Source organism: Amblyomma mixtum, chromosome 10, assembly GCF_055824585.1.
Source record: "Amblyomma mixtum isolate Tamu chromosome 10, ASM5582458v1, whole genome shotgun sequence".
In the NCBI taxonomy this organism is placed as follows: domain Eukaryota; kingdom Metazoa; phylum Arthropoda; class Arachnida; order Ixodida; family Ixodidae; genus Amblyomma; species Amblyomma mixtum.
The window spans coordinates 165595897-165740075 of record NC_143021.1 but is presented as its reverse complement, the minus strand read 5'-3'; the positions used below and the strand labels follow the sequence as shown (position 1 = coordinate 165740075).

Here is a 144179-nt window from a genome sequence, read left to right as displayed (position 1 = left end):
TCGTTTTCCTCAAACAACCTGGCCGCCATCTGAGCGCCACCGGAATCTATAGGAATGTATTTAAGGCTCACATTCCGGACCGTCTTGTTTATAAGGAGACCTTCGGCGATTTGGCTGATTGAGCTTCGCCTGTTGTCGATGTCTGCGACGATGTCCATGGAAATTAAAACACCGCTGGTCTTCAGGTATTCCAGGAAGGTGTCGCGACCTGCCTCGCCTATTGCAGATTCGTGAAGTGACAGTTCCTTGACAGTGCTGTTCGATTTTAGGGCGTTGAATAATATCTTCGCGGCGTTGCTATTCATGCGCAGGCCGGGAATCCTTAGCGCGCTGAGCAAACTTGACCTCCAAAGAAGTGCGGCAATACCAGATAGGAAGTCGTCCGGACATTCTGCGAACGTAGAGCATTCCAGTTCTTCGAGGTGTGTAAGCCAGCGAAGGGCGTCGCAAAGCGCTTGCTTCATGGCCGGCCCCCAAAAGTGAAACTTGAGCGTCGTCACAGAGGAGTTGCACCGAAGAGCTTCGCACAGCATCGCTGCGTGTCTGTTCAGCGGATGGGACCTGACGTAGAAAGACCCTATGCAGTGGTGCGCCTTCAGAAGCCAGCAGAGAAGTGTCGCGGCTTCGTCCAGGAGCGTTCCCGCCGGATCTGGCAGGTACAGACCAGGCTCGTCGAAGCTCACCAGGCACAGCTGGGCCCTCTGTCCAGACAAATCTCGCAACTCTACTCTCGCGGGGAAGAGCAGTTCATTCAGGACGTGCATTTGTCCCACGATCTGGCACGTTCGGTGCTGGGACGCTGTGCAGCAAGGTAGACGATCGATGTCAACTCCCGTCAAGCCATATGCGGCGCGCTTTAGATCTCGGAGGGACGGCAGTTTCTCTGTTGGTATTGTTGATGTTGACAGCGTTCCTTCCGCGGATTTCCAAGGCGTTGCCATTTCAAGCTGCGAGGAAAAAGTACGCTTGCTTTATTGCGCTAGCACAAGCCCTAATTCACAAGATATGCCTTTTATCCTTCTAGTCCTCAGGAGGGCAGGTCGGCACCTGCTCAACGGCTTGTGCGCAAATTGCCCAGGTGTATATACATACCTAGGTTTCCATATCTAATTCCCATCAAGTTGCACCCGAGAATATCGCAAGTCCTTAGGGAAAAAGGTGCATAGATTTAGTCAGACCAAATGTGTGATTTCCGATGTATCACGTGTGTATAAATACTCTACTGGTCATGCAAGTGGCTACGCAGACCAGTTTTTCGCAGATGTGGCTGCGTCCTTACTCAAGCAAGTATGCTTTAAGATGAAGCCAAAAGCACGTTTCAGAAAGGTGGGCAGCAAGCCAATGCTCATAGTGTTTCGCAGTGCTCAGCAAAGCAATGCTCATACTGTTTCGCATAGAGTAGTGAGGCCTGCGGAAAGTTTGGTGGCTGTGGTATTATTGTCTCCTTACAAACAATATGCCTTCTGCAAGTATGTTTATAGGCCAACGTTAAAAAAAAATGAAGGAGGCGCCACTGAAACTTTAAAGGAAGCTTTTAATTTTTTTCAGCAGCCTCTGCGCACGTGGCACTCTTGACGGTATTGTGAGACACTTTCATATTGCCACGTATCATTGTAATGTTTGTTCGTTCACGCTCAAGGCTGCAGGAAAGGATTGTTATCACTTTTGTTCGTGGCGCGAGAAGCGACCTGACTAATCTCGATTGATCGCAGCCATGAAGGGCTGCATCTAGGTTTTTCTAGATTACTGTAGATGATCTTGTCCTGTTATCTGGAAGTTTCCTTGCCGCCTTTAAATTGAGCGATGCCGCGAGCGGCGGACATTCGTAGTTCGACGACCGCCGAGCACGCCTGTTGCTTACGCCGCCGCCGAGTGATTCAGTTCTTTTGAGGGCGCAAGTCAGCCCAAATAAAGAGCTTCGTTTGCAAGTATTTCTGGTGTCTTCCTGACCGCTGGACTGCCGTCACTACAACGTGACATCTGGTGGAGGTGCGGGGTAGCCTCCCATGTTCCGGACACCCCCTACAAGTCGAGACGCCAGCCCTTTGAGTCATCTACCGCAGGACCTGAGTCCAGTCCACCGCGCAAGCCGACGCCTGCAAGGGGACGCACCTGAGTTCGGGACCCTGCCGGACCCTACCCGGAAGCGAAAGCAAGTACCAACGTCCATCATGACCTTGCCCCAGACGACCACTCCAATCATTCTGCAGCAGCCCCGGGTGCCACCAACCTTCGACGCTTTGCCTGGCGCCGACCCCGAGGAATGGCTGGAGCAGTTCGACCGTGTGGCTGTCTTCAACAACTGGGACGACGCCATGAAATTTAGGTACGTCTTCTTCGCCCTGGAGGGACCAGCAAGAGTCTGGTTCGAGAATGAGGAAGCCAGCCTTGCCAACTGGGAAACCTTCAAGGAACAGCTTCTGAAGACCTTCACAAACGTCGTGCGAAAGGAGAGAGCCCAGCAGCTGCTACAGTCTCGCATACAACACCCAAACGAGACCGTTGCAGTGTATACTGAGGAGATGAAGCGTCTCTTCCGGCGTGCCGACATGAACATGAAGGAAGAAGAGAAGGTGAAGTTGCTTATGCGAGGAGTTAAAGAGCAACTATTTGCCGGCCTCGTTCGCAACCCACCGAAAAACGTCGCTGAATTCGTAGAAGAGGCATCCACAATGGAGAAAACTCTCGACGCCCGAGCCCGCCAGTATGACCGCCAGCAGCGCTTTTTGTCAGCAAGCTGCATGGACACCGCTAACAATGATAACCTGCGGGAGGTTATACGTGAAGTTGTGCGAGAGGAGCTCCGACGGTTGCTGCCAACGGGAACGCAGCCGCAACTTTCATCGCTCACTGACGTCATCCGGGACGAGGTTCAACAGGCCTTGGGTGTGACGCCGACACCCACGCAGCCTCTGCAGCCCCCAGCCATGACTTACGCCGCAGCTGTGCGCGGTCCTGCACCTCGACGACGGGACCCAAGCCCCTATCGCCCTCAGCCAGCTGCGTTGGACCGCCGCCCACTCGCCCCAACCCGCCCGTCCTACGAGCGACGCGCGCAGCCGAGGAAATGCGACGAGTGGAGAACTCCCGACCAGCGCCGCCCACTATGCTTCCACTGTGGCGAAGCCGGTCACGTCCTCCGGCACTGCCCATACAGAAGACTGGGCATCCGAGGGTTCTCTTACGACGCTCCACGACCCCGACCCGGCCAGCAACCAGCCGAAATCGAGGAGTTTTTACGTCGGGAAGTATACCCATCGCCGAGCCGCCTATCACGTTCCCCGTCGCCATCGTCCCCTCGCTTTGTTTCTCCTAGCCGAGATTACGCCGTGCGTGGACGCTCCCCCAGCCCACGAAGGTTAAACTAAATAAAGCAGCCTCTGGAGGTGAGGTTGCTTCTAAGCGCAATGACAAAGATCCTCCATCGACGAGTACTCAAGACCATGCCTCAACTACGACGACAACACCGACGACGACAACACCGACGACGACAACAACGACGACGACAACACCGACGACGACAACACCGACGACGACAACACCGAAGACGACAACACCGAAGACGACAACACCGACGACGACAACGCCGACGACGACAACGCCGACGACGACAACGCCGACGACGACGACACCGACGACGACGACACCGACGACGACGCGGCCAGACTTGAAGCTTTTACCGCTGCCCAGTGAAGTAACGTCGCAGTACGCCCACCGCAGCCTCACTACTCGACGAAGCCGAGATCGGACACCGAAGACAACGTACAATACCAGAACGCGAACAAGTGACCTTGAAGTTACGGTCGACGGTCACGCGGTTACTGCCTTGGTGGACACGGGAGCTGACTACTCTGTCATGAGTGGCCCACTCGCTGTCCGACTCAGGAAGGTGACAACAACCTGGGATGGCCCGCTGATCCGCACCGCAGGTGGCAACCTGATTACGCCGTCAGGACGCTGCATCGCGAGAGTTACTGTAAATGGGAGAACCTATGCGACAACCTTCCTGATCCTACAGCAATGCTCGAGAGACGTGATTTTGGGAATGGACTTCCTGAACGAACATCGGGCAATCATCGACCTTCGATCTAAGTCGATCAACCTTTCCACGGAAAAAGTCATACCTGTTGCGACGAGCGCGACTCATCACGTTGCCTTAAACGTCCTCGATGAAGCATTGAGCGTGCCGCCCCGATCAAGTGTTCTCGTCGGCATAGGTACTGGAGAAGTCGAAAATGCCGAAGGCGTTATCGAGGGGAACACACAGTTACTCCTGGATCGAGGATTGGGCGTCGCGAGGGGAGTCGCCGAAATCCGAAATGGCCGAGCCCAGGTATTACTAACCAACTTCACCGAAGAATACCGGCATCTAAACAAAGGTACGACGATCGCTTTCCTCGACGAGCTGGCAGACATCAGAGACGTATTTGCCCTACCCGACCAACCTGCAGAACTATCTGAACAAGGCCATCAACCCACGTTCGACATCAACCCAGCATTACCCCGGAGCAGACAAGACCAAATACGCAGTCTTCTTCAAAGGTACACCGATTGCTTCTCATCAGCATCGAATGTGCGACGAACCCGGCTTGCCAAGCACCGCATTGTCACAGATGAACACGCACGACCACTGCGACAGAGCCCCTACCGCGTATCGCCGTTAGAACGCCAAGCTATCCGCAAGCAAGTTGAGGAAATGCTTCGTGACGACGTCATCCAGCCATCGAGGAGCCCCTGGGCAGCACCGGTCGTTCTAGTGAAAAAGAAAGACGGCACCCTTCGCTTTTGCGTCGATTACCGCCGCCTGAACAACATTACGAAGAAGGATGTCTACCCCCTCCCCCGCATCGACGATACACTGGACCGGCTGTGCAACGCTAAGTACTTCTCATCGATGGACCTGAAGAGCGGCTACTGGCAAATTGAAGTCGACGAAAGAGATCGCGAGAAGACTGCGTTCATCACGCCAGACGGACTCTTCGAGTTCAAGGTGATGCCATTCGGCCTCTGCTCTGCCCCAGCGACGTTCCAGCGAGTAATGGATACGGTGCTCGCAGGCTTGAAATGGCAGATTTGCCTAGTCTACTTAGATGACGTTGTTGTCTTCTCCTCAAGCTTTGAAGACCACCTCAGAAGGCTTCGGATAGTGCTGGAAACGATCAAGTCTTCAGGCCTGACACTGAAACGAGAGAAGTGCCACTTCGCTTACGAGGAGCTGCTGTTCCTTGGTCACGTCGTAAGCAAGGATGGAGTTCGCCCAGACCCCAAGAAGACGGCTGCGATCGCAGAGTTTCCACAGCCTAATGACAAGAAGGCTATACGCAGATTCCTTGGATTATGCGCTTATTACCGGCGATTCGTCAAGAACTTTTCGCGCATCGCTGAACCTTTGACCCAACTTACCAAGGCTGACGTGCCTTTTAAATGGGAAAGGCCGCAAGAGGAAGCTTTCAACGAACTGAAGCGCCGCTTACAGTCCCCTCCTGTGCTCGGGCACTTTGATGAAAACGCCGAAACCGAAGTTCATACCGATGCAAGCAGTGTGGGCTTAGGAGCGGTCCTCGTTCAGAAAAAGGGTAGACAGGAGAAGGTTATCGCGTACGCTAGCCGTTCACTGTCGAAAGCCGAGGCCAACTACTCGACCACCGAGAAAGAATGTCTCGCCATTATTTGGGCCACGTCGAAATTTCGCCCCTACCTGTACGGACGACCATTCAAGGTTGTGAGCGATCACCATGCTCTGTGCTGGCTAGCTAATTTGAAAGATCCCTCCGGCCGTCTTGCTCGTTGGAGCCTGCGCCTTCAAGAATTCGACATAACTGTAGTCTACAAATCTGGCCGCAAGCATTCCGACGCAGACTGCTTGTCGCGAGCCGCCGTCGACGCAGCACCGGAAGAGGAAGACGACGACGCTTTCTTAGGACCGGTAAGCGCCAGCAGTTTCGCGCAGCAGCAGCGCTCGGATCCTGAGTTGCAAAGCCTGGTTGATTATCTGCAAGGCAAGACCGCATCGCCTCCCCGAGGGTTCAAGCGCCAACTGTCGTCCTTCGTCCTTCACAATAATGTCCTTCTGAAGAAGAACTTCGCGCCCAACAGGACAGTGCATCTTCTTGTCGTGCCCAAAAATCTCAGGCAAGAAATTATGCAGGCATGTCATGATGAGCCGACTGCAGGGCATCTCGGGATTGCTCGCACGTTGCACCGCATTCAGGAGAAGTACTATTGGCCGCGGCTAGCTACCGACGTTTCGCATTACGTGAAAACGTGCCGTGAGTGTCAACGACGCAAAACGCCTCCGACTAGACCAGCCGGACTCCTGAACCCCATACCACCGCCAACTAAGCCCTTTCAGCAAATCGGGATGGACCTACTCGGCCCCTTTCCTACTTCATCATCAGGTAACAAGTGGGTCATCGTGGCCACCGACTACATGACCCGCTACGCCGAAGCAAAAGCGTTGCCTAGTGGTACCGCAACAGAAGTTGCAAAATTTTTTGTCGAACAAATTCTCCTCCGACACGGCGCACCCGAAGTACTCATCACAGACAGAGGAACAGCATTTACAGCGGAACTGACGCAAGCCATTTTAAAGTACAGCCAGACAAGTCATCGGAGGACAACTGCCTATCATCCGCAAACCAACGGACTCACAGAGCGTCTGAACAAGACCTTCGCAGACATGCTCTCCATGTTCATCGACGCCGAACACAAGACGTGGGACTCTATTCTGCCCTACGTGATCTTCGCCTATAATACTGCCACCCAGGAGACAACCAGGTTTACTCCATTCCAGCTGGTATACGGCAGGAAGCCCACGACAACACTCGACGCAATGCTCCCGCACGTTTCCGACGAAGACAACCTCGACGTCGCCGCCTACCTTCATCGCGCCGAGGAAGCCCGAAGACTTGCACGGCTTCGCATTCAAGACCAGCAGCACACCGACGCCCGACGCTACAATCTGCGCCGACGAGACACGCATTACAAGCCAGGTGATCGGGTTTGGATATGGACGCCAGTTCGCCGCCGCGGATTGAGCGAAAAGTTGCTGCGACGCTACTTTGGCCCGTACAGGGTTCTCCGTCGCATCGGTGACCTCGACTATGAAGTCATCCCCGACGGCCCGACAGCATCTCAGCGACGCCGCCCACGCCCGGAAGTCGTACATGTCATACGCCTGAAGCCATATTATGAACGCTGAAGGACTCGAAGTTTCATTCTCCGTGTTTATTTTCATTTCAAAACGTCGAGACGATGCTTCTTTGGAAGGGGGGTAATGCCACGTATCATTGTAATGTTTGTTCGTTCACGCTCAAGGCTGCAGGAAAGGATTGTTATCACTTTTGTTCGTGGCGCGAGAAGCGACCAGACTAATCTCGATTGATCGCAGCCATGAAGGGCTGCATCTAGGTTTTTCTAGATTACTGTAGATGATCTTGTCCTGTTATCTGGAAGTTTCCTTGCCGCCTTTAAATTGAGCGATGCCGCGAGCGGCGGACATTCGTAGTTCAACGACCGCCGAGCACGCCTGTTGCTTACGCCGCCGCCGAGTGATTCAGTTCTTTTGAGGGCGCAAGTCAGCCCAAATAAAGAGCTTCGTTTGCAAGTATTTCTGGTGTCTTCCTGACCGCTGGACTGCCGTCACTACAACGTGACAATATTGCTGAACACCATTAAGAGGTGAAAGGCTGTTCTCGCAGAGTTAAGTTTTGAGTTCGAGAAAAAACTGAGTGCAAGCAGGAAACGAAAGACGAAATAATGAATCTAAAAAAATCTGAGGGTATCATGAGCGAGGAATACAAGGAAAGTGCACCGCTGGTGCACTTTACACAAGCAGAAAAAAAAACTAAGAGCAGAAAATCAATCTCTGAAAGCCAAGTATGAGGCCTTAGAAACGGAACTGGAGGCTGATAGTGAGAGGATAACTCAGTACGAGAAATACTCGCGAAATGGCAGATTAGAAGTGAAAAGTGTGCCTGTGTGACAAAGCAGAAATCTTGCAGATCCCGGAGAAATTGGCGAGAACTTCGGAGATCCAATCGATGCACCATGCATCGAAATAAGATCACACGCAAATTGTACATCATGTGTCAACTGCCAGAAAATTGCACCACCGAATCACTGTTGTCCAGTTTTCACAACCCAAAAAATGTGACGCCGTCTAAAAAAAGGATAGCTAGCTGTACTCGTGTGCATTGTCTTGGTCTGTGCACCTCAGACCTAGCCTCTGTCCGCGAGCATCAGTGTTCTCAGCTTGTAAGCATGGTGCCAGGAAAACGCGAAGCCGAGTGAAAATTTGGGTTCGAAACGGACAGTTTTTGTGCGAAAAGTTGAACGCTCACTTGTGATAAAAAGTGTGCATCTGGCGTGCCTAAAGTCGTTTAAACAGGTTTGAAGAGCCACGAAGCGATACCACAGAGTTCGATCTTATCCGTCATGGCAACACATCTACACGACTTTGCCACTGGGCAGTTTGAATTTCTTTGGCACTATTGTAATCATAGTTTCAGGAAAGGAAGCCCGTTTCTCGTCTGGAGAGCGGACGCACTTGACACCCCTAAGGTTACATGCGCAGATCTTTCAGGCCAGGCTGCCCTTCCAGTTGATAAATACCATGCAACATATCTTAATCTTTCATGCATCCACGAAGCAAATGCCACTTCTGGCAGTCTAAATACATTGCCCAAATATGATCAGAAAACGATAAGTGTGCGTGTGCCCAGTACTCCTGCCTGCGCATATATAGTTTTTTTGTGCGCGGCCACAAAGCTATGAGCGATCCCGAATCGTTCCTGACTAAAAAAAAAATTTTCTTTCCTCAGGTACGTGGGCACTTCAGCTTTCTTATTTCAGTCTGAAATAACCAATCAATCAACATGATTACATAACAGGGTTTGTTCATGAATTTATATTAATATTTGAAACCGTGATGTTGACTGAAACCTGGTTTACAAGCTATTACGATACCTTGGATATATTTGCGTCTACTACATATTACTTAGTCAGGTAGTCCAAACGCAGTGGAAGCCGGCTTGCCCGCAAGTTTAAAATCCGATTTTTCAATCTCTGATGAAAAATACCTAGCGCTTTCTGTCGTTTGGGGGGGGGGGATACGTTTAGAGTTGTAAATTCCCCATCAGCTGTAAATCAAGATACCTTTTACCAGTTCCTGCAAAACATGTCCGTTTTGCTCAAGCAAACAAATTAAAACTGGTTTTAGGTGGCGACTCAAATTTTATTCCCCTTCACCGCAGCATAGCATCAGATGTATTCACTGTACTCTTTAAGTCACGCGACTTAAGAGTATCACTACAAGGCCAGTGTGCGTCATTGTAGAATCACAATAATTGGTTTGGTTTGGTTTGGTTTATGGGGTTTAACGTCCCAAAGCGACTAAGGCTATGAGAGACGCCGTAGTGGAGGGCTCCGGAAATTTCGACCACCTGGGGTTCTTAACGTGCACTGACATCGCACAGTACACGGGCCTCGAATTTCTCCTCCAAAGAAATTCAATCGCCGCGGCCGGGATCGAACCCGCGTCTTTCGGGACAGCAGCCGAGCACTATAGCCACTGAGCCACCGCGGCGGCGAATCACAATAATTAATAGACGTTATTATCGCCCAATGCCATGCACAACGATATGAAAGCTGGTGTTCTTGCGACTTATATACACGACCACTTACCACTATTAAAGTGTTAGAATGATACTTCTCAAAACAAGGGAAAAGCTGCCTTCAAACGTTCGCAGGCGAGGACGTGACCCTTCGTACGCTTCACCATTTCCGCAATCAACTTAGTGTAACAAATTGGAACGCCGGGTTGGCATCTAACGAAGAAAATGTAATTCTAAATTCTAAATTGGTTTTTGAGGAAAGGAAATGGCGCAGTATCTGTCTCACATATATCGGCGGACACCTGAACCGCGCCGTAAGGGAAGGGAGGAAGGTAGTAGTGCAAAGAAGAAAGAGAGAAAGAGGTGCCGTAGTGAACGTCTCTGGAATAATTTCGACCACCTGGGGATCTTTAACGTGCACTGACATCGGACAGTACACGGGCGTCTCTTGCGTTTCGCCTCCATCGAAACGCGGCCGCCGCGGTTGGGTTCGAACTCGGGTACTCCGGCTCGGTAGACAAAGAAAATGAGGGATATTATATTTTCCTCGCCATTTTCAAGCGTGGGGACATGAACTGTTTTAAATTTAAAAAGTTTAGGAACTCTAAAAAAATACGAAACCATTTTACTCCAGCTGATTTTCTTGCCATAATCCCCAGGAAGACGGCTTTTTATGCGAAATTCTTCACACAGGAAGCCAGAAAATCTCGATGGTTTTAAAAAAGTATTGAATTCACGTGACGCACTTTTTTCTAAGCACAAAACACTAATTTTGAACCCTTTGCTAGGCAAGGCATATACGAACTGCACCAATGAGCTATGGCATACTTGAAATACTATCATGAACAGAAATAAATCGAGAAATGACAATATCCAAATCACACAAAATGACTAAACCATCGAAGGCCCTCAGATCGCAGATGCCGTAAGCCCTCATTGTGCAAACCTGGTAAAAAGTGGACATGATGGACGTGTAACGGCCTACTTAACTAATCCTAAAGAGCATAGTGCATTTTTTTTCCAACCTTTGAGAATGGAATACAGTCGATCTTTGCATCACTCAAGTGTAGCAACGCAAGAGGTATTATTGATCTAAGAATTACAGCGGTCACGTTTGCCAAGACGGCATATTACTGTGCTCGATGACACGTAAAACTAATTTTTGTCATTGGGCGAATTTCTGCGCTTATGAAGCGTGCTAAATTTATCTTCACATGCAAATTACGCGAAAGAAAACTTTTCCAAGTATTGTCCTATACCTGACCTTCCCGTTCGTTGAAACCGCTTGAGAAGGTAGTTGCGATTAGGCTAGATTGTTTCTCTAATAAGTGTTCATTAATTGCTCGTTTTCAGCTTGGCAATGTCTTAGCATCTGTAAGATCATGACTTGCCAAAAGAATACGACGCGTTGCTAAAAAAAATTTGTTGTGTTTTTCTGTATTTGAACCTAAGCGTGCAGGACAGAAACATATTGAGGCCGCAGGTATTCAGTTTGTGTAATGATGGCAGTGAATCTAACTAGCCAGTTACAGTTTATTGTATATGCCGATGGGACAAGTGTTTTTATACAGTCTGATAACCCTAGCCAACTGTACCGTGTTGTGAATTCAGCACTTGAGAAATGGGACGAACAGCGCAGAGAAATTCGTTATCACTGAAGGCTTTTTATAGTTTTTTTGGGGCAAGGAAATGGCGCCGTTATTGTCTCACACCTCCTAATTAATTGCAGACACAAGGACAGAACTGGTGCACAACAAGCTGAAGAAGTGAACTCAGCGTTCGCCCGCAAGCATCACGACACTGCAGGAGTATATGCAACAATGGCTGTCCGTTATCTCACGAAATTCAAGTGAAAAAAAAAATTGTTCTGTCAGCATCGCCTGTGGCACAACAAGCTTAATCCAATTTGAAATAAATATTCGTGAGGACGAATGCACTGAGATCAACTGCCAGAAGGGAAACGTCGCCCGATGTTCTACAAATACAGGTCAACACGGCACGCCTCCAGGCCACTTGGAAAACGAATTCAGTTACAGACACGAGCGACAATCTGGCCGGAGGCACAGGTGCTCCGTTCTCTAAGAATTGCGCCTACATTTAAGTGAACTACGGCGGCAGTAATGGCGTCGGGGTAGACCACCCCCCTCGGCTTCGGGCGGCTCTGCATTCGACTACCGGCCGGCCACCGACCGATTTTTATAAGTGGGTGCAATCCATTCCCGGCCTGGTGCCCGGCTTCCCAGGTTTGGATAGCTTGGGACGGTGGCCTGCGCCTTCTAATCCTTGCTTTGCATGAGCCTGGAACAGGAACTTGTTCAGAAAACGGCCGCATGTGAGCTTTACATTAAGAAACGGATATAAGTTGTTCGACGACGGAGTGAATCACTGCCCCGTCAACGCAATGGTTCATTCCAAGACTCCTTCCCAAGCATTCCACCCTAGAAGACCCCAAAACTATGGCGGGAAAAAATCTTGTACCCATTAGAAAACCGGCGCGTACATGACGGCACCCGGGGTGGAACCCAGCACCACCCGAATGCGAGGCGGATGCCCTGCCACTAGTCCATCGCTTCGCTACCACAAGGCCATTGCAGACACAGGTCACTGTACTTATATATAACTCTTTTATGCGAAAGAGCCTCATCATCATCAGCCTGACTACGCCCACTGCAGGGCAAAGGCCTCTCCCAGGGCTCTCCAATTGGTTGGTTGGTTTGACTGGTTTATGGGGTTTAACGTCCCAAAGCGACTAAGGCTATGAGAGAAGCCGTAGTGGAGGGCTCCGGAAATTTTGACCACCTGGGGTTCTTTAACGTGCACTGACATCGCACAGTACACGGGTCTCTAGAATTTCTCCTCCAAAGAAATTCGACCGCCGCGGCCGGGATCGAACCCGCGTCTTTCGGGTCAGCAGCTGAGCACCATAACCACTGAGCCACCGCGGCGGCGCTCTCCAATTAGCCCTGTCCTTCACCAGTTGAGGCTACCGTATTCCCGCAAAACTTCTCAATCTCATCCGCCCACCTAACTCTCTGCCGCCCCCTGCTACGCTTGCCTTCTCTTGGAATCCACTCCGTTACCCTTAAGGACTAGCGGTTATCTTGCCTTCGCATTACATGCCGTGCCCAAGCCCACGTCTTCCTCTCGATTTGGGCTAGGATGTCATTAACCCGCGTTTGTTCCCTCACCCACTCCGCCCGCTTCCGATCTCTAAACATTAAGAGCACATTTGCGCAAACGAAAAAAAAATGCAGGAGCACCAGTCATGTACACTTCAGGACACTCACCGCACAGAGGCCGTCCCCGGTTTCTTTAACTTCTTCGCTTTCTTCTTCTTGCCGCATCAAACCGCTTCTAGAACCAGTTGCAGCGTCCTTTGCTTCTACTGTGCAGCGATTTGTCTGGTAGTGGTGGTAAAACCTTATCTTCGACAAAGGTGGAAGTTTTCTCTTTAGTACATCGAGTGGGTTCTCGGTTCTTTTCGTCAACTTCACCTCTTTGCTTCAGTGCTGGTTGAGCGAAGTAGTCAGGAGCCCTTGTTGTTGTTGGTTGGTTGGTTGGTGGGTGTCTTTCCTTTCTTCACAAGAAAGGGCAATTCGGCCAGTTCGTACAGATTCATACTTGCACTGCTAAGTGTCACGACAGGGACTGAAAAAGACGACGAGAAAAATCCTTTATTGCAGGTTCATTTGTCTCAACAAAAGGTTTTTTAAAACAACTTTAATCCTCCGTACAGCCTCACTGTTCACAACTCAGCTTCAGGGGGCGCTGCAAAGCCTGGCGACACTGGTCAAAATGGCGCATTTATTAAGGTCGATTCGTAGCGCGCCCGTTGAGACTGTATTACTCTTTCTACCCGCCTCGGCAGATCAGTGGTTAAGGCGCTGCGGTACTGAGACGGAGTACGCGGGTTCGAACCCGACTGCGGCGGCTGCGTTTCGATTGAGGAGAATCGTAAAAGGCGCTCGTGTGTTGTGCGATGTATGTGTGTGTTAAAGATCCTGTGATGGTCAAAATTGATGATGATGACCTCAGGCTTAATGGCACATACCCAGGGCGTGGTGTATAGCGGACACAAATGCACTCATGTAAAGGAGTGGAGTATTTGGATAATTTTGTGACTTACACTAGAATGTCTAGAAAAATTACGCAAAAAAGCAGTGAATTCTCATGCTATCACAGGAATCTACCTGATGTAGTTATATATTCGTGATTACAATCGCATACTGGTTTTAGGGCATATCCCTTGGCGTTTGCCCTGAAGGAGAGGGGAATCGGAATAGATAGAGGAAGCCCTAATCGAGCTAGGGGGAACTCCAAGTGAATTCAACGGAGAGCAGCGAACCGCCGGCAGAAGAGGAAAAAAATGGCTTTGGTTTAGCTGCGCGCAGCCATATCTGCGCGTAGCATATAGCCATATCTGCGCGTATTGTTGCGTGAGCTACATTTCCCATAACCTCACCGTTTCGTGTGCTCTTGCACGATCATACTGTGCATTCTCGAAGAGCAAGTGACGTCACTACGCGCAGCTGGCGTGCCTCGCCGCGTACGCCTTCCTTTCCTAAAAATGATCGGAGTGTAAAACGTTGACAACACCAACGCCAATGAACACAATGAACGCCGATGGCCTATTACTTCAGCGCCGAGTTTCTGGCACAACCTTGTAATGCCTCCAGCTCACATCTCTCTCTCATCACCCCACGTACCTATAAGCACGATTCAGGCGTCCACTGACCCAGGGAGCCATTATGCGCACTTCGTTTCCTTAAAATGATCGGAGTGTAAAACGTGGTCAACGCCAGCGCCAATGAACACAAGGAACGCCGACGGCCTACGGCTTCAGCGCCGCGTTCCTGGCACAACGTTGTCAATGCCAACGCATGCAGCGCACACCTGTAACTACCACCACTTTAATGAGGACTGCGAACGGGGAGCCGAGTGCAGCAGTTGAACTTTTTGACGGGTTAGTTGGTACATCGTCTTGAAAGAATGTCGTATGCCAAAAATGGACGAAACAGGAAGGAAAAACACAGAACAGGAAAGAGGCGCAAATTCCAACTTTAATAACAGGAAAGGAAACCAGGCGCTCTTTTATAGCCGCTGAGCTGCATGAGGGTGCGTGAACAAAAAATCAAATGCGGTGGTGGACGAGTGATAACAACACAACAACACAGCACAAGTCATAGGGAGGTCGCTATTACAAAAAGCATGTTGATAACTCATGCGAGTGTGAATGATAGCACAGGCTGAACGATTATGAATAAGGATAAGAACCACCGCTAAGATATTAACAATCATGAAACCGATTGAAGGAACAAACCGGACTTTACAAAGGGCATCTAAACGAAACCGTCCAAAAAAGCTAGTTCGTTCCTGGTGAGGAGAACAGAAGGCGTGCTAACGCAGTTGTCTTTTCTTTGATCAATATAAAAAGCCTCAATGACTTCTCTTTCGATTTTTTCTTTTGCCCTGGCTAAAAACCTGGTCTCGTGAAATTTCGGACAACAATCTTTGCACCTGCTACAATGTAAAGCTAGATTGCTTCCCGTCTTGCTTTTTAGGGTCACATTGTGCTGTCGAGCACGCTCATTGAAACAATGTCCCGTTTGCCCCACAGATACTTTGCCACACGTCAAAGGGATCTCGTATATCACATTAGTGGTGCATTTTGTGAACACTATTTGATGTATGACAGTGCAGGCCTTTTTGACCCGCTTTCCTGTCACCATCGGACTTATGCTTGCCAGTTTGCAGGGGGCTGAAAAAACCAGCCGCACTCCGTGCCTGGAAGCCACTTTTTTCAAATTGTGCGAAAACCCATGCAGGTAAGGTATGACCTGCACAGGTTTGTTTCCAATGTCACGCTTATAGCCCGGTTTCTTCATCCGGCCCAGTGTGAATCAGATTCGCATATCGAAAATGTACTGACCGCTTTTAACTCGAAATCAACGGCCCTGAAGTTCACGCATGAAAAGGCAGATCATGATTGTATACAGTTCTTGGATTTACAGATTTCCTTTACCAACAACCACGTCTGTTGGATGTATCAACCTCGCTCAAAGAAGTCTCTGTTAGCCTACGATAGCGCCCACTCCAAATTAGTAAAACGAGCAATAGTTTCTCTTTGCATTAGGTCGGCTCTAGAAAAATCTTGTCCACACAAGATCAGTGAAAGCTTTCAGTATCAGATCAGAAGAGTTATGTCAGCAGGTTACCCATTGCAACTGGTCAACAGTGTGTCTGAAAGCCTCCTTCAAAAAATGAAGAAACCGGGCTACAAGCGTGACATTGGAAACAAACCTGTGCAGGTCATACCTTACCTGCATGGGTTTTCGCACAATTTGAAAAAAGTGGCTTCCAGGCACGGAGTGCGGCTGGTTTTTTCAGCCCCCTGCAAGCTGGCAAGCATATGTCCGATGGTGACAGGAAAGCGGGTCAAAAAGGCCTGCACTGTCAAACATCAAACAGTGTTCACAAAATGCACCGCTAATGTGGTATACGAGATCCCTTTGACGTGTGGCAAAGTATATGTGAGGCAAACGGGACAGTGTTTCAATGAGCGTGCTCGACAGCACGATGTGACCCTAAAAAGCAAGACGGGAAGCAATCTAGCTTTACATTGTAGCAGGTGCAAAAATTGTTGTCCGAAATTTCAAGAGACCAGGTTTCTAGCCAGGGCAAAAGAAAAAATCGAAAGAGAAGTCATTGAGGCTTTTTATATTGATCAAAGAAAAGACAACTGCGTTAGCACGCCTTCTGTTCTCCTCACCAGAAACGAACTAGCTTTTTTGGACGGTTTCGTTTAGATGCCCTTTGCAAAGTCCGCTTGCTTCCTTCAATCGGTTTCATGATTGTTAATATCTTAGCGGTGGTTCTTATCCTTATTCATAATCGTTCAGCCTGTGCTATCATTCACACTCGCATGTGTTATCAACATGTTTTTTGTAATAGCGACCTCCCTATGACTTGTTGTGCTGTGTTGTTGTGTTGTTATCACTCGTCCACCACCGCATTTGTTTTTTACTTCACGCACCTTCATGCAGTTCAGCGGCTATAAAAGAGCGCCTGGTTTTCTTTCCTGTTATTAAAGTTGGAAGTTGCGCCTCTTTCCTGTTCTGTGTTTTTCCTTCCTGTTTCGTCCTTTTTTTGGCGTACGACATTCTTTCAAGTGCAGCGGACGCGCTTCACATGGGCGCTGTGAACTTCCGGCTTTATTTTCCCAATTACCCTTCATAGCGCCCTAAACTCCTACCTCAGGCTTTCGTGAACACCCAAGGGACCTTTACGAGGACTCCTTTGTCCGTGAGTACGCTGTATCTTGCACAAGCATCTTACGAAGAACTCCGAGGTGGAGTCGCCTCACTCAGCCTAACCCCCCTTGGCGGCGCACGGCGGAGCGGCGTTCCACGTCAAGGCATCATATGGCCGGCGCCGCTGCCTTCCCATGCAGCCATAGCGCGTCGTGCTCGCTGTCCACGGCAACGAAGGGAGTCCACAAAATTGTCGACATGGAAACCCAGGACGCCACGCCCGGAATTTCTACTGCCGACACAACGGAGGGGAGCCTACCGCACGGGTCGCCTCAGGAGGACCCGTACTCCAAATCGTGTTCCAACTCGACGACACGAGACATGACTGATGCCTACCCGAAGGCTACGCCATGGTTCAGGCTGATCGACGCACGCAAAAAATGATTCAAGCCTGTAACACAGGCAAAAGCACAGACACCTGCGCAAAAGGTCACGACCCGCACGCCCCACCAAATTGCGGAGGCTGCCGCATGATGACTACAAGGTGGTAATACGTCTACGTGGAGGGGTGACGATGCTTAACAACTACGGTAGGTCACTTCTTGCTGCTTTGCAATTCAAGCTCAGCCACCAATTAACCCACGAGGCCAGGGTCAGGATCAAGCCGAAGCAAAACACCGCTATTCTGAGCATAGTCCAGAGTTCGACGAAAACTCGTCTGGGGAGGAAATGACATTGTGAAAAACTAACACTCGCCAAGAAATTGATGAACAGGGTAAAAACAAATGACGTTTCGGGACCCCTACGGATCCCTTGTTCACATATGAAAACGAAAAACGGATCGGCCGTGTTTATACAGATGAAGGTCGTTGTAATGAGCATGCGTATGCTACAGGCATGGGCCCACGTGTCCGATTAAGTGTGTGAGGAGCTGATTGGATATGGAATGACTCTAGGAGTAGGCGTCATGATAATGATTTGTCGGTGGATATGATACTGGCAGCGTCCCAGGCGATAATGTGACCGGTGCTTTTATGGTGATCTGCCAAGGCCTTTTCTTTAGTGCGCCCCTTGGCAACGTCATTTTTATGCTCCCTGAGCCGTCTCCTGTAACCGCGTTACGGCGATGTAGGCTGCGTCGCAATCCTGGCAATTAATCTTGTATACAACCCCGGAGTATCTAGTGCTTTTCAGCTTGTCTTTCATTGGCACAAGTTGGTGTCTGAGCTTGTTTGTAGGCACGTGACAGATTTGAATATCGTAATCACTGAAGGTCCTCGCCAGTGTTTCGCTCACACCAACCGCGTAGGGAATGACGGCTCACTTCCGCTCTTTCTTCGGTGCCGTGGGTGGATTTGAACATCGGCGTAGCTGCGAGTTTGAGATTTGGCTTGGGTAGCCATTTCTAGAGAGTTCTTCTTTTATCCTTTTTTCTTCTTTCCTTTGCACTTGTGAGGATGAGCATAGGCGTTGCACTCGTGTGATAAGCGCTGATGCCACGGAGCGCTTGTGTCCAATCGGATGAGCAGAGGCAAAGTTCAGGTATTGGCCTGTATGTGTGGCTTTCCGGTAGACCGACGTTACGAGGCCGTTCGTTGTGCGCTGCACTAAAACATCGAGAAAGGCAATGCGACCGGAACTCTCCTCTTCCATGGTAAACTGGATGGTTGGTTGGATGGAGTTCAGATGATGTAGTAGTACAGGCGTGTTTTCCCGGTTCAACACGCAAATACAGTCGTCTACATAGCGCAAAACTATTTTTGGGCGACGAGGGAATGAAGCAAGGGTAAATGTCTCGATGGTTTCCAAGGCAAGGTTGGCGCAAGAAACCAAAATTGAAGCGCCCATTGCGGTTCCAAGCACCTGCCTGTAGAACTCGTGATTAAAAACGAAGTAAGTGCTCTGCAGGCAAAATTTCGAAAGGTGGCATAGGTCCACAGCTTCAAGCGGAGTGCGGTTGGCAAAGGTCTCGTCATTTTCAAGGACGCCTTTACAGCACTGGACAGCGAAGTCTATTGGTACACAGATGAACATAGATTTGACGTCAAAAGACGCGATGATGTCGTCTTCTTGGATGTCGACGTCCTGTAACATCCTGAAGAAGTGACTAGAGTCCTTCACATACATCTCCGTTGTACCAACCAGGGGACGCAGGATGCTGTGCAGGTACCGAGACAGCCTATGCAGGGGAGACTGGGTAAAGTCTGCTATTGGCCGTAGAGGCACGTCGGGCTTGCGTATCTTGGGGACAACGTAGATGGCTGGAGCTGAGCCATTGTGACATAAGAGTCGGTAATATAAATTCTTGCTTTGCGGTGGAAAACGACGTGTTCTTCGCCCAGCGCTACTTCGAGCATCATTTCCACACCGACTACGCCGATTTGCTCCTGCATGCGAACAGTGTGGCGTGATCTACACGTCAGAAACGGCAAGAAAGTGAGGACGCCAAATTCTCATTGTTACTGCAAAGGAACGGCCGTCCTCCTGGTTCCAATGGTGTCATCAACATTTCGTCACACCAGTTGACCCCAGGTGAGCAGAGTGTCCTCAGCCGCGGACCGAACTTTAACACTGGACGAGCACCAAATATGGGAGCGATGGCATGTGCCATCGAGGAAGCAGTCCGCAAAGTTGAGCACTGCCGCTGGAGTGAAGTTCGCACGCGCGCCATTGGAGCTCTTTCCAAACTCTCGAGAGCAAGCAAGTCTGCTTTATTACCCGCAGAAACAATGGCTATTAGGAGACTAAAGAAGACTGAAGACATTGTGATCTTGCCGGCTGACAAAGGTAATGCGACGGTTGTGCTGGACCGCAAGGATTACATCACAAAAATGGCTCAACTACTGAAAGACGAGACCACATATGCTAAAGTGAAACGAGACCCAACAAAGAAGATTGAGAGCGAACTGCAAAAATTGCTGACGGACGTCTTCAAATTTGTTCCGCCGCAAAGCAAGAATTTATAATATCTACCCTTATTTCATAATGGCTCAGGTCCAGTCATCTACGGTGTTCCCAAGATACGCAAGCCCGACGTGCCTCTACGGCCAATAGCAGACTTTGCCCAGTCTCCCCTGCATAGGCTGTCTCGGTACCTGCACTGCAACCTGCGCCCCCTGGTTGGTACAACGGAGATGTATGTGAAGGACTCTAGTCACTTCTTCAGGATGTTACAGGACGTCGACATCCAAGAAGACGACATCATCGCGTCTTTTGACGTCAAATCTATGTTCATCTGTGTACCAATAGACTTCGCTGTCCAGTGCTGTAATGGCGTCCTTGAAAATGACGAGACCTTTGCCAACCGCACTCCGCTTGAAGCTGTGGACCTATGCCACCTTTCGAAATTTTGCCTGCAGAGCACTTACTTCGTTTTTAATCACGAGTTCTACAGTCAGGTGTTTGGAACCGCAATGGGCGCTTCAATTTCGGTTACTTGCGCCAACCTTGCCTTGGAAACCATCGAGACATTCACGCTTGGTTCATTCCCTCGTCGCCCAAAAATATTTTTGCGCTATGTAGACGACTGTTTTTGCGTGTTGAACCGGGAAGACACGCCTGCACTACTACATCATCTGAACTCCATCCAACCAACCATCCAGTTTACCATGGAAGAGGAGAGTTCCGGTCGCATTGCCTTTCTCGATGTTTTAGTGCAGCGCACAACGAACGGCCTCGTAACGTCGGTCTACCGGAAAGTCACACATACAGGCCAATACCTGAACTTTGCCTCTGCTCATCCGATTGGACACAAGCGCTCCGTGGCATCAGCGCTTTTCACACGAGTGCAACGCCTATGCTCATCCTCACAAGTGCGAAGGAAAGAAGAAAAAAGGATTTAAGAAGAACTCTCTAGAAATGGCTACCCAAGGCAAATTTTAAACTCGCAGCAACACCGATGTTAAAATCCACCCACGGCACCGCAAAAAGAGCGGAAGCGAGCCGTCATTCCCTACGCAGTTGGTGTAAGCGAAACACTGGCGAGTACCTTCAGTGATTACGATATACAAATCTGTCCCGTGCCTACAAACAAGCTCAGACAGCAACTTGTGCCAGTGAAAGACAAGCTGGAAAGCACTAGATACTCCGGGGTTGTATACAAGATTCCTTGTATACAACCCTACAAGATTCCTTGTATACAAGCCTACATCGGCGAAACCGGGGATTACAGGAGACGGCTCAGGGAGCATATAAATGACGTTCCCAAGGGGCGCACCGAAGAAAATGCCTTGGCAGATTACCATAAAAGCACCGGTCCCATTATCGGCCGGGACGCAGCCAGTATCATATCCACTGAGAAATCATTATCATCATGCCTACTCCTAGAGTCATTACTAGAGGCCGGATTTTTAGGCACTAAAACGACGTTTTAGGCGCCATAAATAGGCGGCTAAAATTACATTTTAGGCACCTAACAGAGAAAAATAGGCACTATAAACTTTATCAAACGTGCACACAGTTCCGAACTTCAGCGCGCAATATCTGCCGGAAAATAAAACAAAAACACAGCAGGAATGATTTGGAACCTTAAGCAAGGTGCGAACATTAGAAGCCGTTTTTTTTTAAGGCTGTCGCGCAACTTTTCGTACAATACAAATGCTTCAGCAGAGCAAAAGGGACGGTTACCAAACCTTTTAAAACACTTTGGTATACGTCGAAACAAACAATTCGCTTGTCGTGTACAAAAGTAGAACATTGAACACCTTAACAGGAGGCCATGTATTTAGAAATAAACATTGTTTGAGTCATTTACTCTATGGTTTGAATGCACGAATGCTTTTCGTATGCACGCACGACTGCCAGATGTCTAGTGAGGCCTGCTCCAACCAGACTACCGCCAAATGCCATTTGATGAAGATGGCATGCTGCTGGGGCACAAGGAACGATATTAAGTCAGGTTACCCAGGTGAAATTTTTAATCAGTTAAACTGTTTCCAGCAGGTTTATGGAACATTTTACAGTTGGTTTCAATTGGAACCAACTGGGAATTATTTGGACGAACCTAAAACTTACTCCGTATACTTTCCGAAATGTGGTGCCATCTGGTAGACTACCACTTTAACAGCCAAAGTCATCAACAAGCTGCCACGATAAAATCGCAGAAAATAGGAAAAAGGTTGCTTCGATATTTTCAGGTGACGTATTTGGTATTGTGTACACAGCCGACGTAGGCGCAGCGTTCACCATAGCCAACTGATGAGATCATCTAATGTTGCTGCGTGTGTGTTTTACTCAAAGCCTAAATGGATTCGAAAGCAAACAGAATCTGAAAGCAAAATCACAGCGTATTTCAGGCCCCTTTTCTGTAAAATATGGCGTTTTTAGGCACCGACGTCGGAAATAGGCATTTATAGGCACTGACACCCAAAACAGACATTTATAGGCACTATAAAAACAGTATTAAACATATTGTGAACACCTAATTCACGCTCATATGTAAAAATGGTGGCCTACGAAGCGTTAAAAAAAAGAGGCATTTGCCTAAAATCCGGTCTCTTGTCATTACATATGCAATCAACTTCTCACAAACTTAATCGGACACGTGGGTCCTTGCCTGCAGCATACGCATGCTCATTGCAGCGACCTTCATCTGTATAAACATGGCCGATCCGTTACTCGTTTTCATATGTGAACAAAGGATCGGTAGCGGTCCCGAAACGTCATTTGTTTTTACCCTGTTCTTCAATTTCTTGGCGAGTGTTAGGTTTTTCACAGTGATGCTATTCTGAGCACCCCGGATCCGGACCTCACTGAACAGATATGCAACATCCAGGCAATCAATCTAGGAGGAAAAGAATATTCAATGAACGCTTATGCAGCCTCACCAGAAAACTCATGTAAATGCATGATTAACGGCGTCTTACCAATACCATCAGAAGAGGAATTACTAAAGTGCACGGAAACATATGCCCAACAAATAAACATGATTCAAGCAAGGCCTTTCGGCACAAAGGGGGCATGCCTATATACCTTTGAAGGCAAAGTAGTACCACGGTTTGTCTACCTCAGCGGCATGAAATACAGGTGCAAACCATTCCGACCAGTGATGCAGGTTTGCGGGCGCTGCCTGAAAACAGGACACCGTGCTGACATTTGCGCCACTCCGCAGGAGAAAATAGGCTACAATTGCGGAGTACGCAGTCCCCCAACAGGACATGTCCATTGCACAAATTACTGCATCGTCTGCGACACATCGAACCACTCCACCATTTACACGAACTGCCCGGCAAGACTACACCAAAAGAGCGAAAAAGACAAGCAAAGCTGATGAAGCCGTAAACCGACGCCATCCTTATGGAGACATTGCTGCACAGCGCAATCTTCTAGATGTGCAGCAGAACCAACGGTCTGAGCAGAAGCAAAAGACTGCGCAGAAGAACAAGACTGAGCACGAGCACAAGACTGAACATCGACCCAGGAATGAGAATCGGCCCAAATTGAACCAAACCCAAGTCGACCGGCCGAGAGAACCGCAAGGATATAGCAGCAGCGTAGCATTGCCCACGAAAGAGAATCAGAACAACGGTCCAAACAAGGCACTCACCGCCCATCCAAAGAAACCTTGGAACCGAAACACAGAACAATGGCCACCACTCGCGCCACTGAGGAAGGAAAACCCAGTGGCCACCACGGCTGCCTAGACACCTTTGAAGCAGGCCATGGAGACCGAGAGCCCAGAACCATCGGACAAACAAGATAGGAAAAACCACACGGAAAAGCCCACATTGGACTCCGTGAACGCCGGACATAAGAATTTGGAACGTGATTTAGCACAACTTGAACCTCATTGGGGGCCAAATGGTACCAAGATAGACGCCACCGAGCCATGGGCCTGTGCATCGAAAGGCAGTGATGGCGCAGCCCACATTAAGGAAAACCAGGAGACGCAGTCACTCCGGAACGCTACACCCGAGAAAGGAGCAGGCCCTGCTGAAAAGGGTGAGTTGTCCATTTAAGCAGCCTCCACTCCTACCTCTTATCCAACCGCTGACCCCCCATTACACCTCAAGAGGCGGTAAGGCAGTACATACGTTCCGCTGAATTTCGCTCCGAAATCACTAGCATAATGAACACTATAGCTGCTGAACAACTCGGAGCGATGCAGCAACAGCTCATACTTGCCCAGGCACAGTTGATACAGACCATGACTGACAGGATAGAAGCTACGATTAACACACGGTTGGAAAAACATGAAGCCGGCATCAACAAGATTTTCGAACTTGTACCTCATCAGTAATTGCCTCGCAAGCAGCGCGCAGTTCAACCCGCTGCCTGTCCTCATCCAGTATCTTCAGACCAGCAACATGGCGCAGAACAATAGCACGCGAAAAGGTCGGCGGCGACGCCAATCCACTACACCAACAGGAACAATTATATGGTAATGGAACTGTCGCAGCATACGCCGAAAACAAGCACAACTAGCCGCATATATCGCAAACTCCCCAAATCCCCCCATGTCATTGCTCTGAAAGAGACGGAAACAAATCGCATTCATATCCGCGGTTATCACATGGCAGCCCTTACACCACGTACGACAATCCTGACACTCGCGTCCATGCCGGTGCGACACCGCACACCGACAAACACGCCCGACAGCAAGGGCACCAATATACCGCGATAGAGCTAAGCTCACCGGGACACACATATGGCCTCACTATTCTTAATATATACAGCAATCCTGAAGATAAAGGCAGAATTATTCCGGGTATCCTGGGCTCCTTTCGTTCCTCAAAGCTCCTTGTGGTGGGTGATTTTAATGCATGTCACACGCGCTGGGGATACACCTCGGATACCCCCAAAGGTAACCTAATTTCTACCGCAATGGCTGATTACAACCTTAGCCTGATCACAAACTCCACCGTACCCACCCGCATTGGCACAAGTGTCACCCGCGACACCACACCCGATCTCACATGGGCCACACCGAACATAATCGTTAAATCTCACACGGTGCTCCAAGACAGCCTTGGAAGTGACCACTTTCCAGTCTCCACTATTACTGCTTATGAGTCCAAGATTTTCAACCCTCGTTCGCAGCTTCTCACTGACTGGGACAAATTGCGCTAATAATTGGCAGCTGAATCTACAGAACCCTGTACTGTCCCTGACTGGACAGACCATCAGGTGAAAGGTATCCAGGCGAACAGCAAAAGCATTAAAAATACCTCTAAGGCACCGCAGGTTGATCCGCATCTGGCTCATCTATGGGAGGCCCGACAGTGACTTCTCAAGCGCTGGCGTCACCAGCGACATAATCGCAAATTGAGACTCCGCATAGCCGCTCTCACTCGCGAGGCAGAGGAATACACGAACACTCTAGCCCGCGCAAACTGGGCAACCTTTTGTAACGATCTCAAGGGTACATTAAGCACAAAACGCACGTGGTCCCTCGTACGCGCTCTCTTAGATCCAACAACCACTACAACTAGAGCTCCAAAAGGGCACCGACGTAATTGGCCAACTACGGGACACTTATATACCCGCACCCCTTCATTCAGCAGATCCACGCAATCTACCTCCACCTAACCCAGAACTTGATGCCGACATCACCTTAAACGAAGTCCGCCTAGCACTCTTCAGTATTCGCCGCTCTACGGTGCCGGGGCCGGATGGCATAACGTAGAAGGCACTACTAAATCTGGACGAAGTCTCCCTTCAGGAATTCACGGAGCTCTTTAATAACCACTGGCAAGCTGGGACGCTCCCATCAGCCTGGACCCATGCCAGCATGCGATTTATACCCAAACCGGGCAAACCTCTCACCCTTCAAAATTTGCGCCCCATGTCCTTAACGAGCTGCGTCAGCAAGCTCTTCGAGCATGTCATTCTCAATCGCCTGCAACCGTTTCTGGAAACAACAGGCTTTCTCTCCAACGTTCAATTCAGCTTCCGCCCAAACATCTCGGCGCAAGACGTACTTCTCGCCCTTAAAGAGTCCCTCTATTGCACCAAGCGCCATACAGCCAGTACGCGAGCCATACTGGCCCTGGATATTCATGAGGCTTTGACCACATCCTCACGACATTAGCCACCACGGGATGCGGCACCCGCATATGGCAATATATTCGGGCCTTCCTTCAGGGACGCACGGCAGAACTCCACCTTGGGGATAATGCCTCCCAGCCTTTCCCCCTGCCTAACCAGGGTACCCCACAAGGGGCGGTTCTGTCACCTTTACGTTTTAACATTGCCCTAGCGCCGCTGTCAAAGGCCCTTGCTGCTATCCCAGAGCTCCAAACAGCCATATACGCAGGTGTATAACCCTCTGGACAACCAGAGGATTCCTTGGAACAGCCCAGGATAACATGCAATCTGCCATACACTCATTTAGCAAACAGAGGCCTTCCGTTGCTCTCCAAATAAATCGGAACTCCTGCAGCTGAAGCCCCTCCCCAGTGACCCATAGATTGAACTGCACATGTACGGGAATCCAGTGCCCATTGTGCCTCAGGTGAAGATTCTCGGCCTTCTTATTAACAAGACACTCGATGCAACCGCCACCCTTCAGCTCTTGCAAAGACAGACCAAACAGGTCGCTGCACTTGTCAGGTGGGTGGCAGCACGCAATCATGGGCTGTCTGAACGCGAGACCATCAATACGACAAGTGCACTAATCATTGGCCGCATTACATACCACCTCCAATACCACATACTCGCTCAGCGGCAAACACAAAAGGCAGACATCCTAATACGCACGGCTGTCACCTCCGCCCTACGTCTTCCGCGGACGGTTAGCACGAAACGTCTCCTGGCCACTGGTACCCACAATATAGTGATCGAATTAATAGAGGCTCGACGCACCAACCAATTAGTCCGCCTGAGTCGCACAGAAAAAGGACAACGCCTACTGCGACAGCTACGTCTCAATCCACCCATTCTCACCCCAACAAGTCCTACACCTTACATGATTTCTCCGCGCACTCAGGACCACATATATAAGAAGCCCCTACCGCGCAATATGAGCGCTAGTCTCCATCAGGGTAGGCGGCAGGCACGAGCGAGCTATTACACGAAAACATACAGCAACCGCTCCGACATCCTTTATGTCGACGCGGCAGAAAATTCGAAACAAGGATATTTTACGGCAGTCGCAGCCTATGAAGACAGCACAGTGGCGGCCGCCGCCACTATCCGGACTAATTCGCCTGCAGAAGCGGAAGGAGCCGCCATCGCACTTGCTCTGGCTCACTCCACCATTGACAAAAACGTAACCGAAATCTGCACAGATTATCAGGCCGCGTACTGGCACTACGTAAAGGGCGTGGCGACGCCGGCAACGCATCGTATTCTTGCCACAGTCACCTCTCTCTCTGACGTGGGTCACTGGGCACGCCTCGATCCCCGGTAATGAGCGCGTTCATGCGCTGGCCCGAGAACTGTCCTCCCGGACCCCGGAGGATCAGGCACCCAACCCTGCGAAAGAGGCCCCATCGGTACTCTCTACATATCACCAAATCACCACATTCTACAAACTCAGCCGCATGACACTGCCACCACCCCACAGTACCTTGTCGCCCTTATCCAGCGCCACGTGGCGATAATTACAGACAGGCTGCTTTATTTCCCCCCACCGTCTCTCATGCTTTCACCCAACCTTTCCTCCTGATTGTACCACCTGTGGCGTTCCCAGATCCACAATTTTACACTACCTTTGGGAATGTCCTTCCCCAAAGGCAGTACCCCCATCCCCAATCCCACTCATTCTTCCTGGGAGGCTGATTTACGGACCACTCAGCCCGCCGGCCAGAAATGGCTGGTGGATCGGGCTTTACGTGAAGCACAAGCCCGTAAACTCCTGGACCAATAGGGGACCACCCTGGAAGATTTTTTTGTGTAATAAAGTTGTTTCCATCCATTATACCGCCACTTAGCTTAAAGCATGGTTGAGGTGTCCACCTTTCCAAGATGGCAGTTATGCGCCTTCTCTCTGGTTCAGGTGTCCACCGAGGTGTGAACACCTCGCCCTGACCCCACGCTACGTATATCCTGGTACAGCAGAGCTAAGCCACAGCCAATTTTATATACACCATAAACCACGCAGATGGCGATGCGCAATCGCTACTGAGAATGAGAGAACGAGAGAGAGAGACTGTCGGCGAGGCGATGGAGAGCGGGCTCGGCGGAGAGCAAGCTGACGTCACGTGTCGCCACAGCAACCGAGAGGCTGACGTCACTCCATCTGTTAGGCGCGGCGGCGGCTCCTCGAGGAGCAGAGTGGTCCAGAGACCACGCGACGAGCGGTTAGACATGGCGTAGTATTGTTTTCGCAATAAAAGTGATCTAGGACATCAATTTTGCCACAAGACTCACAAAGCTTTGTCATAAATAACCGCGATCGACGTAAATAAAGATTTATCCGCGGTATTCAGCAGCGCAAGAAGTTTATGGACACCTCACATTGCAATGAACTGCACATCCGCCCACTCCAAGGAAATACCAGGTGTTGAAAATGCGCTGCAGCAAGGAGAGGCTTACGGCTCAAGGAGTGGAGACGCTGAAATCGCTGAAAGCGCGCTATGGTCAAGTAGACGGTATCTGGGACGAACGGGACAATAGGTCCACCAAGGGCAGACTTTCCTAAAAAATCAGCCCTCTCGTTAGGAACAAAGCCACAGTGTCCAGGGACACATTGAAAGTGTACTTCTGCAATATGTGGTGGAATAAAATTCAAGGGAACGGCTCGTAGGAGTATCCCTAGATTTGTCGAGCGCCGCCAAGGCTGAATGGCTGTCTGAAAATATAATAACCTGAGAGATGCAGCAGGGACTCCTTATTAAGGCCAACGCAATGACCAGAAACTCAGCGCTAACAATAGGGGCAGAGTCAGGGGCCCGAAATGAATTACTCCAATCAAGAGACCTTGAGCAAACGCCAATCGCTGCCTTTTAATTTTGCTGGAAGCTCTCTGCAAAAACGGCAATATGGTAGGGAAAAAAATTTAGGTACTCCTCTATAAGCCCATATCTGTAAGCAGATTCTTGGCATTCCTTGGGAGGGTTTCGTAAAAGGAGACTGCAGTATCAGCCTACCTGTGGTCAACTTGCACTGAAGAATTTATTGATACAGAAATTTTTGACAGCAGGGAAGTAGTGAACACATCCAGAGGGAGCTTATACCTAGGCCAATTAGTACCAAAGAAGTGAGTTGGGTTCGTTGTAAATATGGGGTTACCCAATCTAGGAACAGGCTCCAAACACTTTAAAAACCTCCGCGCAGTGAGAAGCTAGAACCGCGAATTTAAAGGAGCCATGACAGCCTATAGCTGTGCATACCGTGCTTATTGCATACAATTCCCAACACGTTAAACTACAATTGTCGCCAGTTTCAATTGATTATGTGCGGTGGATATTTTTAACGCTTTTTTTTTCGTTTCTTTTGATAGCTGCTGGCTAGTCTGGCAACCTCTGATTGCTGACGTCAGAAGGGCATACCCGCCCCGAGTCGACTGCTGCGCGCTGTTCGCTGCGTTACGGTGCTTGCTCGCACACCATGGACGGCAGTTACTCGAAAAGTTTTTTTTCTTTCAGCTTAGCGAAATAAAATGCATTTTCCGTGTTTTCTTTTCGAAGCCTTCAGCTTAGCACGCGAGCTTAGTGGTCCTTGGGAAAGCGGACTTGGTCGTGGCGCCTGTTTTCTGATGATTGATGAAACAAAAATCGGTGCAGCCCTGCTTTATTTTTTATACTGAGAAGTAGCGAACTTCTCCCGTATGTGAAAAACGACACGTGCCATGCATGCCTTCGCCGATGTGCGCCTGAACGGCGTGGCGATCTGTCGCTGGCTGTTCTTGCCCGCTATTCGTCGGCTCGATAATTAAAGTTAGATTTTCACAAGATGGCACTAAAGTAAGTTTGCGGCACGAAAGGAGCAGAGAAAAGTTTCAAATGCAACTGCCTCCCCGCTACATATGTGTGTGTGCGTGTGTAAGTCGAACATACATTTTCAGCTCGAACCGTTTTGCAGAAAGAAGCCGCTAGAAGAAGCCAACAGGACTCGAATATTTCACTGCCCGCACTGATGAATAGTCGCCGCCGCCTAAATGAGTGCTTCAAGATAATATAGTGGATCTGTGTCGCCCCTCGCGCCGCACTCGGCTCGGAGGCCATGGCACAAGGCGCCGGACAAGAAAGAGGAAGTTGGGCTATACCGCCGCAGCGCGAGTAGCGCAATTACAAAGCAGTTCGAACCCCAACGCTGTCAGAGCTGGTTCTTCCTCGCCTTAGCTCCGATAGATTTGGTGACCCGGCTTGGAACACGCAACCCCATCCTCCTACATGGCTGTTCCGCCCTTCCTACCGGCGGCGACCCGCCCTCGAACGCGCAGCCTCTCGGTACTTGGGTGGCCGCGTTCCAGCCAGTCAGCCTGCCGCCATTTTGGCGCAACAGCACCCGCGCCTGGCTCTTGCAGGTTGAGGCGCATTTCCAGCTTGCGACGTATCACCAGCCAGGAGACCAAGTTCCTCCACCTCGTGTCGTCCCTGCCTCCTGACGTCGCTGAGGACTTAGTGGACGTCATCAGCTCGCCGGACTCGGCTCCACCCTTCGACACGTTGAAGGCGGCTATCATCGACCGCAAGTCAGCGTCCGAGCGCAGCAAACTACAGCAGCTCCTCAGCGCTACAGAGCTTGGCGACAGCCGCCCTTCGCAGCTCTTCCGTCGCATACTCACTCTTATTGGAGACTCTTCTGCTCAGCACGGCCCCCTTATGCGTGAGTTGTTCCTTCAACGTCTTCCCCAGCCCATGGTCCCCATTTTCGCCGCGGCGGGTGATGTTTCATTCGGCAAGCTCGCTGAACTCGCTGATCGTGTTGAGGACTACTCACGGCTCCCCAACGTCAGCTCTCTGACCAGTCCGCCTCCAACTACCACCACAGGATTCCAGCTTGCCAGCGTCGAATGTCGACTTGATGCCCTTGCCAAGAGGCTCGATGTCCTCGTGCCCTTACCACGCCGTTCGTCGCCAAATTTGCGGTCACGCCACCGGTCCCCGCCACCTTCGCGTTCTTCAGAGCCCCAATCATCTGACGCGCGGCCCGACACCTTGCCCTCGGCTGTATGCTGGTACCACCGTACCTTCTGCAGCTCTGCTCGCAAGTGCACCCACTCGTGCCCCTGGTCGGGAAAAGCTGCGACCGGCCACTGACGGCGGCAGGTGGTGCTGGTGGACGGGCATGCCGCCTATTTTATGCATTGGACAAGATCACTGGCACTCGCTTCCTGGTCGACACGGGAGCACAGGTCAGCGTCATAGCGGCCTCTTGAGCACATCGCTATCGCAACGACCAGACGTCCCCTTTAAAACGATCAACAACTCACCCATTCGCACGTAGGCCAACGATCCCTTACGCTTAATTTGGGATTGCGCCGCACGTTTCGCTGGATCTTCATTATCGCTGAATCTTCATTATGTGTTTAAGAATGTTGCCCCAACTAGCTCAGCTCTCCGAGCTATAACCGCTTGTGTACGTCAAAGATTTGGAAGAGCCGGGAGGTACGAATCCATTGCTTAATCACTGCTCCCAGCCCGAAGCGAAGGCAGATTTGCGTGCAGAAGGCGGATTTGCGAGCCATTCACGGAGTCAATGGTCGTTTGCTAAAGCGGTATTTTCAAGGAGAAAACTTCTGTCTATAACCAAGGTCTTAATTTGATCGCTGCTCTTGCAAAACTGTACCTCGTCGTAACCAAGCTGCAATTAAAGCAATTGCATTTTATTTTTTTTGCTCCGGGTTTTATATTTTTGTATGGGTGTTTGTGCATTCTAAACGCTCGTGTTTCACAGTGCGCAACATAAAACCAAGGCCGCTTCTTTTGTGACGGATAATGGCTGTATCTTTTGCTACCCTGTGTGGGGATCACCAGTCAAGGAGACCAGTGCAACCTCCACGCTGTCGCCTCTATGAGAGCGCGCCTCGACTCGACGGTATCGAGTTCATGCCGGCATGTAGAGACGTGAGTAGGATTGTATCAAAGCGCTCGATCTGTCCTCTGCACAGCAAGCGCAGAAAAAACTTTTGCAGCAGGTACTACGTTTCACTGCCGGTGCTACAAGAAGCGAGTCCAAACGCATCTCTTGGAAGTGGAAGGGGTCATTCGGCGTGGTGAACGCGGTCTTCTCTCGGAGTCTTTCACCGACACCAGTTTTCTGGTAGCCGCTCTTAAAGCACACCAAAGAAAAGTTGTTGGCGTTGCAGAGCCAGTCCAGTGCGTCGAAGATGCGGGGGAGGAGGTAGACATCCTTGATCTTTATGTTATTCAAGCGGCAGTAATGGACGCAGAACCGACGTATGCCGCCGTTATTTCTCAATAGGGGCTCTTCGACGGTGGGACCACGTCGTCACGATGCATTTATTCCAATTTTCCTCGGATGACTTCGCGATATCGCGGCGACACACGGTAAGTATTTCGGTGAAGAGGTCGGACGTGTTCGTCAGTTACAATGCGAGGTTTGTCAATGGGCGTTTGACGGATATTCGACGATGAAAATTAACACGCCCTGTGACTTTTAAGAGTGGGCAACTACTTTTGTCCACTACAGGGTTGTGCTGGGTTATGTTGAAGGTTGGCGAGTACTCTTCGTTAGGCGAATCTTCTGCGGATCAGTTGGAGAGCGCGAAGGCGCCTCGAACGTCGGATTGTTTGTCTAAGACGGCAATCATTGTGCCTATGTTGAGGTGTCAGTATTCTTCGCTGAAGTTTTGTCTTCAGCGCATCAGGTCGTCGATTTCCAAAACGGCGAAGCCTCGAACAAATGCCAGGCTTCGATCTAAGAGCAATTGCGTGTTTCCCTTCGTGATGCCCTCTGTGTTCTGGGCAATGCGTTCCATCGCATTCTTATTCCTTTATTCCCTCGCATAATCCGGATCAGCGGTCACTACCTGCCCTAAGAAGACGTATTCTTTTACCACTTCCAGCCCCTCGTGACCAAGTGCGAACTGCTGTTCCTTTTCTCGACTCTTGAACATTATTTAGGTTTTATACATGTTAACGTTTAGACCGACCGTTCTGCTGTCCCTGTCTAAGCCATTGATCACGCTTTGCAGTTCATATCCTAAGTGACTTAGCAAGGTAATGCCATGAAAGAATCCCATATTACTAAGGTATTCTACATTAACTCTTATTCACAACTTTCTCAATCCAAGCACCTGAATATCTACTGCAAACAGGCAGTGAACAGCACTGGTGAGATAATGAGATAGTGTCTTCATCGCTGAGGCCTTTTCATTGCAATTTTATTGCTGACTTTATGGAGGGTTATAGTGACTGTGCAGAGGGTATAGATATCCGCTCAATAAACTTTTTTGGCCCCCTGCTACGCTTTCTCCTCTTGGAATCCAGTCCGTTACCCTTAAACACAATCCCTCAAATACCATCTGGAGTATTTTTACTTCGGGCTAATCTACACACTGACTACGCCAGAGGTTTGAACTGAGTCATATGCTTTGTCGTAATCTGCAAGGATTATATGTTGGGCTACGCCATATTCTGTGCAATGAAGTTGATGAGCGACCCCAATAAACTTGGTTATCTGAGGCGATGCACAAACAAAAAAAGTGCTTTCTGCAACATGGCCTTCGCATTTCTGGCTGACAAAGGCAAAGCCATACTTAGCTTACAGCTTAGCATGACCTAAACTTTGCGGGTTGAAGCTAAAGTTAGGCCATGGGCAGGAATGAGATGCGCATCCTTTTATGGTCAAATATAAGCGCGAAGTACGGCACAGTGCACTTTGTGGCCATTCAACAGATGTAGTAACCCATCCACCAGTGTTTTTAAAAAATAATAAGCTCACCACGATAATATGCGGTATTTCACCTAACAGGCAATGTCTGCGCAAGCTAAACACCCCGAATGCTAACCCCCATATTCAAGAACGTTTCTTATCTTAACACGCAAAGCGACCTTTGGTAAGGAGAACTAAAGTATAAGCAAAAGAAAAGGGCTAAGTGGATTTCAGAAATGCCCCGCACGCCACCTTAAAGCGACCTTTCAGAAGAAGCACTTCTCTGGCTAAGAAAATAGCATGGGAGCGAGGTTATATTTTTTACTCTCAGCGATTCAAAGATTACACACCTATTATACACTTTATATGAGAATAGCGGGTAACAAAATGCAGAAAAAGCGATTTAAAAACAGTTTCGCAGCCAGCAGTATACTTTTAGCTATTTTAGCTGCTGCCATAAAGCGAGTTTTTCTTTTGGTCTGGCCACCATCGCAAGCCGTCAATATAACGTCGCTTGCTGCGTCTACCGTCCTTCTCGTTTGTTTGTTTGTTGCAGTTTGCACTTGCTTTTTTTCGTCCTGCTTTTTCTTTTTTCACGTCGATCGCTCTAATTATAATTAAACACAATTTTGTGCACCGAAAATGGAAAGGAAGAAATTTAATTTTACCGAGGCAGAGCGCGCATTTCTTCACGACTTTGTCAATAAACAGAAGCCAATAATAGAAAATAAAAAAACTGATGCTGTTAGCGCGAGCAGGAAGAGGGCAGCGTGGCTCATGATCGAGCAGGAATTCAACAGCCGTCACGGTGTTTCGAAGCGCAACGGGAAACAACTCAAGAAATGTTGGGATAACCTCAAAGAGAAGTGGAGGAAAGAGAATGCCGCTGATACGCGTGAGGTTTTTGCTACAGGTATGTTTGCACGCTCTCATTTGTTTTAAAACGTATGAAGCGGCAAATGAAGGACGCGAGCGGCTACAAGAGCGAGCGACGAGTACTGCTATGAGCAAAGCGCTGCTTATCTGGCCTTCAGCCACGGGCGCTGATGACCCTGCTCGCATCTGCCGTGAGATGTGTCCCTCGTGGTTGCCGCTTAATCTAGTCTGACCGCTGTGTTCTCCACGGATGTGCCGATTAGTGATTTGTTGATTACCGTATCAAGCACACGAGAGATCGCCACCAGATGAAAGGCCGTTGCGCGTGTGTCCCGTTTTTTTCTTTGCAGACTGCGATCTCTTGTGATTGAGATCAGAGTGCAGTACCTGGGTCGGCAGATATGAAAAGACAGGATGCAAAATTTGTTAGCGCAGTGTGAAGACCTGAACAAGTTTGTTGCATGTTGATTAAGCAGTACCCGATCGGTCGTCTTGCCGCCGCCAAGCACGTCCGAAAGAAAACGGGACGATTTAATAGCGACAGGGCTGGAAAGACGCAGTGGCCACGCACGGCGGGTATGAACGGAAGCGGTACATGTAGAGCAGGAGCGGTGACGATGTTTGCTTATATTTTATGACGGGCGTGTGGCTGAGGTACAACTAATGCAAATATCGGAAAAGGAATTCATTACCGCATTAGCACGTTGTTATGTTTTTATGTGCTCCTATACCAGGTTCAGAAAAATTTACGGTGAACATCTCTGATTGCATTTTTGTCCTCCATATTTTGACACCCATTCGTACTTGCCAATACAGGGGGTCCTGGTTTAGTCTCTCACTGTGGGACCACCTTCTGTAGAAACTGCTTCCGACTGTGCGTTCAGGAACCTGATAAATCTACAATGATGGAACAAATGTAAACAGCATTTAGGCCACTGAACATTTTTCAGTGTTGCTACTGCTTCAACGATGAAACATGTAGCTGTGCACGAAACATTGAAATCACATCACTGGTCTCTGGTGAATGTATTTGTGTCAAAATGTTTGTGGCAGATGTTGCCATGAGGTTGCTAATCTTGTAAAACATGCACTGTGCCAGGTGGTGGGAGCCCACAACGCAGCGAGATGACCGACGAGCTGCAACGTGTTGGTGCTGTGGCATCTCACATGAATGTGAGAGTGGTCAACTGTTACGACAGTGACCGCGCACGGCATGGCACCAACCCTTGCAGCAGCAGCAGCAGCAGCAGCAGCAACAGCAGTTTCACTCCTGGCGTCGTGGCCCTCTTACAAGCGACCCAAGAGGCGAATGGTAAGCTTTTCGTGTGCTCCTTGCTGAGCTGCGTGGTCCCCCTTTTCACTTCATTCCGAAATGTGCGCCCTTCAAACATTATGAGCTTGAGTTTCTGCCACAATGTTAAAGCACACCATATACATTTACAAAACATTGTGGCCAATGCATCTTCACATCGACCTGTTGCTAAAATCCATCCACACTAGATGTGTGCCTCCTAGCCATGCAGCATAAGCCCTATCAGTTATGCCATGCTAGGTATTTCACAAGTAGCATGCATGCAAATACTTCGTGCCTTATGCTCAAGTGTACACGCAGCGAGTTGTGTACGCTCTTGACAAGTGCTTCAAAGCTGTTTGGGTCAAAAACTGCAGCTGGTCTTCCATTTTCTTTGCAATTTGTTTTGTTTTATAGCTCAAGAGCGTAGACTGTCGGATGAGTTGGTTTTGCATTGGAGAGCACTTACGAGTGCACACAAATGAATAGAGAGAGAGATACTGGGAACAGGAACAGAACTGCTTGTGTATTGTATTGCCATTGCACTAGTTTGAAGGTTTGTTCAAGTTCATCGTTCATCTAAAGTTCAGTTTGCCATGCGCCTTTATTTTGTTGCTATTTTTGGTTTTCACTCTTCCATACTTATGTTTTCATTTGCTTCAATCCTCTTTATTACTCATATTACTTGCATTCCCGTCTTCCTCATCCGGTGGCCGTCGGCTGCTGGTCGGCCATGCTGCTGAACCACCGCCAGACCACCTCTAGCTTACCGCTGCCTATGTTAGCTCGCATCGTGTTGGTTCTCGTCCATCCGTAGATTCAGTGTGGTTTTGTGTGCCACCCTTGGCTGCTCCAACCATAGCGACAGGTCCAGGTGAAACAAGAAGCCGATTAGCACACACTTCATCTGCATCCGTCAGATAATCGCAGGCATGCAAGTACGAGCGCTCCATGACTCAGTACGAATCTGCGCGAGCTGTGCCTGGCTGGCATTAAGCGCGGCAATTTGGACCCCAATAACTCAAATTTACTTGTGTGCGCAGTGCACTTTGTGACAGGTAAGAGGCTTGTGTCGTCAACTAAATGTTTGCGAAAACGTGGGAAGCAATGGTTACACCCTGAAGTGAATGTTGCTGTTTTGATTGACCCCATCCGATTTGTCTGACAACACAAACCCAGACTGGGTCTCACGTCGCTGTATCCTAGACACAGCACTAGGCAAGCCGGTTCGGATCGCCACGACCGCAGCGAGCAATGACGGCAGAGAAAGCGGTGTGCCGAGGCTGAGCTTTTCGTCTCGTAGGCGCATCGCAGACAGGCTTCTCACCTATCTACTGTAGAACTCGTTGTGTGCCTCCATTGATTAGAAGGCTTTCATTTCTTCCAATTTCACAAAGCTGGAAAGAGTACACGATATCCCCCTGGATCACTTCAGGGAACACATCAACGCCCATCGCCGCGTCGACTCCCGGTCGCAGCGTGTACGGACCTATATCGTCGCAAATTTTCACTTTGTGTGCGTAGCGTACGCGCGCCGATCGAGTAAGTTCAGAGCACTAGCCTGCACTGAATGGTTCACTCATCTGTGGAGTAGGCATCGCGCCCGAAAGATGAGAAAATAATCCAAAGCGTCCGAGGTGTGGTCAGGCGTCGCCGGGCAGACGGGCGGAGACGGCCGAATGGTTCGTCAGCATGGCCGCAATCTCTTGATGGAGGCGGAGGTGACGTCACGTGCAAGCTATGTATAGCTTTAGCAGCTGACATGGGCGACTTCTCCTTTCGGTCTGACCACTAATGCAAGCTGTCAATACACATTACTCGCTGCCTCTACTGTCCATGTCGTTTATTTACCACACTGCGCATATGCTTTTCCTTCTGCTTTTTTTTTTCGTCAAGCCACTCTGGTTACAATGCACTACAATCTTGAAGAAAAATACAAAGCAATAGTTAAAGAAAAAGCTCCTGTGTGCATTTTTACGTGTTCTCCAATCCGAAACCAACCCACCGGACAGTCTGTGTTCTTGAGCTACAAAACAAAACAAATTTAAGAAAATACATGACCCCCTGCAATTATTGAGCTAAACAGCTGTGTTTTGTATGTTTGGTTTTCACACTTCCATATATATTCTTTCATTTGCTTGTACACTCTAAAACCAGGACAGATTACTTGCGTTCCTTTCTTCCCTTGTTCTAAAATTCTGTAAATAGCACACTTGTTTTTACGAGTTACTATTTGTGGCATCCTACTGTTTGTTGGTGTTGGTGCTGCTTCTTTGCAGCAAAACTTAGCGAGAAAGGTGCGTTGTGATATGAAAATAGCTAACATCTTTGCAGAGGCTGACTGGCAAGACCATCGCGTGAGCCTCAGCGATGAGGCAATTAAGCAAAATGAGGCACAGATAGAATGTGGAGCAGAGGAGACCACAGGTGGGCCTGCAACACAATCTGTGGTCTCATCTCAAGATGCTGCACCTGCAGTGGCCTCACCCCCCGTGATACCATCCCCAGAGGTCCCATCCAAAGTGGTCCCACCCCCAGAGGTGCCACAAGCGCGAAAGCGGATCAGCACTGCCTTTGGAGAGGCAGAGCTCCAGGCTCGGTTGCTGGGGCTTTCCTATGAAAATCAGAGGAAAAAAAAGAAGCATGTGCTCCGTATGAAGTTGTTGAGGGGGCAGCTGAAGGAGCACAAATTAAATATCGAAATCAAGCAAGCAAAGCTCCAGCTCCTGCGGACGAAAAGCGCTCTCTTGGAGGGAGGGGAAAAAGAATAAAGCTTTCAAAAGTTTCTGTCAAAAACATCATTTTGGTCTGTTTTGTTTCATGCTATGTCTGGTGCAGTTTCAGTAATTGTTGGTAGCTTTAGCATGCACATGGTCTCACTTGTGAGCGTCTGCATAGCCAGACGTCACCTGGAAATATACACAAGAGGCTTTTTACTGCTCAATTCATTTTGAATCTATTGGTAGTTAGACAAAAAACTTTATTTATATTCACAGTACAATGCTGCGTACAATGATGATGCAGGCTTGAAGACCGATTGGCTTAATGTCCATTTATTTAAAGGTTTTTACTCAGGTAAGCGCTTCAGTCAACCAAAAGAACATGCAGGTTTTTGTTAAGTTTGCTTGACAGTGATCCATATTCATGCCATCAAGCAGGTGACAGACGAATGCACAGAATACAACTAACCCTATATATAGCCTTCATAGAGTGAGTCTGCATTTGACTCAGTCGAAACTTCTGTAGTCATGAAGGCGTTATGGAACTAAAGTATCGAAAAGTCATAGTGGAAATACTGGGAAGTATCTGAAGTGGCTGCTTAGCGACTTTACTGGTAAGGAAGGGTGTTAGCCAGGCAGACACAATCTCTTCAGCACTATTTACAACTTGTTTACAGGATGTTTTCACATATCTGGGCTGGGAAAAGCTGGGGGTAAATTTTAACATTCATGAAAAAATAGCAAATTTTAGATATAGGCGGCTTTTACTGAAAGCTATACAGGTTTCTTGTAATGTATACAGCAAGTCTACCCCAAAGCAGTCTACCCTCCCCCAGCTCATCTGCGCTCCTTCTTCGTGCAAACTGCTCGAGACTGGAACAGCCTGCTAATCGACTCCGTGCACCACTCCGATCCACTGCACTTCAAGGCTGCCATCCAATCTCTCATCAGTGGAACTCAGCCCATCCCTCATGTACGAGGGGCGTTCATTAAAGATTTCCCCTGACTCACTTCGCGTGGACGGATAGCAACAAAACTTTGCAGATTTATTAGTCCTTCTTTATATAGGTGGCACCCAGGGACACACACTTCTCCCATCTTTTTATCTAACTGTAAACACCTCGCTTGTAGAAGTCGACAGGTTGCTCCAAAAGCCATGCTGTTACTTCAGAAATCAGTCTCATCATCTGGAAAATGCTTGCCCTTCAAATATGACTTCATTGTTGGAAAGAGGTGGAAGTCCGATGGTGCGAGGTCGGGTGAATAAAGGGGATGCGGAAGAATTTCAAATCCTCAGCAGCGTGCTTCCATCTGGGCAACATGTGAGTTGTGAACTGGGGCAGTATGCATCGTCTCTTGTTTTTGATGGCCTCCGGCAATTTCCGCAGGAGTGAAGCATCGTATGCCCCAGTAATCGTGGCACCCTTTGCTAGGAAATCCATTAAGACTACTCCGTGCTGGTGCCAAAAGACTGTGAACATGACCTTGCCCGCCGAGGGCTGGGCGCGTGTCTTCTTTGGAGGCGGCGAGTCCAAGTGCTTCCATTGCACCGACTGGACTTTAGTCTCCGGATCATGGTGATGGACCCAGCTTTCATCCTGTGCAATCAGTCTGTTGGAAAAGTCCGCCTGGTTTCTATGGCACTTGGACAAAAGAGCCGTGGAGCATTCGACTCGTTCCTGCTTTTGGAAAGGTGTGAGCAGTCGGAGAACTCAGCGAGCGGATACCTTACGCAAATTAAGATGGTTCTGAATGATTTTTTGCACGGACCCCACACTAATCTTGACATTTTGGGCTAGGTCTCGAACGGTAACGCGGCGATTTTCTAAAATGGCGGCCTCCACTTGTTGGATGGTGTGTTTATCGATAGCGGAGTGGAGTCGCCCTGCAATCGGAGCCGTTTCCATCGAAGTCTGACCACATTTGAATTCACAATGCCAGTGCTTCACTACATCATATGATGGGCAATCTTCGCCATAAACCTCTTACCTCATCGAACGTCTCCCTTGGAGTGAGGCCTTTCAAGTATAGGAACTTGATGAGTGCTCTGTATTCCACTGCATCCGTTATCACACCTCACACCACTTTAACACCTGTAAAAGAAAGGCTGTTATTAGTTCTGAGTTGCACATTAGCACGTGACCTATAGAGACTTAAGTCATTACACATGCGCAGTTTCAGCATCCTGCAATAAATATAAGTGAGTCAGGAGAAATCTTTATTGAACGCCCCTCGTAATACCCCATTCGTGGGGCATTTGAGGTATTCATAATAAATAAATAAATAAAGGAAGCATTCTGGGTTATTTTTATTATTATTTACGTAAACAAAGGCATAGATAGGCTAGGATTCGGAACAATTAGTGACAAAAGAGTATATGAAGAACACTGCGATTTGCTGATGTCATTCCCTGGATTAGCAATTCAGGGGATGGATTGAAGCGCATGGTTACCGACCTCAACAAACAAAGGAGAACGATGGATCTAAAAATTAATATGCGGAAAACTAATACAATGTCAAGCAGTTAATACTATTTAGTTAATAATATTTAAACCAAAATCAGTAAAAATAATTGGGCTCGGGCAGGCCACTCTGCGGGTGCTGCTTACGTCGCATTCTCATCTTCTGGCGCGCTGCGGAACGTGGGCCGGTTTCGTCTAGAGACAGCCTCTAGTGCCTTCTGCGCAGAGGCTGTTGCGTTTCATGAGGCCTGTTGTTACGCCCGGCGCGCCCCCTCTCCTTTACCCTTGCATGTCTACTCTGATTGCCTTTCTCTCCTTCAGGCTCTTCACTCTCTTTCTACGAACGACTTGCGCGTCCGAGACATCAAGCGCACTCTTGCTGCAATTTCTCTTCAGCGTCCTGTCTTCCTCTATCATGTCCCCGCCCATTGCGGTGTCTGGGGCAACGAGCTCGCTGACTGGGCCGCCTCTCTGGCGTCAGCGCGTGGCCTCTTGCGGCCGTCGTGGCTGTCACCCTTGTCAGTGCGCACCTGCATGCGTACCACCGTACTCAGGCTTTGGTCAGACACCTGGACCGCGGAACATTCGGACACCCTCCTGGCTGTTTTTGTCCCCTCTATTAACCGTCTCCCGCTCTCTTTCCCTCCACCCCGATCTCTTGTCCCTCTCCTAACTGGCCACGGTCATTTTCCCTCGTACTTCCATCGTTTTGCCCTCCTTCCTTCGCCTTCTTCTCCATGCGGGGCAGCTGTGGGGGATGTTCTCCATTACCTGCGTGCCTGTCCTCTCACCGCAGACGTAGCAGCACGGCTTCCCGGCTATCCGCACTTTCTTTCCCCTCATGACTTCCCCTCTTTACTAGGTTCCCCTCGGTCTCGTGCGTTGCTTATTCGCGTTGCAGTTCGCGTTTCTTCCCTTCTTTCACCTGTCCCTCGTCTTTATTCCCGCCCGGATGGCTCGTAGACCTCCCTGCCATTTCTGCGTCTCCCCATGTCTCATGTGGTCGGGGGCACCATATGGCCAATATTGGTGGGCTGTGGCCCTGCCCCTGCCTCACGGGCATGTGGATGGTATGTGTACCATGATATCGGTTGGCTTTGCTTGCACACGCAGTGTTTGTTTTGTTTGCTTTTCGTTTTTTTTCACTTTTATTTTTATTTTTTTTTGTTGCCATTCCTTTTCGTTCCTCTAGCTGTTATATTTATCATGTTTTAATTGTTTTTATGAATTTCGCTCGTTATATTCCTTTGTTTGTTTGTTTTTTACCTGCCTTTTGTTATTTACTTGATCCTCTTTTCTATTTCCCTTTTTTTCATGTACCCCTTCTGCTTTCTTAAGCCCAGTATCTCCTGTTTGTTCGTTTTTTTTTTCTCCTCGCTTTCTTTTCCTGTCTCTTCTTCCTTCTTACAGATCGCCGCACCTTCCCTCCTCCTGGCCGCCTGCGAGCCTGTCAGAAGAAACTAGGCACGCTGGACCCATCATTGTTTCATGTTCATTTCGTCCTTCGTAATCCTTCAGGGGCGCCTTGTCTTAAAAACCACTTTTCCCCGACCATCATTTGTGCCTTTTTTTTCCTCTCTTGTAATTGGTTTTTCTTAAATTTTCTTTTGGGCGTTGGCCCCTTTTCTTTTATGTTTAATTGGATCGCTTGCGATAACCTCTGGTTGGGTGCGGGCTTCCTCTCCAATTTTTTTATTTTATTTTATTTCATTTCTTGAGAGTACAATAAAAGGCAACGTAAGCGCAAAGGCAGGACGACTCATGGTGGCAGTAGGTAATTGGAGTTCGAAAAGAAGCCAAGTGTAGCAGGGGACGGGATCAGGAAGCTTACTGGGTAAGGTGGCAGCAGGTGGCATGTGACCAGGTTAATTGAAGAGATATTGGAGAAGCCTTTGCTGTGCAGTGCGCAGAGTCAGGCTGGTGATGATAGTGACGATGACACTGCTGTTACATTCAAGTTATACTCTGTTTCACAAGCCGTTTTTAGCACTACACGATTGTATCGGTAGCTAAGTCATCGTCCCGGAAGCCACGGGACATGCGCACACAGTCGGCTTCTGGGGAGAGGAGGTCGCCCTTCTTTCCAGTGGTGGCTATAAAACCAGCGCGCAATAAAGCACGAGGGCTCCTTTGCCCTGCAACCGTGTTGTCATGTTTTATCGACTGTGACAGCCGATACATGGTGTCAGAAGTTGGATGCCACCGACCAACAAGATGGAATTCCTAAAGCCACCGGAGCCGCTGCGTGTGACAGGGGACATCAGCAAGCACTGGGAGCTCTTTAAACAGAAGTTTGAGCTCTTCTTGACTGCATCGGAGCCAACCGAAAAACCTCGACCAGAGTCTGCGAAGGCCGCGCTGCTCTTGAGCATCGCAGGTGAGGAAGGCATCGCAATCTACAACACGTTTACCTTTGCGGATGGCGAGAACAAGCTCGACTATGCGACGGTGGTGAAAAAGTTTGAAGAATACTGTGCTGCCCAACGGAACGAAGTCCACGAGCGGTATATCTTCAGGAAACGGATGCAAGATTCCGGTGAGCCCTTTGAACATTTTTTGCGTGATTTGAAGACTCAAGCCCATTCATGCAATTTCGGCTCATTGACGGAGTCAATGATTAGAGACCAAATAGTTTTTGGCACCAGTGATAGCAAAGTACAAGAGAAGTTGCTCGCAGACAGCCAGCTCACCCTCAAAAAAGCAGAAGGAATCTGCAAAGCCGCTGAGAGCGCAGCTGAACACCAAAAGATATGGAATGAGCGCCAGCAGCAAACGGTGGACTTGGTGCGAAAGGAAAGCCCGTTTTTGGGTAAAGCGCAATCAAAGCAATTCAAGTGCAGAAAATGCGGCCGAACTCATGCGCCGCGAAGCTGCCCAGCGTTCGGACGTACATGCAGAAAGTGTCAAGCAAGGAACCATTTCGCGGTCTGCTGCAAGGCAAATAATCAGGTGGACGCACTGCAAGAATCCGAAGAAGACTTTAACGTACTCGACGTGTCGGTTAGCAGCGTCAGCAGTCGACGTGAATGGACCGTTGAGGTATGCATGAACAGTTTGCTGGTGAAGTTGAAAGTGTACACGGGATCCCAAGCTAACCTGTTGCCCTTCGGTCTTTACAGGAAGATGAATCCCAAGCCATCATTAATGCCGAGTAGTGTGATCCTGAGATCGTATGGCGGCGGCATTATCAAACATATGGGTGTCCTCAGAACTCAAGTGGAGCTGAATAACCGAAAGAGCGTTTGCAACTTTTTTGTAGTGCGCAAAGGAAATCAAGCAATCCTTGGTCTTGAAGCAAGCGAAGAACTGGGTCTTCTGCCGCGGGAAGTTCACAACGTAACAGTGAACAGTTCTGATAAAGTCATTCACGATTACCAACACCTGTTCAGCGGAACAGGCTGTGTTCGACGCGAATACCGCATGGCCCTGAGCGAAGGCGCCACACCTGTTGTCCAAACAGCGAGACGGGTACCTCTGGCTCTGCGAGAACCGCTTCGGCTAGAACTTGAACGCATGGAAAAGGCTGGGATCATCACAAAAGTCACAGAAGCCACAGACTGGGTGAGTCCTCTCGTTATCGTTCGCAAAAAAGACGGCAATATCCGAGTGTGCATGGACCCTAGAAAGATAAACGAATGCATTAAGCGAGAACACTACGAAATGCCAAGGCGAGAAGATATAGAATCCGAGCTAGCGGGCGCAACAGTGTTCTCCAGACTTGACGCAAACTCGGGGTTCCATCAGATCCCATTGCACGAAGAAACCTCCAGGATTTGTACTTTTGCAACACCGTTCGGTCGATATCGTTTTTTACGGATGCCTTTCGGTATTTCGTCGGCATCTGAAGTGTTTCAGAAAACACTAAATGAAGTTTTTGAATCTCTTCCCGGCGTGAAAGTGTACGTCGACGACATACTAGTCTGGGGCACTTCCCGGCAGGAGCACGACGTACGCCTTCGGTCAGCTCTGCAAGCAGCTGAGCAGGCCGGTCTCACATTTAATCGTGAGAAGTGCACAGTTGGCGTTCAAGAAATTGAGTTCTTGGGCGACGTTATCAGTGCAGAAGGTATAAAACCGAGCCCTTCACTAGTGAAAAGTATGTTGGAAATGCCCGCCCCCTCTGACAAATCGGGAGTTCTGCGAATGCTGGGGGTCGCAAACTACTTTGCAAAATTTTTACCCACGCTGGCGGAAAGAACGACTCTTCTCAGGAGCCTAATCAGACAAGATGCAGTTTTTGAATGGACAGATAACCATGCGAGTGAATGGAAACTGCTATGCCATAGCATGAGCCAACAACCGCTCCTGTCAATGTTTGACCCCAAAAAACCAACAAAAGTGTCCTGTGATGCATCACAGAATGGGATTGCTGCAGCTTTAATGCAGTGTCATAGCGATTCCTGGAAACCCGTGGCTTATGCTTCCAAAGTGCTCACTGACGCGCAGCAGCGGTACTCTCAAATAGAGAAGGAAGCACTGGCTATCGTATACGGGTGCGAAAAGTTTCACCACTTCGTCTACGGCCGGCAGGTTATTGTGGAAACAGACCACCGCTCATTAGTTGCCATCCACAAAAAAGCAGTTGGCGATATGCCGCCAAGGCTGCAGCGGTTTTTTCTTAGGCTGATGCGTTATGAGATCACAATATTCTTCGTTCCAGGAAAAAAACTTCTGCTCGCCGACATGCTATCAAGGGCCCCCGCCAAGGACGATAAGAGCATCCAGAGCGATGACGTGGAAGTTCATGCCGTAAGTGTGGTTTGCTCACTTGTCAGCGACGACACGTGGAAGCGACTGGCCGTAGAGACGAGGAACGATCCTTATCTGAGCTCCGTTCTAAAATGCCTAAGTAATGGTATTCCTATCGAAGGGCCGCTGAAGTCAAGCGAGGGCGAACTGTCCGAAGTTAGAGGCGTCCTGCTAAAAGGCTGCAAGGTTATAATACCAACTACTTTACAACGGGAAATGTTAGAAAAAATACATCATGGTCATATGGGCATTAATAAGAACAAACTCAGGGCACGGCGTCTAGTTTTCTGGCCTGGAATGAACTCGGACATTGAGGCGTTTGTCAAGAAGTGTAGCGTATGTATGCAGTACGCCTACAGCCAACCAAGAGAGCCATTGAAAATGCGTCCTGTGCCTGAAAAGCCCTGGTACCGAGTGGGCATCGACATCTTCCAGTATGGTAGGAAATCCTACTTGTGTTTATACGATGCGTTGTCAAACTTCCCCGAAGTAGAACTGCTTAACGACTTGTCAGCGAGGAGCGTAATAGAGTCAACTAGCTCCATTTTTGCACGATACGGCATACCAATGGAGGTATGCACAGACAATGGTCCGCAGTTCGCATGTAACGACTTCGCTGCCTTTGCAAAGCGATATGATTTCAAACACACCACCTCGAGTCCACGATTCCCTCAATCAAATGGTCTCGCGGAGAAGGGTGTGCAAATTGTAAAGCGCATCCTAAAGAAAACCACCGAACTTAAACACGATTTTTGGTTGGGACTTCTTGCTTACAGGACCACACCTCTAGAGTGCGGTCGAACCCCTGCAGAGATCCTCCAAGGCCGCGAGCTTCGCACCACATTGCCGGACTTGCGCTGTAGTGCCAACTACCAGGTGTACAAGCATCGCCAGACCGAAAGCCTCAAGCGGCCGTTGGCTCCACTGCAGAAAGGTGACGTCGTTCGGGTGAGGCAGAACACGTGGTCACCGAAAGCTCGGATCTTGCGTCAGTCCAGGTTTCCCAGGTCGTACGACGTACTCACCGAAGGTGGAAGAGTTCTGCGACGCAACCGGCGGCACCTGCTACCGACCAGTGAACCCTTTGAGCGGGAGCTGCCGGACTTCGTCGACGACGAAAACAGCTCGGACAATTCGGCAACCTCGGCCCGCACTGGTCCACCGCGTCCACCGCAGTCGCGTACTATCATGCCACAGCTCGGCACAGCGCCTCCAACGCAGGATCCCCCGCGCACTGCCTCGCCAGCACCAGCACTAAGGAGATCAACAAGACAAATAGCACCACCTCGGCGGCTCTCGTACAACAAGGACTTTGTACAGGTGCCCTAAAGTTCCAATGCAAGTGAAGTCAACAAGGCGTCTGTGCGAGGGCCATACACCATTCAGATTTGTTTGTAACAGAGTTTTCTTCTCTTTTCCTCTTCTTTCTTTTTTTCCAAACGAAGGAGGATGTATCGGTAGCTAAGTCATCGTCCCGGAAGCCACGGGACATGCGCACACAGTCGGCTTCTGGGGAGAGGAGGTCGCCCTTCTTTCCAGTGGTGGCTATAAAACCAGCGCGCAATAAAGCACGAGGGCTCCTTTGCCCTGCAACCGTGTTGTCATGTTTTATCGACTGTGACAGCCGATACACACGATCCTGCTCCTGTCACTGTCGGCGGAACAGGAGAGCGAGTACAATCATGCAGTGTGCGCCATCTTCATTGCCTCATGTTGCCCTTGCTTACTGCGAACAGCTTGTGAAACGTTATACAGGCTGCATGGATTCTGTAGGTTCCAGTTACTCCTTGGCATTGCCTCATGCAAAATGCTCTGGAATGAGCCTTGCGCGTGCTCCGAAGCCATCTGATGACTGCCGGTGACCCGATGGCTGATTGTGGTTGGCCGGAGGAGGCTGCTGTGGTGCAGGTGGGCATGGATCGCTGAGTAGCCGGCTCAAGTTATGTAGGGCAGCACAGGCAGTTATCACGATGGGTGTTGTTGTCGTCTTGATTTGTAGTGTCATGCCCAGGCGTGGAAACCTCCTCTTCCAAATGCCGAACGTTCTTTCAACCGTGTTTCTTGTCCTGATTTGAGACTTGTTGTACCTGCATGTAGAAAAGGGAATAACTCGACTGTGCAACTCGACTGTGCAAAACTGTGCAACACTTCACTCAGCTAAATGGTTAAAGCCTGGAGAGTGCTACATCTACACGCTTCAGTTGCTGGTTGGTATGTTCTTCTTTCCAAAATATTTTTATGCACCATTTAACAGCAAACACCATCGATCGCATCAGCTTACTTGTGTTCTGGGCTGCCCACTTGTCCAGGGTCTCTTGTTGGCGTTATACGATAGGAGCGGCAGGCATAGCCCTGGTCTCCAAGCAGCAGGCCGGGCATACTCCCACTCTCATACTGTACACAGGCACTGCTGCTGTCGAAGATACGGCTGTCGTGAGCTGACCCAGGCCAGCTCGCCACAATGTCGAAGAACTCTAAATTCGGTCGTGCTATGGCCTGAGATGGGGCATAAAAATGTAAACAATCCAATATTAAGCTATGCTGTATGTTTACATGCAATAAACATATACCCAAAAGTTGTGCTGCAGATTTTCTTGAACAGATTACTAGAAAGAACTTTACTGCACTCAAGTTTTCCCACTGGCTCGCATAGCTTGCATGGGACACAATAGAATGAGAAAAAGCTAAAAAATTAGTTGATAGGTATCACCTAGATGAAATTCCGTTCTAGGGATTTTTTTTTGCTACTAGAACTTTTTAGGTGTTTGTACACAATGTTAGAATCAAACTACCACCTTGTAAAGTTAGCCATACCTGTCCGGTTAACATAGCCAAGGCGAGTACTCAAACAATTGCAGGAACGGCAAGTTTATAGGGGGTGTTTCACATCGACACAACAGTAATGTGCTCTCCCGTTCACCACTCCCACCCGGGCGCTGCCTCCCGAATGTGGCCGCGATCGAACCTGCATCTTCATGCTCAGCAATCGAGCGCCCTAACCACTGAGCCACCGCGCCGAGGCTCAGCATGGTTAACCTGAAAGTGAATACATTCATCATGTGATGTGCACTTACCTGCACATTGTAGGAGAAATATCCTTTCCTGTTCCTGAAAACTTCGGCGTTTTCGCCACCCGGGCTCTTGATCGGTACGTGTGTACAATCTATACACCCTGTCACGCCGGGGAAACTTGCGATTCTGTAGAATGCAAGCATTACGGCTGGAGCTTGCGCAGCACTCGGTAGTTTAACGAGAGCAGGGAAGAGAGTTGCGGCGATCATACGCGACACTCGTCCGATGATCCGCGACACGGTGGGCTGGGAAATGCCAACGAGGTCGCCGGTCACGATCTGGAAGCACCCGGCTCCGTAGAAGCGGAGCGCGACCAGAAGTTGGAGGAGCGGCGGCAGGGGATTGCCGCGTTGGTCCGCGCTGGTGCGGAAGGGCAGCATCTCGAGAAGGCGTAGCACAGCTCGCTTCGAAAAACGGTAGCGGCAGGTGAACCCGATCTCGCCAAACACTTCCATTGGATTCTGGCGGTCCCTTATCATTCGCCCTGTCGGTGGCGCGTACACATACGCTCTTCGCTCCTCTACTTCTTCAACACGGGCGTAGAACTCCAGGAACTCACTCATGCTGTCGTCCATCTGATCGTAGTCCGCCATGTTGGAAAAGCAGCTAAAGTACAGCTTAAGGTAGGCAGGCCCCTACCTACATCTTCGGATCAGTAAAGTTTAAGGAAAGGACAGATTTCCTCATACAGTACAGTTTATGAAACAGCTTAAGGCGCTTTAAAGTTGCTGGAGACGAAAGTGGAGGAAAAGTTAGGTTTGTGAATACGGGGGTAAAACTCTTCCTAAACTAGTCTGACCTCCTTCGACGACGGCACTCGGCTTACTGACTCTGGAATGTTCGTTCTATGCGCTCCTAGCGGCAAAACGCGGTACCACAGAAGCTGTGCCGATTCAAAAAATTAGTCCGGTTTCTTTTGGGTACCCCCTCGTATGTGGCCACATAATCCTCAGAAAGTGAGCTGGTATGTATACGCTATCGCAAGTGAGCACTAGATTTTATGCGCTGTGCTGTTGCAGGAAGGAGTGTATTTATTTACTACACGCTGCGAACCGCAGCATTGGCGCACATAGGCGCACATTGTTGATAAGCAATTTTGTTATTGCAACAGCTGTATCATGTGGAGTTTGTTGGGTTAATGGCATTGCCGTATAAAAAGATTTTCCCTCAGGTTGCACAATCCCAAAAGTGAACCAGTCAGACCGCTAAAAATTAAAGCACACCCGTCATTTCCTATTCTTACACCTACACTAGGAAATGAGACTCGTGAATGTTTTCCTAAAACATTTGGATTACAGGGTATCGCTACCAGGTTACCGCCAGTAATTTGTATGTAAAAAGCTGCGAGGTGGCGAAACAACATCATTGGATAATTAATGCTGCGATCCGGGCGAGTTAGCACTGACTGATTTTTAAACGGCGCAGGAAGATAAGACACACCAATAACAATGGGTTGCGAGTCGGCGCTTGTGTTGTGTGTACTCTCTTTCAGTGTCTTGTCTTCCCGCGCTGCTTTAACAGTGAATATCATAGGAGCCTCGGTGTAAGAAGGGGGGGGGGGGGGGGGGGGGGCGGGGGTGAGCCTGGCACTTTATCTAGACTTCCCTCTTCTTTCCGCCTTCGCTACTGTTGCAGGCCGGACATGGATGTAAACACAATCTTGTTGGTTCGTGCTGACCGGAATGCCGGCATTAATCTACCGACGTCATCTCCACATCATCCTTGTCACGTCAGAGCGTGAACGAATATTCCGCTCGTATCGGTAATGGGAAGTAGGCACTGCCCCGGGCAAGATGTCTACTTGAAAGGGACACCTAGGACAGCTCGAGCAAATTCTGTTTAATAAAATACGAATCTACGTCTCTTTCTCGCCCTGTTCAGTAGCAAAATAGGCATTTCTCCATCATCAAGATTATCCTAACGCATATTTTGCTTTCATTACATGTAGCAAATTTCATTACCACTTGCATCAACGCTAGTCATACTAGAGACTTCTATAGCGAAAAGAATTACGTAACCCAAAAGCTCTTCAAGTATCGCTGTTTACTCCCGAAACGCGCCAATGAAGGTGACCCCTTCATTGCAATTTTGTGCCCTTTATATCATACAAAAGCTCCACTCTCGGTGAAATTAGTGTCTTGATTTTTTATTACTTTTATCTATTAACATAGGTCAATCTAAATTTGTCTCCAGCTTCACTAAAAAGTGTGTGGCAGTTTTCTGGGCCATTGTAGCGCTTAATTCAACAGGTATACAACTGAAACTAAGCAGAGATAACTGGGGAAATGTGCTTGCACCCGTGCGCAGCCTATCAAATTTATAATCCGTCACGTTTGCGCAAAAGCTGACCACGCCCTATTAGCACCTGAAGCCGTTTAGGCAAGAACGCAGTGACTCGTTTGCTACTTTCTCTTTGGTGTGCAAGGATGGCTATTCTCATTGCGTAATTCAAAGCACCAAGGCGTTCAGAGTTGAAGTGGTTGTTCCCAGGCTGTGTCCTCACGGCATAGACTAAGGACAGATGGGGAGGGGGGGGGTGCACTAGCGCATGTAGAATCCCTCCCAGCAGAACAGTCCGTTCCCCAGGTAGCCGCGGTCGCAGGCGCAGCGTCCCTTGGCCGACCCGAGGGGTACAACGCACGATGCGTGGCGGCTGCACTCCTCGTCGGCCCGGCACGGTTGCAGGCCGTCCACGTCCGCACGGAGACGTTCTTCTTCGCTGGGCGAGGCTAGCCGCCGTTTGCTGCCGCCCCGCGAACGGTGCCCAATCCGCCCACGCCCTGAGGGAGACGGGTCGGCGTCTACACCGCCACCCCGGTGCCGGTGCTGCCGCCAGCGCAACTGCGGATACAGTAGGGCGCGTTTGTCTCGACGTTTGATAGTAGAGCTCTAGTGGAGATTACTCTGCTGGACTATTTTTAATAACCGGTGTATCCCATGTGACACAGATAGCAAAAACGTTAAACACTTTCATTTCTGGTGCTACAACAACACGCGTCGAAAACATATTCGAAAAACGGTGTTTTCGAGCACAGCTTTGGAATGGCGAAAGCCCCAGCTCTCAGATTTGCAGAAGGCATTCTGAAAGATGAATTACTGCATGAGGTAACCCTACCGGCAAAAAGAGGGTAATATGTATGCGTCTGAATGCTGCATGGGCAAGTCATGGAACACTATTCAATTTTGGTTTTAATTTCCTGCAGGTACCTGTCTATTTGCCATCGGACCTTCAGAAATAAAAAATGACAATTTTTACTATGCTCTAATAACTCTTTTTTATTAAATCTTCCAGTTTTTAAAACGTCTGCAATGAAGGTCCCATTAATGATGGGACCCAAGACGTTCATAGTTTTATTCAAGGTATTCAATGTCTGGCATTAAAAGGTAAATTCTAGAAGTTCTTCAGCCTTCTTAGTTCCACTTACCGATACCATCAGAAGAGGAATTAATAAAGTGCACGGAAACATATCCCCAACCAATAAACATCATTCAAGCCAGGCCTTTCGGCACATAGGGGGCATGTCTACATACTTTTGATGGCAAAGCAGTACCACGGTTTGTACCACGGTGCAGCTTGAGATATAACGTCTGTCGATCGCGGATATGAATTGCCCAGGTACGAAGGAACACCAGACACATGGTCTTGGTGTTGACGAGCCGGAAAGAAACTGTTTTGTTATAATCAGGCTGTAAAGGGCTCTGATGTGTCGTGTGGTAGGAACACCTCGTGGCTTGATGAACACTTCCTCAAAGATAGCAAAGCGGCCACGCGCCCGCGAAGAGTCCTCGGCCTGCACCAGGCTGAAAATGAAAAGAATATGTTTGGCTGCATTTTTGGGGCGGCCTCCAAGTATTTGTTTCCTGGAGGCAAGCTTAATAATTAGACGCCTTGGACACCGCTCAACCCCGGACAGTTGATGCAACGCGCTGTCATCTGGCGATCGTGGCTTAACGATGCGAGAGGCGCAGTGTGATCGGCCAGCGTAGGCGCCAAGCCTTCCTAGTTTCATATACTGGCCCTTATCGATAATGCTCCAAGGGCGCCTTTTTCTTTTGCACTCTTTCGCAGTCGCCGTTTTAATGACTTTGGTAGGTGACCAGGTGTCAGGTGCCAGGTTTTTTTCAGATTGCTGCCTCTGCTGGTGGCGCAGCCACCGACGCACTACTACGCATCTTTACCGGACATCGCGGCTAATTGCATCGATCCCGTCATCACGTCAAGTCATCCGGCCGTATTCCGAGATTTCTACCACAGCCTTTCCAGCGGCGCTACTGCTTGTTCGACGGAAGCGGAAGGAGCTTCGGCAGCAGCAACATCGTACTGTATAAAAGAGGCGTGCCACTGAGCACGCGGCAGTGGGCGCGGCGGCAATGCCAAGAAGAGGGCTGCAAACCCTTTTGTATTCTACATCCAGGTGAACAAACGCCATGGAAAATGCCGTAGCAACAATGTTTGCCTTCTTTTGATTCCGTGCCCACGGCCCGTGTTTGATTTGATGTGATGTGTGTGATAAGTGTTTCACTCTGATTCTTGTTGCTCCTGGGGGCGACATCGAGGCGAACCCCGGACCAGATAATTCGATTTCGGAGCAGTGATAATTCGATTTCGGAGCAGTGGAAGTTGATTACGGGAGGCATACAGGAAATAAAGAGAGGAAAAAAATGTAAACAACCCGAAGCTCAACGTTATTGAGAAGGAGCTGGAAAAATAGGAAGCCTTCAGGAAAATGTCATGGAATGTGTAGAAAAAGTAACTGGACTGGAGCAGCAGCTGTCAGTAATGACAAAAAAAATTGATGATTCAGAAAAAAGAAGAAGAAGAGTCTGGCAAACAACTTCATACATTAGTAACAAAAGATACTCTTTAAGATAAGCTAAACGTGACGGTATCAAGCATTGAAAGGATACATCGACTCGGTAGATGAAAGGCAGACAGTGAAGGCCAAGATAGACCTTTGATCTTTAGGTTAGTAGACTACCGTAATAAAGTGAACATTTTAAAGCGGTGTTCCAAACTTAAAGGCTATACGTATTCAATTAGCGAATATTTTTCACAGTGTCCGAGAGGTAAGGAAAAAGCTGTGGGATCGAACCAAATCAAATCGAGACAGGAAAAGAAAGGGAGGTTGACGCATGATAAAGTCCTAATTAATGGTTGTCTTTTCGGCTGGGACAATGATAACAACGACATCGTTGAACTAAAATAAAAAAACAAAGAAAGCGAAGTAGAGCACAGTATGGAACCACGGGCCACTCGGCCAACGTGCCGGAAACGTTGATTAATCTAGACGTGCGCAGCCTTATCAACGAATATGATGGTCTAGAAGCTTACAATAAAGTCATCATGAATAAAGTAAAATGTAATGACATATTAACAAACACGACTTTTCGTTGTCTCCATGTGAATGTGCTATCTGTCGTGAATAAAACTGCTGATCCTGAGCACCTGTTTAAGTGCTTATGATTACGGAAACCTGGTACTCCTCTGATGAAGTAATTAATATGCCCGGGTACAACTCGTACTTCATGACCAGATCCTTAAATCGTGGTGGCGGTATTTGTGCTTTAGAAAAAAGTGTATAAATTGTGACCTTCTCCCGAGATCTTGTGTTACTTCTGACAACGAAATCGTGTGCTTAAATTTTGAGCGTACAATTATTGTTGTTTGTTACCGCCCTCCTGATGGCCGCACTGCAGAATTTTTTTCTTTCGTTGACATATTTTTTATTTTTGTGTATCCTGAAAGGTTCAGTGTCATTCTAGGCGACGATTTTAATGTAAACCTGCTTTTGATAAGAGCACAGCAAAACGTTTTATTTTGCTGCTCTCCGCGAATGGCTGCATTAACACAACTCGTACGCCTACGAGAGTTACTATGCATACAGAATCACTCACTGACCTTTTCATAACTAATTTTGATGAAAAGAGCATTGTGTCCGCTATCTTTCGTTGCGACCTTATTGACCGTTTCCCTATACTGCTACGGGTGAAACCAGGTATGAAGAAAAAACCAGCACGTGCTTGCTTTCATCAAGTGATGCCTGAGAAAAACCTTGCTTTTTCAAGACAGGCCGTTTCAGATATAACCTGGTCGGGCGTGCTCTCCATGACAGACGTGGGAGCCACTTATGATAGCTTTCTGGATAAATTTGATGCGCTTTACAAGGCGCACGTAGCACCTCGGAAAGGGTGCAAGATGACCTCACAATTGCACAAGGAGGTACAATCTAAAGAAAAATGTACAAAGACTTCATTAATACACGCGATCTCGAACTATTAGCAAAATACAAAGTCCTCACAAATGAGCTCAACAAAAAGTTAAGGCGCGCTAGGGATTCGTATTACTACGACAAATTCGAATCATTCAATTCAATTCCTTTTATTTCCTTTTTCAGAGGAGGAGACAGGACAAAAAGCCGTGGCAACGACTTGACGCAGGTCCTGCCCCCTTACAAATTGGCAGACATACAGATACCTTTGTGGCATAAGTGTTTGACAGGTCAAGAAAAAAAATAAATAAATAAAGGAACTCACAAGTATTAGCAACCTTTGAGCAGTCACTCAACAGACAGCAAGTTTAGAAAACGAATGAGAATAGACATAAACAGTAGTCATAAAAAAAACATAAATTAGGAAAGACTAAAAACATGCTACACACTTCACATAGATAAAGACGATAGAAATGACTTAATCTGGTGATGCCGCTGTGATTCTGGTATGTTATTGAACCAGATTAACCACATTGTTTTACGCACACCGGAGACTAGCTCTCCTCAAGAAGTACTTATTCAAGGACAAAGTGTAAATGGGCAGGAGCTAGCAGAGGTGTTTAACAAATATTTCGTCACCCGAGAGTACCAAAGTTCGAAAAACATGTCATGTGATGCTTGCATCAGGCAAAGTAGCGATTCTATGCATCTAAGTACAACTACATCTTCTGAAGTATTCAGTGAACTCATCAACATGAAGAACAGCAGATGACACGATGCGGATGATTTGCAGATATGGCCTGTGAAGGATATGTTAGATATTCTAGCCCCAATTTCAGCACATATATTTATTTTAAGCTTTGCATAGGGAGTGTTCCCACGGCGCACGTGAATTGCGAAAGTGACACTTTGTATAAGAAGGGCGAGAAGCTTTGCGTTTTAAATTATAGGCCAGTTTCCATGCAGCCAATCTATTCCAAAGGACTGGAAAAAATTATCGACATGCGAATATCATGCCATTGTGACAAACACCAAATAATAATAGATTCGAAGTTTGGTTTTATCAAACATAAATCTATGGAGACAGCATTACTAAAGCAAAAAGAGTATATTTTAAATGTTTCGAGGAAAAGAAACTTGTGTTTGGTGCTTTTATAGATTTTTCGCAGGATTGCGACCACATTAGACAAAATATACTTCTGGCGAAACTCTTCGGCAAAGGCTTCAGGGGTCGTTTTCATACGCTTCTTGCATCATATCTTGCACACCGCTTTCAGTTTGTTAGTATTAATAGCTATCGATCCTCAGTAAAAAAAGCAACTGCTGGCGTACCTCAGGGAAGTATCCTTGGACTTATATATGAATGATATCGTTAATCAATGCCTGCATGCGAAGTCTATTATGTATGCAGATCACGTCTCACTGTTCTTCTCATCAAGCGCATGTGAACACCTGGTAAACAAGACAAATAGGACACTAAATACACTCCATCAATGGTCCCTTAGTAATCCATTGAAAATTAATGTAACTAAAACTAAGGCTATTAGATATATTCAAACCAAAAAAATAAAAACGTTATTCTACCATGCGATCTTAAGCTAGATTTGGAAACGATAGAGGCTGTAGACAATATTAAGATTTAGGGGTACATTTCAACAGAAAAACTAAGCTGGGACAATCATTGTAACGCTGTCATCAGTAAGCTTTCGCGTGTCACAGGTGTCATTAACAGGCACCGTCACTTACATCTGTATAATTCGCTCTTTATGTCCGAAGTAAACTATGAGCACTTACTTTGGCGAACAACTAGAGGTACAAATATAAATAGGATTTACGTTTTACAGAAGAAGGCTCTACGTGCAATACTAAATGTCGGTTCTTATATAAACACAAGCAATTTAATCCGCCAGTTCAATGCCGTAAAAAAGCCGCCGTGGTGGCTCAGTGGCTATGGTGCTCGGCTGCTGGCCCGAAAGACGCGGGTTCGATCCCGGCCGCGGCGGTTGAATTTCTTTGGAGGAGAAATTCGAGGCCCGTGTACTGTGCGATGTCAGTGCACGTTAAAGAACCCCAGGTGGTCGAAATTTCCGGAGCCCTCTACTACGGCGTCTCTCATAGCCTCAGTCGCTTTGGGACGTTAAACCCCATAAACCAAACCAAACCAATGCCGTAAAACTGTCTGAAATGTATGTTAAGCTGCCTGAAAGATATAAAAAGGACATAAAAGAAAATGTGAGTTACTTGCGTGACACAGCACACCTTTCACTAGATGTACGAGTTTACCCTAGCAGACACAGCGAACTATGGCATATTCAAACATGCCGCACAATATATGGTACATATGGCCTAGCAAACACGTTGCCCCGTATTTTAAATATGTTTCATGCTGCAAAAGGTGACCTATCACGAGCATGCCGCAAAGATATACAGGATGTATGTGCTACTTTTTAGATTTCACCATGCTTTCACTGCTTCTTTATCTCTTTCCTTCCACAAAGTGTTGACCTGATTTGAATAACCAAATTCCTGTTTTTCTATGAAATGTTTCCTTATTGTTTCCGTTATTGTTTCTTATTGTTCCTTATTGTGTTTTCTAATGATGCGTGAACCGTTTTTGACAACCATTGTTTGCATTTTGCGATGTTACTTGTGTAGGAAATTTGCATGTTACCTGCTGCCCTGCAATATAGGGGCAGAGCGGCATGTCAAGCCACAATTTCGGGCTTTTTCCCTCGACTCTCACCAAGTCTACATGGGGAAATAAATCAATTGAAATTGAATGATCTATCTCTATTTCTTTCCGGACTTCTGTGCAATTAGCGCCGGTCCCTGCGTAAACCCACGCCAGCACATCTACATGTCGGTCTTGGTGACTTACGTGCGGTTCCCGGTGGCGAGCTTCGAACGTTGGCCTGGCCGTCGTCCATGTTGACGATTCGCAGGGCACAACGCTCGCAGCGCCCTTCTCTCCGCGGATCAGGCGGAAACAGACGTTGTTCGCGAAAACCGCGGGCGGCGGCTCAGGTCTCGAGTCGGGCTTAGGATTTTCCCGGCCGTTCTGCAGTTCACCCACTACCGGCACTTCGGGAACGTTCCTGCTCGCTTCGGCGCTGTCATTCCTCACAGCTTGGCCGTTCATGACGCTCACATTAGTCTGCACGACTGTGTAATCGTCAGCAGGCTCACCGGCCCTGACGTCGGGAACGGGCTGCGAGTCGACCTTGACCGAGAGATGTATGACCGTGTCTTCGTCTGTCGTTGACTGGGCCGCATCTGATCTCAATGTCTGGACAGCTGAAGCTGTGTTGTACAAAAAAAACACAGTGGTCTGTTTCAAATATGCCGCTGTCGCAGGACTTTTTGCCGCAGTTCGCGGCGAAACTGTGCGCTAAAACGGTGATATTTCGCGAGTGGAAGCGCATTATTTCAACATCTCACAAACGAGTGTGGTGAATGTTGGGGCGTTCTCGAAACAGAGATACGCTCCTTGTGCGATGTAGCTCGCGTATTTCAAACATAGATGACACCCCCCGTTGTGTCGATATGCAGAAAGAGGAGGAACGACAATGCGCTACACAGGGTAAAAAAACCGAGGGAAGTGTGTGCAGATGCGTGCACAGCTTTATTCTGATTAAATCGTTAAAAAATTAGTGAACACTTAGCTGACCTATACCCAAAGGCTAGTGACATGCCCATCAGTGGCATAGCAGATGACAATGACCCAAAGTGGCAGATAAGATGGGAATGAGCAGATTTAACGGAAAAGATGGAGAGTGCACCTTTTGCCCAAAAAGAACAAAACTTAATCTACATAACTATGCTAAATTCAAAAGCAAAAATGGCAGAAATTCCAGACAAGCAACCTCAAACATTAATCTCGCAGTAAAATTTTCATTAGCGTGTGAGAAGAAAACCAAGCGCTGAGAAAGAGCGTACAGCGTCCTCCAATTCCGCAGGGAAAACGTTCTCCGTGACATTGGAACTAAAAGAAAAAGAAAAAGCAAACTATAATAAGCATGCCAACTGTTATGCGTGGTTCAAAGAAGAAAATCATGCCAGAGAGAGTTGATGCAGGTAGAATTCTTTCAGCTGTTTGAAAAGTTGGGGGAGCATATTAGAGTGAACGGTATATTGTTCCATATTTTCGCGCCAGTGAATTATATTACTCGTTCACCATAAATATTATCACTGAGGGGAAGATTTCATTTACATAATGTGGAATTTCCGGTGTTGTGAGCTAAAGCGTGAAACAGTGTAGCTAGAAGTTGATGGTTAAGCATTAAGGCATTGTACAGACTCTCTGCTATCCTTAGGTCGCGTAGTTGGACGAACGGAAAAAATTGCAGCTGAGAACACAGTGTCTCCCTTGGGAAACTGTAAGAATAAGTAATTATCCTAACTGCGTGTCATTATTATCGGATAAATATATGTTTTGTACGTAAATCTTCAAGTTTCGACACAGTAAAGAAAATACCTGTGATTTAAAGCGAAATAAACAATGCGCATTATATCGATTTCCAAATAGTTCTGTGCTTGCGACAAGGCATAGCGTCCAGATGCCATCCTCTTCCAAACAAAAGTGATTTATTTCTGCCAATTCAAATTCTTATCCAAAAATTACTGCAAAGTGTTTAATTGAGATAAATAATGCGATAAATGCGATAAATAATTATTCGAAATCTGTCCGTACAGATTTCTTTTTTTGCGGAGAATGAAAAATGACATATTTAGTTTTCCTAGCACTAACGTTAAGCTTGTTTGCCAAAAACTAACTAGCAATTTTATGGAGCTCGATGTTAGCCATAGCTTGATATTCTGTCAGGTTTTCTGCTGTTAATAAAATGAAAGTACCATCAGCATGCGTTACGAATTCCCTAGACTGTAACTTTATTGACAGGTCATTCACATGTAATGAAAACAATAAGAGACCCAATACAGATACCCGAGGAACTTTTCCTAGTAATAGCTTTTTAGAAGACATGAATTCGCCCATTATTACTACATGTTTGCGTGCCTCCATGTAACTTGTGATTGGCTCGAACGCTTTACAACGAACGACTTATGACTAATTTACTCATCAGTATAGGGTGATCCACAGTATAAAATGGTTTTGTTAAGTCTAAAAAAATTGCACATGCCACCTTTTGAATCTGTAAGGCATAGTTATCTATTAAAGTGATAATTGTATCATATCAGTGCCGGGGCCTGTTTGTTATAACCAGCTCATGGGCAACGTGCTGCACTGCCTCCTCTTCTTCACCCTGCCTTCTCTCCCCACGGCCCTATATATGCACGGACCTTGCCAGTTGTTCCCTGACTGTGCCGTTCGTCATTCCGGTCAGCTTCACGAAACATGGGGGTCAGAAGTGGGGTAGCAACCCTCGTCCGAGAGCAGCGGTGGTGGTTGCCGACTACAAGCAGCAAGAATGGATAGCATCAGACAACCGGAAGAACTGCGCATCACCGGAGACGGCGGTAAGAACTGGACCCTATTTAAGCAGAAGTTTGAAATATTTTGGCAAGCAACGGCGTTCAGTGAAAAGCCAAGATCCAGTGCCATGAAAACTGCACAACTTCTAAGCTTGGCGGGTGAAGACGTGTTAGAGGTCTTCAATAACTTCACTTTTGCCACAGGGTAAAGAAAAGAGGACTATGATACAGTGGTCGCAAAGTTCGAGTCGTACTGCGTCGAGCAGCAAAACGACGTTCACGAACGGTACATATTTCGCACTCGCATCCGAGATAAAGGGGAGCCCTCTGAGCACCTTCTTCGGGATCTCGAGAAACAAGCCAGGCATTGCAACTTTGGCAGAATGATCGACGTTTTTGGCACGAACTCGCCCAATCTTCGGGAGAAAATGCTAAGGTACAAAAAGTTGACGCTTGAAAAAGCTGTTGCTTTATGCAAGACGGCAGAGACTTCAGCCCGTCAAAACGAAGTTTGAAACGCAAGAAAAGAAGAGACGGACGTGGATGCGGTTAGCTTGAGCATGCATACGTCGAAAGCACCGAGACGTCCTCAACGAGACAGCCGGTGCACTCACTGCGGCTGAGTACACGCCCCTCGCCGTTGCGCAGCATATGGAAAAACATGCTAGTCGTGCTATGGGCTGAACCACTTCGCGTCTTGCTGCAGAACTGCGGGTGTAAACGAGATTCAGCAAGACGACAACTTCGAAGTGCTAACAGTCGACAGCAACCGCGACTGGCGCATCAAGGCGAAGATGGGCAGCCGAGAAGTGGTGTTTAAAGTTGACACTGGCTCACAAGCTAACATCATACCCTTGTCGGTGTACAGCAAGTTGCGTATGGCTGCATTGGAACCCAGTAATACCACACTCTGTTCTTATAACGGTGGGCTCATCAAGCATTGCGGCGTGGTTGCAACAAACGTACTAGTTGGAGAGGTGGCCGCTGACTTTTTTGTGGTAAGAAAGGACCACCAAGCCATTTTCGTTATCGAAACGAGCGAGTGATTGGGCCTGATCCAACGAGCGATAGAAGCGGTTTCGACCACAGTAGAAGGCGTACTCCAACATTTTTCTGGACTCTTCGAAGGCACTGGACGCGTTCAGCGAAAACACAAAATAACGCTCCGCGAAGACTCCGTCCCCGTCGTCCAGCCGGCGCGGAGGGTGCCGCTGTCTCCTCAGCAGCCGCTGCGTGACGAATTGGACCGGATGGAACAAGAAGGCATCGTACGGAAAATGAGCAGCCTAACAGACTGGGCAAGCCCATTGCGCATTGTGCGAAAAAAAAGGAAGAATAACGAGTCTAAAACGGGAGCACTATCAGATGCCTCGTCGAGAGGACATTGAGGCGGAGCTGGCAGGCGCGAAATTTTTCTCCCGTCTGAATGCGAATGCGGTGTTTCACCAAATTCTGCAGGATGAGGACTGGTCAAAAATATGCACGTTTGCAACGCCCTTTGGTCGTTATTGTTTTCTACGCGTTCCGTTCGGCATAGCCTGAGCCAGCGAAGTGTTCCAGAAAGTTTTCACCGAAACAGCGCGCACTAAGACACGGACACGAAGGGAGACACGACACACACGAGCGCTGACTTTCAACTGGTGTTTATTGTTTGGAACGAGGCATATATACAGTTCCAACAACACAAGGAAAACAAACCATCCATTCATAGATTCATAGTCAATTCATGCATGTCGCACTGAACACGGACGATAACAACATTATCATTTTCCCTTCGTTAAAAATGCCAATTCTTTAGAACCGATCGATAAAGATGGGCTACTGACGCATGCGTCTTTAGACCAGGCGATGTGCGCTGCTTCGATTATTTCGCGTGTTAATTGGTCACTGTGTTTACTTAAAATTTCTGTGCGAGTGAAGTCAGGGTGGCAAGTTTTGCTTTCACAGTCTCTACTATGGATCCCGAGATGCCATTTTACTGTGTTATGCACGTTATTATTGTGCTCCTTCAGGCGTTCATTGAGGCATCTCCCCGTCTGACCCACATATAGCTTGCCGCATGACAAGGGAATGGCATACACTACACCTTCTTCACATGACACGAATCGATTTTCATGCTTGATGTCGCATTCTGTGGGAACGAAATCAGAGTTAAAGGGATACTGAGGCGGTTTTCGAATCAGCTAACCTTCTAGGGTTTGGAAGTAGTGTCATTGCTGATCACGTCTGTGAAATTATTTTTTCGATTATGGCTAAAACAGTGGCGCAATCACCAATTAAAAACGCGATGTTTTGAATTTCCCGCGCCCCGCGCGAGCGCAGGAGAGGGGAACAGCGGAGAGGGAAATCTCGTCCATGTCGGCCAGCGTGACGTCATCTTGAGGAGCCGGGGATGCTTCGGCGCTCCCGAGCGCGCTTTCAGCGCGCGTTGTTTCTCGTGCTGCATGCGTTGTTCCTCGTACTGCGTGCGTTGCGACGTACAAAACGTGTAAGCCGACCTTGACAATCAGATTCAACAGGTACTACTCTGCGTTCGTGTCCACGAACAACTACGGCCGCGACTCTGTCGTCTTCCACTGTTTTCCGCAAGACCACAAGCTCGCAGCGCAACCGCTCGCTGCTGTGACGAAGAATTCAAGCCGACTAACGGAAGCTTACCCTGCTCGAAACACTTTCGTAAGAGCGGCTACAGGCAGAGCTTGTCCTATAGTGTGATCTCTGGATATTTCTGTCGAAAAGGCGCGGCTGAACCATGACACAGTTCCATCGATTTCCTCGCGCATAAGAGGCGTGTCACCATTCCGAAGAAGCGCCTCTTTTAAAAGTAGAAACATGCTCACTTAGCCCCTGAAGAAACCTTATAGAGGCTTAAGCATGTGTCGCTCTCCTCAGCTTAGGTGCGGCCAGACCACCTGAGACGTGCTCAGCAAGGCTCGGTTAGTGATTTTATACTCGGTCCGACGTGTCCAAGCAAGCAAGCAAGCAGAGCAAAGCACAATAAAGCAAAGCAAGCAAGCATTGAAGCTCTTCATATGCGGCATCTCGTTTAATCCTAGCTAAGCAATTAATATTAAAGCGTTCGACGTTGATTTCGGATGTAAATTTATGAGAGAAATGAATGCCAACCGAGTTTTTGCACAAGAACACCGCAACCTTACTCGGTTTCTTCATCAAGTTGTGGCAGCGGGCGAGTTGCAGCTAGCTTGGCTTTTAAACACACATATAGTTGGCAACTACTTCACTGAACCTAAACTGCAAATCTAGGAAGGGCGAACGTTTCCGAGGCAGCGATTAATATTTTCTGGCATCTGCTGAACGCGCCAGGAGTGAAGCGTATTTGTGCCCGTATTTGGCTTGGTTTCCAGCGCACCATGATTGCGTCACTATCTGGTGGTCACATGCCTCGCAGTGCTTGGCCACTGCGCTTCGCTAATTTTGACACCAACTTTGTGCTCCTTCATCGTTCACTTGAAATACTTTCTTGCCCCAACCTGCAACGCCGGGTACTGAGAACAGGATTTACACAGTGCTTTGGGCCTTTTCTTTAGGATGACGCTCTTCTGGGCGAGCCAGGAGGCGTCCGGTGGTGGTAATTGACTTGAGTATTGTTCGCACCCCTTCCTTTTCCGAGAATACGAGCCGATGTTGTGCTGGCACCTTTTACACATGGTCTATATCGCGTCTTTGACGCTGGTGTATGCTTGTGCTAGGCTTGTGCTTGCGTCTTTTTTGGTTTCAGGCGATACGTGGAATGAGCAAACTGTAGTATCCTTTTCTTCGGTGGTCAGTAAAAAAAAAATAGTCGCCGTATTCGCTTTTACAACGACACGGAAAGCTGCGATCTGCCCTCAACGCAGCGCCGGATCCGCATCGGCAGCTTCTCCAGTCCTCAAAGTGACGTCACGACCTCTCTTGACCAATCACGGGCGGCGGCGCGCCGCGCGGCGTGCTCCGCGGCACAGGCCGCATATTTCGGCTAAAAAAGGCAATTCGCGCTTGTTTTTGCCTTATTTGGATGCGATATTCCAGTATACAGCATGAAAAACTATAGGATGCCGCTGCCAGCCCGATTTTCACAAAAAGTGCTTCAGTCTCCCTTTAACCATTTTGCACATCTTCCCAAGCTTATCCGGAGCCGAAACCATAACCTTAACACGTGCTCTATTCGCTATCTTCTTTAGTCTGTAGGAGAAATGATGAATGTAAGGCACAACAGTAGTTTTTTCTTTTCCCTTCCGCGTCACTGAATCTGCCTGCTCCCCTTTTCCATTTTTGCTCAAGCTACTGAGAATAGATTCGGACACTGATACTAGTAGCTGCTTGGGATAACCAGCCTTAACGAGCCGATCAGTTTGGAGACGGAAACTATCTTGTATGGAGTGCATGCAAGATTTGTTAAGCGCGTTGTGATAGCATGACTTCGCCACGGCACGTTTTACCAGCTTAGAATGAGATGACGTAAAAGAGAGCAATGGCTTTCTGCTTCGTGGCTGGTAAGACCAACACATGTGATGGCACATTAATCTGAGTTTGAGGTCTAAAAATTGGATGACATTGTTTTCTGGCACTTCAGTAGTTAGTATGAGGGGATGAAGGCACTCAACAAAGTTAGCTTTGATCTGCGTAAAGACTGCGTCAAATTCTTCCACATTAGAGTCTATAAGAACAAGAAAGTCATCAACATAGCGAAAACATTGTACAACCTTTGACCCTTTCAATTTTTCTTGAAGCCTTCTAACCTTTTGTGCTAACAAGTCACTAAGCACGGGAGCTATGCATGACCCGATGCAAAGTCCTCGTTTTTGCAGGTAAAACTCACTTTCCCAGGAAATGAAGGTAGAAGTTAAATACACTTGAAGTAGTTCTAAAAAGCCCTCGGCGGATATGCCGCTCTTGTTTTAGAATTCAATTACTCCTTGCTGGTCAATACATTCTTCTAAGCACGCGAAAAGCTCGTCATGTGGTAGTGAATAATATAGGTCCTTGACGTCAAAAGAGCAGGCCATCAGTCCCTTGTTCTTGTTAGTTTCTAAAAACTGGATTACATCCTGCGAATTTTTTACCTGGAAAGGATCGTCCAACGTGGGTGAATTTAAGATCTTCTTTAGAAAAACTGCTACAGTTTTCTGCCATGTGCCTCTCTCAGATACGATCACACGAAACGGACACTCTGGTTTGTGGGTTTTTGCGCTAAAAAACACTTGTAAACTAAAGCCTTCACTTTTATCGGCTCTTTTCGTTAACAGTTCAAGGTTAAGTTTTTTTCCGCACTCTCTTGGCCTTAGCTTTAATTCTTTTCAGGTTAAGGTTCTTGGCCACAGAAAACGAAGACAGAATAGCTTCCCTACCCTTCTTGACGTACAATTGAGAGGGTAGCACTAGGAATCCCCCTTCCTTGTCGGCTGGAAGGAAACGCAGCGAATTTCCCTTCAAATACGAGACAGTTTGACGAACCGAGACGGTGTTCACTGGGGCCTTGCAACGCAGAAGCGCATCAACTCCTTCAGACACGCACCTATCGGATTCTGCCACCGGTGCCAACCTGGACACCTGCCTCACCATGCTCAAAAGTTCTGCGGGCGACCTTTTGGGTTCCGTGGCGTACTTCGGCCCCTGGGAGAGAACACGACGCACTTCCGTAGGCACCGACACATTCCCTGCGGTGTGGATGACATTCTCTGTCGAGTGCTTCTTTCTGGCCGGTGATGCCCGGAGCTGGAAAAGGGTATGGTGCCATAGGAAGTCAGCTGTAGTGTTCGCTAAATAAGAAAACTATTTCCATTTCTTCTTTCTATGTGGTGGGGCTTCGGTTCTTTGCAGCAGAAGAAAAAGACTGCGCCTGTAAAACCGAGCTTGTCTGCTTCATTCAGCCTTCAGGATGTGGCAAATTCTTGAGAAATTCGTGTCCGTGCCTTAGTGCGCGCTGTTCCGGTGAAAAGTAGTTACCAACTTGCCCAAGCATCTGTTTTAACGAGTTCCAGAAAGCCCTGAATGAAACATTTGATGGCCTCCCTGGTGTGCGAGTGTATGTCGACGATGTTTTAATTTGGGGTACAACTAGGGCAGAGCATGACGAACGGCTGCATAACGTCCAAAGCGTGACTGAATGGCCAGGACTGACCTTCAACGAGGAAGAAACTGCATTCTTGGGCAACATTATTAGGAGCAGAGGCAGAAGACCAAACCAGACTCTCGTGAAGAGCCTCCTAGAAATGCAAAACCGAAAGATAAACAAGCGGTGCAGAGAATGATGAGGAAGTTAGAGCGCAAAAAAACAAAGACAAAGTGGAGACGTGGACGGGGCAAGCGCTAACTTTCAACAAATGCTTTATTGAAGCTTGCAAGGGTGGAAGAGCGGGCTAGTTGGTAGTTCATCTTGAGGAAAACCCAGCGCACTCCTAAGACACGGACAAAGAAAGGCAAGACGATACAGCGCTGACTTCAACTGATTATTTTATTGTGGAGCAACATATATATACGTTGGAAAAGGGTCACTCTTGCCCTCATGTTATTTTCAATTGCAGTTTGTTATCTTTCGGTCGCGTGCAAACACAGCAGATGTTACTCATGTCTTCCCGCCCACTTTTCCAACGTATATATATGTTGCTCCACAATAAAATAATCAGTTGAAGTCAGCGCTGTATCGTCTTGCCTTTCTTTGTCCGTGTCTTAGGAATGCGCTGTGTTTTCCTCAAAACTTTATTGAAGTGCGGGAAGGGAACCTAGCGGGGCCGCTGCGCATGCGCTAAACCTCTTGTCTCCTAAACTTGCTGTTGTTAAACCCTGAGGCGAGTGTGCAGAAGGTGGTGAAGGCATACATGGTTCAAAATAGTTAAGATTATACACATTATGATAACAAAAATCGATGTTCTTTTGGAGTCGTGTGCACTGAGGGCGTGCTGATGCATAGATCGTTCTGAGTGATCTTAGCGGCTTCAAACAGCTCACGTTCGAGCCTACCTTTATGCCTCCCGATTACCGAGGTGCTTTTCAGCAGCGGTAGACATTTGCAGTCCTTGCAATGGGGTGGGAGGTTCGAGCCGTAGCCTTTATCTAGTGAATTGGCGTGCTCCCTCCATCTGTCGTTTAGACAGCGACTGGTCTGACCGTTATAGACTTGACCACAGCTCAGAGGGATATGATAAATAACGCCTTCTTTAGTCATATCATAGTCATAGTCAAAGCATTGACCGAAGCATTTCTTCTGGCAATATTTGACCCAACAAAGGAAACGAAAGTGACGTCAGATTCATCACAAGCTGACATGGAATCTGCCCTGATGCAGCGTCATGGTGCTACTTTCAGACCGGTAGCATATGCATCTCGAGTCCTGACAGAAGCCGAGCAACGATATTTGCAAATCGAGAAAGAAGTACTTCCCCTTGTCTTTGGTTGCGAAAAATTCCATCATTTTGTGTATGGCCACCCGATATCTTTCGAAAGTGACCACCGGCCGCTGATGGATATCGCTGAGAAAGCGAATGGGGACATGCCGCCTAGAGTGCAGCGTTTTTTTTTTTTGTGGCTTTTGAGGTACAACTACGTGTAAACGTATGTTCCTGGCAACAGATGGTGGTCGCCGATGTGCTGTCAAGGTCGCCACTCCCTGCTGATGTCGTCGCTGTGGATACGGATGATGTCGAAGTGCACGCCATCAATATACTATCGTCAACCGTGAGTGAAAGAACAAAGCCGCGCCTTGTGCGCGAGACATCGGCGGATCCCTATCTGCAGGGTGTGATAGAGCGCATTTCGACAGGCGGGCCTATAGACGGCTGTTTTGAGCCTATCGCGCCGGAGCTATAAGTTGTGAACGGCGTACTCATGAAGGGCACCAGGGTCATAATTCCCACAAGCATGCATGCCGAGATATTGCAGCGCATTCATGCAGGGCACCTCGGTATAGCCAAGAACAAAGCAAGTGCTAGGCAACTGGTTTACGGGCCTGGGATGAACTCTGAAATAGAATCATTGAATCAAAAATGCGGAATCTGCAAGAAGTACGCTTACAGTCAGCCAGCAGAACCACTAATGCTTCGTTCAACGCCAAATCAAGCTTGGCAGCGTGTTGGTGTTGGTACGGGGGAAATTACTACTTGTGCGCTTATGACGCAATGTCAGATTTCTCGAATGTAGAGAAGCGCTCTGATCTGAGTGCGAGCACAGTCGTTGAAAAGCTCAGTGCAATATCTTCAAGATATGGCATCCCAGTTGAACTTTGCACCGATAATGAAAATCAATTTTCTAGCCGCGAGTTTGCAAGTTTTTCGAAACTGTATGACTTTAATCACACTACATCCAGCCCACAGTTTGCGTGCTCAAACGGTCTTGCTGAAAAGGGCGTACAGGTGATCAAAAGGGTTCTTAAGAAGACAAGCGAAAGAAATGAAGATTTTTGGCTTGGTGTATTATATTACAGGACGAGTTCATTGAAAGACGGCTGGTCGCCTGCACAGCTTCTTCAAGGAAGGAGTCTTCGCACCCCATTGCCCGACTTCCGCCCTCAGCCGATCACCCAGGTCAGCAAGCATATGCAGTCGAGCTAGAACAGCCGGAACCTGCCAGCCCTTGCAGAGGGTGATGTCGTACGGAAAGGGTCCTCATGGGAAAGAAAAGCTAAATTGATATCACCTGCCGGACCGCGATTATATCACGTTCAAACCGGCGAAAGCCTCTTGAGGCGCAACCGGCAGCATTTGCTCGCAACAAGGGAGCGATTCGCTTCATGCTCATCAGACGGCAGTGACTCTGTTGACGACCTACCGACCGGAGCCCAGCATCAGCGTATCACCTCATCACCTCAGAATCCTACAGCCACTTCTCCGACGGCACAGCCTCCCCTGTCAAGGCGGTCCACGCGACCCACAAAGCAACCCATGCGTTTAGGCTACGACAAGAAATTTCAACAAATCACTAACGGCTGATTCTTATTGTTAAAGGGAGGGGGATGTATCATATCAGTGCCGGTGCCTCTTTGTTATAACCAGCTCATGTGCAACGTGCTGCACTGCCTCCTCTCTTCTTCAGCCTGCCTTCTCTCCCCACGGCCCTATATATGCACGGACCGTAATAAACCTGGCCAGTGGTTGTTCCCTGACTGTGCCGTTCGTCGTTCCGGTCAACTTCACGACACAATAATACAGCCGTCGATGTGGAATGTTTTGCTCTAAATCCACATTGAGGGGGCACAGAACGTTAAGTTTATCGAGATAACGTTTTTGCCTTTTAGCAATTATCTCCACGAAGATTATATTTTTTGCACTTAATATTGAAATCGGTCGATAATTAGATGGATCGGAGCTGTCAGAAAATTTAAATATGGAAACAATTTGACTAAGTCAGCCAGGTACACTGAAGAATGTAAGGAATGACTCAGTTTTAAAGAGATTGAACCTAATATATCAAAATCTTCCTTGATTAGTCTCACCGTGTTTTCATCAAGGCCGGCAGATTTATTAATTTGGAGAGTAGAAGCAAGAGAATGCAGTTAATTAATTTCAAGACTACCCAACGTCACTTAAATGCGGGTTCAAATTTTACTCGATATCTTTACTAATATTTCGCCGAAGGTGCTTATCTTTCTGAATTCTACCAACAAGCTTATTAACCATGCCCCACATCTCTTTCGAATCACCCGGTGCTATTAAGTGGCAAGGAAATAAAAGGAAGAGCACTCGCAGAATATTCTAAAAATATTTTCTCAATAGCATTTATTGATCTCAAGATCCTACGGACACTGATATCGCCGCTTGCTCAAGCCAGGTTAGCGACACTATATTTTTCGAGCCTACTGATGAAAATGGGGTTTATAACGTGTACATGGGAATTAGTAACAGCAAAGCTTTAGATATCAATACCATGCAGATGAAACCACTGAAATATGTCTTACCCACAATTTGACCCTTGCTTTCTCACATCTATAATCTTGCACTGGAATGCGGGGTTTTCCCAAACGGAATGAAAACGGCAAAAGTGTCTGTAATCTATAAAGGGGGCGACCGAAATGCACCAACAAATTACAGGCCCCTTTCAGTACTCCCTGTGTTTTCCCAGGGACTGGAAAAGGTTATTTCGTCAAGAATCACAAAGTTTTTCGACAAACATAGAGTAATAACTTAGTCACAATATGGTTTCAGAACTAGTAAATCCACAGAAACAGCCTTACTAACAATGAAAGAAATTATTTTGTGCAACATTAATGCGAACTTGTATACGATGTGCCTTTTTCTTGATTTCAGTGAGGCGTTTGATTGCTTAAACCATACGATTCTTGCTAGCAAACTTCAAATGTACGGTATCCGTGGTAAACCACTCAGTGTGCTTGAAAGCTACCTCCAAAAGTGAAGTCAGTCGGTGACTGTATATGGTGAATTTTCTTCCCTTTTGCCTATCAGTTGTGGTGTCCCACAAGGAAGCGTACTGGGACCTCTTTTGTTTAATGCGTACATAAATGATATTGTTAGTATAGACCCTTCCATTAATTTTGTAATATACGCCGATGATAGCACAATAATTCTTTCAGGCCCTAACCTTAACGATTTAATTGTGAAATGTAATAACACACTCAATAAATTATCTAGGTGGTCGATGATGAAAAAATTAAAGATAAATCCTACAAAGTCCAAGGCTATAAAATTTCGCACAAGAAACAAAGCGATAACACTCAGCTGCATGCTCAACTTTGAAAACCAACAAATAGAAATTGTTGAAAAGCACAAGATCCTTGGAGTGTATTTTTCGTGTCATTTAAACTGGGATGTCCACGTCGAACACCTCTGCAAAAAACTGTCTTCTGTTTGCGGGGCCCTGTCGCGATGCCGTGACCCTTACCATTGAAATCTAAATTATAAATTTCTTATGCATTATTTTTTCTCACCTTAACTGCTGTAGCTTAGTATGGGCCACAATGACAAAAATTACATAAGCTTTCAGTATTCAGGGCGAGAACTACAAACAGCTTTACAAGATCACAGCAATACTGTACAAAAGAATAGGAGGAGAAACAGGAGCGGGACAAAGAAAAATAGTAGAATCGAGTTGGGAGAAACGGTGGCTTAGCTGCGGGATGGTTAGGTCAGGTCGCACGGAGTGTCGGGCTGTGGATGCTCGCGGGGCTGATTGGGTGCTGCAGATACGGGCGAACTTGGGACACGCGTCTTCGGGGCCGCCGTCGCGGCTATCTACGCGTCGGACACCAGCCTAGGCTCGCTTGTAGACAACTTCCCTGGCTGGCCTCACACACGTCCGCACGCACCGAAATCTGCAAGCCAATTGGCCGGCTCGCTGTGTTCCCGCCCCTACGTTCTCATGGAAAATAAACAAACAAAACTTCAAAGCACAGCTTGCCATCGATTAGCAGATGCTGAAAAGCGGGGAAAAGAAACACGAAGAAACTGAGAAGGGACGCGAGGGAAAGCCAGGGTCCTAACGAGGAGCGATGCTAACTTGCGAAGGTCGGGAAGGGTGCGGGGCATTCAACCGACAGCTCCCCGTCCCCACAACGTGCAAGCGCTCGCTACCCGGCGATAATCCCTGTAGGGGGCGGAGTGGCCTTGACCCTCCACCGTGGCCACTGGTCAGCTGTCCACGCGGTGGGCAAAATCTTCGCCGCCGCACTGCGACATGTTGCTGAAAAAGAGAGGCGCCTTGCCAACCACTGATTTAGAAGTAAAATACGTACAAGGCAGGCACGACTTTGTGACAGTATCTTAACGACCGAATCGTACACAAGCTTTTCAGTATTAACCCGATAGCAGGGAAAAAAACTGTGGTGTCGTGCAAAAAATTCGCCCATTGGCTGGCGCGAAGTGACGTTACCAGATCGGAAGCGACACCTGCACATTTGCAGGCGCCACCTCTAGGTACCTTCGGGGAAACATCAAACCATTACCTAGGTAGCCTCAAGAGAAGAGATGTCTGGCTGTGTTGAGACAGACGTATAGGGGTCCGCGAGCACCGCCATGAAAGAAAACCACTACATTGAATGTAAGGGTGCAAGCAGCTTATAATGCTATTGGACTGCCATCACATAATGCAAATAAGTGTCTCTATGAATTTATCTCACGGCGCTGGGGTTATGTTGCTGCTCCGTACTGTGCGCACGCTCTTAGGAATGTTAGAATTACATTTAGGGACCTGCACTACCCTTCAATAATGATGTAGGCTGTGTTTCATCTCTGTTTCCTGGACACAATGGGGACCGAGCACACAGTCGTCAGGGAAGCGTGCGTGAGAGTGGTTAGTCGGTTATTTCAGATGATACATTTAAGCGATGTGGTTGTCAACCAGGTCTGATCTTCTTCCGTAAGAGTGAACCTGTAACTGGTGGCGTTTTTGTTTTCTCCACTCAGCATATGGCACTTGCCGCTTTATGACCTACAAAGGAAGGCCGCAAGAACTCACGCCAGAATAATCATAAACTCTAATAAGACCCCTCAAGACTTCCAGCGGCTCGCTTGGCGCTGTCTCAAAAAGGGTCGACTGCAGTCAAACAGGCAGGAGCATAAACAGCGACGCGTCCAGCAGTGCACGTACACGGAGCGCGTATGCCGGTGCGGAAGGCGACCAGGAAGTGGCGCATGGCGTAGAAGCGTCCGTCCCTGGCGAACACGGCGCAGGACAGGCTGACTGGGGCATCCGGCCCGGTGACCAGGGCCAGTCTGCCGCCGGCCAGCAGACGCACGGTGGGCGGTGGAGGAGAGAACCGTACTCGGGACAGCCGGCGCTGCAGCGGGGTTGGTGCGAGAGTGTAGACAGTTCGTTTGGCTTGACCGCATCTGTGCATTTTGTACAAAGTCAAAGAGAAATTATGCGAAAGCATTACTAGTCTTATTACGAGAAAAGCCGATGGCGTGTATGTGTACTTGCGAATGGTACAGAAAATCCCAGCGATTGCAAGAAAAAGAGTATGAAGTCATCAAGAGGCCGTATCACGCACACAGTAAGCAGAGCCCCACCACTTCCGACAGTCTATTCATGTCGATGGTCGGTATATACTCGCCGCTGGCCGACCTCCATGAGGCGCAAGTTTTCCAGACATTCGTCGCAAACCTTTTGCCGACAACGCAAATTTTTTGCCGCACAGAGATCCGGTTGGTGGTCATATAATTTGATCGTTGCTTAGGTTTGGTTTGGCTTATTGGGTTTAACGTCCCAAAGCAACTAAGGCTATGAGAGACGCCGTAGTGGAGGGCTCCGGAAATTTTGACCACCTGGGGTTCTTTAACGTGCACTGACATCGCACAGTACACGGGCCTCTTGAATTTCTCCTCTAATGAAATTCAACCGCCGCGGCCGGGATCGAACCCGCATCTTTCGGGTCAGCAGCCGAGCACCATAACCGCTGAGCCACCGCGGCGGCCGATCTTTGCTTATAGCTTACATGTGCTAGTCAAGAGGGAGGCTAGCTTGCGACAGGCATTCTTACCGACGACCTGTGCACCTTCGCCTGTGTGCCTTTCCAGACTTCCGTTTCAAAACTAAGATGTAACTGTTTGTCGGACAGCGCTTCGTGTGGTGTCATACGCGTGTGTGCGTATATGGGTGGTGCAGTTCTACACATGATGCTTTCAGATTTTCATAAGTGTCTGCTGAATTTTTCAATCCGTTTAGGTAGACCCCCATCCTATCGAACGTAACAGGTCCAGGTTGATTGTGTGACGCAAGTGAACAAACAACGCCTATCGTGCGCTCATTGATTGTATTCCCGATTCGTCGCTTTGATATTGCCACCCCGTGTGAAGAGATCCAGTGATATATTTTGTAATTACACAACCAAGGAATAATGGTCGGCCGAGCAAGCGTATACAAAAAAAGCACCGCAGCGAGCGCCCTCCGATTAATATGAACTTGATGGAGCTTTTGATCAAATTTGCCTATCGCATTAGTACGCTTTCTGAACACACATCCTTGATGTATTCTTGAAGTCCCCTGCTGAGTCTAGCAATTTGCCTACACGTATTCCGAGCCGTCAATAAGGTCTTCAAAGCGACACAACTGCGTTTAACCATGTGTTAAATTCCACTTGTAAGATATATGTAATTCGTTTAGGTTGTGATCCCACGCACATTTGCAATGTATAAATTTACCTTCCCGTTTTTCTCATTTTACAGTTTACATTCCGATTAAACAAACATAGATTTCCAATAATAAGATAGCAACTCAAGAAAACTAGGTACAGCTGTTTGTCAAGAGCACCACCTTGCCGAGACCTAAGGTCTTTGAAGAACGCTCGTATTGAGGCCTTCGGTGGCGAAGCAAACTGAGAGCTTGGCGGAACTCTATGTTTGCCCAGGTGCTTCGTTAGAACTTGCAGCGAGTTGTATACGCAGTGCTCAGCGGTAGTCGGCAATGCGAGGGCAAGGACGGCTAGTGAGGCAAGCAGCATGGCGGACGAATGGGAGTCGTCGCGAAACTGACTTGGCAGTCGTATTCAAACGCGGAGGACATCTCGGCGCATAACGCTGTCGAGAGTGTATTCATCTAATGAGGTGAGGTTCTGCCGCATCTCCACGACGAGGTCCAGAAACATCTGGAGGTCGGCAGCGGTTGTTGCCGGATCCTCCAGGATCGCTTCTAGACAGACGACGGCCTTCGCTATAAGGGTTCGCAGGAACCTCAGGGACATCTGAGTTTATTCATGAGTGTGGGTAGAAGGAGCCAGACGCTGATTTCCGGGTTTCGGCGCTAAAGATATTGAGGATGGAAAAGAAAAGGATCCGGCAGTCTGGCATTTGCTACTAACGGAATTCAACATCGTCGAGCTCGTGCACGCTGGCGGTGGCTTGAGCCACGGCGGCAATTCGTATTTATTTTCAGCAGCTGTTCCCGTCGAAAAGTGCCGCTGACCATCCGATCCCAACTCCAGCCTCCAGAATGCTTCCAGCTACCCTCAAGAAGGACCACCTACCGACACCCTATCCAGCCCTCACTTCACTCCACCCTCCAGAAGAGGCGCCCGCCACCCACCTCTCTCTCTTCAGTCTCCCTAAACATTCTGTCATGTGTGTGAAGCCTATCCTTAGAGTAAGATCACTCATTGCTGCAGTAAAAACATCAAGGCGATCCTCGAGCTTAAAGCCCTCTCAACCACAGCTTTCTCTTGTCATGTTTTATGATCGCCCCATCAGTTTTTGTTTTTTAAAGCGTGAAGAGGCCCCAGAAGGGGACAAACGAGAATTTAGCCTAAAGGTTACAGAAGTTTGCATATCAAAGAAGAGATCGAAGATTTCGGTTGGAAAAATAAATGCGCTGTGTTGGTCTTCCTGCTGTTCCTGCCGCGCGTTCGTGTAAAGTGTGGCCCAGACCCTGCAGAGTTTTCACGTTCGTTATTGTGAATTTTTTATGGCACATAGACAGGACGAAGGTATCAAAAAACAAAGGACGAAATGTTTCTACAAGATGACTAGTTTCGTCCTGTATTTTTCTACTTGCGTCCTGTCTTTGCGCCGTAAATAATTAACAATGAACCAAAATGAACTAGCCCAGGAACAAGTTCTTTTCACGTTATGACCGCTGCACAAATGTCAAGCGATCGCTACAGTGCCCGAACACGAGAGTACAGTATGATTTGCCTCACAACTAGTTCGCCCTGAGGTGCCGAGCTACGAGTGTGATGTAACGTCTGCCATATGTGATGTGTTCTCAAGCACTCCCGAAAGAACTTCATCATTAGCAGCCTGACCATGCCAACTGCAGGACTAACGCATCTCCCATATCTCTCCAATTAGCCCTGTCCCGCGACCAGCTATCCCCTCAAAACTCGTTAATCATATACGCTTAGCTAATTCCTTGCCGCTCGCTGAAACACTTCCCTTCCCTTGGAATCCAGTCTGTTACCCTTAATGACCATCGGCTATCTTGCCTTCGCATTGCATGCCCTGCCCAAGCCAATTCCTTCCAACTGATTTTGACTAGAATGCAATGCCATCTTGGTGTCTCTAAAGTCGACTTGAAATCACAACCCACGCTTCGAGCCTCCGCAATACTGCGTAACAGTTTTAAGACCGGCTATAAACTCTGGAAGGATGAAAGTCCATACGCATTGCAGTATCGGTCTGTGAACTGTCGAAGACATATGCAGCCATTAAGTGGCAGCGTTAGCGCTCAGCACGCATCGATATTGTCACGTTGTAGTGACGGCAGTCTAGTAGTCAGAAAGACAGTAACAAGACTTTCGAACGAAGCTCTTTGTGCGATGTCAGTGCACGTTAAAGAACCCCAGGTGGTCGAAATTTCCGGAGCCCTCCACTACGGCGTCTCTCATAGCCTTAGTGGCTTTGGGACGTTAAACCCCATAAACCAAACCAACCAAACCGAACGAAGCTCTTTATTTGGGCTGACTTGCGCCCGCAAGAGAACTAAACAGCACGGCAGTGGCGTAGAAGGAGAAGTTTATTTTTTCGAAAGCAACAAAAATACAAAACAAAGCGGTTGAACTCACAGGTCTGATCATTCAAGCAGATGCGCAGTGCCGCTGCACTGAGCACGTCAGTAGGGCAGTAATGAGGCCGACACTCGACCGCCGCGCAGGGCGATGAAGTACGTCGACCACCTGCGCAGAAACGCAGCCTCGCTCATTGACAGTGCGTCCACGCATGCTTGCTCAAAGAGGCGCATGCGGAGGCGCTGCAACATCGGACACATCGCTCTTTGCGGACGGCCATTTAAGGAAGCCACTCCGCGCTGCCGCCACAAGACGAACATGCCGACACACAAGAGCATATTTGCAAACAGTTCGCGTGAACTAGTGCGCGCTTCCAGGCGGGTTACAAACATCCGTGACACTAGTATCCAAAAGATGCGCGCCACTACACAGTCGAACATTGCGTGCCGCAATGTTTCTAAAAGACCGCGCTGCGGGCATCGGGCGGAGGGCGCCACGCCCCACGCCGCAAGGAAGCCTCTTGTGGGCAGGACCCGCCAGCCTCGCAACCAGCCGAATTCCCTGATAACTGCAGGAAGTGCAGGCAAGGTCTGTTGGCGCAAGCGCGCCCGTCTCGTTTCTGGAGTTGTTCGCGGGTGAGCTCTGCTACCGTAGGTGCCTCACACATCCTGGACGGCGGGGTTTCATCAACGTCCAGATCGGGCACGCTGGCAGACAACGACGCCAGTGTGCGACGCACGTTAACAAAAAATGCCGGTGGCCGCTCGGCTGTACGGCCAACCACGTGTTCTGAAAAAAACACGTTACGCGCTGTACCCAGGAAGTATGCGAGGAGTGTTCTCCCGGGATAGTCTGAGTTGCGCACAAGATCGCGTACACCTCTCAAGGCGAGCACATTACACATGGTGCGGATGCAAGGTACATTGAACCCACCCCTGTACGACGGAAGGCGAATGAACAACCGTGACACAAGCTCGGTTTTGCCTGCCCAAACGAAAGAGCCACATGCCGAGGTTAGCCTGCGAGCAAACGTGCGCGGTGGGTTTGCGACGCGGGCGACGAAAAAACATGCGGCTAGGATTGTGGACTTAACTATATAGCAGCGCTCTGCCATTGAAAGGCCGAAAGTTGACGCCACCGAGAGACGTTTCTCAGCGTTCGTGCGGAGGTTAGTCCAGGTTTCGCGGGCTACTTATCCGCTGGCGAGGAATACTATTCCCAGGACTTTCACTCCCTGCACCCATTCCACATCGCCCGCAAGGTTCGGTGTGAAGGTGTGAAGCACGGCAGTGACGTAAGCAACAAACGTGCTCGTCAGTTGTCGAATTACGAATGCCCGCCGCTCGCGGCATCGCGCAACTTAAAGCCGGCAAGGAAACTTCCAGATAACCGGTCAAGATCATCTACAGTAATCTGGAAACACGTAGATGCAGCTCTTCATGGCTATGATCAATCGAGATTAATCCGGTCGCTTCTCGCGTCACGAACAAAAATGATAACACCCTTTCCTACGGCCTTTCGCGAACGAACGGACAATACAATGATTCGTGGCATTACCCCGCTCCCAAATAAGCATCGTCTCGATGCTTTAAAATGAGAATATACACGGATAAAGCAAACTTCGAGTCCCTTAGCGTTCATAATATGGCTTAAGGCGTGCGACATGTATTACTTCCAGGCGTGTGCGTCGTCGCTGAGATGCTGTCGTGCCTTAGGGGATGACTTCATAGTCGACGTCACCGATACGACGGAGAACCCTATATGGGCTAAAGTAGCGTCGCAGCAACTTTTCACTCAACCCACGGCGGCGAATTGGCGTCCCAGCTTGTAATGCGTGTCTCGTCCAATGCATGTCTCGTCGTAGACTTCATAGTTTAGGTCACCGATGCGGCGGAGAACCATATACGGGCTAAAGTAGCGTCGCAGCAAGTTTTCACTCAATCCACGGCGGCGAATTGGTGTCCATATCCAAACACGATCACGTGACTTGTAATGCATTTCTCGTCGGCGCAGATTGTAGCGTCGGGCGTCGGTGTGCTGCTGGTCTTTAATGCGAAGCCGTGCAAGTCTTCGGGCTTCCTCGCCGCGACGAAGGTACGCGGCGACGTCGAGGTTGTCTTCCTCTGAAACGCGCGGGAGCGTTGCGTCGAGTGTTGTTGTGAGCTTCCTGCCGTATACAAGCTGGAATGGGGTAGACCTGGTTGTCTCCTGGACGGCAGTGTTGTAGGCGAAGATCATGTATGGCAGAGTGGTGTCCCACGTCTTGTGTTCGGCGTCAATGTACATGGAGAGCATGTCTGCGATGATTTTGTTCAGACGCTCTGTGAGTCCGTTTGTTTGCGGATGATACGCAGTTGTCCTCCGATGGCTTGTCTCACTGTAATTTAAGATGGCTTGCGTCAGGCCCGCTGTAAACGCCGTTCCTCTGTCTGTGATGACCACTTCGGATTCTCCGTGTCGCAGGAGAATTTGTTCGACGAAAAATTTTGCGACTTCTGTTGCAGTACCACTAGGCAACGCTTTTGCTTCGGCGTAGCGGGTCATGTAGTCGGTGGCCACGATGATCCACTTCTTACCTGATGATGAATTGGGAAAGGGGCCGAGGAGGTCGATTCATATTTGCTGAAAGGGCTTAGTTGGCGGTGGTATGGGGTTCAGGATTCCGGCTGGTCTACTCGGAGGCGTTTTGCGTCGCAGACACTCACGGCATGTTTTCACGGAATGGGAAACGCGGCAGCTAGCCGCGGCCAATAGTACTTCTCCTGGATGCGGTGCAACGTGCGAGCAATCCCAAGTGCCCTGCGGACGGCTCATCATTGCATGCCTGGATAATTTCTTGCCTGAGATTTTTGGGCACGACAAGAAGATGCGCAGTCCTGTTGGGCGCAAAGTGCTTCTTCAGGAGGACATTATTGTGAAAGGCGAAGGACGACAGTTGCCGCTTGAACCCTCGGGGAGGCGATGCGGTCTTGCCTTGCAGGTAATCAGCTATGCTTTGCAACTCAGGATCCGAGCGCTGCTGCTGCGCGAAACTACTCGCGCTTACCGGTCCTAAGAAAGCGTCGTCGTCTTCCTCTTCGTGTGATGCGTCGACGGAGGCTCGCGACAAGCATTCTGCGGCGGAATACTTGCGGCCAGATTTATAGACTACAGTTATGTCGAATTCTTGAAGACTCAGGCTCCAACCAGCAACGCGGCCGAATGGATCTTTCAAACTGGCTAGCCAGCACAGAGCATGGTGATCGCTCACAACCTTGAAGGGTCGTCCGTATAGGTAGGGGCGGAATTTCAACGTGGCCCAAATAATTGCGAGACATTCTTTCTTCGTCGTGAATAGTTGGCTTCGGATTTCGACAGTGAACGGCTAGCGTACGAGGTAACTTTCTCCTGTCTACGATTTTTCTGAACGAGGATCGCTCCTAAGCCCACACTGCTTGCATCGGTATAAATTTCGGTTTCGGCGTTTTCAACAAAGTGTCCAAGCACAGGAGGGGCTGTAAGCGGCGCTCCAGCTCTGTGAATGCTTCGACTTGCGGCCTTTCCCATTTTAAAGGCACGTCAGCCTTGGTAAGTCGGGTCAAGGGTTCAGCAATGCGCGAAAAGTTCTTGACGAATCGCCGGTAATAAGCGAGCGATCCAAGGAATCTGCGTATAGCTTTCTTGACATTAGGCTGTGGAAACTTTGTGATCGCAGCCGTCTTCTGAGGGTCTGGGCGAACTCCATCCTTGCTTGCGACGTGACCAAGGAACAGCCGCTCTTCGTAGGCGAAGTGGCACTTCTCTGGTTTCAGTGTTAGGCCTGAAGACTTGATTGTTTCCAGCACTGTCCGAAGCCTTCTGAAATGGTCTTCAAAAAGCTTGAGGAGAAGAGAGCAACGTCATCTAAGTAGACTAGACAAATTTGATACTTCAAGCCTGCGAGCACCGTATCCATTACTCGCTGGAACGTCGCCGGGGCAGAGGAGAGGCTGAATGGCATCACCTTGAACTCGAAGAGTTCGTCTGGCGTGATGAACGCAGTCTTCTGGCGATCTCTTTCATCGAATTCATTTTGCCAGTAACCGCTCTTCAGGTCCATTGATGAGAAGTACTTATCGTTGCATATCCGATCCATTGTGTCGTCGATGCGGAGGAGGAAGTAGACACACTTCTTCGTAATGCTGTTGAGGCAGCGGTAATCGATGCAAAAGCGAAGGGTACCGTCTTTCTTTTTCACTAGGACGACTGGTGCTGCCCAGGGGCTCCTCAATGGCTGGATGACGTCGTCACGAAGCATTTCCTCAACTTTCTTGCGGATAGCTTGGCGTTCTAGCGGCGATAGGCGGTACACTCTTAGAACTAAAGGAGTGCAGAGGAGTGCCCAGAACACACTTTGAAGGAGTATTCGCTTGTCCCATATTCCACTCCTTTTTCCAGAATAAAATTACTCCCTCTGGACAAAGAGTGATCCAACACCTACTCAAGGAGTACTGTACTACTCCTGCAATAGAGTACAGGCACTCCTCCGAGGGAGTAAAGCTACCACATTGAAACAGCATCCTACTACTCTTTGAGGTAGAGTTCCAGGACTCCGTTTGTTAGAGTGACTATACTCCTTCAGGGAGTATCAGCCCAGATCTTATTTTACTCCTTCAAAAGGAGTTTCACGTGTTTTCAATGTATCCTACTAATTTTCTTATTTCACATATTCTTCAGAGCAAGTTGGTCATGTTTTGCAGGATCCACCTGCGCTACATCTACAAAAGAGTAATGAGCAAAAGGGACTATAATCTTTGAGTAGAATAATTTTTGCACATACAACTACTTTATGGCTACACTACAGTTTGCACATTAGTATGGTGCTCTGTCTGCGTTGGGAATAACAATGGTTCAAGAAATAATGACACAAATGTACAACACTGATAACTTTTATTTCTCAAGTCATTGCTGTGATTGCTGTGGCTGCCCAAAACACGCTCGGGAGGCGCTCGCTAGGATCAAGCCCCATTAGTGTCTCAAGCAGCAGACAAACCCGCTTTGTTTTTGGGGTGTACTTGACATTAAATGCCAAGAACACTGCCAAAAGCAAAGTAAACCCATCTACCAAATCCACCGCAGTGAGCTGTAAGCGCTCAAAAGAAACTAAGATGCTGGATGATGCCGTAGCTTGCTCGGCTGAGTGAAGGAGCTTTGGCTATGCGTGCATTTCTCCGGGTGCCTGCAAACATGAATGAAAATAATGCAAGTAAGAGTCAATTCCAATGCCCTTTTCATACTATCCTGCATATAACCCCATGGAAAAAAAGAAAGAATACAACTAGAATTTACTGATCGTGTGTGTCATGTCGCCACTAGTGTGTACCTATATTGTGACCAAGTGCAGACACCTTTCATTGCAAACCTTCATTCAGAGCTACAATTTTATTAAGCCCAATACAATTATCACTATCCTAGTCCTTTCAAAAGCTGTGTGCATGTAAGACAAGCACATATTTACCAAATGAAAATTTTAACATGAGCAAGCTCTTCTGCAAGTATCATGATCAGCCTGACTACGCCCACTGCAAGGCAAAGGCCTCTCCCATGTTCTCCAATTAACCCTGTCCTTCGCCAGCTATGTCCACCGTGTTCCTGCAAACCTCCACCCATGGAACTTTTTGCTGCTTCCTGCTACGCTTGCCTTCTCTTGGAATCCACTCCGTTACCCTTAAGGACCAGCGATTATCTTGCCTTCGTCTTACATGCCCTACCCAAGCACCCTTTTTTCTCCTGATTTCGACTAGGATGTCTTCAACCCGCGTTTGTTCCCTCACCCACTCCGCCCGCTTCCGATCTCTTAACGTTACGCCTATCATTTTTATTTCCATAACTCGTTGCGTTGTCCTTAACTTAAGCTGAACCCTCTTCGTTAGCCTCCACGTTTCTGCCCCATAGGTGAATACCGGTAGGATACAGCTGTTGTATACTTTTCACTTGAGGGGTATTGAAAAACTGCCATTCATGATCTGAGAGAACCTGCCATATGCACTCCACCCCATTCATATTCCTCTAGTTATTACCCTTCATGATCCGGATCAGCGGTCACTACCTGCTCTAAGTAAATGTATTCCCTTATCACTTCCAGTCATTTCTAAAACCACACCTATTGTGCTTGACGGTTTCTTGTCACATAATACATTGTGCAGTTTAAAATATAAGGTAACCTTGAATCGGGAAAACACCTAAACCAATGACAGTTTTCTTGCTGAAGAGAAATGGCTGTTGCAATTCCTGTTTCTCAGATACCATTAACTGAATTTCATGCTCTAAAATAGTGAAGGAAAAATTCAAAATTTTTCATCTCAAAGAGGCAGACAACAAATTTCAGTTTGGTTTGGGTTGGTTTATGGGGTTTAACGTCCCAAAGCGACCCAGGCTATGAGAGACGAACTTGCTTTGGGGCTAGTTGGTTCATGATTGAAGTTCAGAATGGCGCAAAAGACACACACACAGGAAAAAAGGGGATGACACAAAGAGCGCCTACTACCAACTGAATTTATTTCGGAAACACCCTCTTTTATAAGGCAAGACATATCAAACACGAACCGGAAGCAGAAAAAACACATATTCATGGTTTGATTTCACATTTTGAAACACCATCGGCAGAAAAGAAAAAGCCACAAGAACAAAAAACAGAATCTAGAACTACACGTGCCCGTCTAAGAAACCCAGCTCCTGGCGGCATAGTTTAATCGATGAAGTGCTAATGCACGTGGACCCAGCTTTCTGTATATGGTATGCTTCTATAGTCTCTCTTTCAAATCGCTCCTTGCCTCTGCCGATAAACGTTGCCTGTTCCAGCATCGGTCCGCAATCTCTGCACTCCCTACAGTGATCCGGCAGGTTGCCCCTGTCATTGTTTTTAATTGTTCTTCTGTGCTCGCTAGCTCTCTCATTGAAACACCGGCCAGTGTGGCCAATGTAGGCGGATCCACAGCTGAGCGGTATGCGATACACGACTTCGGACTTGCATTCAGTGAACCGTATCTGATGTTTGATAGCGCATCTTCGGGGTCGTCTGTTCATCATGGAGCAAATTTTTGCAAGTTTGCATGGTGCTGAAAACAACACATTTACACCATATCGACCCCCTACCTTCTTGATATTGTGCGCTATCTTATGCATGTACGGAATTACCACCACAGGCCTCTTGTCTTCCTGCTTGCTTTGCGTATCACCGCTAGAAGTGACCTTGATTCTTTGTAGCAGAGATTCACATATCGCTGTTATCATCATACACGGGTAGCCAGCGCTACCCAGTCTCACTAGCTGCTTGTCAAAGCCGGCCTGCACACAATGATCGCAGGATTTCGAGAGAGCTGCGTGTAGGCACGTGATGGCAATGCTGCGTTTGACCAGTTTGGAGTGGGCACTGCTGAACGGCATGAGGCTTTTCTTAGAACGGGGGTTGTACACCCAACACACATGGTCGTTTTTAGAAAAATCAAACAGAATGTCCAGGAACTGGATTTTACCCTCTTGAGGCAGTTCCCAAGTAAAGGTAAGGCCTTGAGAACTGTCTCTAAAAATGTTAAGAACATCAGCAACAGCATCGTCAAAGATATCTTTGACGATGCTGATCTTTGACATTCTGTTTGATTTTTCTAAAAAAGACCATGTGTGTTGGGTGTACAACCCCTGTTCTAAGAAAAGCCTCATGCCGTTCAGCAGTGCCCACTCCAAACTGGTCAAACGCAGCATTGCCATCACGTGCCTACACGCAGCTCTCTCGAAATCCTGCGATCATTGTGTGCAGGCCGGCTTTGACAAGCAGCTAGTGAGACTGGGTAGCGCTGGCTACCCGTGTATGATGATAACAGCGATATGTGAATCTCTGCTACAAAGAATCAAGGTCACTTCTAGCGGTGATACGCAAAGCAAGCAGGAAGACAAGAGGCCTGTGGTGGTAATTCCGTACATGCATAAGATAGCGCACAATATCAAGAAGGTAGGGGGTCGATATGGTGTAAATGTGTTGTTTTCAGCACCATGCAAACTTGCAAAAATTTGCTCCATGATGAACAGACGACCCCGAAGATGCGCTATCAAACATCAGATACGGTTCACTGAATGCAAGTCCGAAGTCGTGTAGCGCATACCGCTCAGCTGTGGATCCGCCTACATTGGCCAGACTGGCCGGTGTTTCAATGAGAGAGCTAGCGAGCACAGAAGAACAATTAAAAACAATGACAGGGGCAACCTGCCGGATCACTGTAGGGTGTGCAGAGATTGCGGACCGATGCTGGAACAGGCAACGTTTATCGGCAGAGGCAAGGAGCGATTTGAAAGAGAGATTATAGAAGCATACCATATACAGAAAGCTGGGTCCACGTGCATTAGCACTTCATCGATTAAACTATGCCGCCAGGAGCTGGGTTTCTTAGACGGGCACGTGTAGTTCTAGATTCTGTTTTTTGTTCTTGTGGCTTTTTCTTTTCTGCCGATGGTGTTTCAAAATGTGAAATCAAACCATGAATGTGTTTTTTCTGCTTCCGGTTCGTGTTTGATATGTCTTGCCTTATAAAAGAGGGTGTTTCCGAAATAAATTCAGTTGGTAGTAGGCGCTCTTTGTGTCATCCCCTTTTTTCCTGTGTGTGTGTCTTTTGCGCCATTCTGAACTTCAACTATGAGAGACGCCGTAGTGAAGGGCTCCGGAAATTTCGATCACCTGGGGTTCTTTAACGTGCACTGACATCGCACAGTACACGGGCCTCTAGAATTTCTCCTCCAAAGAAATTCCAGCCGCCGCGGCCGGGATCGAACCCGCGTCTTTTGGGTCAGCAGCCGAGCAAATTTCAGTTGCACAATTTTTTTTTTTAATGATGCATAAGGCATTACTATGCACGGATAACCACACAGTATTCGCCTATGACTGCTAAATAATTTGTAATTAAATATCTTCTCTCTCCTGCTTCACTTTTAAAAACTGAGCAATGGCATCAAAGGTCAGTATAAGCCAGGGGAGGCATGAGGAAAACTGCAATATAATTGCGGCTTCGTCATTCATTGTGATTCCGACTCTTAAGGCAGGCTGGCTTTAGCATTGTAACTAATTAAAATGATAAAGTAGCGATATCGTAGCTTTTTTGTGCCTTCCATAACCTATACTGAACACTGATGTCGTAGCAATTGCTATGCTATTGAAACAGGGAAGAAAAGAAATCTGGTTGTAATTATTTAGCGATTGGAGACGAATACTATTCAACAATTCTATGTATACGAATGCCCAGCACGTCGCTACAAAGAACACACATAACCAAAAATTTGGTGTTTATACTCATTTAAGATAATACTACTTCCCACGCAAGAACACGACAGCCATGTGTAAACTTTTTGCTTTCATAGTAATAAAATCTATCCAACGACAAGTTAGGCACAGCATGTCTGCTCTTTATAAATATGCAATACTGACAATGTTTGACACTAGCATTTGGCATGAACGAGATAACTGTGATTACTTCGCACATTACGTGCCAGTCCATACTATTATGCAAAATTTAGATTTGCAAATGTAATGTGTAATTCTCTATGACTGCCACGTTAGTGCACTGCAAACCAATGAAGTTGTCTTGCATTTGCAATGTTCTCACTACTTTTATGCAACACTGATCACTTCAGTATATCTGCATCGTTCTGTTAGACGGCCACGGGATAGCTAGAATTAAGGCTATTTTATGTGATGGAAACCATTGACTAGACAACAAAGAAGAAAAGCCTCAACTACTGTCCTGGTGCTGGGACGTCTAATAAGAGCTCAGAAAGACTCGGTTTCAATACGCCAGACCCTCCGCATAACATTACCCTGTGCGAAAATACCCCACCCCACCCTAGCTTAATTTCTGTCCACATGCACCAAGGCTCACTGCACCTGTTATAAATATTGCCCTAAATATTGCAATCAAGCTGCCCGTGTATGCATAGGCTATCTGTGCATAGAGAAAGAAAGAAGTTGTTAGGAATGTTTCACACCAAAAACAGAAAAAAAGGCAGCCTGTTTCTCAGAAACAGCTAAGAGCATGAAATGGTGTGTCCAAAAAGATTAGGCTGCTTTGTACTTATTTATGACAACGAGAACTGTCAGAGCTGCGCTTTCAAAAATTCAGGAGCTTTGTGCACAAACGTAGCTTCCGTATGCACGTCTTGCAGCACCAACGCTTCCGAATTGAAACGACCGATGAATATGCACAGGAAAAAGCAAATAGAGAGCGCTTGAATTTAAAATAAAAGCTACCTTGCACAATCAAAAATTTCGCGACAGAACCTTCCAAACAGTGACGTGTACTGGTTGCGGTATACCGAATATATACCTAGCAAATAAGTGTGCGCTTTGTTCACGAGCGGGATTCTGTGGCGGCAATGCTACAGCTCCAATTCCGAAAACCTAACGCTGCAAAAATTGAGTTTTCAAAATACGTGCGAATGCACGATACACTTTTGCACGCATTTAGAACTTTCAGTAGTGAAACACAGACAACGAATCTTGTGTATGCGTCTTCCTTGGCTGGTAAAAAAATTCTTCTATAAGTCTCCAGTTTGCCTGTGTACTCCACAAATTCTAGGATCCCTGTCCGCTACATGTCAAATTTCACTGAAGCAAAAGTAATACAACCGACAGCTGATGATCTGCTAGGGCAACAGGATTTCAAAAGTTTGAGAAGGGCAGTGGGAGTCCAATCTAGGTGGAGTAGTGAAATTTGACTAGTAACAGACAGGGATCCTCCAATCTGTGCAGGAAGCCGGCAAATTGGAGACTTACGGAGGAATTTTTTTACCCGCCAAGGAACACGCATACACAAGAGAGAGAGAACCACAGAGGACTACGGCTTTTACCAGCCCTTGTCCTGTGCGGTTCTCTCTTGTGTATGCGTCTTTTTTGGCTGGTAAAAAAATTCTTCCATAAGTCTCCAATTTGCCTGTGTCCTCAACAAACCGCAGGATCCCTGTCCACTACTAGTCAAATATTTCAACTCCACCTGGCTTGGACTCCCACCGCCCTTCTCTGTGGAGAAAGGGTGACAGCAGCTGGCAAAGGACAAGGTTAACTGCAGATCAACTGGGGAAGCATTATCCTGCACTGATTTTGACGGCAGGTTCACAAGACAAACAAAATCAACTCGAGGAGCGGGGTGCACATCATGCGACTGAATGTCAATGGCCAGTGAAAATGGCACCAGCACTGTGGAATGCACATGCAGAAAACGAGACGCATTTTTTTGTCAACTTTGAGTAGCAGTCTACTGCACTTTTAAAGAGCAAAGCTCTCAAGTATGGCAACACTGGCACTTTTTGTTTTACTGGGGTGAGGGTCGTCGTGAGGGTTGAAGTACATATTTCTTTTCGATCCATTGTGTTAATTGCGAGCTATGTCTACCTAATAGGGGCTGGGCATCTAACATCACCGTTATTTCTTTGCAGCAGTTAAAACAATACAGCATACATTTTATAACATGCTTAACGAATTTTTGGGAGCAGCATGCTTTTACCCTTCTATTTGTTGCTACTGAATCAGTTTGGCGTTGACAAAAGATCTGTAATAAGGAGTAATTACTCATTGACATCCACTCGAGCACAGCCAAATGGCTACAAAGGAAAGCTATACAGCTTTCACAGAAACTTCGTAGTTAAAGAAAGATTCGTCCTGGTCCGGTGTTCGAGCTCAGAACCACCACTTCACTGGAGCAGTCGCTCTACCAATTTGTCCAACCTGGACGGCAAGCTTATGGTAGGGCGAGAGCGAAGTGATCAATAACTCGAGTGGGAACTGTGTTGGTCCAAAGTTTTAGGACCCCTAAAACATTGGACAAACTCAGTTCCCGCTTCATGTTACCTCTAAAACATTGGACAAACTGAGTTCCCGCTTCATGTTACAATACTGAGTGACATTTTGGTCTATACACCAGAAATACCGGTAAAGCATCATGATAGAACACAATGTTTTTTAAAGGGATAAAGGAATATGTTCGCCCTTTCAGAGGGCACATATGCATAAGAGGCAACATGTGTGAAATAGTCACTGCACCTGAAGCAGTGTAAACTCCATTATGTTAACAGCAGCAGTCAAAAGCTTCATGAGCGACTATTTCATACAGATCATGCAATTACATTCATGTAATTCAGGATCAGATTCATGTGATTATACAGGGAGGTACTGCTGCTAAGTGCACGTAGAGCTCTGCATGCATTTCTAAACCCGGCTGTGAGCCTATGTCTACGAAATTTTTCTAAATAGGCAGGTAAGGTATGCATCACTGGAAAACAATACCTACCACAAACAGCTGAGGAGAGATAGCACAGCCAAAAGCTGGAAGCACGAATGGCCCAGTAGATACTGGCAGCTGGCAACTGCAAATAAATATGTCAGAGCAACTGTTGTCAGTGGCCGTAACAATGTCATGAATGACAAGAGAAGAAATTGTCTACTGCTTCATAAATTAGAATAAGGTATTCACATAGGAACACAAAAAGCAATGAGATGGCCCATGACAAAAGAAATGAACAGATTCTATGTGATGCACCGATATACATTTTTTCAGTAGATTTACATGACTGTCACAACCGCATAGAAAGATGAGCAGGCTGGAATACCACTATTTTTATGCATGATGAAAAGAGCGTAACTATTCGAATATAGCATGCACAGGATTTAATTATTACTACTAGGGTGCTTTGGAGCAGCACCGAAGGTATTTTTAAATTGAACGTAGCGACCAGTAGACCCGTCTGCTTTGCACAAATGACGAGAGGATGGAAAAGGCATGCATTCATTAGCAAGAAGCACGATATCTCACATCACAGCATGAAACGAAAATTGGTATAGCATTTAACAAATCTGCACAGAAATAAAAACTGCCTAGTGGCAATGCAAGTAAGAGCAAGGGAAAAAAATACCGAAGAAAACTGGTGAGTGTGGTGCAGGGAGGTCTGTGGGTAGGGTCTCGTGCCTGGGAATAGTTCCGAGCGCGGAGAATCGCCGGCAGCACAGCTGGTGGCAGTCAACCAAGAATAAATAAGAGAAAGTGAAAATCAATAACAAACCATCACCGATATAGCGAACGACTTGAAAGCGGGCCGCACAAACGAGGGATATAGCAAAAAGCTTGAAATCCTAAATAAGTGCGCAGTTGCATCCCAAACAGTTCTCAAAATCTGAAGGCGAGGAAGCATCGACACCTACACCTCAGGGTAGACGCAAGAACGATCTAACTTTGACATAATACTGTGTCAAATTCTGTTCCATGGGGAAGCACAGATAAAAATTTACAAATGACTAGGCAAGGGATATGCCCCAGCCTTTTACACGCGATCATTGTCCCCGAAAAAATTGTATGACAAATATTAAGGCGTAAGCACTAATCCGACGAGTACACACACTGAGCACTGTCTGTTGGCAGCTGGCCTAGCGCGAGTGCTCTGTCGCGCGGCACTGCCGCTCATCGTCATCTTCTAAGTAGCACAAATCAATCCGACGGTCACCAGCCGCGACGCAACTCGACCGTTGTCAGTTCCCTTGTCTGTCCGCAGCTGGCCTAGCAAGAGCGCTCTCTAACGTGGCACTGCACGCTCATCATCCTCTCCTACGTATCACAAATCTATGCTATTGGAATGTAGTAAACATTGTCTGTTGTTTTTCGCAGCGCTAGCAAGCGACCGCATAACTCTGTTGTGATAACTGGTGGCCGCGGCCGACAGCGCGCCTGAATACGTAGTGCGCGGGCCGCGGGCCAACGGACCGTCGTGTGAATCGGCCTTAACGCATTATAGCTGAGGCAACCGCACGCAGACTGCCTGCACTGCCATCCCTATATAGGCGCACACTAATAACGCGTGCGAATAGAGATCAGAAGTAAAGAAACGTACACGGGACTCACCGTTCAGACGGCTCATCAAGGCTTAGCAAAACCGCACATTCTTCTTCGTTGCCTCTCCAGATGACAAGAAGTCGTAGCGCTACCTTTCTTCACGGCTTTACCCGTTCAAAATCACCAGTGTTGACAGGGCATAATTCTCGTCGTTGGTTTCCAAAACACACTTGTGTTCTTCATACACGTCCACCGCACGAGCACTCAAACAATGCTACGAAAACCCAAATAACACAAAACGTGACGACGGCTGCAGTTTTGCTTCGTTAAAAAAACCTACAAATGCGCTTTTTTATTACTAATATTTGAATTGTGTTCGCAACAAAAACAAATTATATTTTTTCATTTTATTTCTTTATTAAATGCGAACACCAAAGCGCTTTTAGATACTTTTGCTGACATGTCGTTTGTAGAAGCTGCGATCCTGTGATCCCATCCCCGGGTGTCCTAGCAGACGACGGCGCAGACGACGCTGTTGACGGAATGCAATTTCGATTGACGGCAGCGAAAATCCCTTAAATGCGACAAAAAACGCAAAGAAACGCACCGTATCGCAAACTGGTCCATATCAAGGATATGTTCGACGCGAGCGGTAGGACAAAGAGCTGCTGCGATGCATTACTCAACGCGACACTGGCATGCTCGACGGAGATCTACATGAAACAGAGCTTAAATGTGACCCGTACAAGCGGATTACTGTGATATCAACTGCGTTACGGAACTACGACGATACTTGCTTCACACTTTAGCTTATATGCAACAGCGGCCCGCACTCGCCGCATCCTGTTCGAGTGTACTTTCACTAGCAAGAGCCCACATGCATGGAAGCCGACAGAAGCAACTGTCTTTTCGAGTTCACATTGTTCCGAGAAATACGAGCAGCTTACTTTAGCACGTACTCGAATTTAAGTTCTCAGCCTGTGTGTCACCTACGGTGACGATGGCGTCGAGGACGAGCTTAAGAATCGCCTTAACGTGGCCGCAACGCAGCCGGTATCCCAAGCATTCGTGCGCTAATTGTTGTTCACCTGTACTGCGAACGTGCGCTCAGTCGAAGGCCAGCCGCTAGCTGCTCGATTTACCAGCCTTGCGAGTACAATTCGCAAGTTTCTGAGCCAATCTGTGAGTGAGCCGAGCTTTCAGCAATGACGCTGCTCGCGAGCGCGCCGCGCGACGAGCTTCGGCCTGCTCCCTGGCTGCCGTATTCGTAGCTAAGCCTAGGAGGTTTCACTTCGATGCCAGAGCTGAGAGCGCTTCGAAACTGGCTAGCGCTGAGGTGCTACTCTTTGCATTGTAAGTACGTTTTATTGTGAACTATGTCTCGTAGTGAAATAAAGATATGCTCGGGTCGACCCGAACGGTGATGATGGCGTCGAGGACGAGCTTAAGAATCGCCGCAACGCAGCCGATATTCCATGCATACATGTGTGCTAAATTTGTTCACCTGTGCTGCAAACGTGGGCATAAAGGCTCGCTCAATCGCAGGCCAGTCGCTGCTCGATTTTCCAGCCTTGCGTGCGCGATTCGCAAGCTACGGAGCGAATCATTGAGCGAGCCGAGCTTTCGGCAACGACGCCGCCCGCGGTCGCGCCGGGCGACGAACTGTGCGCTGCTCGCTGGCTGCCCTTGTCGTCGCTAAACCTAGCCAATTTCACATAGATGCTGTAGCTGAATGCGCTTCGAAACTGGCCAGCACTTAGGTGCTACCCTCGGCACCGTTTTACTCTGAACCCCGCGTCATAGGGAAATAAATATATGCTCGGTTTCCGCGACCCCTTCAGGAGCGGAGCTATAGCAGAGGCCAGGCGAACTCCAGAGCAGCAGCAAAGCGGCTATGGGAGGAAATTTGTATGGCTGTTATCGCTTCTACCAACAACTCGACATTGGCTAATGATACTCTATCCCAGAGCTTTGGTCGTGAACAAACAATACCAGTGCATTTTTCTGACGCCGGCATCCAGGCTGGCAGGCCGGCCCCGAGAAGCTAGCGCGCCCTTACGAATGTATGGCCGTAAGGGCGGAGGAGTAAAACAAGCACTGAACTCCCTTGAAGTACGCAAGAGTGGAAATGCCATTTTACTCTTTTGTCAAGAGGAGTGAACAGGACCTTTCACTCTTTCTCGTTTGTAGAGAGAGTAGATTGAGACCTGCAGGAGTAGCGAGGCTCTTTTACTCTTAATGGAGGAGTAGCAGTTCTTAGAGTGTAGGGGCTCTGTCGCAGTGGTTGGGCGTGATCGTCTGTGACAATGCGGTGCTTGGCAAGCCCGGTTCGTCGCACATTCGATGCTGATGAGAAGCAGTCGCTGTACCTCTGAAGAAGACTGCGTATTAGGTCTTGTCTGCTCCGGGTTAATGCTGGGTTGATATCAAACGTCGGTTGATGGCCTTTGTCAAATGGTAATACGGGTTGGTCGGGTAGGGAAAATATATCTCTGATGTCTGCCAGCTCGTCGAGAAAAGCAATCGCCGCACCTTTCTTTAGATGCCGGTATTCTTCGGTGAAGTTGGTTAGCAGCACCTGTGCTTGGTCAGTTCGGGTTTGAGCGACTCCTCTTGCGACGCCCATTCCTCGATCCAGGAGTAACTGTGCGTTCCCCTCTACGACGCCTTCGGCATTTTCGATATCTCCAGTACCTATGCAAGCGAGGGCGCTTGATCGGGGTGGCACGCTTAATGCTTCATCGAGGACGTTTAAGGCAACGTGATGAATCGCGCTCGTCCCAGCAGGTATGGCTTTCTCCGTGGAAAGCTTGATCGACTTAGATCGAAGGTCGATGATCGCCCGATGTTCATTGAGGAAGTACATTCCCAAAATCACGTCTGGCGAGCATTGCTGTAGGATCAGGAAGGTTGTAGCGTAGGTTCGCACATTTACAGTAACTCTCGCGGTGCAGCGTCCTGACGGCATGATAAGGTTACCACCTGCGGTGCGGATCAGTGGGCTTTCCCAAGTTGTTGTTACTTTCTTGAGTCGGAGAGCAAGTGGCCCACACATGACGGAGTAGTCAGCTCCGGTGTCGACCAAGGTAGTAACCGCATGACCGTCGACCGTAACTTCGAGGTCACTTGTTCGCGTTTTCGTGTTGCACGTGGTCTTCGGTGTACGATCTCGGCTTCGTCGAGCAGTGAGGCTTCGGTTGGCGGACTCCGACGTTACTTCACTGGGTGGCGGTAAAAGATTCAACTCTGGCCGCGTCGTCGCCGTCGTCGCCGGTGTTGTCGTAGTTCAGGCATGGTCATGCGTTTTCGTCGATGGAGGATATTTGCTCTCGCGCTCAGAAGCAACCTAAGCTCCAGATAATAAGAACGGTAAACTGGGCTAGTTGGTAGGAATTCATACTGAAAACTGCGCAAAAAAAACGAAGTCGTGCCTTCTCGTTCTGTGTCTTCGTTTTTTTTTTGCGCAGTTTTCAGTATGAATAAGCTCCAGAGGCTGCTTTATTCAGTTTAACCTTCGGGGGCTGGGGGAGCCTTCACGCACTGCGTTGCCTCGGCTAGGAGATACAAAGCGCGGTGAAGATGGCGACGGGGAACGTGATAGGCGGCTCGGCGATGAGCATTCTTCCCGACGCAAAAACTCTTCGATTCCAGCTGGTCGCCGGCCGGGTCGGGGTCCTGAGGGCGTCGTAAGAGAAACCTCGGATTGCCATTGTCCTGTATGGGCAGTACCGGAAAATGTGACCGGTTTCGCCACTGTGGAAGCATAGTGGGCGGCGCTGGTCGGGAGTTCTCCACTCGTCGCATTTCCTCGGCTGTGCGCGTCGCTGGAAGGACGGGCGGGTTGGGGCGAGAGGGCGACGGTCCAGCGCAGCTGGCTGAGGGCGATAGGGGCTTGGGTCCCGTCGTCGAGGGGCAGGATGGCGCACAGCTGCGGCGTAAGTCATGGCTGGGGGCTGCAGAGGCTGCGTGGGTGTCGGCGTCACACCCAAGGCCTGTTGAACCTCGTCCCGGACGACGTCAGTGAACGATGAAAGCTGCGGCTGCATTCCTGTTGGCAGCCGTCGTCGGAGCTCCTCTCGCACAACTTGACGGATAACCTCCCGCAGGTTATTGTTGTTAGTGGTGTTCAGGAAGTTTGCTGAGAAAACACGCTGCTGGCGGTCATATTGGCGGGCTCGGGCGTCAGGAGGTTTTTCCATAGTGGATGCCTCATCTACGAATTCCGCGACGGTTTTCGGTGGGTTCCGAACGAGGCCGGCTAAGAGTTGCTCCTTAACTCCTCGCATAAGGAGCTTTACCTTTTCTTCTTCCTTCATGTTTGCGTCGGCACGCCGGAAGAGACGCTTCATTTCCTCAGTGTACACTGCAACGGTCTCGTTTGGGTGGTGTATGCGAGACTGTAGCAGCTGCTGGGCTCTCTCCTTTCGCACGACGTTTGTGAAGGTCTTCAGAAGCTGCTCCTTCAAGGTTTCCCAGTTCGTGAGACTAGCTTCCTCATTTTCAAACCAGATTCTTGCTGGTCCGTCCGAGGCGAAGAAGACGTACCTTAATTTCGTGCCATCGTCCCATTGGTTAAAAATAGCGACACGGTCGAACTGTTCCAGCCATTCTTCGGGGTCGGCGCCAGGCGCAGCGTCGAAGGTTGGTGGCACCCAGCGGTGCTGAAGAATGATTGGAGTCGTCGTCTGGAGCAAGCTCATGGTGGACGTTGCTAATGGCTTTCGCTTCCGGGTAGGGTCCGGCAGAATCCCTAACTAAGGTGCGTCCCCTAGCAGACGTCGGCTTGCGCGGTGGACTGGACTCAGGTCCTGCGGTGAATGACTCAGAGGGCTAGCGTCACGACTTGTAGGGGGTGTCTGGAACATAGAAGGCTACCGAGCACCTCCACCAGATGTCACGTTGTAGTGACGGCAGTCCAGTGGTCAGAAAGACAGTAACAAGACTTTCGAACGAATCTCTTTATTTGGGCTGTCTTGTGTCCGCAAAAGAACTAAACAGCACGGCAGTGGCGTAAGCAACAAATGTGCTCGTCAGTCGTCGAACTACGAATGCCCGCCGCTCGCGGCATCGCTCAATTTAAATCCGCCAAGCAAACTTCCAGAAAACAGGTCAAGATCATCTACAGTAATCTGGAAACACGTAGATGCAGCTCTTCATGGCTGTGATCAATCGAGATTAATCCGGTCGCTTATCGCGTCACGGGCAAAATGATAACACCCCTTTCCTGCGGCCTTGCGCGAACGAACGGACACTACATGATACGTGACAATATGAATGAAATAATGGAGTAATGATTTACAGATTAACTCAGGCACACGGCTACAGAGGCCAGCTGTACGCCCTTGAGTAATTTTTATGAATAAATAATTATTTAGTAATCGTCTCGTTACAAATATATCCACATTATGGGATATCCCTGAAACAGAAGACCAGTAATATTAATAGAATAGGCTCATCTGAGTAAACTACGCAAAGCTGCGTAGTAATCGATGCTCCGCACCTTCCATTCGATGATAGATCCATCTGGGGGCAACGTCACGTGTTCTTCGAGAGCCAGGGCCACCTCCCGGGAACCGTCAGTAGGGCTGAGCACTGCCGCCGGGGAAAGATAGCGCAAATATTTGCCATAATTGTCTGTCCACACAGTGCTAACCAGACATTTGCGAAAAGCTCACAAATATGATGTAATGTGGCGAAAAGCACGGCATCAAGCCGGTGGTCCAATGAGATCGTTTTTAAGATATGCAGGGACATGTAAGCGTTGGCTACGGAGGGGTGCTTATCATGACCCGCAAAAATCCTCACGAATTCTCGAGTGCGTTGCTTGAATTGACACCAGCGGCGCGGAGCTTTGCCGGCTGGGCCCAAGACCGTGCTACAGTGGCTGAAAGGCATCTGCTATCGTCAGCCCCAGTGACACAACGAAAACAATGGTCTACTTCCCAGTGGGCAACGCTCCGCTCAGCTGGCTACAGTCTAAGCAACGCACTCTGGTGATAAGTTTTGCGGGCCGAGTACGAGGCGGAGCATTCGCGTAACGTTAGAGGCAGTGCTGTAGCCCGAGGTTCACGGCTGTGTTGCCTCAGCGCTGCGTCGCCTTCTATCTACTCTTAAGAAGAGTACTTCTTATCTCGGCGCTGGAACAGGAGCAATTATACCTGGCCGCATGACCCCATTTCAGGCTCTGTGTTCGAGTATTATTGCAACAGCGCTGCAACATGCGCCATATCCTCAGTGAAAGGACGGACGAAGACTTGAACTGCCGCTACGCGATCGCGTATGTGGCATTGGGCGGTTGTCAGAAAGAAACAAGTTAACACACAGGTAATGAGTGAAGTTATTTTGCATGAGTCCACACAGCAGGTTGCGGAGAAAGCAGTACAAAGGCTCCCGTTTAGTCATGAGGCGTTCCGATGGCGACAATCCTAACGCCCTGTTGAGCGGTGCGCACAGTCTGCCATGCTCACTTTGGCGTGTGCCGTCAATACGGACAATAAAATCACTTATATAAGTACTTCTTGGTCTTAGGTGGAAGGAGGTATAGTAGTGGAAAAGTAGGAGCGGTTCTCATCAAAAGAAATTACAGAACAGTGTAGAGAGAGGCGCAGCGCCTTCGGAACGTGTAAGCGATCGTTGCAAACGGTATTGCGTCAGTCCTGATGGTATATTTGAGAAAAATACGTGCACCCTAAGGAAGTAATGAAAGTGTATGCAGCGTACAGGCGTGGGCAAAAGTGGAGAGACGACAGAGCCACGGCTCCGGCTGCAGGACCGGCTGAGGCACCGCGGCGGTGCTATAATGCTCCCCGTGCTCGCTGCGAGAGTACCCTGAGTGGTGACAAACTTTGCCCTCGCTCTCGCGCTGGTGCTCATGATACATGATAAATTCCGAATGGGACGTTCAGCTGCTCTCCTGCTGGCGGTCGCGAGGAAGGGAATCGCGCATCTTCAATGGTACAGAACATGGCACTGGGCCCATTCGTTTTTCAGTACCGGTCTGTCCGGGACTTGCGGACTCGGGTCCGGCATATGATTTTCTCAAGCAGCCAGAAAGCTCCGCCCACTAGTCAGAAAGCCGTCCGCATCGCCATAGCAACGCGTTCAGTTTTCGCCTGTGCCAGTCCGCGGGCTACTTGGGGCTTCGAGGAAGGCAGCAGACGATAGCTGCCCGGAAAGTGAAACGCCGCACTTGCAGCCATACTATGTTAGACTCTGTAGCATTTTGCGAACTTTACGTCTTCTTAGAGGACGATATCGTGCGTTAAACCTCCACATGAGCTCCGTAGCTGCTATCTGAGCAATTCTACGTAATACATTTTGTTCTTGCATCTTCGTACTATTTTCGTTAAATCCACCACACATGGCTCGCATTCATAGCTGCGATCGCGTACTCTTTGCTCGTGTCGTCAAGAGGTTCTTGTTCGCTTGTTTTGCGACATGTTGTACGCGCTTACCTGAAAGCATCGCAGGTGAACCACTCGTATACGGAGAAGCCCGTGCTTCTCAACATTTTTGCGAGGGCTTTTGTCTGTCTGCCTATCCTTAGCGAGTAGGGCTAATTTGTGCGAACTTCGCGGCGTGCAGCTGCGGCGAGCATACCCCCGAAGCTGAGTTCTGTAATGCACCTGCCCTAAGCTGACAGGATGCTCTCCAAATCGACTCAGTGCTCATAATCGAAGGCATGGCGTTGCTTCGGCGTCGCGGTGGCCATGGCTTGTGTCGTCTGCTAACAGGTGACAGCAGCCTGGCACGGTAACCGAGGAGGAGCCCGGCTCCTGAGCGAGTCCGCAAGCAGCCCCCGGCAAGTAGGTCATGTGACCACGATGGTGCTTCCGGTCAGAGCGGAAGCCGAGACCTGTCAGCAAGGATCCCGTGACTGGAAAATCGAATACGCCCACGCGGCAACGTGGCCTCAAGCCATTGCGCTCCTGAGTGGAAACGGCCAGTTTGATTTTAGTTGCTGGGATGTTTCGTATTACATTAGAGAAAGAGTGAGTTGTTTTTACCATAGTTGGGAACTCATCTGCAGGATGTTTTCCCCTTCAAATGCATCTAATAGCTCATTCCATTCGCCTATCCGGAACAAGGTTTCTTTCATAAGGAAGAAGAAAGCGCGTATGGAAGGGGCGATTTCGATTCACATCCTCCGTTCCGATTGGCTACCGCGAATTCTCGACGTATTTTGTGTTCACTCATTTGCTCCTCTTCGTATCGACCATCAGCAGCAGAGGAGCCGAACGTCGCGCTGGGAATTTATCATGCATGATAAGCCCCCGCGCGAGAGCAGGGCCACATATTGCCGTCGCTCGGGGATCTCTCGCAAAAATCTCGTGGCGCGCGATCGCAACGCCATGGTGCGGCCCCGCAGCCGCCCCTGCTGCCGGAGGCGTCACCTCTCCGCTTGTGCCCACGCCTGTATATGAGCGCAGCTGTTATATCATTAGGGGGTGATAGGCCGGTGTAAATTTGTTTCTCGTTGATCAAGAGCGGAGAAGGTCGTCAGACTGGATGAGAGCAAGAGGGCATGTGGCGCGTTCCAATCGGCGATCCAGACCAGCTATTCGAATCAGCGAAGCAGCGATATGTCCGTCGCAATCCAGTTAGAACTGAGGTCCTGAATCCGAACATCCCACTGAAGCATGCTCTTCTCTTTCGCGTGTATTAAGAAAGCTGGTTCCGGATGGATGATTGGAATGCGTCATTAGGCAGCCGAACTGCTCGAACAGACATACGAGTGGGGTCCGAGTCGATGATGTAGGTGAGCTGCCCGTACAGGACCTCTCCCAGTCCTCCTCCGGAGCCATCACCCGCTGCTCCCCGTCGTACGTACACCAGAGCCTGTATCTTGTTCAGGAAGCGGTCACGGTCGGCCACGGGGCTCAACTCCAGCGACAACGGGTCGCGAAGCACCTCGGACGAGCTGCGGGGCCAACCTGCTGTCACAAAATTCGGCGCATTTTAGGAACAAAGAAAAACCGCCGCGCGCACGGCGTCTCGCCGGCGCGAGCCCGACGGGGGAGAGGGAAAGCCCCCGCCGAGCGCGTGCCTCTCTCTCCACCGCCGTGGCGTGCGCCGAGGAAATGAGTCATCCCCGCCGATTATTCTCGAACATGCGAGTCGGTTCTACAGCTGACGGGGGGAAGAGGGGGAAGCCTTGCGTGCGCTAAGACATGTCCCCCTCCTCTGCACTCGGGCGTCGGCGACGCCGCCACGACGGCGCCACGCTAGAACACGCTGGAATCTTCGCGAAACGACTCCTGACTCTGACCAATGGGGACGCGCGGCCGGCGAGAGAAAGAAAGGGAAACTACACTGGAGATGCTGCGTGTATGTGCGCGCCTACTGTGGCGCGTACAACAAACAGACGTGAGAGCGAGCCTATAAAAAGGACGATGACAGCTATCAGTCAGTCCGGACCGCCGTTTAAGCTTCATCGAAGCGCGCCCGTTCGACTCCCGGGAAAACACCACTCGGCCAGCATCGGACCAACGAGGCAACGGTCGCCAGTCTGCGGGACGGCATCGTCGGAGAACTCTGGTCGTCGGACTGCCGCAGTGCCCGGTGAACAAATTGTGTTTTGCTTGTTTACCTCTCTCTCTTGTGTGAGTGCACTTTAGGTGCAATATTGCCATTGTATTGTACTCTCTCTCGAGTTTAACTTTGCACGTGTTGCATTGTTTAATTAATCACTTTGTATGTGTTTGTACTAGTGATTGTGAAATCCTCTGTATCGTCTCTTTGCTATATAAACCTTGTTTTGTTTTGTAAACCTTTGGCTCCGACCCATTCTCTGACTTGCGACCGGCGAAAGCTGGGCACCAAACGCCCAAAAACCTCTTGTCACTTGGTGGCTGGTCTCCGCTGAGTTTGCCACGCTGAGTCGAGGGCATCTCCTTCGAGTCCGAGACCGCTACCCCCACACGCTCTTAGGGTGTCTGGGAGCTTCCCACGTAAAAGTGCGCGAAGTCTGGGTGACAATATATTCTGGCGTCCGCGACAGGACGTTTGGTGTTTGCAAGCACAGAGAACGGAGAAAGAGTCGGAAGGAGTTTACGAAGAGGTCGTAAACGAGTGGTAGCAGCAGAGCGATATTGGGAGGGGCCGCGCCGAAGCGGTTAGGGAGGTTCACCGTGGAGGGGTACTCGTTGCCTTGAGTACAGAGTTCGGCCTCCAACTATGAATTTAAAGGAGCTTGTAGAGGTGGGCACCCAGATGGGGTTGTCCGGAGCTGGACTGCGTAAATGGGTGGACCAGGAAAGAGAGAAGGCCGAGAAAGAAAGAGAGAGGGCTCGGGAAGAAGCCGAAAAAGAAAGAGAGAGGGCTCGGGAAGAAGCCGAAAAAGAGAGAGAGAGAATTGAAAAGGAAAGGCAGAAGGCTCGGGAAGAAGCCGAAAAAGAAAGAGAGAGGGCTCGGGAAGAAGCCGAAAAAGAGAGAGAGAGAATTGAAAAGGAAAGGCAGAAGGCTCGAGAAGAAGCCGAGAAAGAAAAAGAAAGAGAATTTGAACGCGAAATGAAGCTGCTTGCCGCGAAACTGGAACTGCAACGTGCTGCGAACCACTCAGCTGAAGTGCATAGCACTAGGGAAGAATGTAGCAGTTTCCGGATAGATGCCAGCAGGTTGCTCCCTAGATTCGATGAAAAAAGGGACGATCTGGACGCATTCCTTAAGCGATTCGAAGGGATCGCGGTGAGCCAGAATTGGTCAGACAGTGAATGCGCTACCGTTCTTAGTACTTGTCTGAGCGGTGAGGCACTAAGTGTATTCGGGCGACTGTCTCCTGAAGACGCAGCAAGTTATAGCAAGGTGAAAGCCGCTCTGCTTAAACGATTCCGATTCACCACCGAGGGATTTCGGGACAAATTCCGGACAGGAAAGCCCACAGACGGAGAAACGGCAACCCAATATGTGGCGCGATTAAGCCACTATTTTGATCGGTGGACGGAACTGTCGGAAATCGCACAGGAATATAGTGCACTCCGCGAGCTGCTGATCAAGGAACAATTCCTGAGCAGTTCTCACCCGAACTTGGCGCTATACCTCAAGGAGAGAAGGGCCAAGACCCTCTCCGAAATGCTAGAACTTGCCGACCAATTTCTTGAAGGCCAAGGGGCAACGAATTTGACCAAAATTAAGAATGCAAATTCAGAAAGCGCTCAGAAATCCGACAGCCGCGATACTCGATCCAGCCCAATGCCTCCACCGAAGTGCTACCTGTGCAACAAGACAGGCCACTACGCATCTAACTGCCGCAACAGCGCCACGAACAGTAACCTTGCAGCTTGTTTTAGTGCGGCCAGAAGGGGCACAAAGCCGCGGCTTGTTCCAACCCGGGCAAGCCCGTTCCCCAGGTATCGTGCGTGCGAGCCTCCTCAGGTGATCACCTGGAGGAAGAAGACGAAAACGGCTTTGTCGAGCTGAAAAACGGCAAGAAGGTGCCCGTTGTGAACGCGGTAGTGAACGCGAGAACCGAAGCCGGTATGCACAGGATGCCTGTCTCAGAAGGGAAAGCAGGGCCGCGAAGAATTTCAGTGCTGCGAGACACAGGAAGCAGCGCGGTCATCATAAAGCGAGGCTTGGTGCGAGATAAGGATCTCACTGGAACGAAGAGCCTTGTGCGGCTAGTAGACGGATCCTTTAAGCGCTTACCAGAAGCTAGAGTACAGGTGCAGACTCCCTACTACAGCGGTAAACTGACTGCACTTTGCATGGAACGCCCCATATACGACCTCATATTGGGTAACATCAAGGGGGCAAAGTTTCCCAAGGACCCAGACGGTCGCCGCGAGGGAGAAAAATGCGAATCCTGCACGTCAGAGCGTCGCAGTGATCGACAGGAAAAAAAGCGGCGAAGGAAGCGCGAGCGAGCTAGCGCAAGAAAGGAAGAAAGTTGGAGCTCCAGCGAGAAATTGCAGTGCTGCACACCTGAGCGTGGCAGTAGGGACCGTGAGGAAGTGCGATCAAATGTCAAAGAGAATGAATGCTCCGATGTAGTCATAGCTTGGGAGAGCGCACTCAGTGAAGACCCGGAAACCGTTCCGAGTGAACCCTCGAGCAGCGAGGAGAGCTTTCCCGATGAGGAAGGCGAGGAAATTTCTGCCTATGAGGAAGACGAGGAAATTCTTCCCGCGGAGGAAGGAGAAAGTGCAGTACAAGGAATGGAGCACCACTGCACTGAAAGTGTCCAACTGACGGAAAGAATTGAGGAAAGAGTGGGTGCAGTCGAAGGAAAGCCTGTTTACGGCTTCACAGTAAGTGACCAACTGATGGAAGGAATCAGTGAGGAGGATAATTCTCCAAAGAAGCCTGAGCCGCGTTTCGTGCACTGTGCACAAAGCAAGGTCAGGATGAGGAAAAAGAAGAAAACGCGTAACCGAGAAGAAACTTCAGCCCATGAAGAACAGAACGGGACTGAACCGGTGGTTTCAACGCGAGAGCCCGTCTCGGATGATGCAAGTGAAAACGAACCGGGTGTGCTCCCTAGAGGAGCTTGGAAGGAAGTAAAAAGAAAGAGAAAAGAGTCGGACACCACCAAAGCAGGTGAAACCGAAAAGCAGAAGCCCTGGAGAAAATTCAGGAAGAAAATGAACAGAGGCAGAACCAAGCTGAAGACAGCCGAGCCGAATGCAAGCGAGCTGCACGAGCACCGCCGCAAGGTCAGAAAGAAATTCAGAGGAACGAGCCCAGCCTACAGCAAGGACTCAGTGTGGAGGCGCAAACGGAAACAGAAGAGCGCACACGGAAAAGAGAGCAAACACCTGAAGCGTAGCCGTCGTAAGCGAACTGGCGTTAAATTTGCCCGCAACAGACGCGCTGGCCACAGGAAAAGAAGAAGGGCTCGAAGACTGGCCGCAGAACCAGAGAGGAGTACGAGCAGGAAGCGGAGCCAAAACCGCGTTCGGAAGAGAAGCCTCAGCATGAGGCGGAAGAAGAGTAGAATTCGTGACAGCAGGAAAGGTCAGAGTCGCGTAAGAAAGAGAATTGAAAGTGCGACTGAAAGATTGAAGGAAGCAATCCTGCTCCGAGCCCGCTGTGTCAGCCAAACTTGGAAGTATAGGCGAAAGTGTGCCTTGTATTTGCGTGCTCCATGTTTGTAGCCTTGTGTTAATGTACTGCCCAATCGCGGTGTGTTTTTATGTACATTGTGAACATTTCATAGAGTTACGCATGTGGAAACATCATTGTATTGATGTATGCACTTTGGCATTCGCCATTGACTTTGTGAGCGCGTGCATGTGCGCGCGAATTGTACCGCCGATATGCGGCGTGTTTTGGAGTGCAATCTGTATATTGTACTGTGTTATGTATGTGAAAGCATCAAGGTATTGTAGTATGTATGTTGGCATTCGCCACTGACTTTGTGAGCGCATGCATGTGCGCGCGAATTTTGTGGTTTGTGAATATTGTTACACAATATTCTTAAAGGAAGGGGCAGTGTCACAAAATTCGGCGCATTTTAGGAACAAACAAAGAAAAACCGCCGTGCGCACGGCGTCTCGCCGGCGCGAGCCCGACGGGGGAGAGGGAAAGCCCCCGCCGAGCGCGTGCCTCTCTCTCCACCGCCGTGGCGTGCGCCGAGGAAATGAGTCATCCCCGCCGATTATTCTCGAACATGCGAGTCGGTTCTACAGCTGACGGGGGGAAGAGGGGGAAGCCTTGCGTGCGCTAAGACATGTCCCCCTCCTCTGCACTCGGGCGTCGGCGACGCCGCCACGACGGCGCCACGCTAGAACACGCTGGAATCTTCGCGAAACGACTCCTGACTCTGACCAATGGGGACGCGCGGCCGGCGAGAGAAAGAAAGGGAAACTACACTGGAGATGCTGCGTGTATGTGCGCGCCTACTGTGGCGCGTACAACAAACAGACGTGAGAGCGAGCCTATAAAAAGGACGCTGACAGCTATCAGTCAGTCCGGACCGCCGTTTAAGCTTCATCGAAGCGCGCCCGTTCGACTCCCGGGAAAACACCACTCGGCCAGCATCGGACCAACGAGGCAACGGTCGCCAGTCTGCGGGACGGCATCGTCGGAGAACTCTGGTCGTCGGACTGCCGCAGTGCCCGGTGAACAAATTGTGTTTTGCTTGTTTACCTCTCTCTCTCTTGTTTGAGTGCACTTTAGGTGCAATATTGCCATTGTATTGTACTCTCTCTCGAGTTTAACTTTGCACGTGTTGCATTGTTCAATTAATCACTTTGTATGTGTTTGTACTAGTGATTGTGAAATCCTCTGTATCGTCTCTTTGCTATATAAACCTTGTTTTGTTTTGTAAACCTTTGGCTCCGACCCATTCTCTGACTTCTGACCGGCGAAAGCTGGGCACCAAACGCCCAAAAACCTCTTGTCACTTGGTGGCTGGTCTCCGCTGAGTTTGCCACGCTGAGTCGAGGGCATCTCCTTCGAGTCCGAGACCGCTACCCCCACACGCTCTTAGGGTGTCTGGGAGCTTCCCACGTAAAAGTGCGCGAAGTCTGGGTGACACCTGCACTGAACCGCACCCACAGGTGTACAGCTTGAGATTATTTTTAGTGCGAGAGAACCAGAAGGGCCATGAAAGCGAAAACAACTCCCCGGTGGAGTCGGCGTCGGTGTGAACCCTTCGTGTTTTTTCAAAACCCACATATTTTTCTTTTACAACCTCCACGCGCAGACACAAAGAGGACAGTCTATTTTGACTCAAAGATTTTTACTATACCAGCCCTCCGTGAGGGATGCGCATGATATTGTTCGAGATTATGATGCTCATGAATAACTATCGCGGGCTGGTTGGTTCATCACAAGGCAGAACAGCGCAAGCTACCCTATTGAAAAATCCGATATCGCGGCAAACCAGATTTTATCGGAACATATCGGTTTCATACCGGTCTGGTATCACTCTCATACCGGCGAGACCCGTCCGGTTTGATGGCTATACCGGTTCATACCGCTCCGGTATCGATCCCAAACCGGACAGACCGCCCCGGTACGGAACTCATACCGGACAGTCCATTCCCGGTTCGAAGCTCAAACCGGACAGACCAGTCCGGTACGGAGCTCAAACCGGACAGACTAGTCCGGTACGGAGCTCAAACCGGACATACCAGCCTGTATTCAGAGCGATATGTGCTGCGGTTTTGGTGCTTGTTCTACAGATTGACTGTTGTACGCCAGCAGATGTTTTTTAGGGGAAGGGGGGGGGGGGTCAGCGTGCGCATAAGTACGATAATCAACAAGTACACGGTTTTGTTGAAAGGGCTAGGAAAAGAAAAGGGCTAAGCGTGAGCTTCGCAGTGGCAAAACATGAAGTTTGTGCATGAAAGGCGGGGGCTGCATGAAGGGGGATTTTGCGGGCAACCGCCCTATTGGCTTCCCGTGCAGCACCCTGACAAAGCCAGGGCGGCTGTGTGCGGGCAAACGGCTAGTATACATCCGCCAGCAGCCTTCGTAAGTCCTGCGCAGATTACTCTGGATTTCACACTGCAGAACTTCAAGACTGTCTGATAAACATGGCGAGCCTCCGGTGACTGCGCCAGAGGCTCCAAAATGTTTGTTACTGTCGCGTTCATTGCAGCAGCTTTCTTAATGTTCGCTAGCGGCAGTCTGTAGAGACGCATCGATGAAGAAAGAAAATTCTTGGTTTTCGTGCAGGAATTCTTTGCACTTCTTCTTCGTCAAGTGATTGCCCATTGATAACGCAACTTGTCCAAGCGCCATCGCAAGCGGCCGCACCCTTCACTCTATCAGGAAGACATACTAATCACAAATCGCCCAGAACATTTCTACCGACGAAGAAAAGGTTAATTCAACGGAGCCGGCAGCTTCGCCCTTAAAAAAACGAAGCGTCGGCCATAAAGGCGACGCTTCGTGCTAGCTAAAAGATACAGCGCTCGAGAGAACAAAATAAAAACAAAAACCACCTGCAGAAACCTTACACGAGTAACCCGTCTTTGCGCAATTTTTTTTAAAGCTTTTTCTTTTCTCTCATCACCGCCTTCTCTGCTTTTCCTGGGTCCGAGTCGGACGCAACCAAAAACCTGCTCATCCCTGGTTTTTCTGTCGGCCTTTGTTCCTTCCCCTTGGGCTCCTCTGTGTCTGTCCTACCCCTCCCAGTGCTGTTCCCCGAAACGACGCGGAGGCGCTCACTCTAAAACCCACGACCGAACATTTTTTTAAGCCGCCCTCCCGACCACGTTCCCCGAGAGGCTTCCATGAAGTGGCGAGGAGGTTTCGATTCTGCTTGTTCACTGTGACAGGTCGCTGCGCGGTGACTTTATGCAGAAGTGCTCCCCCACCTTTCCTGCGTTTGTTTGGAACAGGTTTTTACTTCTCTCCTGCGGCTGGGTTGAGTGTCAAGCGATGAAGGTAGCTGCGAAAACACGCTGGCAATCGCTCGTTGGCGTTGAATTTGTGTTATACAATTTTTTGCGCCTTTCTTCTTGTTGCCTTGATCAATCCATGATCAAAGATGACATCGCCTTTTATGCGTACGTCCAGTGCAAATATGGTGGAACCCTATCATCCTTGTCTCAGTGATGAATGACGTCGCTCCGAAAGACGTGGGTGGTGAACATTTGACCGGTGGAGGCCACGGCGGTGAAGGCGCATTTTATGACAGCGAAGTCGTGCTGCTAGGACGTAAGTACGCATTTTAAATCACTCTGTTCTTTAAGTACTGCCTCCGTCTCGGTTATATGATCGGCGTCAACAGAAACGTTCTAACTGACCAGTGTCTTTTTAACTAAAACTTTGTAGATTGCACAGCGTAGAGGGACGAAATAGCGCAAAATTTTCTTTCAGTTACATACCGAAATTGCTTGTCCTTCATGATAACACGACTAAACTAAGTTTTATAGTTTGTGTTCTTTCTTACAAGAGGCATATGGTGTATAAGTGCGAGAGCAATCATCGATAAGCGTCCTGAGGTGGAGCGGCTGAAGACTTTGAACAAACATCACGCATCGCATCGATGCTGCGGTATGTGCCGTAAATAATGGAGGATGACCACGGAAGCATCGGAATCGTCCGAGCAACCTGCTTACACACCAACAATGTTACGACGCAGATTTGCAGTACGCTGTTGATTCAAATATGGAAGGCGTGAGGTGCATTCACGATACTGAGCATTGCCAATGCTCAGGGCCTGGCGTCTTGAGACGCCTGGCTTGTCTGTGGCTTGTCTGGGCCCACGAGGGCCCGCAATTCAGAGCCCCGTTTGTGCTACTGGGGTATGCATTTGTAATTATTGCATACAGGTCCACCTCGGGAATGAAGTTTTTATTCCTTCGGCAACGTGGGCAGCAGTTATGGTGGCACCCAAAGATTCGCGTTTCTGCAAGGACGCAGCCTTTGGACTACTCCACAACTCCTGGAAAGGAGCGTTACAGGGCAAGCTTGCCATCGGAACCTGAAGTCAGAAGCCTCCACAGTGGGCAGAAAGCCAATGACCCCTGAAAAGCTACATTGGCCGTAGGTTGGATGTCACAGTGCTCAATGCATTATGTTGCGTGTCAGTGCCCAATTAAATGATAAGCTGGGGGCATTATGTACTACCAATCATATTTTCTTTTCTGCAGGTCCTTTTGACTACTTCATTGGCCAGCACCCTGTAGAGACCCCAGCGCCGGTAGATCGTCGCAAAGAGTTAAATTATTACCTCAGTGAGCTGGTTCAAGACATGCGAAAAAAATAAACATCTTTTGGAGTTTTTGATGCATTATAATACTCACCAAGCTACCAATACTTCGTAAAAGCTGGGAGCAAAAACACAATTGCACATCGACTGCAATACGAGTCGCTGATAATCGCAGATTACCAGTTTCTGAGGCTCTGTGTATTGCAGCATTTGGAATGTACACTTATGGCCCCAGTTTTTGGGCAGATTTAGTCCAAGTGGGATATATTTGAAGCATTTTATTCCTGCCTTTGTCCTGTGATACAGGGCCCTCCTGTATAACACGGGCCTAGCCTGTAGAATACAGGACTGTCCTGTATGCCGGTATGAATTTTAAACCGGAACCGCATGCCGGGTTATTGTACAGGATTTGCGATACCGGATTTCGGAGTATCCTGTACAAAACAGGAGAGTCCTGTATTATACAGGACTGTCCTGTTTTATACAGGATATTCTGGTAATCCGGTATCGGAAATCCTGTACAATAACCGGGTATGCGGTTCCGGTTTAAAATTCATACCGGATTTTTCAGTTGGGTACACACGGACATCAAAGTAGGCGAGACACACACAGCGCTGACTTACAACTGAAGGTTTACTTTTCCAGACACTTCGGTAAATATAAACCTTCAGTTGTAAGTCAGCGCTCTGTGTGTCTCGTCTACTTTCTTGTCCTTGTGTTGCTTGCGCTGTTCTGCCTTGTATGATGCTCATACCTCATTGACAAACTGGCAGGATGGCATTATCTGGGCCTCTTGCTTTCCTTCCCGAGGAAATTTTTATAAAACTGGCTTCAATAAAGAAGAAAGAAATGCTATTATAGTGCTACTACGTACACTGAGGGATTTATTAAGCCGCATTAGTGTTGAGTATGGTAAGTGTAGTGGATGTGTAAGCAAGGCTTTCGCACTGAAAAAGGAAACTATATGGTTTGCCTAACAGATTTCATATCTGGCCTATTTCTTTCTGGACTGGACGTGACACCCTTTACAGTAGTTGCACTTTGGTAAAGAAAATTTCCGCGACTACGTACAGGAGGAAACCACTTTTAATGAGATCAATTGAGCACCGGTCTGCATGCATCATATGGTGTTTCATGACGTGACTTTAAAGAAAATTATAGGCCAATTATTGGTCCGATTCATTGTAACAAGAGTCGTCTGTTTCTCTGAGCTTCGCTATGCTGGCTTCAGTAAGTGCAGTGGGATGCCTATATATAAACGTGGCCACACCAACGTGAATAATTTGGAAAGCGATGCACTATTGCTTCCCCCACAATATGTGTCGCAAAGGTCGAAGGAGATTTCTTTCTAGTTGGCACTTTTTTAAGTTGTCCACTTATTAGATACATTCCCGTAAACTTTCCTTTCATCACGCAGCCATATGCGCTTAAAAATCTATTTCGTGTTTCGTTCGTTCTTCGTCTCATGGTGCTGTTTAGCAGCATACACGTAAATTGAGTAAAAAGGGGAGTTGCGTTAGTTTGTACAACGACACACGACGACACACAGCCACATCGGCGTTCTTCCTCGGTGTGCAACTCTGCGCTCGAAACATGCGTATACGTAATGGCTACCATATCGTCTATATGAACGTGAAGGACTCTCTGGGGTTAATGTCTCTTCTGTTTGCCTCTGACTGCCCCTGATCAATGTCTTCTTCGATTTGTCGTTGCATTAAATGTCGATATTTTTCAAACAGTCAGTTGCATTCCTGGTAGCCGCAGCAGCCAGCTGAGACTCAGTGTTTCGTGCGGTCTTCACAGATTTCTTTCTTATGTCACCATTGTTGCTCTGCTTAACGTTTGTACGTTTTCTGCTGCTTCACTTTTGACTCTGTGTGCTTGTTTTCCACCATGAATCCTTACCAACATATCCAGCCTGCCACTCTTGCGAGTATCCCCACTAGATACTCGCAAGTGGCCCTAAACGCACTCTTGGGCTCGCAGGCCTCTCATGAACTGGCGTCCGCATGAAAATGTTTCCTTTGCTCACTCCCGGATAAGTGCTCATTGGGTTAAACTTAAACGATGTGCTGGGAATGCAATGTCCTCGATATATTTGTGACTGTTGTCTTGAAGAGAAATGCGGGCAGGAAAAACGTGTTCACAGGTTCCACGGGTCATTTCGCTCTGAGCTTCACGCTCACGAACGAACCTGAAGCGACTGGAGGAATGCAGAACTCTCAATTGGAAAGCAAGGCGCGAACATGGCCGACCCACCTAAGCCATCGGTGATCTCCTCTACAGCGTAGAGGTTCTGCCCGCGTATCTTGTGCTTCCGCCGCCACGCGACCCGCATCCGGTTCCGGTCGAGCTCGTCATCCGCGACGCTCAGCCGAAGGACCAGCCGCTGTGTGCTGTTGAGCGGTCGCATCAGCCAACAGCTCCACTCGGTGCGGTTGAAGAGGTCGCACGGCACCGCAGATGTTACGCTGCTTTTGCCTGCACTGGCCCTGAATGCAAGGGTGGTGTCATTCGTTCGGTCGTTCATTCGTTCGCTTCTGTAAGGATTGAGCATGCTATGTCGCAGAATAAACGAGTGCTGGTGACTGGGCATAGAACTCGGGCTTTACTGCGCTCGCAGTAATGGCTTGTTCTGCAGAGTCGCATCGTTGGAGTGTGGGAGCTAAGCACTTCACTCCATACATTGTTTTGAGCTTCGCATCTTTGCAACATGCATGTGTTCCACATCTAAATCTGTGTTATTTCTGTTCGAACATTTATGTGCTTTCTGTATTATGTTTTTAATAATGTTAATAATTGAGGCTGCTGTCGTGGTTGTTGTCTAATATCAAAAGTTTTGTGCCTGTATCTTAAAAAAATCTATTGTAAATGCTTTGGCAACAGTGTGTTAACATATGCTATTAATATCTTTGCCTTTTGCTCGGAGCGTTGGATTTGCAGGATCGACAGCATTTTAACGAATATTCTTAAATGCGTCGCTTATAACACATCTATCTAGTGAAGCAGCGCAACGGCACAAGGCCAAGGGAAGAAGAGAACAAACACAGCGCTGGCAACACAGGCAACAGCTCCTCCCAAGCCTCCGAGGGCTTGTCCCAAGAAAGCCTAGAGGGAGGCCCAACCAACTGCACAATGTGGATGGAGTTCACATTCCGGAGGAAGATAAACGAGTCCTTCGCCTTGGCCCAAAGTTTGCTGTTATGCCTAAGATGAGGCCACCAGAACTACTGGCAATGGTAAGGCGCGTGTCTCGACGAGCTGATGAACCAAATGCCAGTAGGTGAGTTTCGGATGGAGTGGATGTTGTGACGCGCCCGAGAGTACGCGGAATAGAATTGCCAATAGATAAGACAGTTAGATACCTGCGTGGAAATGCTCTAGTGCTGTTGTCGGCACACAAAGAAGGGGGTTTTGCTGTAAAAAATCAGCGCTGTGTTTGTCCTCTTCTTCCCTTGGCCTTGTGCCGTTGAGCTGCTTCACTAGATATGTCAGACCAACTCGCCCACCAGTTCATGTTGTACAACTTTATTTCTTGTACAAGGGGCTCTATCTATTCGTCCTCTGTTGTTGAACCGTCCCATTTCGTCCCAGCCATTGCTAATGCGTCATGCAAATCGCGAATGCTTGGTTTCTGCATTCGAAAGCGGATCCTTCCTCCTGAAGTGCTGGCGTTGTTTGGAGGCTTTTTGCCTTCTGTTAGCTACGGCATAAGGATGTGCAAATTTCTAAGGACCGAATGGCAACGACAAGTGAGGCTGTCCAAGGATCATCTAAAGCTTCTTCTACAGTTCCGCAACGAGCCGGGTGTTTGGTTACGCCAGTGGCACGGATTTAGCCGCATCATGAACAGCACCACCGAGTTCCTGTGACAACAGCTTCTCCCAAGCCTCCAAGGGCTTGTCCCAAGAAAGCCTAGAGGGAGGCCCAACCAACTGCACAATGTGGATGGAGTTCACATTCCGGAGGAAGTTCAATGAGTTCTTCGCCTTGGCCCAAAGTTTGCTGTTGAGCCTCAGATGAGGCCACCGGAACTACTTGAAATGGTAAGGCGCGTGTCTCGACGAGCTGATGAACCAAATGCCAGTAGGTGCGTTTCGGATGGAGTGGATGTTGTGACGCTCCCGAGAGTACGCGGAATAGAATTGCCAATAGATAAGGCATGAAAGAAGCCAACAGCCACAGAAACCAAGGGGCACAGGGGATTTTTAATTTATTTATTTACTTTGTGGTGTTGATCAATTTACAATATTACTGAATATGTTATCGCTTAAAGCTAATTGATTAGAAAAGCAGAAAAAAACTGCCGCCGGTGGTATCCGAACCCACGACCTCCGAATTACGCGTCCGGTGCTCTGCCTCTGAGCTACGGCGACGGCTGTCAATTTTTCTGCTTTCGGGGGTATTTATGTGTACAAGTAACCTAACTTTGAGAGTGTTCATCAGTGCCACCCACGTTCATAAGCGGCGGACGTAGAACGTCCTGAGTTACCGCAGGTGTGACGTAGAACGTCATCGAACGGAGAGGGTGGAAGCTGCATGAGAACCCTCTTATGCTTCCTATGGCGTCAAGGCTGCCAGAACCGAGGCCCTCGCTAAGCAATTAAGCAAACAAGGGAAGGGGAATGAGGGGCTCGTTATAAATATGAAAGAAGCCAACAGCCACACAAACCAAGGGGCTCAGGGGATTTTTAATTTATTTATTTACTTTGTGGTGTTGATCAATTTACAATATTACTGAATATGTTATCGCTTAAAGCTAATTGATTAGAAAAGCAGAAGAAAAAAATTACCGACGATTACGTTACTTCCTAATGCGAAATTTGAGCGCAGCAAATAAGCTGTTTCACCTTTTCGATAGATTGAGGCAAAGAAATCGAGCAACACATGTATGCGCTATCACAGAATTTTTTTTTATTTTTCACACGTATTCGCAATTTCGGCTCGGGCGGTGCACATATACAGATCCGCCGCCACCGATCTGGCTCTCTGATTGCCACCGCACAGGGGTTGCATTGGAGGAGGAGCGAAGAAAGGAATTAAGTTCGAGCCGGCGCTTTGACAACCAGAGACTCGCAGGAAGAGGGGGGAGGGGGCGGCGTGTACACCCAGCGGCAAACGATGGGGGCAGAAGCGCGCGCAGCAAGCGGACAACACGATAAAGGGAGGAGGGAAGAGATAGCAGCGACTGACTGATGCCGCTGACGCCGATAGCGCTGGGGGGATGAAAGGGGGGCGGAGCTGGTTACGAGGCCGACGACGACGCGAAACCCAGGAACGGACGCCAAAGAGCTGCGCTCTAAAAACAACCACTGCCGCCGGTGGGATCCGAACCCACGACCTCCGAATTACGTGTGTGTTTGTCCTCTTCTTCTCTTGGCCTTGTGCCGTAGCGCTGCTTCACTAGATATGTCAGACCAACTCGCCCACCAGTTCATGTTGTACAGCTTATAACACACCCATTTTGCCAGCTGAAAATATCTTCCGTGAACTAGGCCTCCCGAACTTCAAATCATTGTCCATTGATACAGTTGTCCATAAGCATTATTGGTCCAGTGAATTTCAACATGAATATACCCCGATGAGATATCTCAGAAAACATAGCCCTTACAATGTTCCTCGTTCAAACATGAGGTGTGTTGCGGCCAGGCGTTGCGATTATGTGCCGGCTACTTTCAACTAACTGCCGGATGAAACCTTTATGGCTAGTTTCAGAGGCAAGCTGAGAGAATTACTGAAGAATGAATGGTAGAGTTTTAGGTTTGGTGCAATCTGTTTCGCCTTGTCAGATTGCGCGCCTTCATGCTCCTGTCAGTTTTGTTTTGTATGGACAGATAATATTTAGTGCGCTGTTTTTCATCTTTATTGTAATTTTGTGTTCTTTGTCTATATGCGCTTCATTCATGCTTATCAGTCACTATGTGTTTTTTTAGGCATGGTCCTACAAGCCATCCAAAGGCTTAGACCAGCCTGTCTCGCCTGTATTGCTATTGACGGTGACAAAATAAGTTCATTATTATGTACAGGTGCGTCTTCGAAGCACAGGTCGGAGGCCGTTGATCAAAGACGCGTCACGGCAGGCACACACCCAGGAGTCACACCGAAACCAGCACAGCACTTCGTTCTCCTCTTCGTCCCATCGCGTGAACGGCTGCCGGTCGTTCCCATTAGAGTTACCTCCCCGGCGAAAAGAAGCCATCCTGGCGACTTACGGGGACGAAAGAATTGTCGGATCGTAGTAGGGCTTAAGACGCTCGACGTGTACAGTTTCACGCCCCCGGCGACGATGATCCGGGGAGGGGTCAAGGGGCTCAACTATGTAATTCACGGGAGAAGTTTGTTGAAGAACGCGGTAAGGGCCGTGATAGCGGGAAAGCAGTTTCGTGGCGAGGCCGGGAGTGGAGGAAGGCACCCAGAGCCAAACGAGTGCGCCGGAGGAATATGACGCGGTAGGGTCCAAGGGGTCCCGACGGTGCTTCTGGTGCTGCTGGAGCTGTGTGGTGAAAGAGCGCGCAAGTTGTCGACATTCTTCGGCATACATGTGGGCTTCGGAGAAGGATGTTGTCTCGGAAGAATCACGGCGATAGGGAAGGATGGTGTCCATTGTGGAGGTAGGCTCGCGACCGTATAAGAGGAAGAAAAGAGAGAATCCCGTCTTTGTCTGCGTAGCCGTATTATACGCGTAGGTTACGAAAGGAAGTACTTTATCCCAGTTGGAGTGGGCGGTATCAACGTACATGGCGATCATGTCGCTGAGAGTGCGGTTGAACCGTTCAGTCATGCCGTTGGTTTGGGGGTGATAGGCGCTGGTACAGCGATGGATGATTTTGCATTCCTTGAGCAGTGCCGCGACGACTTCCGATAGAAAAACACGGCCACGGTCACTGAGCAATTCTTTCGGGGCGCCGTGACGAAGAACAAGACGGTGTAGGATGAAAGAAGCAACGTTCTGTGCGGTCGCAGATTGAAGAGGCGACGTTTCTACGTAGCGGGTTAGGTGGTCAACGGCCACGATGACCCAGCGGTTGTTAGCCGAACTGGTGGGAAGCGGACCGTAAAGATCAATACCGACGCGGTCAAAGGGGCGGGCAGGGCAGGGTAACGGCTGCAATGGGGCGGGGTGAGGGCGGGGAGGTTTCTTGCGACGTTGGCAGGCTCTACACGACCGAATGTACTGTCGTACGAAGCGGTACATACCGCGCCAATAATATCGCAGACGCAGGTGAGCATACGTCTTCAATACACCGGCATGGCCGTATTGTGGGTCTGCGTGGAAGGAGGCGCAGATCGCAGCACGGAGGTGGCGAAGAATCACCAACAGCCATTTCCGCCCTTCGGACAGGTAGTTACGCCGGTATAAGAGGCCATCACGAACGGCAAAATGGTGGGCTTGGCGCCGAAGAGTACGGGATGAAGAAGGCGGCGAGGGATTAGAGAGGAAGGTGAGGAGTGAGTTGATCCAAGGATCCTGCAGTTGTTCGGAGAGCATATCAGGGACACCGAACGACGAGAAATCATAGGCACAGACGAGGGCAGAGGCGGAATCGCAAGGGAGTGGTGAACGGGAAAGTGCGTCGGCGTCGGAATGCTTGCGTCCAGAGCGATAAATGACGTGAATATCAAATTCCTGCAGACGTAAAGCCCAGCGGGCAAGTCGGCCAGAGGGATCTTTGAGGGAGGACAGCCAGCAAAGAGCATGATGGTCGGTGACGACATAGAACGGCCGGCCGTAGACGTAAGGGCGGAACTTGGCAATCGCCCAAATGATGGCGAGACATTCTTTTTCTGTCACTGAATAGTTAGATTCCGCCTTGGTAAGAGTGCGGCTGGCGTAAGCGACCACATATTCTGGATACCCAGTCTTCCGTTGGGCAAGAACTGCGCCCAACCCCACACCGCTCGCGTCAGTGTGAATTTCGGTCGGACAGTCAGGATCAAAATGGCGCAGTATAGGGGGGGGGGAGACCAGGAGGCGACGTAAAGTGTCGAATGCGGCATCGCAGGCGGGTAACCAAGACGAGAGGTTCGGGCTGCCGGCAAGAAGCTGCGTTAAAGGGGCGATGATACAGGCGAAATTCCGGATGAAGCGGCGGAAGTAGGAACACAAGCCTATAAAACTGCGAAGTTCTTTCAATGTGGTCGGTTTCGGAAAGTCGGCGACGGCGCGAAGTTTGGCAGGGTCAGGAAGAACACCATCTTTGGAGATGACATGACCTGATATCGTCAGCTTCGTGGCACCGTAGTGACATTTCTTTAGGTTTAGTTGTAGCCCGGCTGCAGTAAGGCACGTGAGAACACGCTGGAGGCGAAGTAAATGAGAAGAAAATACTTTGGAAAAAACGACAATGTCATCCAGATAGCACAGACACGCTTCCCATTTCAGCCCGCTGAGAATATTATCCATCATTCTCTCGAATGTGGCTGGGGCATTGCATAGGCCGAATGGCATGGCAATGAATTTATACAGGCCGTCTGTTGTGACGAAGGCGGTTTTCGGCTGGTCAGCAGCAGCCATCGGGACTTGCCAGTATCCAGAGCGTAAGTCTAAGGACGAAAAATACTCCGCTCCCTGCAAGCAATCCAGTGCGTCGTAGATTCGGGGTAGAGGGTAAACGTCCTTGCGAGTAATCTGGTTGAGACGACGGTAGTCCACGCAGAACCGGATGGAGCCATCTTTGTTCGTCACCAAGACAACTGGAGAGGCCCAAGGGCTGTGAGAAGGCTGTATGATGCCGCGCTGTAGCATATCGTCGACATTGTCACGGATGACGCGGCGCTCTGTAGGCGAGACGCGGTACGGTCGCTGGCGCAAGGGGGCGTGCGTACCTGTGTCAATTTCGTGAGAGACGGCGAACGCACGGCCCAAAGAAGGTTGGGAAAGGTCAAAAGGCGTGCTGAAGCGTTGGAGAAGTTGCAGTAGCTGGTCACGTTGAGCGGGCGGAAGGTCGGTAGCGATGGCGCGATGAAAGACGTCGGCGGGACGCGGATCGGGCGTGGTCGCACAAATGTCCAGGAGAGTAACCTCGGGACATGCACGGTGATCAGAGAACTCGTAGGCAAGTGCAGGGTCCAGTTCTTCGATACGACCGAGGCATTCGCCGCGAAGGAGAGAGGACGGGCAAGCAAAAGGGTTGGAGACATAAATGGCACAGTGACCACCGGAAATCGTGAGAACGGCGAAAGGAATCAGAAGGTGGTGACGGCGGGTGGCAGCAGTAGTGGGTGTGAAGAGAACAGGGCTGCTGAAGGCACAGTCAGGTAAGAGCGGGACGAGGATAGAAGAAAAGGGCGGTATGGTGGTGTCGGCGGCTACGAGAAGTTTAGCGGAGGGCACAGGCAGGTCGCACAGGGAAACGTTACACACGGAAGATAGCGCAAGTTCAGCACGAGCGCAATCAATCACTGCATGGTGGGTTGACAGGAAGTCGCATCCTAGGATGATATCGTGAGAGCACGCACTGAGCACAACAAACTCGATGAGATATTCTACGTCGTTGATAGAAACTCGTACTGTGCAGGCTGCGATGGGGTGGATGCGCTGCGAGCTGGCCGTACGAAGCGAAAAGTCAGACAGGGGCGTCGTCACCTTGCGAATTTTGCGGCGAAGAGAGTGACTAATCACAGACACGGCAGCGCCCGTGTCAACGAGCGCGAGAACAGGTACACCTTCGACAAACGCCTGAACCACATAAGCGGGAGCAAACGGAGGACTTGGTGAGTTCGCAAAAGACGCAGTTCTTGCCTCCGGAACTGCGGCATTCAGTTTTCCTCTCGGAGAGGTTCCGGTCGCCGAAGCATTGGGGAAATTGAACGGCGGCGAGGCGAAGGCGAGCGGCGAGTCGAGTACTGGGGGCGAGACATACACGAGCCAGAAGAGCCATTGGGCAAGGTCAGCTCGTGATCGTATCCGTGATCGTACGGGTGCACAGCATCCCCATAGCGAGGCAAGCGCTGACGGCAGAGACGTGCGACGTGCCCTGGAAGCCCACAAGCGTAGCAGATGGGCCGATTATCGGCGGTGCGCCAAGGGTTCGTAGGATGTCGTCGTGTGCGAGGAAACGAGGCTGGCGGAAGTGGCATGGACGGGGTTGGAGCATAATAGGCAGGGCTGCTGCTGTACGTAGGAGAGGCAAGCGAGCGCGGTGTCCGTCTGACGGCTTCCGCATAGGTGAGTGGTGCTGCGACCGGAGGAGGCGGGGGGCTGGACGGCAGGACTGCAGCGACCTGCTCCTGAACAACACGGCGGATAGTCGGCGCAAGGGAGGGCGCTAGGTCGGCAGTAGGGCAGACAGGGTCTGGAACGTGACGGAGAGGAGACAGCTGGCGGGCGATTTCCTCGCGTATAAAATCTTTCACGCGCTCCATGAAGAGGGTTTGGTCCGAAGACGAGGGACCAAGGGCCAAGCCAGCAAGACTCTCGGGAGGCGCACCAGACTGCCGCGTAGAAGCGCGTTGCTTGCGCAACTCGTCGAAGCTTTGGCACAGCTCGATGACGGCACTGACGGAGGTGGGGTTCTTCGCCAGTAGCATTTGGAAAGCGTCATCTGCTATGCCTTTAAGAATGTTATTAACTTTGTCAGCCTCGGACATCGAAGGGTTCACGCGCTTACATAAATCGAGAATGTCTTCAATGTAGCCGGTGAATGTTTCGGTCGGTAGCTGTGCTCGAGCACGGAGACGTTGCTCGGCGCGCAGTTTCCGCACGGCCCGGCGGCCGAAAACGTCGGCGAAGGTTGTCTTGAATGATGACCAGGTGGGAAGGTCCGCTTCATGGTTCCGAAACCATAAGTTGGCAACGTCTGTGAGATAGAAGAGCACGTTGCTCAGCTTGATGGAATCGTCCCACTGATTGTAAGTGCTGACGCGCTCGTAGGACGCCAACCAGTCGTCGACGTCCTGGTCGTCAGTACCGCTAAATGGGGAATGGGTCGTCCGTACCGCACCTCCACCAAGTGTACAGGTGCGTCTTCGAAGCACAGGTCGGAGGCCGTTGATCAAAGACGCGTCACGGCAGGCACACACCCAGGAGTCACACCGAAACCAGCACAGCACGTCGTTCTCCTCTTCGTCCCACCGCGTGAACGGCTGCCGGTCGTTCCCATTACAATTATTATTATTATTATTACTATTATTAGTGTTGTTGTTGTTGTTGCCGTTGCTGCTGCGTGGTAGCCGGCAGCTGCAGATGAAGTGAGGCATACCTAAGCGCGCAATTTTTAGAGGCCTAAAGTGTCCGGGCGCAAAGAAAGCAATTTGAGGGTGCTTACCAATGGCTAAGAGTACCGCTGCCTAGAACTGATTAGCGCAGCTGCACATCGAAAAACTGCTGGCAGCCGGTGCTCCTCAGACTTATTTCGATGAACTGGCGAGAGAGCCGTTTCCGAAATATTCCACTAGATGCTACCTGGGACTGGCAGCTTTCCACTGGGTAAATGTTAGACTTCTGGCACAGAGAAAGAAATTTCTAAAGAGCCAAAACTCGGCGAAATCTGGTCCCAGGAACTGCGCAACAGATTTGTTGGTAGCAACTCCGTTTAGTGGCACTACGAGAGTTATCACGCATGCACGCTCGCGGGCGACCGGCGGCGGGTCAGACAAGGCAGAGCGGAACCAGGGGAAAATCATCTGCGCGGTTGGTACGTGTGAGCGTGCGGCCTCTGTCAGCGCGCAGACTCCGTTCTTTTGCGCCCGTCTTGGTCTTCAACACGGAAATCGTGCGGTTTCTGGCGACGGCAAGGTGAAAACTGTTTGGTTTGGTTTGGTTTATGGGGTTTAACGCCCCAAAGCGACTAAGGCTATGAGAGACGCCGTAATGGAGGGCTCCCCGAAATTTCGACCACCTGGGTTTCTTTAGCGTGCACTGACACCGCACAGTACACGGGCCTTAAGAATTTCTCCTCCAAAGAAATTCAATTGATGCGCCGTAATCGAACCCGCGTCTTTCGGGTCAGCAGCCGAGCACCATAACCACTGAACCACCGCGACAGCAAGGTGAGAAATGTTTTTTTTTTTTGCTCAACTGCTCTGCATTTCAAGCAGTTTACGCTAACCACGCCGGCTGGGGCCTTGAATTACGCAGTTCGTGAAGAGATGAACACGCTTCGTTGCCTGCCGGCTGTTCTGGCCCGGTTCGTGGCACTCCTGAAGTTTGTGACAATTTCGAAGTGAGAAAACGTTAAGTTTGTGCAAAACTACGCTGCACTTCAAACAGCCACGCCGGCCGGCGCAATAAGGCGCATTTCTGGAAGGCACGACTACCTGCTCGCGCCAGAGTGCGAGCGGGCCTGAAGTTTTACGGGGACCCGAAGTTTCCTTGTGGCCCCTAGCTATGCACAACTTCCTTCGAGTGATATTTGTTGATGGTCGAGTAAAATGTGTTCAAATTAAAAAAAAAATAGGTACACAGGTCGAAACGAGCCTTTTCGCGTCGTTAGTACGGGTCCGTAACATTCAAGACTGCCGGGAAAAAAGGTAACGCATGAAAAGCTCAAAAACTGGAAACTTGTGCGTCGAAGACTCCGTCGTCTGCTCCAGTGAAAGCGCCAATTGCACCCGCGTAGTGGCTACTATTGAGCGCGCCTTTCAAAACGACCGGGAAAAAAAGGTAAACACGTAGGACTTTTTAAAAGCGTGAAAACCACGAGTTGATGCGCCGTCTTCTACGCTTCTGAAGGCATGTAAACTGCCCCAGAGCATTTGTCCTCAGTGCTCCAACAGAGCGACTGGCTGGGCGACCGTGTTGTAGCTGTGTAGGGGATAAACATTTGTAAAACAAAACCCACAATTGGCCGTGGGAGGGTATTTGCAGCTTTTAGTGGGCAGAGATTAACGTCGGGGAATACAGAAATGCTTGTGAAATATTCGATGTCATCTTGTAGTAGCTGGTGCATGCAAGGTTCGTAAAAGAATGGTGTCCTTTTTCCTAATTTCGTAGCTTTCGCGCGTTCCCTCTGTTCACAGAGTGTTTATGTGAGGTTTATTAAAATGACAGCTTCTCGTACTTTACATTTTTCAGCTGACGGGGCCCGGTGGGAGCGAGAACCACTGCTGTGAGCCTTGTTACCGTAAGAATGGGCGCACAAGAACGATGGAACGAGCTTAATTTTGTGCCAAGTGGCAACGGCTACTGTATGGGTTCGTTGTTTGCTTTTATATGGAGCAAAATAAATGCACATTCCACAAAGCACCTGATGTCATCACCGGAATGCCAATGTTTGACGAGGCCGTGTGCAGTTGCGTTGATGGGCGGTGAAGAGCACTCGGAACGCAATTTTAAGGCAGAAGGCTTTAATGCCTCATCGTTGTAAGCAGGAGCTGTCGACAGAAATGTCACGCTTTTCAATTGGCCGAAATGGTCGTGACGTCACAGTGCGCGAATTTCAAACGGGGCCAATTGTACTGTGGCTAGTAACCATGCAACCAATTAAAGGGATGGCATAATGATGCTCCAAGTAAGTGGAACTGAGGTTAGTTATTTGCTTAATTAATCAAGTAGCCTAATTAACCTTTCTAGTCAGACCAGTTAAATAAAGAAAACCGAGTAGGAAATTGGTCGAGTTGCGGTATCGAACCAGGGTCTCCGGAGATGTGGTGGTGGTGAAAAACATTTATGGGCAATGAAATTTTTACAGAAAGGTGATTGGGGTAGGACCCTATTGGACCTTTCCCCTTACAATACTAGGTGGAGCCCCTATTCCGGTGCCCCATTGGCAAGCAACGCCGCGAACGTCCGTTGAACCTAGGCCTTTTGGCTCTTTAGGTCTTGACAGCCGAGCAGGGCCGCCTCCGAGTCCTCTCTGGTGGGGTTGGGTTTGGGGGGGATAGATGGGTTTGATTGACACGCCCAAACCATGTGGAAGGTGTCAGCCACCTCCCCACAGAACTGGCACGCGCCATCAAAGGATGTATTGAAATGTTTAAGCACCGCCGTGCACAGAATTTTGATGAGGAGGCGCTCGTCAACGCGATCCAGACCCTTACAAGGGGCCGGGTAGCGCCGGTGCTCCTCCTTGTAGTAATCGGTGATTTGTTTGAATGTAAGGGCCAGATTGTCTGATTGGGAGTACCCTTCCAAGGACAGGGAGATAGCCCGGGAAGAGATGGCGCGGGCGGCCTGATCGTCCTGTTCGTTTCCCTGGAGTCCCTGGTGACCGGGGGCCCAAATCAGGTTGCGTGGAGTTGGATCTTCGCATCGACAGCTATATTCCAGTATGCGCCAGGCAAGCGGGGGAGCCCAGCCCAACTCGTAGTTCCGACAGGCGCCTCGCGAGTCGGTGATGATGTGTTTTGACTTGGGATTCGTGAGAGCCAGAACAATGGCAATATCCTCCGCGTGTGTTGCGCTGTAGGCTTTGAAAGTGAGCCCGTTAACTGTGTTTGTGTTGCGTGCGACTGCGGCCGTGTACCACCCCCCGTGGTGTGGGCCGGCAACGTCCACGTGTGCGAGACGAGCACGCTACCAGTCCGCCATGCCAGCCCGATGGTTTGGAATGAACAAAGGCGCGTCTCATGAATACGGTGTCTTCGTTCACTCCCATCCTCCTCCCTTCCCGTTACGGCGAGGTTCAGGTGTCCACCGAGATATGCGTGACAGATACATTTCCTTTCCTCAAAAACCAATTTACTGACGAGCAAGGCGTAGAGCCAAACGGGCGATGGCGTTCTTTGGACTCCCTGGCAGCATTGCAAGACACTGTCACGTTCCACTCTTAGAGGCGAAGCGTAACATCTTAACCTCACATCAGGGACACAAGCAGCACCACCACGCTTAAGGCTTCCGCCTCGCCGCACTTAAGATTAACAAAGCGACCCCGTGAATTTTCCATTCTTCTGTACCGAAAATAAACAGATAGCAATAGTAGGCATACTGAACAGATAATTTAGAGATAGTATATAAGAGATTATATCATCTCTACACTCATATTGTTTTTTTTTTCTTTTTCCCCCTGCACTAATGCCCGCAAGGGCGCTGTGAGGTATGTAAATAAATAAATAAATAAAAATAAATAAAAGATCACTGAGGCGACCCGTATTGGGAGAATGCGAAAGTATTGACTCCTCCTCGGTACTCGTCGCCTCTCTTCGGCTTTCTTTCTTTCTTTCTTTCTTTCTTTCTTTCTTTCTTTCTTTCTTTCTTTCTCTCTTTCTCTCTTTCTTTCTTTCTTTCTTTCTTTCTTTCTTTCTTTCTTTCTTTCTTTCTTTCTTTCTTTCTTTCTTTCTTTCTTTCTTTCTTTCTTTCTTTCTTTCTTTCTTTCTTTCTTTCTTTCTTTCTTTCTTTCTTTCTTTCTTTCTTTCTTTCTTTCTTTCTTTCGTTCTTTCTTTCTTTCTTTCTTTCTTTCTTTCCTTCTTTCTTTCTTTCTTTCCTTCTTTCGTTCTTTCTTTCTTTCTTTCTTTCTTTCTTTCTTTCTTTCCTTCTTTCTTTCTTTCTTCCCTTCTTTCTTCCTTTCTTTCTTTCTTTCTTTCCTTCTTTCTTTCTTTCTTTCTTTTTTTTATTTGAGACAATTTGGTACACATTGGCTCAGGAGGCAATAGCAAAAGGCCCTGATGGGGCCTGACTAGGCTATGCCCCCCTGACAGCACAAGCAGCACAAGTGTACATATGATTACACATCATAAGCAGACCAAAGTAAAACACATCAATACAGAATACAGAAAGATACAGATACACACCGTCTTAGAAAAGGAAAATAACTTATTTGAACTGTAATAGCACAAAAACATTTTCTTATGTACTGCATCAAGTTTATCAGTAAACAAAAAACAAAAATATTTCACCACACAAAAATTGATAATGTGAAATGCAATCCAGTGTGCATAAGTCATGGAATATGACCTATAGTACACGATGATAATACAACATAATACAGATTAATAGCACCAAGAGTTGGCTCAGGAGTTTAACCCATGCACCTCCTGCTCAGATAAAAATATTGCTTTAACTTGCTTTTTCAATTGAACAGGAGACACAACAGAACTTATTAAGTTTAATATGTCAGGGTATTTGTTGAAGAGTTGTGGTATTTGCGACGATAACCTCTGTAAGCCATAGTTTGTACGTGATCTGGCCCTAACTATTTCGCTCTGTCTTAGTTCAGACGGGGACTGTTTAGTTTGATAGTTTTCTTGAAATTTCGGTTTATCTGCGCGGTATTGGCGTAGCGCTTCCAGAGATAATTTTTTGTTTAATCAGTTGTTTTACCTGAAGAATGCTATATCTGGTAAAATATGGGGCAGTGCTTTCCGTGTAGGGCACGTTTCCAATGGCCCGCATAGCTCGTTTTTGTAATGATAATAGGTATTTCATATTTGTCTCGGTTGTCGTTGACCACACCAGAGAGCAATAAATGAGACGCGAGTGGACAAGTGCATAATATATTTTACGTTTAACCCCAGACGGGAGAAATGATCTTATTTTATTCAGTAAACCAACTGCTCTAGCTATATCTGCTCATAAGGCGTCGACATGAGGTGTCCATGACAGGTTTTCATGGAACACGATTCCTAGGAATCGGATCGTTGATGTGTGTTGAATGGATACTCCCTGAAATTCTATTGGTAAGGGTGGAAAATGTGTTGGTCCTTTCGACCTAAACAATAAATATTTTGTTTTTGTCGTATTCAGTTGCATCCTATTTGAGTTTAACCATGTATTTAAATTTCTAAGCCAACTATTAGCTTCCGCGCATATTTCATGTATGTTATTTCCTGAGAAAAAGACGTTTGTATCGTCTGCGTACAAAACCATTTTTTTGTGCCCTTGAATGCTAACAATATCATTAATGTATAGCAGAAATAATACAGGTCCAATAATAGACCACTGGGGTACTCCATATTGAATAGTTTCCATCTCCGATTCGACTTTATTTATTATTGTGAATTGTGATCTGGAAGTTAAATAGCTCTTTATTAGAGCAAGTGCTACACCTCGGATCCCGTAATAGGGGAGTTTACGCAAAAGAAGTTCATGCTGTATGCAATCAAACGCCTTTCGGAAGTCTAAAAAGATACCTAGTGTGAACAGTTTCTTTTCTGTGTTATCAAGAATTTCTTCTTTAATTCCAAGAAGGGCTGTTTCCACCGAACTATTTTTGCAGAACCCATACTGCTCCTTCGTTATTATGTTGTGTGTACTTTGAAAACTGGTTATCCTATTGTTAATGATATGCTCTGCTATCTTAGAGAAGACAGAGAGGATTGATATAGGCCTGTAGTTATTTAAATCATCAAAAGATCCTCCTTTATGAATGGCTGTGACTCTTGCTAACTTCATTTTGCTAGGAAACTCGCCTGTTGTCATGATAAGGTTACAGATGTGGGCTAATGGGACTGCTACAATACCACTCACTGCTTTTAATGGTTTTGGCTTTATGTCGTCGGGGCCCGAAGCTGAATTATCTTTCATGGACAAAATTATTCCCTGCACTTCATATTGGTCTGTTAGGGCCAAGAAAAGAGTCGAGGAGCAGTTATTGGCAATATAATGTTCACAGGGTATGGCAAGGGGGACATCAGAAGAGGAACCTACTGTGAGAAAATGTTTGTTGAACAAGTTTGAGATCTCTTTATCAGAGGCACCAAGCTTATGAAAATTAATCTTCTTGGTGCTTGGTTTATTATTTACTAATTCTCTAAATGTCTCCCACATAAGTCTGAAATTGCTGGCAGTACTAAGGAATTTGTTTATATAGTACTCAGATTTAGCTTTCTTCATGTCCTTATTCAGTTTATTGCGTGCTTTTTTATAATCACGGAGATCATTTGCATCTCTAGTGTTTAAAAATATTTGGAAGAGGTTGTCACGAGATTTCATCCTCTCGTACAGTTCCATAGTTATCCATGGTTTCCGCAGTTTCCTGCGCTTTTTTTTAAGCTTGAGGGGGAAACACTGCTCGTAAAGGTACATAAATGATGATATGAACACATTGCAAGACTTATTGGGTTCAGTTTCTACTAATACGTCATTCCAATCAAAATTTGACACAAGGTGTACAAACTTTTCCACGTTCCGCTCAGAGTATATTCTTTGAAAAAGCTCTTCATTTGATCGAGTCGGTGGATTCCCAGGTAGAAAACAAAATATTGGGAAATGGTCACTAATATCTGATTTTAAAGCACCCGCTTTGGCATCCTCAAAATCAAAACTCGTGATACAGAGGTCAAGTGTCGTTTCCGTGGTTAATGTTACTCTTGTTGGTACACTGATTACATTGCAGCACATATATGCGTCTAAAATTTCTTTGAAATATTTGTACATTGGGTTGTCAGCGGATACATTGATGTTAAAATCACCAACCATAACAATTTGAAGATTTAGTTGAGAGCCTTTTTCTAGCAACCTTTCTGTAAAGGATAAAAATCTTTGAAATAAGCACATGGGGGTCTGTATACAACAGAAAACAATATATCTGAGCACTCTATGGCTATACATTCATGACTCTCATCTATTACCTTAAATTCAGAAACTATTTTATACTGCAAATCAGAGCGGACATATATACACACACCTCCGCCCCGCTTTTCTGAACGAGATGCTAAGACACAGTCGTATCCATCAAGTGGCAGATATTCCTCCTCGGATGAGAGCCATGTTTCAGTGAAACAAATAAAATCAAAAGAATGATTCATGGCAAACAGGAGTATCTGAATTTCATCAAACTTGTTACGTAAACTTCTCGCATTTAGGTGAAACGCCGACAGTTTACAGTTCTTACTTAACTGCGGAACATCTTGAGAAAACTCAGAAACTGAAAGCAACATTTCAAATTAGAATAGCCAAGGATTGCACTGCATCCAGCTATTACATCATGTGAGGCGGTCAAGGTCTTCCTTCTCGCGGATAGCAATCGCGCTTTCATCGCTTGCGCGCCTCACTAGGACTTCGCCGTTGACGTGCCATACAAACTTATAGCCTGAAACGACTGCCCATTCCTTTGCTGTGGTAAGGAGGTTGCGGGAGTGCCTGGTCATGTTCTCGCAGATATATGTGTTATCAGCTGCATCATTCAACTCCTTATTGTTTGACAGCCAGTTATCACGTATTTCTTGGGACTGAAACCGGACAATCACGCCGGGCGTCTTGCCTGCATTCGCACGTAGTCTGTGTACATTTGTGATGTCGTTTCGGGTCACCGGCGGCACTTTAAGTTTCAGTGCTACTTCGTTCACTTTCTTCAAAAGATCTTCGTTTTCGCTAGCGGGGATGCCATGTATTTCAAGGTTTAGGCGCCGGCTGCGGAATTCGAGATTATCTAGGTCTTGTTTGATTTGAGTCAAGTCTTTACTAGGGCACTCTTTCTCGAGTTCATTCACTCTTTTCGTGAGATCTTTTGTCAAGTTTTCTTGAGTAAGTAGCCTTGTCTGGAATTCGTCAAACTTATCTGACAGCATCTGCACTGAACTTTCCAAGCCTTCTACTTTGCTAGGCAATGCTAGGATTGCATCCATTTTTCGTTCCAATGAGATTAGGTGTTCCGCTATGGTTTTTTCAATTTTTTGTCGTTCAGCAGCTAACTCTGAGGTCTCATTTTTAGCCTTATCACCTTTACAAGTGCAACATTTCCATTTCCATGCCTTCTTTAGCTTTTTTTTCGCGTTGTATGTTTCTTCAGTTACATTGGAACATTCATCCAAATGAAAGAGAAATTTGCACTCACAGTATCCGAGTTGAATGTCATCCTCGTCAAATTCTCGTCTGCACGCACAACAACGCAACTGGGACATGGCTATCTAGAACAGACACTGTTTAACATAGGGACAACTTGTGGCAGCAGCGGCAGAGAGCAAGGTACTTAAGGCAAAAAAAGCCACCAACCTGCGAAATTGAGAGCAAAGCTCAGTTGCGTCCGTACTGCGCTGCCGCTGCTGCCAAATGACGGGCTACGCCCCTCGTTGATTATCAGTTGGCGGTGGCGTCGCTTGCAAGAAGGTGATGTCGCTCGCAATTTGGCCTTCACTTGTAACCGCTGGAGACAGGAGCGGATTGGCACAACAGTTGCGGTCCAGAGAATGGTGGTCCAGATTTTCTTCAGTTGAGGCGGAAGGGTTCCTTGCACAGGAGTACGTTCTGCAAAATTGAGAGCAAAGCTCAGTTGCGTCCGTACTGCGCTGCCGCTGCTGCCAAATGACGGGCTACGCCCCTCGTTGATTATCAATTGGCGGTGGCGTCGCTTGCAAGAAGGTGATGTCGCTCCCAATTTGGCCTTCACTTGTAACCGCTGGAGACAGGAGCGGATTGGCACAACAGTTGCGGTCCAGAGAATGGTGGTCCAGATTTTCTTCAGTTGAGGCGGAAGGGTTCCTTGCACAGGAGTACGTCCTGCAAAATTGAGAGCAAAGCTCAGTTGCGTCCGTACTGCGCTGCCGCTGCTGCCAAATGACGGGCTACGCCCCTCGTTGATTATCAGTTGGCGGTGGCGTCGCTTGCAAGAAGGTGATGTCGCTCCCAATTTGGCCTTCACTTGTAACCGCTGGAGACAGGAGCGGATTGGCACAACAGTTGCGGTCCAGAGAATGGTGGTCCAGATTTTCTTCAGTTGAGGCGGAAGGGTTCCTTGCACAGGAGTACGTCCTGCAAAATTGAGAGCAAAGCTCAGTTGCGTCCGTACTGCGCTGCCGCTGCTGCCAAAAAATATAAGTATCATTTTAATTTGTTGTTAATTATTTTAATTACTGTATTAGCGTAATTATCTTATAATTCGAATAAAGATAAATTTGTTTACTCTGATTACACCATCTTCTATTTCAATAAACCATTTAGTTTTTTTTTTAATTTGGCACCGTGATTGCTTTCTCGCCCTCTACTATATTCCCGTACAGCCTACTAAACTGTCCAAAGTCTCAATTTCTTTTGCTGACAACAAATTAATCTATGTCAATTGAACTCTTTATGGATTAATAATCACTCATTAAATACGCTTCAATTCATTTCAAACTTTATTTTAATCTTTCATTCCCTTGCCTAATATTCCACTATGTTGTCCTCCACGGCTATTTTCCCGTCCACGGTCTTTATCTACATCCGTGCTCTTTCGACATTTTTTTTTGCGTTTCTGGATCTAAATAAATAACTAATCATCCTATCGACATAATTTGTTTTGCGCAGCATCCTCACACCGGCCTCTATCGATCACAATCATACGTTTGATGCTGCCTCTTCTGAGAACGTCACAACTGCTGCGGACATGTTTTGCGGACACGTTCCTTGGCAAGCTTTACGAACGGGTTGTAACTTTAAGACTGCAAAATTACATGGAAGATAACGACTGTGTACCACACACCATGTTCGGCTTCAGAGCGAAGCTCTCGACGCAGGACATTCTCCACCAAATACAAGAAGATGTCCTGCGAAACGTACCTCGGACGGGAGAAAATGTCATAATGGCCCTGGACATCAAGGGGGCATTCGATAACGTCAGCCACGAAGCGATCCTTACGGGCCAAGACAACCTGGATTGCGGACGCAGAATCCACGGCTTCGTCAAAGCCTTCCTGTCCGATAGAACTGCCACCATCGGCATAGGAGACCTTCGATCGGACAAATTTCGCACTCCAAACAAGGGTACACTTCAAGGGTTAGTAATCTCACCCTTACTCTTCAACATAGCTATGATAGGCCTAGCTTGAAAACTAGAGAACACCGAAGGCATCAGGCATGCCATGTATGCTGAAGATATAACAGTCTGGACAAACACGGGCTGTCTCAGAGAGAAGGAAGAAAGGCTACAGCAAGCGGCCTCTTGTGGAGAGCAATACCTCGCAGAAAGAGGACTCGCATGCTCGACCGAGAAATCGGAACTGCTGAGAGTCTGGAGAGGCAAGCAAAACCGGACAGTCCAAACCAACGAGGACCTAAAACTCAACGTCTACCTAGAAGGGACGCCCATACCCGAAAAGACAACAATAAGAATTTTGGGCATGTGGGTTCAATCCAACCAGCGCAGAACTCACACTTTTACCCTACCGAAAGCAACAACGCTACAAGTCGCACGCATGATCACCCGCATCACCAACAGGCGACATGGCATGCATGAAGAGGACACACTAAAACTAGTCAGAAGCCTAGTAGTTAGTCGAATCACGTACAGCCTACCCTACCAGTGCCTCAACAAAAACGAAATACAACAAGCGGATGCACTGCTACGCAAAGCGTATAAGACAGCGCTCCGACTACCACGCAACACGTCTACAGAAAAACGCATGTCCCTGGGATTACATAACACCTTTGAGGAGCTACGAGAGGCGCAGCTTGAGTCGCAAAAACTCAGGCTGTTGCAAACAACGACTGGAAAAGCGCTCCTGCAGGCAATGCAGAAAGTTGGGCGAGTTGGTAATACATGTTGAACTTAGCAAAGCGCAATAAAAAGACAGGGACAAGAAGAAGAAGAAGCACGCAGGACAAACGCTTGTGTCCTGCGTGCTTCTTCTTCTTCTTGTCCCTGTCTTTTTATTGCGCTTTGCTAAGTTCAACATCCTGCAGAGGCTCGGATACCGCGAGCAGATGCGAGAAATGTCGAGGACGGCAGCGATCCCCGACGAGCTTCGCAAGACCCTCAAGGTAGCGTCAATACCAAAAAACATGGATCCCAATCTCCATCGAGGCAGAAGAGAAGCGAGGGCCGAATTCATCGAGAAAGCATACGCTCCTCAAGCCACGACCGTGTATGCAGACGCGTCTTGGAGAGGAGGAGATACCCAAATCGCTGTAGCGGCGGTGGTCCATTCGTCTTTAGGCGAAATGACCAGCGCGTCTCTCCAAGGCTGCACAGCTGCAGAGTCCGAGGAAGTAGCCCTTTCTCTAGCGGTGGCGGAGGGCTATAGAACCGGGCGGTCAATAACAATACTCACGGACTCTCAAACAGCCTGCCGAAATTACATGAATGGCAGGATAGGTCGTCACGCGCTCCGTATACTCCTCGCAGCGAGCGACAGAATTAAAAACCAGGAAGAACAAAACGACAAGATCCCACACAAAATTGTGTGGGTACCGGAGCACACGGGGGTGGCAGGGAACCGAGAGGCCGACATGATAGCTCGAGGATACATTACTTTCCGAGCATCCGACGAGACCGCGGAACTCGCGCCAGCACCCAGGGAATACTCGGCCATGCTACAAAACTATACAGGCAGAAGAATGCGATATCCCCCACCGCACAAATCTCTCAGCAGAGAGGAAGCTGTCACTTGGAGACAATTACAAACAGGCTCTTTCTCAAACCTACATATACAAAACAAAATGCGCCCTACGATATACACGGACAAATGTCCCTGGTGCGACGATCTATACCACATCACATGGGCCTGCCAAAACGTAGACGTGGTCCCCAAAATACAAAACCCGAGTGCGGAGCAGTGGGAGACTCTGCTGTCCAGCGACCGCTGTGAAGACCAACAAGGTCTGGCACAGCGAGCTCAACGGGCGGCAGTGGCCAGCGGAGCCCTGGACTGAGGGCAACCGACCACTGATTAGAGGCGGATGACTTCGGACAGAGAAGGCTCCTGGGGGTAGAACCAAGACGTCTCTGATGATGCCCCCATACCGCAGGAAAACCATTAGCGTAAATAAAGTTTTCCCTTCCTTCCTTGCGGACACGTTTTGACGACAGGTCCCCGCCGACAAAGTCTAGAAATGCTTTCGCATTAGTAATGCGTCATGAGGGCGCGGCAGGTCGCCGCGCATGTTATCATTCAAACTGCGCGTACATGAAACTAAAATCGGAAGTTTCTCTCCCAACCGCTTGGTGCGCTGCCCTCAATTGGGACCTCAATTGGGCAGTACAAGGGGATATGGGCTGGACATCGTTCGAAGAACGGGAAGCTAAGAGTAAAATACTATATGAAGAACGCCTGAGGAAATTGGACGATAACAGATGGGCAGCTAAGGTATTTAAATATTTATACAGAAAGAGCGTTGACTCACAGTGGCGGAAAAGAACTAGAAAACTAACCAGTAAGTATGCCGGTCATGAGGACGGAGAAAGAAAGAGCATTAAACGACAGGTTAAAAACGCGGAAGTTAAAAATTGGATGAATTCAATGGAAAATAAACATAGTGTAAAACTATATCGATACTGGAAAAGGCAGATCAGGAAAGAATATTTCTATGATAACTCAAGAGGCAGTGCCCTACTTTTTGAAGCTAGATAAGGGTGTCTTAGAACGCGCAGCTACAAAAAGAAATTTAACGCAGAAGATGACACATGTGCAGTGTATGGTAGATCTGTGGAAACAATTGAACAACTCATAATCAAATGTGATGGTATCCATCCGGATGTCGATGCAGGCACAGTCACTCTTTCTGACGCCCTAGGGTTTAAAGATAACAAAGGTCATGTAAATAAATCTGCAGTGGAAGTCAGCAAAAAGCGATTGGAGGATTGGTGGCTGAAAAGCAGAGATGTGGCATAAGGTTAGAATTGTAGGAAACCGTAGGTAAAGGTGATGGCGAATCTTAATGAGAATTGCCAACACAGTAAACAAAAAAAAATAATAAAGAAAGAAAAGCTGAGCATGGTGGCAATTGCCACCACCCCGTTTCAAAGGGGGCGCTCCTATCCATTCATCCATCCATCCATATCTATAAGCAGCGCGAACGCAAAACAGGCAGTAGAAGATAGTACACAGCGCTGAACGTTCGACTCAGTTACTGTTTATTTTAGGTTAGCGCAGAGCAACTCAATGAAGCCCTCAGCAGATACGCCACACTCATTTAGAAGGCCACCACACCGTGTCTATTCTATAAGGGCATCCTGAGGAATGGAATAAAATAGATCCTTTTTATCAATGGAGGAGCCATTGAACGACTTGCCATTGAAAGTCATTGAAAGGACGAGTTCTTGCCATTCCTCAGGATGCCCTCATAGAATGTGTTCGTGATATAACAGTAGCTTGGTTTGGGCTAGTTGGTAACAGTTCTTCGAAAACATAGCACAAAAAGGACACGGACGACACAGAAGTGGACAGGACAGGCGCTGTCCTGTCAACTTCTGTGTCGTCCGTGTCCTTTTTGCTCTGTGTGTTCGTGACGTGATCCATAGACACAGTGTGGTAGTCTTCCAAAATGAGTGTGGTGTATCTACGGATGGTTTCATTGAGTTGCTGCGCGCTTACCTAAAATCAACAGTAACTGAGCGGAACGATTCAGCACTCTGTAGTATCTTCTCCTTCCGGTTTTGCGTTCGTGCTGCTGATACATATGGATCGCAACCAACTAGCCCGGCAAATGGTGTTACTCGATTGGGCCGCTGGTTTCTACGGGAGTGTCCATTCGTTACGAATCTCTCTCTATGTGCTTCTGTCATGACCATGCCCTGCATCCAGTGGCCGCACTCACAGCTGCTGTCGGCCAGAAGAATCGCCCAAGACGTCTGCCCCAGCCACGATGGCGCGCTCACGAATCCGATCCATGAGGCCGACCTCTTCGCTGCGCTGCCAGTAGCCCCTGTCGGCGAACGCCGACGCTGCTGCCGACATGAACGCCGCCTGTGCACGTATGAGGGTATCGCACGCTGTTAGCCCTTAAGCCATAAAGTCTATAGACTGCCTATACACGAATCCTAGGGAACAGTCTATAGGCAATACAAATGTCATAGACAGTCCATAGAAAATCTGTAGATGTATGGCCATACACCTTTAGTAGACTTTTCTCTATAGACAGTCTTAGACTATGAATAGACAAAAATCAATGTCTATAGGAACTCAATAGGGTCAATAAGAAGTCTATAGATTGTCTATAGACCATTTTTATAAGAGAGAACCCCCTGCGGCGCGGACAGATCAGCTTCGTTGTCCGCTGCTTTAGATGACACGGCGATTGGCGCAGCCTTTCTCCCACCGTGTTATAGTGCCAGTCTATTTGGTGGTCTTAGATAGCCTCTTGAACAGCACTCCTTCGTTTCCAAACACAAAAGCGCTCGAGGTGTTTGGAGGCAAAAAAGAAATATAGTCTCTGTGTAAGTTATCCAGTGCAAACCAAAACAAAGCGGCAAAAAAGGCGCCATCTGAGAAGCCTGGAACAACTCACATGACATGGCGGGAGATTTGAACCACCGCTGACATGTGACCAATGCAGGAGTACTAATACACTTCTCCTCTTACAGCCGCCGCGGTGGTTCAGTGGTTAAGGTGCTCGGCTGCTGACACGAAAGACGCGGGTTCGATCCTGGCCGCGGCGGTTGAATTTCTTTGGAGGAGAAACTCTAGAGGCCTGTGTACTATGCGATGTCAGTGCACGTTAAAAAACCCCAGGTGGCCGAAATTTACGGAGCCCTCCACTACGGCGTCTCTCATAGCCTTAGTCGCTTTGGGATGTTAAGCCCCATAAACCAAACCAAACACTTCCCCTCTTCGTGGACCTTCACGACGATAACAACAAACAAGACGACCAAACTGAGTCGTAAAAATAAGCCGACACATCTTAGGTTGACTTAATTCCTGGAACATGTATTTCTTATACAAATGCGTCGCTTATAGTCAAGGGCGGTAGAACGAGTACCATTACCCCGACACACAATGAGCTAATCACACATCGGGAATAGGTATGTGTCCTCCTGCAGCCACTTGTGATGGAGCTGTAAGCTATGCGTGATGCTATGAAGGCTTTAAATTGCTTTGTGTGTGTGAGCAAAAGCCCATATTTAAACGGGCTGTTTTGCGGCTATTAGGCAACTCAAAACAGTTTGCAAAGACACTAAGGAACGCTCAATAGATACTTGCAATCGATAAATGAACAACGAAATGCATCCAGGTACATTAGACAGAAGTAAGGTGGAAAGTTGGGCGAGTTGAATCTTATTCATGATGAAGTTAGCGCAAAAAACGAGGACTAAAGTAGGAGAGACGACACAAAACGAGCGCTCGTGTTGTTTTCTCTCCTACTTTAGTCCTCGTTTTTGGCACTAACTTCATCATGGACATTAGACAGAACACAACAGAACGATGACAAGAGGGGAGCAGACGCTCTTACACACCAATCCCAAGCCGCGAATGCCTCTCCAGAGAGCTTGGCCCTTGATCTGCTCTCCGCTTTTCCCCCGTGCATGCACCCCCTCCCATAATTTAATGGGGTGGGTGGGTGTTTCTTAGAAGGATTACGGCCCGAGCCCCTTCGGTGGAATGCCAGTAGAGCTCTCAAGACGAAACGATGCCTAGCAGATGTGCTACATATCCCACGCCCGCCGCTGACGTGGATGTCCACTACCTGCTGTGGACGCGGCCAGGAAAAGGCTTGAAGAACAGAAAGGCTACAGGATGTTGGGCTAGCTACTAGGTAGGTAGACATCACCCTGAAGATGAAGCACAACGCTAAGAGCCGGAGCCTGCACAGGCTTCTGGATGAAATTAACCACAGCATCCTTCTGTATAATATTGGTTGGTTGTTTTATTGGGGTTGAACGTCCCAAAGCAACTCAGGCTATGAGGGACGCCGTAGTCAAGGGCTCCGGAAATTTCGACTAGCTGGGGTTCATTAACGTGCACTGACACCGCACAGCACACTGGCCTCTAGAATTTCGTCGTCATCAAAACTCAGCTGTCCCGGCCGGGATCGAAGCCGCGTCTTTCGGGACAGCCCCATCTTATGCCACATGGCAAGCCCTCGAAATAAAATAAAACACTTTACGAGCCGGTCCTTAAGGAGGGAAATTCAGGAACGGTACACTGTGAATGTTGTTCCAAACTGAGCAAACCTCTCACTCGGGGTGAGGATTAGAGACACGACCTCATTGGCGTACAAATTCTGTGAGGGTACTTTTGCGCTCAAACGGTGGTTTAACATCGCCTGTGCGCTCTGATGAGTGCCCACATCCCTGTACATCTGCTTTCGCGCCGGTGTGACTTACGCATGCAAGAGCCAAGGGAGCGCGATGCCTGTGCGTACCAAGCTCACCTGAAGGAGCCAGGTCCAGACGCGGGAAAGCGGGCGGCGGCCGCTGCGAAGCCCATTGCCCGCGGCCCCCATGTGCCCAGCTCTATTACGGCTGCAGCTCGGCTTGGCTCCAGATGTGGCGAATGGCGCAGGTAGTTCTAACGCAAGCACTAATCGCACGTTCCTGGCTGATGCAGCTTAGACACAGCGTGTACGCACAGAAAAAGTATAACGTATGTAACGACTGCAGTGGTGGCAGTCAGTACAACTTACATACGTTGGACCACCATACCTAACAAATCTGGACAAGAGCATTTTCTTGAGGGAAACAAATTATGATCGCAATTTTTTCTGTAATGTAAGACTTCACTACAACAATCAATATAACCGTAGAGCCCCTTAGGAGAGTCTTGCTTTTTTTTTCTACTGGATTTATTGCTATCGTCTAAAGCTTTCCACATTGGTTTTCTATAGGGATGTTGATGAGATCGATGGAAACAATTTAAAAGAATGATTTTGCTACATATCGAAGAATAGGTTAATACCTTCAGTGTTTTCCTAACAGTATCTTCCAATTTTCGAATGTTCAAAATTTTTGTTGGGGGATGTTGGAGATCGCACAGCCAACGAGGAAGACGAAAGACTGGCTCGCGGTCGTTCTCTTCTTTTTCTCGTGGCTTTTGTACGTCTATCCTCTGTGCCTCCAAAAGCGTCGGCAATATTATATCGACAACTTTCAAACTGTTTCGCCTCCTGTGAGGCAGGGAGGTTCAGACGATGCCCGACGCAATGCTTCCTTGCGCAACCGGGGATCATTTTTCTGCTGACGCCGAGCAGTTTGTCCAAAACGCCTAGCACGCTCGTCAGCTTGCACGAATTCACAAGACAGACTCGTGTCAGTACAACCTTCGGCACAGGCAAGACTTCTACCCTAAAAGTCCTAATGAAAGATATTCAGCAACTGAACTGCCTATCACAGTTGGCGAACGTAGGTAAAAACTATCAAGCATATCATATATCATATCATATCATATCATATCATATCATATTATATCATGAACAAATAACGGAATGCAAATGCTGTCGAACATAACCTGAAGACAGTTGAATATCCTGCCAACTAATGGTACAATACATCAGTATGTTAGAAACGTTAACGTGCTGCAGTACACTTGATTTATATTATCGCATTTGTATTCGGATGCATATTGTTACGCTACACACACATATATATATATATATATATATATATATATATATATATATATATATATATATATATATATATGTTTTGTACTTTTATAACTTTGTCTTTTCACATCTCAGTAAAGGCCGCAGCAACTTTTATGGTATATAAAACTTGTTGTTTATTGTTGTATTTATACGAGAATCATGCCGTGGCTGTCAATATGATCTGATTTTTTCCAGGCAGTTATCTTCACAAATTGTGTTGTTGCATTGTGTCTGCCCTTGCCATTATGTATTAGTAGGTGCGAGCTTGTGAAGCTGCCAACAAGGCAGCACTTTTTTTCTTGCCCTCTCATGTGCTTCAGTGCGTGGCATAAAGGAAATATAATGAAAATTCAATACAGGGACCAGGTTTCGGTGTGGACACCTGCTCGACGGAGGGGCTTGTCCGGAAAACTCATTCGTCGATATTTCGGTCCTGGTAAAGTCATGCGGTGCGTTAGCGACGGTAAAGACGCGGAGCTCAGGTACGAGGCACTCCCAGCCATTAAACCTATGTACATCATCATCAGCATCATCATCATCACTACCAGCGCAGTGAGGACGTCGACTGCCTCATCCAGAGTAATTCATGTTTTACGGATGAAGCCGCATTTGACATGGTGACCCCCCATGTTCTTCGAGCGTTTCTTGAGCGCTTATGTGCGCTAGTGTAAGCGTGCTTTTTTTTAAAAGGGAGGAATGCCAGGTGGTGTTCAGGTTGAAACGTGGACGCTGGTGGCGATGGGACACACGGACGTTAAAATTCGTCGGCTCCCCTTCCGAAGGAGGCGCTGCAAAGCCCTCGGGTCTATTTGTTGTCACCAACAACGTGACAGTACTGAGGGAATTTCCTAGAGACAAGTGCGTTTCGTTAAGATGTAGAGGGAGTTGCGAAACAACCTATCCAGTTTTTTGTACCAACGTAACTTCTATGTGGTTTTTTGCTAATATTAAAGAAAGCCCGCTAAGTATGAAAAAAGAAAGACGGATTGTGCTCTTGCGCTACCATATTGTAGCACTGCCAAGAGTGGGCTGAGTTAACAAAGCGTACTCGTTCACCGTCTCAAGTAAGCGGTCGATGCCACTCTCAGCATAGGCTTGAAAGCGCGTCAGCATATTCTTCCTGATCAAGGAAAGCGGCGTCGCGATCTGCGATAAGCGATAGGCAGGCCATCCACAGAAAATTCAGAGGAAGCTTCAAATGAGCCATTGCAAAGATATATAGCAAAAAAGGAGGGTGAGCAGTCGATTCGCCTATATCAAGGCAGCCTCCATTTGTTTTTTATTTCGCCCATCGACTGAGCGGCGGCCACTGAATTGGTCACGGTCAGCGCGCACGTTTCGTTCGTTCAAAACACGATTGGGAGAGTTGAAATATGATAGTGAAATTTTTTTTTATTCAAATTTCGTGAGCTTTCTTTCTGTGCCAGAAAAAAAAGGACCATGTAGCAGGTATATCGGTACAATAATGGGGATCGCTTCTTTGTGAAGCCCCTTTACAGCTTAATGAAACGCACGTGATTCTAATAGGGGTATTGGAAAATTTGCGCAATTAACTTTGGATAATTATCTAAAGCAGTGTTTAGGATTTATCGCAAATAGACAACAGCATGGAGACTGGATCACTTACTGTAAATCTCTGTGTGAATAGGAAAGCTACGAGAAAGAACAGACGTACAGCTGAAACTGGAAAAAAATTCTGGAGTACGTTTTTCGGGATATTCCCCTAATATCTTCGTCCTTTCGAAGGATGGCAGCCAAGAGAATATCTTACAGTGAACAGGCAAGTTGTTGCCTGTGCCACTCTCGAGCGTGTTGGAATGTTTGCGGAGACAGTCGTTAACGCATCTATCCTGTCTGTCCAATGTTGGAAGCTTAACGTGACAGTGGTATCTTGGACGACCGAGGTCACGGATGGATTCAGAAATGGAAATCTATGTTTTGTCGTGCATTTGCGCTTGGGATGGTCGTCTTCATTAACTTTCTTGCAAAGGCCTCCTAATTCGGTCGGCGGCGAAAAGCCTACCCGAACTACGAGTTTTCCGGTATTTCTTCTTGCGTATCTGGCTCACTTCGCGGAGTTACGGAATGACCACTCTTCTGGACCGATCCGTGTGGCTGTTAGTGCGATGGGTTTCGCGCAGCTTTCGCAGTAATTTTCCTGCCATGCTTGTGAGCAGCTACTTGGGAACCCCGCTTGAGTAAAGCGTTTGCCTTTCACCTGGAAGGTGTTCGGGACACAATGGCCCCACTGTCTTTGAAGCGCTTTCGTTAGAGCTGATGTTGCAATGCTGCGTTTCAGCAGCTTCAAGTGCGCTGTTGAGCAGGGTAGGAGGCGCTTCATCGAGCGTGGTGCGTACTTCCAGCAGATGTGATTTCATAATACTGTGAGGGCCATGCTGCTGGTGTGTGCTGGTTGTCCTCAGGTTAATGAGAGGCCTGCCAGTTTGCACCTTAGCAGGCGTCGTGAGCTGGTTGCCGGCGGTTGGTTTGAATAAGACGAGGTAGTAGTCACAATCCGTAATTGCCTCGGCGCTTGAGGGTATGGAGAATAAATAATAATTAACTAAATAAATAAATACGTCTTAATCTTTACGGCCCTGTAGTATTCCATTTGCGACAAAATTCTCCTGTCATATTGGGCTAGCAACCGGTCGTTCAGTATCGCTGCTAGCCCTATTCAGACGCCGTCCTTTTGCTTGTAAAGAGTGCCTTCAAAGCAGGCTGCAGAACACTGAAGGTAGAACCGCAGCAGGTGTTGCAGGTGATGCTGTTTTTTTGCGTCATTAACGGCTTCCAGGAGTGCTCGTTGTGGTAGAGAGTAGTATAGACCCTTAATGTCAATTGAGAAGGCATCCAATCCTTGAAGGTGCTCTTGCTGTAGGTGACGGGATACCTATTCAGTGTTTCCGACAAGGAAGAGATCAGTCACAAAGAACGGAGACCCTTCTTTGTGGGCCGTTGCCGAGAAGAAGCCATTCGAGGTGAGGCCTTTGCAGTTCTTGATATTTGACGCCAACTCTTCCAAACCCGTCTTTTGTTGCCACAGCGCTTCAGCTTCTGTCTCTTCACTTGAGTTCCTCGAAATTTTGTAGCAGTGCCTGCTTGGCTTTTTGAAATACGTTCCATTGGCTACTGGGATGAACCCGCTTCCTTGTCTGGCACCAGCTTTGACTCACTCTCTCGCAGCATATAAACAACTTTGGTGGTGCTGATTTCAAAAAATAACAGCGCGACTTTTGACAGGGACGAAACGAAAGACACACGAGAGCAGGCGCTGACTAGCAACAAAAATTTTACTGTTTGGAGCAAGGAAATATGTACAATGCTCCAAACAACAAGAAAAAAACATAGTTACAATTCTCTCTTCTTCATAAGCATGAACACCCGGAAACAAGGGTGCATGATGACGCCATCATCGCTTCCCTGTGGCCATAAACCCTAATTCTTTTCCTGAGGTTGCTAAGGAATGGCTGGTAAGGCATGCGTCCTTGGACCATGCGATAGGAGCAGCTTCAATAATTTTACGCGTCATCTTGTTCCTTTCCCTCCTCACTATCTTTGTGTGAAGCGTGGGTGGCACGGTTTAGTTTCGCAATCTCTGCAATGTGTGCTGAGATGCCCTGCGAGAGAATGCGACGCTAAGCCTTGCCACGCGGCTGAAAATATATTTGTGTTGTTATTAAATAGATTGAAGAGGCCGCTGCACTCTGTTTTGAAATTGATATTCGGTATCTCGCTGAAGATGTTCCGTTCCTTCTGTATTGGATTGCAGCTTATGAACGTGATTCATATTAGAAAGGGCGAGAAAAAGAAAGAAGGAGAAAAGTGCTCTGTACGCACCGCCGGTTTATCAACATGACAGTAGACGTCATGCCTCGCCTTTCCATCTCTCGTTCCCCTCCCTCCTTTCGTTTCCTGGGCTTTAAAAGGCAAGAAATAAGCGGCGCGGGGGCCTTTTGGCTGGCATAGCATCTTGCTGCAATAAGTGCCCGCTTCTCTCGGACGCTTACTACACCTTCAGTATGAGGTCTTTTGGCGCAAGAAATATGCCTTGCTTCCGTTCCTCGTCCGCGGTACTCAGGAGGAGGTTCAGCGAGAACCAGAGATTAACAATCAGCTTGAAGGCAAGGTCGAAAAGCGCTTCAGCTGGGCCGAGTTTATCGCTGGGATCCTCCAGCCAGAGGCTGACTTTAGGAAAGGGCTAAGCAAGTACATGCCGATCTGCAGAAAAGGTCTTGAGGGGTGTTCAGTGGAGTTCAGAAATGCTGCTAGTCGGGCGGGATGGGTCTTTCGTCGTTGAAAGTCTCGGTAGGTTTTCACAAAATGTGCGACATCGGCAGAGAGTCGTGGCCAGTATAACTTGTCTTGAATGCGGCGGAGGGTGCGAGAAAACCCGAGATGTCCAGCTATCGACTCGTCGTGTGAAGTCTAAAGAACTTCTTCGCGCAGACTTACAGGTACAATAAGGAGGTAGGCTGTTTGTTCGCAGCGAAGTTCTTCACGAGGACAACATTCTGTACAAAGAACGAAGACAATCCTCGCTTGAATAAGGCGGGGTGTGAACAAACACTGCCTTCCAAGTACACGATGAGGCGTTTTAGGTCGGGGTCCGAGTGTTGGTCATGTGAAAACGAACTGGAGCTGATGGGTCGGAGGAAGGCGTCCTCATCGTCGTCCGGCGGTGGTGCATCTACGGGGGCTCGAACAGACAGTCAGTGTCAGAGTGCTTGCGTCCGGACTTTTAAATGACGGTGACGTCAAACTCCCGGAGGCGCAGGCTCTATGCAGTGAGGCGGCCGGAGTGTTCCTTCAAACTGGCAAACCAGCACAGCGCGTGGTTATCGCTGACCACCTTGAATGGTCGTCCGTACAGGTAGGGGCGGAATTTCGACGTAGCCCAGATGATGGCGAGGCACTCCTTCTCAGTTACCAAATGGTTAGCCTCGGCCTAGGAGAGTGAACGGCTAGCGCATGCGACTACCTTCTCCAGTCCGCCAGTCTTCTGAACGAGGACGGCGCCTAGGCCCACGCTGCTTGCGTCGGTATGAATTTTAGTCTCACCGTTTTTATCAAAGTGCGCGAGGATCGGTGGGGACTAAACAACGCTTAAGTTGCTTGAATGCTTCCACTTTTGGCGCTTCCCATTTAAATGGCACGTCTGCCTGTGTCAGGTGGATTAGAGACTCGGCGATGCGGGAAAAGTTCTTGACAAATCATTGGTAACGCGCGCACAGTGCGAGGAATCTGCGCACCGGTTTCTTGTCCGGCGGTAGATATGGTGCAATAACAGCTGTTTTCTGCCGGTCTGGGCGTACTCCCTCCTTGCTAAAGATGTGGACTGGAAACAGCAGCTTTCCATAGTCAAATTGGCCCTTCTCTGCTTTAAAATTTATGGCAGACGGCTTGATTGCGTCAAAGTACTGTCGAAGCCTCTTTAGGTGTTCTTCAATCTTCGGGGCGAAGACAACGACGTCATCTAAATATACCAGACAAATATGCAACTTCAAGCCTGCCAGAACTCCATCCATTACTCGCTGAAACGTCGCTGGTGCGGAACAGACAACCAAATCGCATGACCATGAACCCGAAGAGGCCATCCGGAGTGATGAGTGGGGTCTTCTCGCAATCTCTTTCATCGCCCTCAATTTGCCAGTAGCCGATCTTGAGGTCCATTGATGAGAAATACTTCGCGTTGCAGAGCCGGTCCACTGTATCATCGATGCAGAGGAGGGGGTAGACTTCGTTTTTCGTTATGTTGTTCAAGCGGTGGTAATCAACGCCGAATCGAATTGCGCCGTCTTTCCTTCTCATTTGGACAACCGGTGCCACTCAGGGGCTGTTTGAAGGTGTGATGACGTCGTCGCAAAGCATTTCTTTCAATTGGTCCCGGATTACTCGTCGTTATTGAGGCGACACACAGTGGAGGCTTTGGCGGTGAGGACGGACACGCTGTTCGTTATAATGCCATGCTTGGCAATCAGCGTATGTCCGGCCTTCGGCGACGACGAGAAACACTCGCTGCAGGTCCAAGCAGATTGTGAATCTGGTCTTGTCTGTTCCGGGGCAGGGCTGGGCTGATGCCCAAAGTGGCGAGTTCTCTTGGTCAGGCGAATCTTGTGTGGAAGGGTCGCGGAGGGCGAATGAGTCTCGTACGTCGGATATTTTGTTGAAGAAGCAATCGTCGTTCCTCTGTGAACGTGCCGGCATTCTTCGCTGCAGTTAGTCAGCAGTACTTCCGCTTGGCCATTGCGAAAATGCTCGATGCCTCTTGAGACTCCGATTCCTCGGTCGAGAGGCGATTGCCTCTTCCCCTCGATGATCGATGCAGTGTTATTCGCTCCCTTGGCGCCTACGGTGATGACGCTTGAGCGGGGTGGGATGCTTACTTGTTCCTCCAGGACATTCAGGACAATTTAATGTTCCCTAGTTCTCATCGAAGGGATGGCCTCGTCCGTCGAAAGTGTGACCAGCTTGGATTGCAGGTAGCATATCGCCTGATTCTCATGAAGCAAATCCATTCCCAATGTCGCTTCGCGGGAACATTACTGTAGGCCGACGAATGTCGCAGGATGTGTGTCCATTGGCTGTCACTCGCGTTGTACATCGTCCTGATGGCGCAATGAGGTGGTCCCCGGCGGTGCGAGGTTGTGGGCTGCCCCAAGCGGTCGTTACTTTCCTCAGATGTACAGCGAATGTTCCAGTCAGCACCGAGTAATCGGCTTCTGTGTCGACGGTATTCCGGCCGTCGATAGCAACTTCTGTGTCAGATATCCTTGCTCGTGCGTCGCACATCGCCTCGGCGTCGGTTCACGGCTTTGTCGTGTATGGGAATCATGGGTAGGGCATGTCATCGAAACTTTTCTGGTAGGCGGCATCGTTTTGG

The 144179-nt window shown here is 48.5% G+C and overlaps 4 protein-coding genes and 2 pseudogenes across 4 annotated transcripts in view; 3 read left to right on the top strand and 3 right to left on the bottom strand.

Moving 5' to 3' along the window:
* Positions 1–13047, bottom strand: part of LOC149327640 (uncharacterized) — a 15326-nt gene extending 2279 nt beyond the window's left edge. The window contains exons 1-2 of the mRNA XM_089564938.1: positions 12902–13047; positions 1–947 (exon numbers count right to left, since the gene is read on the bottom strand). The exon at positions 1–947 is cut by the window's left edge and continues 924 nt beyond it. Of these exons, the coding sequence (XP_089421064.1) occupies positions 1–947; positions 12902–12958 (1004 nt within the window). The 5' untranslated portion in view covers positions 12959–13047. The remainder of the gene's footprint in view (positions 948–12901) is intronic.
* Positions 13048–29968: 16921 nt separating this feature from the next.
* LOC149327639 (uncharacterized) lies at positions 29969–31008 on the top strand (annotated as a pseudogene).
* A 14652-nt stretch (positions 31009–45660) lies between these two features.
* Positions 45661–47013, top strand: LOC149327638 (uncharacterized). Its single transcript, XM_089564937.1, has 2 exons — positions 45661–45684; positions 46461–47013. The coding sequence occupies exons 1-2, from the start codon at positions 45665–45667 to the stop codon at positions 47011–47013; spliced, it is 573 nt and encodes a 190-aa protein (XP_089421063.1). The 5' UTR covers positions 45661–45664.
* A 4284-nt stretch (positions 47014–51297) lies between these two features.
* Positions 51298–136156, bottom strand: LOC149327635 (uncharacterized). The gene is made up of 8 exons (XM_089563712.1): positions 136085–136156; positions 133532–133680; positions 110464–110696; positions 99329–99529; positions 96097–96188; positions 72930–73119; positions 57844–58259; positions 51298–51597 (listed from the first exon to the last, which is right to left on the bottom strand). The coding sequence occupies exons 1-8, from the start codon at positions 136154–136156 to the stop codon at positions 51298–51300; spliced, it is 1653 nt and encodes a 550-aa protein (XP_089419838.1).
* LOC149327637 (uncharacterized) lies at positions 100454–105187 on the top strand (annotated as a pseudogene).
* LOC149327636 (uncharacterized) lies at positions 127006–127653 on the bottom strand. The gene has a single exon (XM_089563474.1). The coding sequence runs from the start codon at positions 127645–127647 to the stop codon at positions 127006–127008; it is 642 nt and encodes a 213-aa protein (XP_089419600.1). The 5' UTR covers positions 127648–127653.
* Positions 136157–144179: the final 8023 nt, after the last annotated feature.

Coding starts and splice junctions, on each gene's coding strand:
- LOC149327638 (XM_089564937.1), top strand. CDS start 45,665: ATGACGTGGAAGTTCATGCC. Junction 45,685..46,460: donor ATGACGTGGAAGTTCATGCC/GTAAGTGTGGTT, acceptor TCTTGCTTACAG/GACCACACCTCTAGAGTGCG.
- LOC149327636 (XM_089563474.1), bottom strand. CDS start 127,647: ATGGATGCAATCCTAGCATTGCCTAGCAAAGTAGAAGGCTTGGAAAGT.
- LOC149327635 (XM_089563712.1), bottom strand. CDS start 136,156: ATGGGGGCCGCGGGCAATGGGCTTCGCAGCGGCCGCCGCCCGCTTTCC. Junction 99,530..110,463: donor GGAGATCACCGATGGCTTAG/GTGGGTCGGCCA, acceptor TTGTGACAGCAG/GTTGGCCCCGCAGCTCGTCC. Junction 96,189..99,328: donor CATCGACTCGGACCCCACTC/GTATGTCTGTTC, acceptor CCCCGGCGGCAG/TGCTCAGCCCTACTGACGGT.